The sequence below is a fragment of the Pantherophis guttatus genome, chromosome 3 (assembly GCF_059756535.1).
Source record: "Pantherophis guttatus breed Tessera chromosome 3, ASM5975653v1, whole genome shotgun sequence".
NCBI lineage: Eukaryota > Metazoa > Chordata > Lepidosauria > Squamata > Colubridae > Pantherophis > Pantherophis guttatus.
This window is the reverse complement of record NC_142065.1, coordinates 123991567-124135745: the sequence shown is the minus strand read 5'-3', so window position 1 is coordinate 124135745 and position 144179 is coordinate 123991567. Positions and strand designations below refer to the sequence as shown.

The 144179-nt window shown below is 39.0% G+C and overlaps 1 protein-coding gene and 2 long non-coding RNA genes across 4 annotated transcripts; 2 read left to right on the top strand and 1 right to left on the bottom strand.

The window, feature by feature from the left end:
• The first annotated feature begins 25476 nt into the window (after positions 1 to 25476).
• FOXA2 (forkhead box A2) lies at positions 25477 to 29570 on the top strand. The gene is made up of 2 exons (XM_034411775.3): positions 25477 to 25696; positions 27459 to 29570. Exons 1-2 carry the CDS (start codon positions 25610 to 25612, stop codon positions 28719 to 28721), a joined length of 1350 nt encoding a protein of 449 aa, XP_034267666.2. The 5' UTR covers positions 25477 to 25609; the 3' UTR covers positions 28722 to 29570.
• A 5301-nt stretch (positions 29571 to 34871) lies between these two features.
• Positions 34872 to 51391, bottom strand: LOC148114814 (uncharacterized). The gene is made up of 2 exons (XR_015733221.1): positions 45519 to 51391; positions 34872 to 44864 (listed from the first exon to the last, which is right to left on the bottom strand). It is a non-coding gene; the product is annotated as an uncharacterized LOC148114814 (long non-coding RNA).
• Positions 51392 to 52385: 994 nt separating this feature from the next.
• Positions 52386 to 84524, top strand: LOC117662374 (uncharacterized). Of its 2 annotated transcripts, XR_015733220.1 has the most exons (6): positions 52386 to 59633; positions 67677 to 67788; positions 70849 to 70988; positions 72466 to 72557; positions 78517 to 78666; positions 81077 to 84524. It is a non-coding gene; the product is annotated as an uncharacterized LOC117662374 (long non-coding RNA). The 2 variants fall into 2 exon arrangements; XR_015733219.1 differs by lacking the exon at positions 52386 to 59633 and having other exon boundaries at positions 64291 to 67788.
• The last annotated feature ends 59655 nt before the right edge of the window (positions 84525 to 144179 follow it).

Genomic DNA, 144179 nt, shown 5'->3' with positions numbered 1-144179 from the left:
AGCAGCTCAGGCAGGGCAGCCGATATGTGGCAGGGAGCCAGGTATGTAATCAGCAAGCCCATCTGCCTCCCATGTCCCCACTTCACAAGGAGGGACTCACATCCGGCTATCTGAGGTACAATGACCTCCGTTGGAATTTCAAAGTGGAAAGATGTTTATAACTGCAGTGAAGGAATTGTTATGTTCACAGTCTCATTCAGAAATGTTCAAAATTAGACATATACTAAGATTACACATTTTGATATTGAACTTTAATTGCAGAACTTGTTTTCTAATTTTTAAAAGGAAATTGAATCTGGATTTTCAGAATCTCAGAAATGGAGATTCTGGCTGCAATAATCATGTCTTCTGATGGCTGTATTATATAATACACTTTGCTGAATGTTATATTTCAGAGACTATCAGATATTAACTACTACATATCAATTGTCCCCAGCTATTGATGACTATTATATATTCAGCTATCAGATACCAACATGCTATTGCAGAGTAGCTGTGTGAAACTATCAAATGCTTAAAAGCTGCTGTAAAACTTAATACTATATGATGTAGGTGCTGAATAATTGTCATTGATATGTTTGGGGAAGGATGGAGGAGGACTATTCATTTCTGCACTAGGTGAATCCAGGTGTATGAAGTAGCTGCAATTGCCCTGCTGCACCTCCAGGTGGAAACCTTTGACCAGGACTGTGAGTAAATGTTGTATTACTTATTCCCATACCAAAATTTGGGACTGCCCAAGTTACAGAATGCTGATGGCCTTTTAATACAGGTGTAGCTGGAGAGTAGTTACACTTTCTATATCTTTCCCTGGGATGAGAATTTTGAGAGTATTCTGTAAAATATATCTGTTGGTTTTAGAGGCATAAAATCAACAGAGACTTAAGAGACTCAAACAACTTATTTCTCTGGAGCCGAAAGGACCAGTTATCTAAGTGATCTCCTCCTACAACAAGATATATTCTGCTCTTGGCAATGGAATAACTTGAAAATAGTGTATAGAAATGTATGGCTGATACATATTGTTCTGTTGTATATAAGGCTTTAGAACTCTGGGTGAATAAGACCTTGCTTTGAACTGATAAATTGTCCTTTTACATCAAATTGTCCTTTGATCAATTTATAGGATCAAAGCAAGTCTTACCTAGAGTGAGTAAATGGGTGCCCTTCATTTGAAAAAACTTTTTTAAAAGTCTAGGATTTAGTTTGAATGCTTAAGATTCTCCCCCTTATGTATCCTCTCATAGGGAATGGAGAAGCTTACACCCACCTGACCTTTGGGATAATTTGTCTGGGTAATTGCACACTTTTCTGTTAAAAATATTGATTCTAAAATGTTAATCAGACCATTTAGAGCTTTCCCATACCTGGAAATGCAATTTCATATTAAAGTGATTAAATTAAAACAAAATCAACCTGAAATAAGTATATGCAACCTAAAACTGTTGAAATAGTATATTGTAATCAAACAGAATTATTTCATTCAAATAAGGTTGGTGGCACAGAGGAAGAACGAGCTCTCTTGTTCTGCAAAATGTTTATACAGATTTCAAGAAAGAGCCCGAGTGCTAGACAGGGTCTGGAGTTGTGCCCTCACAGTGTAGAAAGGGAGAGGGCACCCCAAACATCTTCCCCTGCTGTCCAGCCGGTGGGTTTTTTGGGGGGGGGAGAACTTTCTGCAGTTCTTGGTTCTCATTGGAAATAATTGTGATGAGAACTGATAAATCCATAATATGTTGCAGCAAAAACAATCAGTGCTATACATGCTGTCCCCCCAAATGCCAAGGAACACTGGTGATGCGACTTATACCTGTGACTAGCACTATGTGAGGCAACAAGATTGATGGATCTCAGTCCACCAAAACAGGGCCCTTAATGGGACTGGTTTTATCGTATATCAACAGGTGCAGACATACAGCAGCCAAGGTTATATTGAGCCCTACTGAGGCAATTCAAAATGTTTTAAAAAGAGATCAACTGAGCATTCTCTTGACACATCTGCATAGGAGCACCCAAATATGACAGGGCTCTGCACAGAAGCACCCCAAAAGCTGCCGATTAACTTTCTGGAAGCCCAGTTTTACTCTGGTACACATAATGATGCCCAAAGTTGCTGCCTCATTTTAGGTCTGCCTCCCAGGATGCCATGTTTCCAGTACTGACAACTCATTTTTTTTATGCCAAATCTGTGGAGTATCCTACAGATTCTGTCTGATATCCAAAAACAAGAGCAGTTTGAGCACTGCAGTGCAGTGTTTATGAAAGGCCTGAACTTTTTTTGGATGACAGCAATACCAACAATGTTTGGCATTTATATACAACATATCTTATGATCAGAATAGCTCTCATGCATTTTATACATTGCCATGAAGTAGACAATGTAATTGATTACCACCATAGTATTGATGGAAACTAAGCTACCGAGATCTCATGGAAGAAATTTATGGAGGCTTTTTTCATGGAAGCAGACCCTGCTAGGCTCCGTGAGTTTATTTCCAGATAGGTCTACATCATATTGCTGCCTTAACGTATTGAGATTGTCTGAATATCCCAGCTCATCTTCTTAGTTAATATCAAATCACTGTTCACACATCCATGGATTCCCAGATAGTTTTCTGCCAATGATCAGACTGAATCCTGTTTATCAATGAAGCAACAGGACATTGGGCAGCCACTCTCTGACAAGACACTTTTGCATTTAGGGTGCATCTAGACCAGAGCTGGCTGGAGAATTCTGGGAGTTGAAGTCCACAAGTCTTAAAGCTGCCAAGTTTGAAGACCTCTGATCTAGACAGAAATGTGAATATGAGTATTGCTCTTGTGAGAACATCTCAGCCATCTACTCTCTTTCCTAACCTGCCCCTTCCTTAAATAAGACATGTTTAGCCCTGAATCAATCCCTGGCTTCTCTTTATCTTTCCATCTGCCTTCTGTCTTAATGGAGGCTAACTCTCCTCCTACTGCAGGTACCTGGAAAATTAAGCATTTATTATTTCTGTTAAATAGAAAAAGCCTATTAAAAGGGTTCAGGATGTCACAAAAGCTTTTATTCAGACCATTTCTGTTTCAAATTAGCAAAAATAATTTCTCCTGAGTTTGCTTTTTTAAGAAGAGCAAACCGGAGCAAGTAGTCATCTCCAGCAACTTGACCATTAAGTAAGAAATAGATTAGAAATAGATTAGAATGACACTCAACTAGATCTCCAGTTGCAATATTTACTAAAAAGAAAGAAAGAAAGAAAGAAATCCTTCATAACAAATCTTTATAAAGGCTGGCTATTCTTTGTATCTGTTTAGACACACATTTGTCTACTTCATGTATATGATAAATGCAGATCTCATATAATCAAAAAGTTGAAAAGGGCCATTTAGGCTATTGCCCAAATAAATTCCTGACTCCTATCCGACTTCAGCTTGAAGCGATCCAGGAAAGAGGACTCTACCATTTCCTTGAGTAATTGTTTCCATTGCTGAATTGTTCTTACTTTTTCTACTTTTCTAATTTTCAACAGGATTTGTTTTGCTGGAACTTAAACCCATAATCTCTCTATTTAGACTTGCGTAAAGGTTGTGGGCCTCTTTATATCATGTGTAAGATCTATTAAGCTAAGATTAAAATGGAATTCTGAAGGCCCAAGAGAGTGTCTCAGCTGACTTAACATATGTTGGATTATTTCTTGAGGCTGGAGGGACAGCACTGACCTCAGAGAATGGAATATGGTGTTTAGATTCCCCTGGGATCTCCCTGCCAATCTCTGAGATTGGCCCATTCTGACATAAGGAATTGCACTTGTAGGAAAATCCTAAAAGATGTCATGAGGGAAGCAGAAGCAATAATAGGGTGGGGGGGGGCTTGTTGTTGAAACTGAAAAGATCCCTGACACGTCTACCTAAAACAACACCTCGTTTTTCACAGGGGTGAAATGTAAAATTTGTTATTACCGGTTCTGTGGGCGTGGCATGGGGGGTTAATGTGACTGGATAGGCGTGGCCAACTTTTTTAAAAAAAAACTTTTAAAAGCATTTTTTCTACAACCTCTTCAGCTGAAGAAGTTGCAAAAAAATGCTTTGAAAAACCTCTGCCGATCAGGCAACTCAGCTGGGATCGTCAGAGAGGCTTTTTAAAAAATGCTTTGAAAAACCTCTGCCGATCAGGCAACTCAGCTGGGATCGTCAGAGACTTTTCAAAGCATTTTTTTAACCACATCTTCGGCCGAAGAGATTGCAGAAAAAAATGCTTTGAAAAGCTTCTGACGATCCCAGCTGAACCGCGCGATCTTCAGAGGCTTTTTTTTTTACATTTAAAAGCATTTTTTCATCGGAAGAGGTTGTAGAAAAAATGCTTTTAAAAGTTAAAAAAAAAGCCTCTGATGATCCTGCAGCTCAGCTGGGCATGGTGGGCGGGTGCTGGGATTTTTGCTACTGGTTCTTCAAACCACCCGCCGCCATCGCTGCCGGATCAGGTGATCCGGTCCGAACCGGGAGCATTTCACCCCTGCTCTGAATGTTGCCTCACGCCCCCTCCCCACACACACACATAAAAAGGCGAGTAGGCCTGCTCTCAGACCTGTCTAATTATATTTCCTTCCATTGCTTGAAGATGGAAGTCCCTAAAGCTGGACTAGTTCTGCAAAGTATCACAGTATTGACCCAAAGGTCACAATTAGATCTAAGTCCGGCTTTTCTTCTGTACTACCAGCTCAAAGTGAAGCCAGTTTAAGAAATCGCTATCAAGATTTCAAGTGTGGGTAACAAGTTGGTTTGGATGGTGATTACTATAACCTCCAATTTTTAGATTCCTATGTTCCTCTGCCCCACCCACTCATGCTGTGAAAAGCAATTGCCAATTGCCTTCATTTTCACTCAGAAAATCTCTACAATCAGAATAAAATGTATTATGGAAATAATATATTTAATATAATATGTTATACTAATGGAATCTGACCATGTTTCTCTATTTCCTAGGTAATTCCATAGCCAAAATGATTTCAGATAATAACATTTATGTCAAATATTTGGAGTGACAACAAGTAGTGAGATAGATTCCGAAGATTTAGAAAACAGTAGATAATAGAAATGGTGGCATGGAAAAGAAATTAAACTGAGCTTTCTTAAGCACGAGTCCCAAAGCTCAGAAGACAAAATCTCTGGTTCCAGTGACCGGACCAGATTGGATCCTGCAACATTATCCTAGGATACATATGTTTGCGTTCATTCGTGAGCTGTCTCTCCTCAGCTGATATAAGCTAGAGCCAAAGCCCTGCTTTCCACAACCTTTGCAGATTGAATGGACCTTGGGCCTTTATCTCAGGTATCCTTGAGATATCTATACTAAGCATCAAGACAAGAACCATGCCTTCTGTTTTGATAGAAGCTGGACTAGTCACCTCACCTGTTACTTATCAGAGAAGAGTCAAGTAGAGTGGGTGTACTAACCATCTTCATTACTCCAAATGCTTCTAAGCTTCATGTGGAATAATTAAAGATAAGAGAACTTGCTGCAACCATTTTTGCTCTGTGCTTTTCAGCGTCTATCAATTTCCTTGTATCAGGTGCTAACACTAAATGCACAGGCAGGTAAGGATATTTTCAAGCTTTTTTTATTATCTAAAGAGTAGAAAATGCCTTCAAGAAAAAGAAAAATGCCATTTTTGGGAGATTCATCAATGGTTTTGCTTTTCTGCATCTAGCTGACCTTGGCTGATCTTCATAAGCTGAGCAAGTCTGGAATTTGAATTGGAGACCACTAGAAAATTTTAGAGCTATAGACTGGACTTGGAAGTAGAAAAAGTCTTCTGGAATAAAACAATGAGAAACTACTTGGATATTTTTCCAAATAAACAATATGGACAAGAGTAAAGGAGTCTGTGTTTTTAAATATCAAGGTCTTATTTGCTGAAGAACATGGTACCATCTAAATTTCATACAGATCTTCATTTGATTCATATCCTTTGATTCTTGTCTCATTCAGAAAAAGAAAGATGTTCCTTTGCTCCTAATCTTTAAACTGTATTCCAAGATTTTGGGTCCTTGAAGATTTACCAGGGAGACATGGAGATTCAATTCTGTCACCTAAGCTTAAACTGAGAGTATGAATTTTATCACACCACTTCTGTTAATTACGTTATCAATGCCAGAATCATTGTGTGACCCACCAACACTGCCTTGCTAATTGTCATTGCCGCTCTTTGCCTCCACATATTATCACTGTCTACATACTTTTTGCATTTTGTTTTCCTCTGACTTCCCAATCCACCCCCTACCATCATGGTTGTTGAATGAAGATCACATTTTAAAGTCTGTGGTGGATCCTGGCCCACAAAAACATATAGCAGTAATGTGAGGTTCAACTAGAGTCCAATGTGTAAACCATAACCAGCATTTTTTACAACCCAGGTAGTTTCTGTGTTTGGCACTGAAAAAAATCTTAGGGAAGCAAGAACATGTATAAAATATTCCTAGAAGTTGGAAGATTGAAAGTCGCTACCCATTAGCAGGCCTACAAGTTCACATGTTCCTCCATAGCAGTGATCCTCCAACATTTTGGTCTCAGGACATTCCTAAAAATGATGTAAAAGGCCATTTACATCCCTAAAAGTTTGGATTTATCTGGTTGCGTTTATTGATACTTACTGTATTAGAAATTTAAGATGAAATGTTTTAAAATATTTACTGTGCACTCCCTGAAAGGGTCTCGGGGACCCGCAGGGATCCTCAGACCACACTTTGAGAACTGCTGCTCTAGAGAGAACATGCATCATTGCCAAGTGTAGTTTTCACCTTCCAGATATTATTTGCTCACCTGTATCACACTCAGCCTCCATTCATCCTATAGCCCTGGTAGCAGAAAGAAAGAAGACAGCTGTGCTTCAAGCAAAGCCCGGAAACTCCCTCCCTTTTCTCTGCAGGATCACATCCGCATTACAAGGCAAACTTTATTTCCCCAGCAAGGAAGACTCTGTTTGCTAAGGACACCAGGGAGTTGATGAGCTGCTAATCTGTGGAAGAAAAAGAGAAGGGATTTTTTTTTTCTACCTTAGCTGCAAAATAAAAAGTAAGAACAGGAGCCCTGGGGTTGAACTCAAAAGGCCTTGACTGGGTAAATACAAGCTGGATGGCACAAGAGTGTGATGTGGAACATTACTCTAAAAATTAGGCCTTAGTAGCTGCTTAAAATTTGGCTTACAAAGATAGAGCTTTTGGACAGAACACAGTGCTGTCTTTTTATATTACTCAGGGACAGGGAGGTGATTGCTTGATACAGTAATGCTGATGCTTCTATATTTGTCTTATCATCCCAATTGAACATTGCACATTAGAGAGGCAAGAAATTAATATCACCGCTCCTCAGGAACTTACTACCTTGTATTGAGTGTGAGAGAGACAAGGTGAGAAAGCTGCTTTGGGAAGCCATTGAAAGCAACTGGTTGGGCCTCACACAAGAACAGGAACCTAGGCAGAGTCCAGTTCAGTATTTTTAATAATCTGTTACATTAACTCCTTCCATTCAAGGCATTCAAGTCAGTAAATTAAAATACAATTCCAAGAGTTATATCAGTATTTGGGATTAGGATGTTGTATTAAGAGTAGGGAGAACCAGACTCAAGTTTGCCTCAGCTATGGAAATTCACTTAGGTGATTTGGGAGTAGTCATTCTATCTTAGCCCATGCTAAGTTATTGTTTGTGGAACTCAGAGGAGAAAGTGTTAAGAGGAAATTTAAGGTAGGAATTTAACAAATAACTAAGCATTCTCTAAGCCTCCAGTTTATTGGGCCATGACTTCAAAGGGCAAAAACATTAACGGAAAATGTTTGATCCAACCTAAATGAGGAAAGGAACCAGGTCTAAAATGAACATTCTGCCCTACCTTCTGAAGAGTTTTTTTAGAAACTATTTTAGCAAACTCTGTTAGGATGTAACACACATTCTTATAAGACATTCTTGATTCAGCAGATTGTGTAGGCATAGACCAGTGGTGGGTTGCTACTGGTTCGCCCTGGATCAGACGAATCGATAGTAGCAGTGGCAGAAAACTCTGCCCACCCGCCCGGACGCTTCTGCACATGCGCAGAAGTGTTGCGCGCATCCGTGCAAATGCCCACAAATGAACCAATAGCAATGGGTTTTGAAACCCGCCCCTGGCATAGACCAGTTTGTTGGGTAGCTATAGATGCACATCTTCACACTTTTTCCTAACAGAGTTTGCTAAAATAGTTTTTTTAAAAAAAAACCAAAAACTTCCGGTTGACATCACGGCACTATTGGATGCAAAGAGCAGGGCTCTGCAAACTCACTCCAGATCCCTTCGTTAGAGGGTCCCATAAGGGGCTAAAGGGGGGTGCTCCTCTGTCCTGGTCCTGTTAGATATCTCAGCGGCTTTTGATACCATCGACCATGGTATCATGCTGCACCGGTTGGAAGAGTTAGGGGTGGGAGGCACTGTGTTGCGGTGGTTCTCCTCCTTTCTCTCTGACGGGTCGCAGTCTGTGTTGACAGGGGGACAGAGGTCGACCCCGAGGCCCCTCATATGTGGGGTGCCGCAGGGGTCGGTCCTCTCGCCTCTCCTGTTCAACATTTATGTGAAGCCGTTGGGCGAGATCATCCGTGGTTTCAGGGTGGAGTACCATCAGTACGCTGATGACACCCAGCTGTACATCTCCACCCCGGATCACCCCAACGATGCCTTTGAAGTGATGTCCCAGTGCCTGGAGGCCGTACGGATCTGGATGGGGAGGAACAGGCTCAGGCTCAACCCATCCAAGACCAAGTGGCTGTGGTTTCCGACGTCCCGATATAGTCAGTTGACGCCATCACTGACTATTGGGGGCGAATCATTGGCCCCCACAGAGAGGGCTCGCAACTTGGGCGTCCTCCTGGATTCACGGCTGTCTTTAGAAGAGCACTTGACCGCCGTGACCGGGAGGATTTTTCATCAGGTTCGCCTGATTCACCAGTTGCGTCCCTTTCTGGATCAGGACTCGTTACGCACGGTCACTCATGCCCTCGTCACCTCCCGCCTGGACTATTGCAATGCTCTCTACATGGGGCTCCCCTTGAGGAGCACCCGGAGGCTCCAACTGGCGCAGAGTGCGGCCGCGCAGGTGGTAATGGGAGCGACATGGCGCTCCCATGTAACACCTCTCCTGCACGAGCTGCACTGGCTCCCGGTGGTCTTCCGGGTGCGCTTCAAGGTTTTGGTTACCACCTTTAAAGCGCTCCATGGCTTAGGACCTGGTTATCTACGGGACCGCCTACTACCACCAATAGCCTCCTACCGGCCAGTACGCTCTCATAGAGAGGGACTCCTCCGGGTGCCATCAGCCAAACAGTGTTGACTGGCGGCCCCTAGGGGGAGAGCCTTCTCTGTGGGGGCACCTACCATCTGGAATGAGCTCCCCCCGGAGATACGGAGGATCCCGGATCTGCGCACCTTCCGCCGCGCTATGAAAACCTTTTTATTCCATCAGGCGGGCTTGGCCTAATCTCTTCCCTTTTTTAAATATGTAAATTTTAATCTGTTTTTAAATTATTGGGGTGTTTTAATCTGTCTGGGCCAAAATGATTTAATTTGATTTTATCTGGTTTTTAAATTTTTTGTATCTATGTATTTTATTGTTTGGCTGTTCACCACCCTGAGTCCTTCGGGAGTAGGGCGGTATACAAATCAAATAAACTAAACTAAACTAAACTAAACTAAAGTCCCCCTTTAGAGGTGACAAAGAGTGAGGGGTGCCCTGCAAGTTGTGGAGAGTGGCGGCTCTCCTGCTTGACCCAGGGCTAATTCCCTTTCATCTGCTGATGAAGAGGAGAGGCAGCCATTATGGCTGCCATGAAGCTGGGGCAGTTGAAGAAACAAATAATGTGCTGGAGTGGTGTGGATGAACAGTGACTGGAACTGGGTGAGGTGGCTCTTTTTTCTTTTTCTTTTTCTTTTTTTTTTTTAACCTAAAACCTACCCTAAAGAAAATAAATTCTGGAAAAGAGACTCTGAAAAGTTTGTTTAAGCAGTGAACAATTACAGAGAGAAAAATCACAGACTCGAAAGAAAAGAGAGCACAAAACCTTTAAAAACACAGAAAGATTGGATCTCTAATTTTTATTGGCAATATGGCATTTTAAAATGCTAGAATTACTTGCCAGTATTTTGATTATTTGTTTGAATAAATACCAACAGAACCTGTTAGAATCTGTATAACGTTGAAAATTAAGATGAAGGTGCCACCTACTAGTGAATGGAATAGACATTATACTCCTATAACCCTGGGAAAAATACTGATAAGACAGAGGAGAAAGTGGAAATAAATAATACCTGGAGGACTGCTATGCTATCTACTGCTCTATATTTATCTACTTCATGACTACTGGAGCTCTAATGGTGAGAACACGGAAGACATCTAAATAAAGTGACTTTCAAATATCAGGAGCTATGATTGAACTTATAGAGTGGATTTAAGGAGACATTTGGAAATCTTCCTGGATTACCTAAAAAGAACTAAATTGACCAACTGTGGGACATAAAGAATTATAATTACTATATTCCCTGAGGACCAAGGTCAGGATTGAATAAATGGTTTCCAGATCGACTTTCTGTGGTCAAAGATAATTGAGACTCTGGGGCAGTGATAGACCATTGAGAGACTACTGAACTATATTTGGACTTATCAAAAGAAAACAAGATGCTTCAGCAGGGGGAAATAAGTGGGTTGCAAAAAGAAATGGTGTCGATGTTTCAAAGCATTTATGATATTATGATAAGGAATCACAGGGAGCTAAAGGATTTAATGAATAACATAAATGGGAAGCTAGAAAGTATTCTACAAGGGATAATGAATAATGATCAAAAAGCCCAGGAAATAGAGGAGATAATAGAGAGACCAGGGGAAAAGATAGAACAGACAAATCAACAAATTAAAGAAGATAAGAAGGAGAAGGCAATAAAAACTTATGAAATAATTCAGGGAAAATACATGCTAAAAGACCAAAAAATAATACTGGATAAACAGAAAGATATTCTTGAAAAGAAAATAGAGACTTGGGCAGATTCTCTGGAGGCTTGGTAGCAAAAGATAGTAGAGATGGAAGAAATACTTAAGTTAAACAGGAAAGATGTAGATAGAGATGAAGACTCAAGGGAGGAATTTGGGAGGCAAGTCAAAAAATGAATAAGAATTGAAATATTAAAATGGGCAAGAGATGATGGATAGAGGAAATGTTTTATTACACAAGATTGGCTTTACTAGGAGCTAGAACAGAGACAGAAACAAGAAATAGGGGGAATATTATTATACATATTTCTATATAATATACTAAAAATAATAGCTAGATGTAAAGATTAGATATTTATGATGGTGACACTATGTATATTTTAATGATATTTTTATTGTCATTAGAATGGTGGACTAAAATGCTGAACAACTAAATAATGAAGGCCTATATTTTAACACAAATATGTATAATAACATTATAATTACATAAGTATGATCTAAGTAACAAATAATATTAATACTATCACTACTACTTGTATCCAAATGAGTGATACCCAGATGCCTCATTGTTCATGTATTGATATTGATGTATATTCCGAAATTTTTAAAAAAACTTTTTTTAAAAAAGAATGTCTTATATAAAATAGATGCACCCTAAAGTCCTACCTTTGCTTTTCCATTGAAAAGTAAGTTTCTAGACATGGCAAAATCAGATGTGGAGAAATTGCCTGGACTTTGTGCTTCTATAGGACAGCAGAACTAATCTGAACATGGATATTGAAAACAAAATCATTATTGTTCAACCCTAGGTTGATGTTCCCCATACAAAAAAAGAAATCTTTCTTTTAATCATTCTCACCTCTTCATCTCTTGCTGGTTCCTACTTCAATACCATTTTAATATAGGGGAAAATATGTTTATTACACACTTAGCAAAATAGCAAATTTGAATTCTATGAATCAGATTGTCATTTCAAAGGTTGGTTGTTGTTTTCCTTATTAATATGTCTAAGAAAAACCAAGGTCTTCCAAGCAGTGATTTGAACCCAAGCCTCTTTAAACCTAGTGTAACACAATTATTAAAACCAAATGGTAGATTAGGTTTAGATAAGATATAGAGTTCAAAAGGTTGTCCAGTATCAAGTTTAATGAGTGATTTATGGCCAATTATGCTCTTGTATACTCTTTCTTAAAGGTTGATGAGCATCTAAAATGGGGAGAGCTAAATGCTTATTGCCTCTATGGAAGAAGGCAGGGGTAAAATGGGTCTCATAATGACAGCAGTTCTATTGATAGTATTGCTCTGTTTTCTTGGCATTATTACACTGATGTTTAATGTAACTATTTCATTGCCATTTGCCCCAGCAGGGGAGTTGGCCCTTCCTGACCTTTTCTGCATGTTATTCACTAACATCTCCCTGCCTGGGAAGCCCAAAGAAGAATGCAAATGCCCTCGCCTTCTTTTGAATGTTTGCTTTGTTTAATTGTACACACATCCCATCCAGGGTGCTTTCTTGCTTCAAGAAAGAATCTCTTTAAATGCAGTGTGTGTGTGTGTGTGTGTGTGTGTGTGTGTGTATCTGTCTGTCTGTCTGTCTACTAGTCTGTCTGTCTATCTATCTATCTATCTATCTATCTATCTATCTATCTATCTATCTATCGTTTATCTATTTTTCCAGCCAAAACTCTTATAGCCAAGGCAGTTTGCTTATGTGAATGAAAAATCAGTGGTCAAAATGCTTTAGAAGAGCTGCTTGCTCCCCTCACCCACTCTTCTTGGATACAGCCCATTGCAGTAGCATTTGAGATTCATTTGCAGGTAAACACATAAGACAGGCTCTGAACCAAGAACCAACCAGGCTGGTTACAGCTGTGCTGCACTGTTTTGTACCCAAATGCATAGTCTATAGAGGAATGTTTGCTGTGGAGGTTTTCTTCTCTTCAACTTTACCACACCGCATAACATTGTTTGTGTCATACATTTGCATTCAAAAGTTTGGGCAAAACTTATCTTTTAATAATCACTAAGTAGAAACAAAAGCCTCTACATGGAACAAATGACACCTTTTTGCAAATTCAGATGTTTATATTTCTTATACATCATCTTCAATGCAGAGATTCGTAGCTAATTATATTCATGGTTTCTTACATGTACATTATTTTATTTCCCAAATTATGCAGCAAAATCTCTGTTTTGACCAGAAGAACCTACCAAAATCTATAATAAGGCAATACCCCATTAGATTTCAAAATTCTTGAGAAAATTTGTAATAAAATTCTATTATCCTATGTAGTGAGAAACTTATGTAAGCATGGCAGCCATTATACAAGTTTCTCAGTGCTCTTTATAAGAGTTTCCTCCCAAACAAGTGAAGTTAGGAATACAATTTTTGTGGACTGTTTTATGTTTGTGTTTAATTGTGCCTGGGCCCCCCTCATACAGCATCCTATTAGGCCAGCTCCAGAGCCCTATCTACCACCCAAGCTCTGGAGATGGGCCCATTGCCTCACAAGTCATGCCAGTGACAACTAAGCAACCCAAATATTCATGGTTGGGGGGCGGATATGTGTAGGTGGCAGGTATACCTCTATATTTCATGAAAGTTGGGATCTAATAGGACTTATTCTTCATGAGGCAAGGTGAATAGAGATTTTAACCATTCTGACCATCCTGACTAACAGCAAGGTCTTGGAAATGCGAAATCTTGCTCACTATTTTATCTCCTAGAAGATTATCATGGTAAACTACTTATGACTCTGGGATTATTCCATTTTCACACTTAACTTTTCAGCCAAGATCTGCCCTCCTAGCACTTTCACAAGCAAAATTGACTGAAGTACTCTCAGAGCAGTAATATACAAACAATATAATGAAAAGAATAAAGGAAGCAAAAGTAATAAGCAACACTGACTTGATTTCTATGTTGTTCCAACTGAATGAACACAGAACAGATAATTTCAGAAAAGGTCATTCCTCCAGTTCTCACCTAGAATTCAGTCAGATCCAGTTGTCCCGACTCTCTCCTTTTTAACCAAGAGTAAGCCTCAACTGCAGAAGGGCTTAATAACCTCACCTTTGTTCTATCTCTGATTTGGTGTCTTAAAGGTCCTTTCTCAAAGATCCTAGATGCTCAACTGCATTCAAAGAGGAAGATTTCCTACATTGTATGCAATGTCTTTTCAAAATCTGAATGCAAGCAGTCTCCTATGTTTATTTTGCTAAACATTCCATTGATAAAAGCAAAGTGAAGCATGTTTAATGATATTATCTATATGTATGTCTTCTTAAAGTAAGCCTACTTCCAGATAAATCTGGTTGGCTGTAACTTGAACCACTGATTCTGTGGTTCTTATAGTGCTTCATTAGAGTGGCCAATTGATTGTTTTAAGACAAAACTATGCCTAGACTAAAATTTTGTTACGTATTTTTGAATAAAAAGGAGGTATAAAGGCTGGTATTACCTTATAATTTTTTTGTAATTCTTAATTTAGCCATGGTGTAATCAAATACAATACTTTTTGAAAATGAAAAACAGAACACTATGCAATTTCTCCTAGACTGTGTTCTGGATAGCTCTCTGAAAATATATTTTGATAGGAGAAAATATTTTGACAAAAGTAAAGGAAAACAAGTACTGTAGGGAATATGTAAGACATGCTTCGTAAAGCAATCGATGATGGCATCTGTACTATGATCTTGGTTTGTAAATATTTTGAATTTTGTTTCAGCATTTGAAAAACCAAATACTTTTGTACAGTACTAATCAATATTTGAAAGTGTTTGAAAGGAGGTGGGTGAAAGACCAGCTTTTGATGCTATCCAAGAGCTCTTCTACATTGGCATTCAGTGTTTTAACAGTTATCAGACAGGCAGAATTCAACATTTAAAACCTAAAATGTAATAATATTTGACAATATCTGATAAGTGGTTTATTATATAATTCAATACAATATGGATGTCAGGGTTCCAAGTAACACCCCCAACTAAAAAAGACTCCAAGGCTTGAAGTTCCTCAAAGTTCCATTTTATTAGAGATGTCATATTGGCACATCTGGGAAAACCCGAATCTGAAAGTTTCCAGGTTTTCCCCACCCCAAGGAATGTCCAAGTCCCTGCCCAGTACCCACATGTCCATCACATGGTCCAATCAAAGCACCATTCCAACTGGAGATGCCTCCCACTTTCAGCCCTCCAGGTCCAGGGCAAGAAGTCCTTGACTCTCTGAGAAAGGAATGTTATTATGACTATATATCACCCTTGCGCCATACAATCCCCCCTCCCAGTTTCCCACAGTAGTAAATGTGGCAGGCCTGAAGATTCAATGCAAAAGATAGTTTCCAGGCCTGACAATAGGTAGGTTTCTTTTATTTAAATCTGAAATAGTGACCTCAAATTTCTGTTCTTACATTTTAAAATTAAATTACATCTTCAAACTTGGGACTTTAAAATATGAACTCATTCAATTTTGAAATGGGAATACTTCTAGTATTTTAAGTCCACCACAGATAGATCGTATTCAGAAGCAGCTCAGACAGACATTGTCCTAATTCACAGGAGTATAAGAAGGGGGAAGGAGGTTCAGCACAATCAGACTTGTAAAGTTTTGTTATTATAGCTCTAGTACTCTCAATGAAAGTATTTTTGATTTTTGATCTTTCCTTTTAATTTGATTTCCAGGTATGGCTCACCTGATGGACCTGGCATATGTTAATCAATTAAGTTTGATTTAATTAACAATTTTATGCAGTTAAATATGATCAGAATGTTATCTCATGGGTTCATTAAATATTTCCAGATGTAATGAATACAATCAATAGATTACTCCTAAACAATTTGTGACCCAAATAAAAGTGGGAGGACCTATTCCAAAGCCTTTAGGTGGGAATACCATAAATAAAATGGGAAAGAGATTTTCCTATAAAACCAGTCATTCAGAAACATAATATTTGATGTCTAAAACCTGACTGTTCAAAGCAGATGTAGCTATCAGGGTCTTCTGCTTGATTTATAGATACGATATCCTAGATTTTTGCAGGTGTAATCTCTAAATATTTTGTACCATAATTCCCATCACCTACAGCTAGTATAACCATGGACTGTGAACAAAATATAATGAAAGGAAGAATACTGCTATGCCCCCACTCAGAAATATGGAGATACTGCCATACGACAAGATGTGGCTCTTTATCATTCAAAATGTTTAGTGAAATAACCACAGTCTTAGGATAAGCATGTTAACTTTACATTTTTAATACCAAATCCTCTGTTCCGGACTTGGCACTAGCCGTCTGTGTTTCTTGTTTGCCTAACTAAATGTGTGAGATGAGAGCATCAGACATGTGGAAGTCATGTGAGATACAGTAAACAACCAACAGATGGATGCTATTTATTTTGTTTTGGAAGCTTTTCATAATTTTTCATAAGTTCCAATAGCCATTTTGCGTATAGGCAACTCAGACAATTTACACGCACACACCCTCTGTGCTGTTTTCCAAAATTCTGGTGCATATTAGGCATCTGTTATTGATAGTACATGAAATACAGTATATTGGCACACTGGTTTCCAAATTATATTCCAGGATCTCCTGCTGGGGAGTACAGAACTTTGGCCAATGGCCCTATGAGAAAATCGATAATAGTGAGCAAGTAAGATGGACACATTTGCTTAGATGACAGCTTGCCCATCACTTCTGGTACTTCTCTGGGAAGATCCTATTAAGAAAGAATGTTGAAAAGAGTACAGAGCAGTGCCTCACTTCAAACACAGGTAAAAGGAACGATACCACATATATGACACAGAAAATCCCTGCTTGGTTACTTTCTTTGCTTAAAAGTTAACTGCTGGGGCAATTCAAAATATGGCTGTAATACTGGGAGTGTAAGGTTTTTAGTCTCCCATGTGCTATTTCTGACTGAAATTCTTTCCAAAACTATTAGCTGCTTCTCCATGGCTAATTTAATGCTGGATTCCATGCCTATGTTGGAACATAAAAGCAAAAATTATGAGTCCACATTACCATGTTTGGAGCTATGATTCCAAGCTGCCCAGAGACAAACAAGAGATCAAAATACATGTATTCTCAGGGTCATTTCTATTTGCCCCAAGACCTGCTACTGGTCCATTTACATGCCTCCAAATATACAGTTTAAGTCCCTGGACCACAGATTAACCTCAACTCATCCCAATGCTGCTGCCAAATTATCATTTTTAATATGACCAAATGGGCAATATTGGTATGATAAATAATTGCATTACCTGAATTTAATTTAATTTAATTTAATTTAATTTATCGCATTTCTATGCCGCCCAACTCCCAAGGGACTCTTGAACTTAAAAGTCCATGTTCAACTCAGCTCCTCATAACTTTAGGGAGATGTTTGTGCTGTTTTTTGCTGAACAATAGTAAAGCAGAAGGTTACTGGGGACTTGTAGGATGTTTTAGATTCCCTAAAATCTATATTTTAGATTTAGTACTAGGTTCTTAGTTTCCCACTCAAATACTGAGTAGGCCCAATCTTACTTAGCTTCCAAGGGCAGCTGGATGCTACCACTGCCTCAACACTAAACAGCCATAATTCAACAGAATTAAGTCCAGATCCTTTTCTTTCTGTGCTATTTAATCATGACTCTATCTTACCCCCTTTGGGTACAACCTGTCTAAACTGCAAAATAATTGCTTTATCATAATGGTTATAACTTCTGAGTATACTTTAATGAATGAAATGTTAATTCATGAAATTAATCCATTAAACACTAAATGTTAAAGTTAATTTAAAAGATTTGGCTGTAGGATTCTTTAAATTGTTAAACAAAGGTCACATTCGGTAATTGTAGCACTTGTCCTATGGTTTCATCTGCTAGAAATCTTCCATTTGGTGAGGAAATTCCAGGTGGGGACTCATTTTGCACATTTAGCAGTTCTATGCTTAATTGGTCACCCAATTTTCAAATTTAAGAACCAAAAAGGTTATTTTTGACTAGTATTTTGTAACTAGGATATGATATCCCACACAAAAAAGTTTTCCTAAGCAGCAAACATAGAGTAGTCCCAAAGGTGCTTTTTCAAAAGGCAACCGGACTTTCCTTGTTTTTGCTTGAAGATGTTTCACTTCTCATCCAAGAAGCTTCTTCAGTTCTGAAGAAGATGAGAAGCAAAAACATCTTCAAGCAAAAACAAAGAAAGTCCAATTGCCTTTTTAAAAAGCACATTTAGGGCAACCGTGACCTAATTATTTAAGCTTCCTACCCATTTTGGAGATTCTACATCATTAGGCAGTTAGACAAATCATCAGTATTAACATTTTACTGGCAAAAAATGTAATAATTGATGGTCTTGGGAATGTGATGAGCAGAAGGAAGTCCTACCTGGTTCTTAATATTCTGCTGGCACTGACTTATTCCTTGTTTTTAAAAAAAGTGATATCAAAACAATCTACTGAACTTAATGACAGAGCTGGAACACACAATTCTCTCTGATTCTCATTATGTTTAAATAGATCAAATTATTGGGAACAAGATTATTCTAGTCTAAATTTTGTGAATGCATATTATTAAGGGGAAATAATGGGAATCATGGCTGAACTATATACTGAACAAAAAAGAGTCTGCACAAATACTCCAATTTCAGAACAGCAGTAGGTTGTCTTGTTACAGATGACCAACTTCATGACAAAACAAGAGGACTTGTTTTGAGGAAGTAATATAAATTTACCACATGAAATTAAATAGTTACTTTCTACGTTGTTATTGCTACTTTTGTTCTTTTAGACTGCTTCCCCCCAAAGACATGATTATAATCTAATTATTTGGATTATGGTCTGGTTGGTTTACATTAGGGTGTTTATTACCTAATCTCTCTGCTTCAGAATAATTTGCTTGGGAAAAAAGTTTGTCCACAATCTGCCTTGTCAGAATTGATTCTCACCCACCCACCCTTACTATTTTACGAAATTAGGGTTTTTCTGAGATAATGACTTGAATGCTTATCACAGTGAACTCTTTATTGGCAGTTCCAGGATTAATTCTGATGAAATTAGTTCATCTGTGAAAATAACATTTTGTGAAATAAAATTTTAGGAAAATAAAGAGTGCAAAATCTGTCCATTGATTTGTTTAATCAATTTATATCGTTTGGAAGGTACATCCTTGGACAGAGATAAGAAAAGACTAAAAGACGAACAAGATATTTTGTTACAAAGATTACAATTTCCTAAATATGCTTAAACATAGGACTATATTTTCATTTGGCGTTCCCTTTTGTAATGTAATAAAAATGCAAAAGAGATTATTTTCAGTGTTTAAAAAGTAATTTATGCGATGTGCCAAATATGATTGACATAGCAAATACTATACCTTTGTCCAAGGCCTTTGAATTGCTTGAGAAGACTCCATGGATTTTAAAACAATCTCTTGTTTTACTAAACTGCCTAGCAAGACATTAAGAGAGGAATGCTAAGAGAGTTATCCCCCAATCCACAAACCTGTCTCATCAATTATTTCTAAACATTCCTGCTAGAGTTTCCTATCTCTTTTTTCTAGAAAGGTTCAAGACAAGCTCAAGGTTTGTGCAACAGGAGGTAATTTTCACTTCATCTTGCAATGCTTTGAAACAGAATTAATCGGTCCTTCTGTAACCCCCACCCCCAATGTGTTGATTGGGAACTAGCAAGGAAGTAAAGCTGTAACAGGATTAATCTGTCCCCAGGTGCCATTTACAGGAAAGCCATTATGGATCTGACACTTTGCAAAAGAGATCCCCAGCCCCCAGCATTGTCCTGCCACATAGTAGATGTGGATCTCTGATGCCCCAGAGTGTAGCTGCTAGAGAGAAAACAGAGATTAACACCTCTGGGGAACCCTGGGGACGCTGAAAGACAGCATTTCCTCAACAAGGAAAGGAGGCTTGGCTGGAAATTTCCTGGGACATTGTTTAGTTTCTTACACTTGCCAGGGATCCCTTGTCTTGACTAAGAAGAAAGCACATTAAATTCGCATGTATTTAAGGAGAAGCATAGGGGACAAGCTCTGAATGTTAATGAATTTGATCTTCACTCTGGAGAGAGATCACCCAGACCTCTTCTGCCTTAAAATGCTGTGACATTTCCTTGAAAGTGATAGGAGTGCATGTTGTAAGGAATGCAGTGGGCTACTGTTCTGCAAACAGCCTTCGGGACATCTTATTTATCCACTCATTTATTAAATAAATCAAAACACTCTTGAAGTCTTGTTGGGAAATAATTTAATAATTCAATAAAATAATTTAAAAACTAGGAGCAGTCACGAAGATGCCCAGCAGCAGCCCTCCCTTGGAAGTGGAAGAGGACTAAAATCATTTCCCTTCTGATTTGGCAAACTCTCTTAGCTTTTCTTAATTTCCTGCCCTTCAATGCGTTGGGCACTGTAATTCTGTATCACTGTACCTATAATGCACTGTAACCACTGTAATGGTGATGTCTGTATCACATGCCACCGGAGGCTTCCAATGAAAAAAAATCTTTGTCAACTTCCTTTCCCAAGGGGACAGCAGGTGGTTTGGGAATACAAGTACGGTTGGCCCCTATTGGTTTAGGACAGGGGTCCTCAAACTCATCTGCTCATTGACCCCTTGACAAAGTTTCAGATTGTTCATCAACCTCCAGATAGGAAAATAATTTAATAAATATTACTTTAACAAATAATATTACAAATAATAACACCACCAAACAACATCTGCCTTCCCAGGTCCTTGGTGGAAAAAAATGTGAAAGCCAGTCTAACATCTGGCTGAATGTGCAATGAACCATAATAACATAGATCCTTTGGGTGGACCCATCAATCTTGGGGGTTGACATTCACCACTTTGGGGGACCCTGGTTTAGGACTTTGCATGTCAAAGCCAAACCTTGAACTATGAAAAGAAACAGATTGGACGACCAATAAACAGTACACGATCTGGAGGAATCAGCAGAGGGCATCTACTATGTTAAAATTTTGCATAATTCTGAGGAAAGTAGCCAAGAATACATTTAAGACAAATGAGGGGAGGGATACATAACCTGTGGGCTAGCTTTCTCCAAGGCTGGGCATCCTATATGTGTGAACTTCATCTCTTCAGATTCCCCTTGTTGAGAATACTGGGAAATGAGGTCTATGCGCCACATTGGGGAGCAAGATTGAAAAAATTAAGCTATAGTATTAAATCTAACTTGCTAGGAGGACTGCAAGTTTCTTCTGTACTCAGTTGTGTGCAACAATGCAGAATATGAGAGAAGGCACCTTTTGGACTAAGGTGCCTACTAAGGTGATGTTAACAGCCCAGAAGCAGGCTAAAGTGTCGCCTGTGTGGAGGACATTCTGTTTTGGGTTGGGGACTTAGTGGGAGGGCTGGGCCTTTGTCCTAAAATCCTGCCCTCAGCTGCCCTCTACTCTTGTGCATTAGGGAGCTACCTGGGCATATCCTTTTAGAAAAAGCGGGCTTTTCTAAGGTTCTGAGTTTTTTCAGATGTGCCTGACAGTGGCGACCTCGGCCTTTCCAGGGCTATAAGCAGACACTTGGCGACTGGGTGGCTGGTCTTGAATGCATAGCCATCCGTGGAGGCTGAATAGTAGCAGAAACAAATGACCTCCGTCTCCTAAGAAGGACTCCCCCCCCCAGCAGATCCAGGTGCAGAAACCACCTCTACCCACGGATACCTCTTCTGGCTTTGGGCCACACCAAGCCAGTGGCGGTTCTCCTTGCCTGAGGCAAGCGGAGAGCGCCTCCCGCGATTGTTGTTTGGGGACACCCCGACAGCTTCTCCGCCAGGGCACCTCAGTGCCAGGGCACCTGCCGCGTTTGGAAGGGCCTGTAGAGCAGGGGTTTCCAACCTTGGCAACTTTAAGACTTGTGGACTTCAATTCCCAGAATCCCAGCTTTGCTGGCTGAGGAATTCTGGAAGTTGAAGTCCACAATCTTAAAGTTGCCAAGGTTGGAGACCCCTGCTGTAGAGGGACAGTCGACCTGCTGTTGGCCAGATTGGCTAGATTCACAAAAGACAAGAGACTTGGATGAAAGGGATTGGCTACTTTGTGGTTCAGTCAGGGGTGTCTTAGCAAATCGCAGAATCAAATTTTCATACCTAAAATCATAATATCTTCTACTGGTCTGAGAATTTTGTGTTAAGCGAATGCAACATTTGAATTTGATTAATTTGGTGGAGAGTCTGGGCCATTCTGAAATCTGTCCGTCCATCCTTCCCTTCCTCCTCTCATTCTTGTAAAAGGCATTTTGGAGCTCAATGCATGCAAGAGTGCTTGAATTTCTTCTTCTGGGCCTCCTCTGGTCTTCATTGCCTTTGACTCCAGTGGCCTCAAGTTGTGAACTCAATACTCAAAAGTCTCCTACACCAGATGGCTTTAAACTTCCCAGGGCTGGGGGAAGAAATGTATGTCTTATCTTCCAATAGATTGGAAAATATGACAAGCCAGCTCTGTGTTGTCCTTTGTTGAGTCTTCCTAATGAGAAAATACTTTTTCCCCTTGCTCAACTCTATTGTCAAGCCTCAAGAGGTGCTGTAAGGACAACTGAGATCAGTGTCAGTCAGTACATACCACTGGCCATTTTTTCACTATGAAGTGTAGGACCCTATGTGTAGGGCTGACTTGAAGTGCTTTCACTAATCTTTGAGCTGGCAGAAATCTGTTTTCCCATTGCTAATTCTTTTCCTTCCTCTATGGTCTTTTGCTACTCACCTGATTTTGTCAGAGATGGTAACTGCCTGACAGGTTTTATGTGTCTTGAGGCTGTGGGTGGATAGTGCTGAAATAATAATAATAAAAAAAGCCCTACTTGTGTTGGTGGTTCGGTTTATGAGGATTAAGGCTGTCTTACTCATGGGCTGAATAGGAGATGAGGGCAACATCAGAGGGTCTCATCAGGAAAAAAAGAGGTGGCCTGATCATGTTTGTGCCGTGGTTTGGTACAAGGAGTTGACTCAGCAGAATTCCCCATGAAACTCTTTTCATGTGGAAAAAGAGGACTTTTTTCAGACTTCAGAATATATGGAGATATTGTCTTCTGCTATTCTGTGCAGGGTAGCCCCCCAAATGTAAATGGGGTTGCAATTTGACTGTGGATGCAGTTTGTCCTTGAAATGGAAGACCAGCCGCCCTGCTACTGTAGACATCAATTATTTTGCAGATGAGTGCAAGCATACCTCTTCATTCAGCTGGATAGTTACCTTCATTTTTGGAGCCAATGTTGAGGAAGGGGCTTCTTCCTAGAACCAACTTGCCAGCCTTCTGCGTTTTGCCTGCTGCAATACTAAAGAGGTTTACTTTAGTAGTTGTGGAATATTGTTAGTTGCTGTAGCTGGTTCCTCACTGGATATTTATAGTGCCCTAGCGTTATCCAACCATCCAATAATATAACAGCAATGGGGGAGACTTACAGTGGTTCAGGGCTGCCAGGTGGTGACCGGTAGAAATTGCTGATGGGGAACTGGCGTCTGGATGATTTGGAGCACCTTATTTTGAGAGAGCTTGAGAATAGCTAGAATGAGAATGAGCGACAAGAGGTCTTTGCTTAAATGCAAAAAGCCCACAATGACAAGAAGTCCTGCTCACAGTCCTTATTTTTTTAAAGGAGAAGTATTTTTTTCCTAGGGGTACAGCTGTCCCAGGCACCTCAACGCAATGAAACCTTTTCAAAGAACAGCTTGGTTTTTCAAATTGTCAAGTTTAGCTTTCTAGATTTTAAACATAAATATAATAATTAAAAGTACAGTAATTCCTTATTTTGCAATGAGTACACTGTTGGAAGACCTGAAAGACCAGGTCTTAGGGATGGAACATCATGGAGAAAAATCTAACCATGTGGCTGCTCGGAGTAAAAAATGACTTGATGGCACATCAATCAATTGCATATTTGCATGTGTGGACTTTCCCCATTAGTGGACAAAACACTGGAAGAAACAGTACATTAATAGAGAAGGAAATGCATGCAGAGAGCTGGAATTCAGATGTATTTCTGCTCTCAAGGTTCTCTGAACCTTGGAAGGGCCTTGTTTTTCCTTCTAAGATGGGGCCAAAGATCACCAGCGCAAGGTCCATAATTTCAATCCAAATATCTTTGGAACCAGCTATAGCAGCGTCTCCTAAATTGTTGTCCTCAGGGTGTGCTGAGATTACACATACACGCACGCAACACACACATACCATGGTCATAATTACTAATGGCTGGGAAGCCTGGAAGCACACCCAGAAATTTTGGAAAACTGTTCTGAAGCATTAGGTGCTCAAAGATCTATTCTAGATTGCAGTTTATTCAACCGTTCTTATTATCCCCATTCATCTCTCCAATTTTTAAAACTGATTTTAGGAATCTTTTCAGGGAAATCATTTAGAAAATGGCTAATAATCAGTGTGATTCATATTTGGTCCTTAGTCCCTTAATTCTGGCTGAACTGGATTTTTGAATTCTGTGTGTTGAGCTTCTAAAGAGAGATATTACCTTTAAGGAGACTTTCTTTCTAGGAACAATTTAATAACAACCGAACCTTTCTCAGCCAAGTCCTGCTGACTGTGACTGATAGTTGTCCAACCTGCTACCATGCATTTTGAAAATGTCTACTGTAGTCTTAAGCAGATGCACTTCACTCCCCCACTAAATTCTCTTTCCTGAAGAACAGCAACTGAACACACGGACTTCACTTGAGAAAAGAGAAAATGTCTCACCTTGTTCGAGAAGGAAGGTCCGATGATAGTAACAACAACAAGTTATTAAATTTATATGCCACCAGACTGCAGTTCTAATTCTAACAATAATTAGAAAAAAACCACTTTTTTCAGTTATATAGCACTAGCATCATTTCATTTCAGAGGTGTCTGTCATTAAAACAAACAAAGAAACAAGCCAACAAACCAGGAGGCTATCGCTTTTAAAGCCCAAGAGAATCATTCTTTCGCAACTGACTTGCCACAGTTTGTGAAGGCATGTTTAGGGGCGAAGAATTGAGACTGTCCGTGACAGTCGACTACCAAAAGCAAGCCTTCGGGAGCAGGGAAAACAATAGAGGGACGAAGGATGGGGTGGGGAGAGAAAAGGAAGGCACATCCTTTTGGGTCTTGCCAAAAGATGCGCAAAGGAGATGTCTTGGCAAAGAGAACCATAAGCAGGACCTGATTATTCAAAGCGCCTACCCAGGACCTGCGGGTTGGAGCTGCGCCCCGCAGCTGCCTGCTTGAGTACTCGGGCATCCACGTCACTGCACCACTTCGTTTCCTCCTCCCTCCGTCCCTCTCTCCCTCCTCCTCCTCCTCCTCCACCTTGCCTTCGCCTCCGGGCGACTCTTCACTGTGAAACCCACCCAAGCAGTAGTTGTAGCAGCAGCCGCAGCAGCAATAGCAAGCAGGGACAAACCCCAAGCCGAGAGACCCCCCTCCCCCTCTCCATCACACATAGAGAAGAGGGAGGGAGGGGAGGAGGAAGAGAAAGAGGGAAGGAGGGAGAGAGGGAGGGTTACAGAGGGGGGTGTTTTCCTTTTCCTTCTTCTACTTTTTTTTTTTTTTTTAGGTTGCGCTCGCGCTCTCTCGCTCTCTCTCCCTCTGCCCTCTCCCTCTCCCTCTCCGCCGTCGCTTATTGCGGCTGTTAAATTTTAAACTGCTATGCACTCCGCTTCCAGTATGCTGGGAGTCGTGAAAATGGAAGGACACGAGCACACGGAGTGGAGCAACTACTACGGCGAGCCAGAGGTAAAAGGCAACTTCTCTGTGTTGGCGTGCGCGCGTCTCTCTCTCTTTCTCTCTCTCTCTCTCTCTCCCTCTCTCTCTCTCTGTGTGTGTGTGTTTGTGTGCGGGTCCCCCACCCAATCCCCAAGCCTCCTCCTTCTGCTAAAAACAGGACTCTCTCCCTCTCTCTCTCTCTCCCTCTCTCCTTTTATACAACACTCTGTTAGCCTTGAGATAATATTAACTTTGTGATCAAATATTGACTTGCGAAGCCTCCAAATCCTTTTGCCATGCCTAGCCGCGCTATCCTAACAAAGTTGTGTTTGGCAGAGAGAAGTTGGGTGGGGGGAGGCGTGGGGGGGCAACTATAAGAAAGCAAGGAGAACAGGGGGGACATTTATGGTTCTAAAACTTGCCCCGGGAAGGTTCAGAGTCGAGGGAAAGGAAATGTAAAGGGGAGCAAAAATATTTGATAGTCGCCGGTAAAGGAAGGAAAGATTTACCTTCAACCCATAATTTCTCAGTGTTTGGATGTACCTGCTCCACATGGCCCAGGAAACTGCATGGTCCTTTGAACTTCAATACATTTTTTTCTTGATCCAATGCACTTTTCAGGTTTCCTCCTGAAGCTCTGAAATACCTCCTCCCTTCTTAAGGGCGCCGGTCTGGACTCAGCTCTTCGCTGATTTCCTTAGGGTTTCATTTGATCTGTTGAGGCGCCCTAGCGCCGCGATTGAGTCGCAGCTTGTTGAGAACTAAAATTCCGCGGAGAATCAATGTGGATTACTCCCAAGAACATGGATTAAATTTTAAATTAGATTTGAACAGTCTTAATTGGGGTCGAGACTTTTAATGGATCTAGTTGCCGGTGGGCTAGCAATGCTAACACGCACTGATTACTTGGGAAGTAAGTTACATTGCGATCCAAGGGAATCGCTTCTAACTGGAAAGCGAACGCCTTGGACTTCGTTCAATTGGATTGGTGTATCTCGAATTGAGGTGGTGCACATACTTACCGGTAGTAGAGACTAAATCCTAACTGAATCCAATGACACTTACCTCTGTAGTAAACATTCATTGGATCGCGCTGCATGTTCTGAAGAGAGAAGGTGCTGGAACCGTCGGACTTTGTTTCTAGATCAACACTTAAGGCTAAATAAGGGGGGGGGGTGTTATGGTGCACAGAATGTGATGTTTCCATACTATCTTCTTCCTCCCTAGCGAGTGACAGATTTAAGTTCCCTTTGATCTTCCAGAAACTAGACAATTTACTTAAGCAAAATCCTTTCTCATACAATAGGATATATAAGCACACACGCACCCCAGCGGAACTGTTAAATCTGGGAATTGGGCTGTGATCTCCGGATCTGTGGGGTGAACAGCCAAATCTTGTTCTGAAAGAGATCCAGTGTAATTTCCAGTAATGTAGCGCGCCTTTCTTCGCCCTGGACATGATCCGGGCAGTCTGGCTGTTTTGAACACTGAATTTACTGGGGGCGGTTTCCAATCTCAGCTTTCGGCACCAGCTTAATTCTCTCCTACCGAAATGCCAAATGCCTCAGGAGCGCTGGGGTCCTCGCCAAGGCAGCGCTACCACCGTTCCAGAAATGCTTCCAGTATTTCAGAGGGTTTTCGGGAAAGTCCAGGAAGGGTGCGCGGTGCAACGAGGAGGCCAGCGTGGGTCGCCAGGCAAGATGGGGCTCTCGGGGATGGGATCGGGGAGGTGTGGGATCTTAGACACAAGAGTGGCTAACCACCAGGCTCCCTCCTTTTGTCGCCTTTGCAGGGCTACTCCTCCATGAATGCCGGCTTGGGCATGAACAGCTACATGGCCATGCCCGCCATGGGCAGCGCCGGCAACCTCTCGACTGTGGCGTCCGGCGGCTCCATGGGCATGTCTTACGCGGCTGGCCCGGCGGGCATGAACCTGTCTCCCGGCGCAGGGGCTATGGCCGGCATGGCGGCCCACCTGAGCCCCAGCTTGAGCCCGCTGGGCGCCCAGGCGGGCTCCATGGGGGCCGCGTTGGGCGCCTACTCTGCCCTGAGCCCGGTGGGGGCCGGCGGCGGCGGCGGCGGCTACGGGCCAGCGGCGGGTCTGGGCCGCGCCCGCGACGCCAAGAGCTACCGCCGGAGCTACACGCACGCCAAGCCTCCCTACTCGTACATCTCTCTCATCACCATGGCCATCCAGCAGTCTCCCAACAAGATGCTGACGCTGAGCGAGATCTACCAGTGGATCATGGACCTCTTTCCCTTCTACCGACAGAACCAGCAGCGCTGGCAGAACTCCATCCGCCACTCGCTCTCCTTCAACGACTGCTTCCTCAAGGTGCCGCGCTCGCCAGACAAGCCGGGCAAGGGCTCCTTCTGGACCCTGCACCCCGATTCGGGCAACATGTTCGAGAACGGCTGCTACCTGCGCCGCCAGAAGCGCTTCAAGTGCGAGAAACCGCCCGGCGCCAAGCAGCAGCAGCAGCAACAACAGGGGGGCTCGCCGACCTCGGGCCCCGGCAAAAAGGCGCTCCCGCAGGCGGAGCGCGAGGGGCCCAACGGAGCCTCGGAATCGCCGCGCTCCAATGCCTCGCCTTGCCGAGAGCACAAGCGCTCTTTGGCCGAGCTCAAGGGCCAGCCGGAGCCCGCCCCGTCGCCGGCCCAGCAGCAGCACCTGCTGGCTCAGCATCACGCCCACCCGGGGCTCTCCCACGAGGCCCACCTCAAGGCCGAGCATCACTACGCCTTCAACCACCCCTTCTCCATCACTAACCTGATGTCCTCCAGCGAGCAGCAGCAGCAGCAGCATCAACAGCAGCACGCCCACCATCCCCACCCCCACCATCAACACTCCCACCACCCTCATCCTCCCCACCCCAAAATGGACCTGAAGGCCTACGAGCAAGTGATGCACTACGCCGGTTATGGCTCGCCGGTGCCCGGCAGCTTGGCCATGGGCTCCGTCACGAACAAAAGCGGCCTCGAGGCTTCGCCCTTGGCCGGAGATGCCTCCTATTATCAAGGGATGTACTCTAGGCCCATTATGAACTCGTCCTAAAGAAAAAACCCAGCCCTCTCCTTTCCGACCGCCAAAACCGAGACTTTGTGGGGCGGGAGAAAAGTTCCGTAGAGTTTGGAAAGTCTGAACCTTGTGCCCAAAGCTACCCTGCCCCCTTGACCCAATACCCACAGAAAGAGACCCCGTCCAGGGAAGGTCCAAAGCTCCTCTAAATAACGTTGGACAATTTCAACCCCCGATTTTTGGATGAGCGCTCAAGGTTCTTTCCCATCTGTCTTTGGGGGACGGGGGGCGAGCGCAGAACTGGGAACCTGGCACTCATGCCCTCTACCAATTGGAATGGGGCACCAAATATTTAGGTACTTTTTCCGCTGTTGTATGATTTTAAGCGCCCGCCGAAGGAGGGAGGGGAGGGGAGCGTGGAGGGGCTCATTGACTCCAAGGACCGTCAGGAGTGGAAACTGCCCCTGCTGCGGATCCGGCTCGTGACCATGCTCAGTTTCCTTCAGACAGCCGTTTAACTTTCCTTTGAATCATAAAGATTTTTTTAAGGCGTTAAAAAGCGACCCTAGGTATGTTTGTTATTTTGGGTTAGGAAGTTACAAATATATCTATTTTTGGATGTGGAAGTGACACAGAAGTATGTGTGTGCGTGTGTGAACTGATGTTAGATTTGAAAACTGAGGATCAAAGATACTGTAGCATTATGAAATCGAAAAAAGGGGGAAAAAGAAAAGAAGAGAGACTTTAGATTGTAATTGGCACACACAGGTTTGAATCAAATTAATTTATCGTTTCTGTACGTTTTATTTATGGCTTATAAATGTGTATTCTGGTAACGACCAGTCAAATTCCCACAAACCAATATTAAAATGATGTTGGATATTTCCCCCCTGTCCTTCAACATTTCTTTAAGATAGTTTTGCATCAATCTCCTCTTCCTCGTTTCTTTTGGTTAAATGAATAATACAAACTTTTAAACTGGGGCTAAAAAAGACTGTGGAATAATTTCAATTCAGTGTACAAATTGTATTAAGACAAGTTTAAAAAGAAAAGAAACGCAAATGAAAGCCTCTTTACTATGGTAATGGCATATAGGAACACATATTTAAGCCTCCAGGCCCATTATGTTTCTATGTAGTTTAGCATTGCACGGTTCTTACATGAACTACAACTAAGAATATTCAACTACAACTAGGAATATTCAATTATGAAAAGATGCATATCTTTTCAAGAGAGGCCCCACTGAGTTTAACTGACTTCTTCTATTTCCTGACTATTCACTTTGCAGGAAATAATATTTAATTGGATTCATTATGATTTACATCCTTGAATGTTTTAATTTGCTTGTATGTCATAAGGTGGGAATCCTATGAACATGCTGCAATTAGACTGAAACCCAGCAGGTGCTATTAATGATGCAATCCTATCCATGTCTACAGAAGGGAAAAATGAATTCAATGAGGTTGAAAACTTACTTTTTCATTGCTCCTTTAAATGTTTTGGCATCATTTGTTCTTACTTAGTAATACCTTACTAATGACAGAATTGTAAGTCCATTGAATTTACCACTTCTTACAGTTACAGTATGTTCTCATGGAAAACATGTATGCTAATTTCTGAATATTAGCCTCTTCATAAATGCTCTGAAGTTACAGTCTGTTTTGTTTTACAGCAAGCTTCATTGAACTTTTGTGTTCTTACATCTGAGAAAGAGGTTGTCTCCTTAAATTAAATGAAGGGTACTCATTTAATTTACTCAGACTTACTCAGGTAAGTCTGAATATGACTGTACCCTTCAATAATTACAAGTGACAACATCCAGTCATTTAAAAAACAAAAAACAAATCTTCCTTTGACTTTCATAGTAGGGTTAGAATCAATTCTCCTGTACTAAAGGACTGGGCCTGTAATTAAAGTGTCTTTAGCTGGATACTGATCAATATGCAGTGTATATTTCAAGGGACCAAGATTTTGAAGCATCTTTCTAACAGCACCCCAGCAACCTATCAACAACTGTTTAGTAAAGGTCATGATTCCACTTTCAAACAAGTGGCTCCTAGAACAATTATAAAAATGCACAGGTCCTGCACTTTCCCTCTTGTCTGGTAAAGAAACCAAAGGAACGGAGAGATGGTCTTATGTAGTCTGCATAACATCTATTGAAGAAGGAAGGTCTCCTAAATTCAATCTGGTGGGCTCACGGCAGGGCAAAATCCCTTGCAAGTTTGTGTCTCTGTCCTTCTTCCCTTTCCTTAAAAAAAAAAAAAAGATGTGTAATGTTAGGGACTGAAAGCTGGAATTGCTGTTCTGCCTGTCTTCCAGCCCTTTGACTAGTGGTGCTAGGAGCCCTGAAGTTTTTTTTGCGCTTCCAAAGTCCTTCTCGTCCGACACCAGTGTTTTATAGCGTCGCCTAACCATCCTTGTGCCACAGGTCCATCAGCAGTTGGGATAAGCTATATCTCGCCACAGCGATGGCTGATTGCGGCTATAAGCCCTAGAAAAGAAACGGTCAAAGAGAAGCCGCCTCCAGAGACACTAGTGCTGCGGGGCAGAAGAGCAGCTCCAGCTTTCTTGAGAGTTCCTCCGCTGATTTGGGTGGGGTGGGGTGGGAGTGAGTAGAGCCGTGCTGCTGCACTGCCCGTTATTTCCACAAGTGCCCCTTTCCTCCAGTATTTCGGTTACCAAACCAGTTGCCGTCTGTACCTAGAACTGGAAACCCAACCCCTCACCCCATTCTGCTGCCATGGTTTCCTTCCCTTGGTGAGACTCAGAGAGAGTCCAGCCCATTCATGGAAAAGTTGCCGGTTTTGCTTCTTCAAATCGGGATTTTCGTCTGGTAGACCTGCGATCCGCAGCTATGGCAGATTTTTTTGAAGGAGGTGCACGGGGCGCTAGGAACGGGGAGAGGGATGGGTTTGCTTTCCTTCCCTTTCCACCGCCCATTCACTCGCACTACCGAAAGAATAGCTCGTCTATGATATTACAATTGCAATCTGCGCACATTTTTTGGGCTGTGAAGCCCGCCCCTTCTTCGGCCAAGTTAACGTTTGGACGCTCTCCAGGATACAGAGGAGGGAAGGTCGGTCGACCCCGGTCCAGATCGGATGAAGTGAGGTGGGGACACGCGTGCTTTTCAGTGCAGCAGTGGGCTGGGAGCAAAGGCGGGAGAAAATCTACATGCATATGAACTGAAATCCCATACTAAGTCTTGTTTCCTGGCTCGCTTGTTGTTTTGCGGTGTCAAACCCATTCTGTCAAGCGAGTCGAATCCCAACCCCACGCGAAACAATAGAATTCCCTTCCCCATAATGGTTGTCTGGCTGGAATCCTGAGAATTTGAAACCGCCGGGATTTCAATAAGAGGGAGCTGCCCTGTAATCCAGGAGGCGGAATAAAAACCAAAAGCGTTGAACCAGAAGTAGCTGTAACTCGAAGTTCCTTAAAAACAAGCTCCTCGAAACAGCAAAATGGACCTCCCGGTTAAATACGCGAGCTTCATTTTTGGCAAGCTCTCGGCGAGAATCCGAGGCTTTTATTCAGTATGTTTACACGGAAATCAGCCCCATTAAATCTAGCATCGTTTGGCTGGATCGTGTAAGATTCCAATGCTTAGGCAAGCAGTCTTGATTGCTTCGAGACCATGCACGTGTCAACTGTAAATGCAAATGTAAGTAAGTCCCAGCGGACTCCCTGGTAGTTTCTTAAGAGGAGATATGGAAAATATCGCTCCGTTCCCGAGAACCAATAACAGTAAGAGTTATACCTTTCAAGAGTATTCCTATGGATTAGAAAGAGATCCTACTCGGATCAGTGGAGTCAGCTGACCCATCTAAATGCCAATCAGTCAGGGAAGCTTACCAGAGAAGAACACAAAGCCTTGCTGGTATTTCATTGTTCAAAATATGTTTTGTAACTTGGTTTGGGCATAGTTGCCATGCCGAGGTGAGGGGATTGACGGGTGGCCTAAAACAGTGTGGGAGAATATCTGATGACCTCAAGGTGTTTTGGATTACAGCGCTCAATACCTGACCATTCACCATGCTGTCTGAAGTTGTAGAGAGTTATGGTCTAAACTAAAACATTTGGTGAGAGAACGTTATATTCACCCAATATATAAATGTCTGGGTGTTAATTTATGAAATGAATTTCAAAGAAGAGAAGAAAACACTCCAACAAAAGCTAAAATGGTTCTGATGCCCTTCAAAGAGCAGTTTAGAGTATTAATAGGTGGGCGAGAAGTGGATGGCAATCTTTTCCATCTGAGGAGACTTCAAGCTATTACCAAAGTGAAGGAAACTACTCTGCTCTTTGCTGAGGACCGCTCCTTGAATGCTGGCTCAGGGCCAGAAATTCAAGTCAGTATGGATAAATTCTTCATAGCTTGTTATAACTTTGGGTTTACCATCAAAATCCAAAAGACCAAGCTATGCACCAGCCTGCTCCTCATGGACTATACCCAGAGTGCAAAATCACAATCAAAGGGCAGAAAGTACAGGCAGTTAACCAATTTAATTATCTTGGTAGTACCTTTTCCTGAACAGTGATGATTGATACAGAATTTAATTTCAGAATAGCAAAGATAGGTAGACTGCAGTCCACTGTATAATAATCAGCTCTGTAACAAAACTGAAGGTTTACAGACTTATAGTACTTACTATCCTTCTGGATGCCTGTGAAACATTGACTCTATATCAAACACATGCAAAAATGACTTCTCTTCACAGGATATTAGGCATCAGATGGCATAATGAAGTACCTGACACTGATGTTTTTATCTAGGGCATGTCTACCATCAGTCCAAACACTGCTAATAAGAGATGGGAAGATCATGCCATCCATATGCTGGACGAGCACATACTCAAACAGCTCCTTTTGGAGAACTTTCCAGCTTGCATGGAGGGCAGAAGAAACATTATAAAAATACACTAAAGGCCTATTTGAAGTCGCTTGAAATAGACTTGAACACCTGGGAAATAAAACTGCCCTACCTGGTGTAACCTCATTCACAGGGTTTCTCAAACTTACAAAGCAGGCATACCGTTAAAGCATAACAGATCAACAGAGTTGGAAGGGGCCTTGTAGGTCTTTTAGTCCAACTCCCACCCTCCAAGCAGGAGACCCTACACCATTTCTGACAAATGACAGCCCAGTCTCTTCTAGAGAGCTTCCAGTGATAACATAGTGCATTGCCTTTCTATGTGGCAGCTGTTCCTAAGCCAGTGTAAAAAAAAAAAAAAGACACCTGCATTTCTCCTTGGTCATTCGAAAGTCTTGAATGGGGGCCCCTATCTGCACAGGCTTGTGAACCACGTCTCTGGCTTCTTCACCGCAGTTGAACAGCAACAAATCAAAAGAGAAACAATCATGCACCCTATGATTGCTGGTGGACAATAATGTTATTGTTTGTAAATGTCCTGCAAACTCAGTGTGGTAACTGTACTAGAGCCGTGCAGAAGATAGGAAGCTTTCCCTATTGCTGAGAGTTGTGACCCAGCCCAGAAGGTTGTGGGGGGGGGGACGGGGGGGGCAGACAAATTCCCCTCTCTGGATTGGTCCTTGCTTAAATTCTGTGTGCTGACACTAGGATTGTTCTTCAAAGTAATTGGGGGTGGCAGCTGACAGAAGGATCTAGCAGTGTTCAAAGGACTTCTTTTTTTTAAAGATTCCTTTCTGGCATCACAGTGGTCAGTTTACATGCAACTAGCTTGGGCTCACAGCTGAGTTTATTGAGGAAATGCGGACCCAAAATTAAATGACTGAGGGTTACAGATACATCAATAAATGCAATTTGCACCTGGATCCCCAAATCACCAGCCCTGCTCCCAGTGACCCAGAGTATTAAGCATCAAGAAGATGGGATCAGCGCATTCAAGTGCATGGGGGCTTATATATTTGTGTGATTGAACACAGGTTGTGCATATGCTTGAGAGATGCATGTTATACATGTGGAAAATCATGACTTGAACCGTTAAGCATATAGGCAACAAGTCAGAAAGATGGAAAATAAAAACTTCTCTGACCTTTTGATGACCAATCTGCTCACGTTTCTTTGCCATTAAAGGAATAATTTGAATATTGGGAATTTACTGGAATTTTTCTTTAAATTTTTTTAGATGTGCAGTTAACTAATTAAATCTCATTTTTCCAACTTACAATTTATAGGTAAGTACTAATTTATAACAAATCTTTCTTTTTCTATTGTACCATCAACTTAATTCCAAACGTCTAAGTTCTAATGGGACTCACACCCACTAGGCTTCCTCTAAAGATTCAATCAGTATCAGTCAGGGAGATTCCTTTTTAACCCTGGTAGGAAATAAGATGTGACCTTAAGACCACGAAAGCCAGACAATAAATCCATCCCCTCCCCTAATCCTACATTTCCTTGGGTTGCTTTTATTTATTAAGGAAACTAAACTAAACTAAACTAAACTAAACTAAACTAAACTAAACTAAACTAAACTAAACTAAACTAAACTAAACTAAACTAAACTAAACTTGCAAGGGATACCTCTCAGACTCGTGCATAGATCCTTCGCTTATCTTTAAAAAAAAAAGTGAAATAAAACGGAAGAATTTTACTTTAGCCCTCACATGGTCTCGTCGCGAAGCAAAAGAGAAGACACCCCCTAAAAACAGAGTGAGGCGCGCATCCCGCCTCCCCAAAGGAGGACTCCGTGCTTCTCCGCCCGCAAGGACACACACGTTGTGAAGCAAAGCGGAAAATGTGTGTTCATTATCACATAAAAGGCTCCCGTCGCGAAGAAGAATGAAGGTCCGAAACGGGAGTGATCGGGAGACAATGGGCTGTCAATGGATCGCTCTAACCTGGCTGGTCCCAGCGCGCCTGCCCTATTGTGCCACGCTCGTTTTAAACTACTTAGCTGACTCCCCCTCCGCTGATCCCAAACGATAAGATGTACTTCTGCCCGCAGACATTCGAGGGGAAAAAAAAAGAGGGAGGAAGACATTAAAGAAAAAAAAAATGAGCCACTGAGAAGTCTGCTCTGGAGTAGCAATTGTTTCTTTCTATTTTTGTCTCCACATATTTTTTTCCCTTAAACCTGCGGATGGCGGCTTGGTTAAAAAAAAGTGTGTGTGTGTGTGTGTGTCAAAAGATCACACTCATTAGTTCATCTCCACACTTTTTTTTTAAAGTGCTGGTGCTTTAAGTCGTCGGAATCTGTGAATAAACAAAATCAGTAAACAAATAATAAAAAAAAAATCTAACTCCAAATTCCAGGAGGGCAAACTTTACGCAGCACGTCATACTTCGGTAAATTTGCACAGATATTAGGACGGCTGTTCTTTACCTCTCGCTATGTGTATATTGTATGTGTGTGCGTGCGTGTGTGTGTGTACGCGCCTGTTTCCTCTGCTCCTTTTGAGCCATTGTGCTTAACTGAATTTTATAACGCTGATCGATATCTTGGTAAAATATTCATTTTTAAACTAGCGGGCAGTGAAATCTTTGCTTTGTGCTAAAGTCAACAGTCGCTCCAATAAATGCAGCGATGCCTTTCCGCGGAATTGCAGACGGTGGGGTATCTGGCTTGTCATCTGCGATCTGCAGCTCTCTGGCATCAGGTAGGGATTTATCTTGGTTTTTAATTGGGAGCATTGTACAAGGGGGAGAACCGCGTTTGCTTCCTACTTATTGTTACTTCCCACTCAGAATCGGGCCCAGAGGAACAAGGCAACAGTCTCTCTACCCTCACCCCCAAACTCCCCAGGAAGAAAAAGGTTCCATTGGTGCTGGTTTAGGCAGAAACGGATCTGGGTGTCCGATGCCCTCTGGTCCCAACCAGCCTTCCCTCTCGTACACACAGGCGCGGACAGGTGCCCAGGGCACAGCACAGGAATGCTGCTCCGCTGGGGGCAGAAGCCAAGGTGCGAATTCTCCACGGCTGCCACTGCTTTCTTTCTCCAAGATTTTCCCCGCAGCTAACTGAAGGGACCACTGGGGGCTGGTGACAGAAGGCTTAGGTTATATGTAGCTGAAGGAAATTCAAGTTTACCAAAGAGTAGGGATCAGTAGTTTTCACGGAGCCGTGGTCTGGCTATTGGAAAGAAAACAAAGGGTTGGCCTAACCAGGCACTTTGATCTCATACAGGCAGCTCTCTTAACAGTAGCAGATTTGATTACTGCAAAACTTCGCTTGAATCATTCTAAATCCTCCCCCGCCCCCCACTTTCCATTTTGCTTTCTTTGTTTTCTGCTTGTGATAGCTGGACAATGGTGGCTTTTATCTATCCTTTTGTTTTTGAAATAGGTACTAGATAACCCTCTCCTCTCAATATATGGCTACCTGGATTCTCTCCCCCCCCTTCTTCTTTTGTTAAAGCTCAAAAGAAAAGAGGAAACGCATCTCTACATAGGTTTTACCCAATGGACACAATGCCAGAATTACTACCCCAAAATATTAACTTTCCTTTAATTAGGTTTTGTCATTTAATTGTTTTAACAAAAAATGTGAAGACTTTGAATAGATTGAATGGAAAAGACAGAGTTTTTTACTTTGGTGAAAACCTAGGATAGGATAGGAGCTAGGCATCACTTGCTATCTTCCTAGGACATCTTCCCAGAGCTTTTCATTAAAATCATTGGTCAGGCAATCTGAATGTTAGATGATAATCCCTCCAAACATGTTACAAGTACTGTTTCCAGGTAGCAAGAATGATTCCATTTGCAAATTACTTATAACGTCTGCTTGAAGTGGTTAAAAAACAGGTGATGTCTGATATTTGTTTCACTGTCTTGAAATTCTTTCTCTCAATGCTGTCCAAAATGTGCAGGCACATCCATCACCAAAGCAACATGTATATTGAGGTGATTTGATCTGGCAGGAAAGAATTAAGATCCAGGCAAAAGCACTCACCTTCCCACCTCACATTGAAATCTGCTGAAGTCAGTGGAACTCAAAGGTTATTAATTTTATTTCAGTTGATTGTCTCTCACATACATATTTATTTTGTCCTCGGGTATGCATATTGTATTATTAAGATTTCCCATTGCAGGGATGGAAGATGGGTGCTTTCGTATAAAGTTGATCCTTGGATTGTTGGCTGAGAATCTAAACAATATGCAGTGAATGTTAGAAAGATTGTATAATGCAACAAATTTGGATCTGGATATTTATGTATCAAAGACCACAGAAATTGTGTTTGACAAGAAAAAATAATTTCACAATTGCAAGTTATGCATAAATAGTGAAAAGCTAGAGCAAGTAGATGCATTTTTAACTTGGTGGGATGTTTCTAATATATGGGAAAATTGATGAAAAAATTAAGATATGCAAATATTGGCAGAAAGGTAGGGTATATCTTTTGTTGAATGTTTGTTGAGACAAGTGAAGAAAGTTGTATGCAAGACTGAGCTTTTGTCCACTTGGGGAATGAGAATTGGCTATATCAACAAAAACAAAAAATTGAAAAAATTGAAAAAGTTGAATTCAATGAAGAAATAAGTATTTTAAAAGTTTGGGTAAAACAAAGCAAGATAGTGCTAAATGAATGTAGGCTAATACAAAAATGAGTGACCAGCATGAAAGAAATAGATTAAGGTAGTTTGGGCACATAGAGAATAAATGAGGCTCAAATGGCAAAATAAGAAAAATAAACAGGTTGAGAAGAAGAGATGTCCTAGAGTAGACAGTCACAGTTGGATACAACCTGAAAAAGAGTTATGAAATGTTTTAAGAATAAAAGGCAATATAGGAAGCATATCTATTGAGGAAACAAGGGTGGATTGTATGTATGGACAATGAATGATGCAATCGATTTAGCTGTATTTCCTTATCTCACACCTTTAATTTCTTTGAGTTACTATTTCTTACTATCTTTCTGTATGTTGTGTGTGTGTGTTAGTGTACTGGACATACTGTATATATATATGCATATACGCATACATATATCTCAGAACCATAGAAATTCCCTTTTGTCTAGGGAGGGTCGGTAACCGGCAACGGCTAAAATCAAAACAAAACTACCCTCCCTTCATTCTAGACATGATTGTTATGATATTTGTCGGTGAAACTATCTTTTTGGTGTAATTTTATCATTTGCGAAGGGAGTTAACAGCAAGCAATAATAGACACCCCCCCCAGCTTAATTAGAACCCCGATTTTCTGGGGGTATTTCATACCACGCCGACTTGGCCTTTCAAAGTCTTTCCCCCTCCCCTCCCCAGTTTTTCTTCCGACTAAAGAAGTATGTCGCATTTTTCGGGGGCCGCCGGGTGAGGAGGGACAAGGAGAGACCGGGGAGAAACCTTAGCAAGGGCAGGAGATCCGCCTGGGTTCCTCCGAGCGCTAAAGAGCGGGAAGGACCTTCTCCTCGGGACCCGACTGCGTGTGAGGTCTGTCTCGGAGGGCAGGCTCTTAAGAGCCTTCGCTTCCCCTCCAGATTGGGCCCGAAGAGGAAGAGGGCGGGGGGTTTCCTCATTTGATTTCCCTTCCATCTAAACTGACGTGACAGCTTATATTTCCCCAGCAAGATGGGATCGCTGCAGGACACACACCGAGGCTAATGGTTTTTCAATAATTAATACTGTCCCCGCCACTGGTAATGCGGCCTCTCGGATTTGTCAATTACTTGTCATTAAACGAATGTCTACCCACGTCCTTGCTTAGGTGGCGGAGCGAAGGAAGGAAAACAGCTCCCGTCTCATCTGGCTCAGCAGGGGAAGGCCCTCCGGGGTTGCCAGGCTCAGGCAAGATTCCTGCAAGAGTCGAGTCCGCAGGAAGCTTCCCGGGAGATTTTATCTGCCAAGTGGGCAATTGGGGGCTTCTGTATCCGTGCACTTCTTTGGCTTGCCAGGAATGTTTGCTCGGTTGTTTGACTGGAAAGACACAAGCCAACAAGCACAGAGCCCATGAGGTAGCACATCGCTCCAGGAAGCCGTGTGACTCAGTTCAGTTAAATTTGCCAACTCCTTTCCGATTTGCTGCTCCCGTGTCTTTAGCAATACCGAAGGCGTCAGGCTTTCTATCGCCGCCATGACGCCGTGAGATCTATGCCTCCCGACAGAAGTAAGAGAAATGCAACGGCTGTTGCTTTTCCCGCCTTCCAGTTCAGGGTCACCTGCCGCGATTTACTCTACCCAGCAACCAGTAAAGCCATGGCTGACGCGGCAGGAAAGTGACAAGACCATATTCGCACCACCAAAACGATAAAAGCTGCCTCGACGCCCCTTTCAGCAGGTTCGACCTCTTTTACTTCACAGGGGCAGATGGGACACACGCCTAGCCCATTCGAGCATGCGCAGAGGGTCACTTTTCCCGCCGCCGAGTTTTTGCAACCTTGGTCTTTCGGCCTCATCGCTGGCCGGGGTTGCAAGAGGGTGGCCCTTCTCCGGGTCCTCCAGAGCCCTCGCTCCAAGGACCTTGGCCGGAGGGAGGCCCCGGCTCCGAGGCCTCCCTTGGAAGTAAGAGACAAAACAAGCAGCTGCCCCTAACGCCACAGCTTTGCTGAAGCGACAGGGACCCGTCCTGCTCTCAAGCGACGCCCGGAGGCCTGGCGCGCCGAGTTCCCAACTCCGACAAGACAGCCAAGCCTCTCTGCAGCCTGATAAGCGATCCTCCCGCCTGGGCCGCTGCAGTTCGAAATGCTTTCTTTCTTGGGCTCATGCTCCAAGCTTAAAGCCGCAGCGGTGAGCAGCCCCAGGGCCAGCCAGAAACGGGGACGGGGAGCTCGTGTGGCAGCTTTTTTCCGGCGCAAGGGGACGCCGCCGGCCAAGCACCCCCTACAGCACAACAGCGGCAAAGCGCTTTTGCTGGCGAAGACCACCGCTGGCCAAGAAGTCGCCTTGTGCTGCTTCTTGCCCGGCGTTCACCGCGGGTAATCCCACACTATTATTGTACTACACGGACACTTAGTTCAGCTTTGCTTTGCCTCTTGGTCTGGCCTGTTTAATACCTTAGTGCAAAGTCCTCGCATTCCCCACTTTTTCTGTTTGGGGCGAAACCTCTAAGTTCCAGTAGTGTCTCTCTTAATTGCGTAGCTGGGGCCCTTCGTTCATATCCGGTGCGGCCGCTTTTCAGGGCGTAGTTTTATGCCAAGGCGAAGACTTCGAAAGCCAAGAGATTCGCAGGCACAGAAATGGGAAAGGCGTCGGGCTATCTACGTGCCTTTCCACAAACCAAGGGGCAGTCGGGCCTAGTGAATCCTGCGTGATGAAAGCAGCATCGTAACGATGCTGCAGTTCAACTAACAAAACAGAGTATTGGGCTACTGCAGAAGAAAGTGAGCTAGGATTCGTGTGGCGGCGGGGGATGTTAGTGGAAAATAGCATACTCTTTTGAGTTACACGGCACCGGGACGATTTTCCCTCGCTTTCAATGTCTCGCTTTCTTCACCAGATACGGAGCCTTGTTCCAAAGGCAACGTTGTCCAAAGAGAAAGCCTGGAGTAGAAACAAATAATAACCTCCCGTTCCCTGAGCCGCCTATGTTCGTTCTGTTAAAAATAGAGCCGCCGCGTCGCTTCTCTGTCCCGAATTCCTCTATTCAAATTTGCAACAGAAGGGCAGAAATCATCTAATTGTCTGCTCTTGTTTTCTTCTCGTCTTTTCCCCCTTTACTTCCCTTCCCTTCCCCAAAAATCCCGCCCCACCCCCTTCTCTGTTGTGAGCCTGGTAATGACATGCAAGGACCGGCTGAAAGACAACCAGACATCAAAGCACAAAGCAAATGACATTTCCCCCACGTCGATAAGAAAGTCACACTCCAAACTTTCTTTTCCTTCTTAAAAGGAGCTCCGACGGCCGAAAAGATGGCATTTGGGGGTTGTGTTGTCCCCAACATTTAGGTCCTGCACAATCCCATTACAAAGAGACGGCGTCCGGCAGGACTTCAGAAATGTAAGGAATTTGGGGACCAAACATCATTTATTGGGGATAAGAGAGCGTATGTCTATGTGTGTGGGGAGAGAGGCGGGCAAGCGGGTGGAGAAGACACATTTGGAGCTGAGATGGGACTAATTATCGAGATAGAGAACAAGGAGCTGGAACACCCAAGTCGAACTGAGTCGTCTCCCGGGAGACTGATGGAGACCTATTTTACAAGCTGTAATTCCGCTTTAGATGCTTGCAAACTAAAGTCAATTCACACCCTCTTCTTTATTCTAGAAATATTCCTAATCCTGCAGTTCAAGCGGGAATCCTCTGGCCTCTTCCTTTCTAATATTAGTCTAGAAACTTCATAAAAGGAGGCTCGATTATAGGAGGGTGGAATCACTTTCCTTCCCAGTTTAACTACCTCGGCAACGTCTAACCTGATGAATAGATATTAAACTTGGAGAAACATCCTGTGCCCTTCTACAGGCTCTTGCTCTGTTGCCCGTTTGACAGGCCAATTAACTGTGGGGAAATTTAAAACAAAAGCATATTGCTTTTGATTCCAGTATTTTCAGGCAGTACTTTGGGGGTGAGCATAGACATTTTCCTTTGATCTTGTCTTAATGCTTATTTATAATTATGTAAAACAAAAGGGAATTATTCATGTGGATGTGATTAATATAAAAAGAATACATCTTTGTTATTGCCAAAACCTAGAGTGCTTTAATCTTATCGCATTAGTTCTGTGGACAGCTAGTTAATCTGATCATACCTATGCTCACTTGAAAGTAAGCATATAAGTATAGTTAGAACAAAAAAGGATTCAATCTGAACTCTTAGTTGGGAATAGTGTGTGGGTTGGAGCTGTGTGCTTTTGGATTAAGTTTTTATTTTTGATTAACAATCAATAAAAAGAAGTAACATTCATGTTTGCAAAATAATCATTATGCTTGCCTTCTTTTAGAATCTTGAGCCTTCCTCTGATCATTTAAACTTTGCAACAGAGACAACAAGCAGTTTAATTTTATTCATACTTATGGCCAATTGGTTTGATTAATTTGATAAGACAGAAAATACAAACAATAAATGAAAGAATATGCATTCCAATACACATATGAAAATAAACTTCTGCATTTATTTTATAATACTATATAATAAAAATATGCTACTTGACCAGAAACAATAATTGAGGAATACAAATACCACCAGTTCTAAAAGCAGGGGCAACATTTGATTACATTTGGATATTGACATCATTCTATTTTCCAAATCATTTGACAGGTTAACATTTAAATAGGAAAAGTAGAAAATTGTTCTCTCATAGATAAGAGGCCATATCATATCAGCCCTTAACTAACAGAGAGCACTCCATTTTCTAAGAAGTAATCACAGTTCTCTCTTCTGTGGGGCCTTATTCTTCACCTCTCCTTCTCTCTCAGCCCTGAATCTTTCCTTTAATTGATTGCCAGTTCTTTAACCACTAGAGATATACCTCTAGCAACAACTTGATCTAGAGCAAGCTATTAATCTCTCATTGTGGCAGATCATGCTATTGTTAAAGGAACAGCTGCAGAGTTCAGCTAAAGAATTAGTGGTGGGAATTTGAGGCCTATTTGAAATTAAATGTTGATGACCCTTCCAAATCGGGTTTTTGGATTATGGTAAGAGTAGCAGGCAACATATTTACTCAGAAGTTCATTTAGTTTGCTTTCCATACTTGTAAATTATAAGTCTTGCTCTCTTAATTAACATTCCTGCTTCACAATGGGTAAACTGACTCATCACAAGGATTCTGGGTTCAGTTTTATGGGCTTTCCTCTTACCTTGTCCATTTGTACTGCAACTGTACACTTCTGAGCTATATTATCTGAATTAATTTGAAAGAATATACCACAAAAATCATTAATAATTTCTAAGTAATATTTTAAGTTTAAACCAAATCCATCAATTTCTTTACTTGTAAAATATAATTCATTTACCGTGTTCTTTTTCTTAATTTCTTTCTTAACACATTTCCTGCATATTCAGAATAATGGCAGCAATCCAATTCCATTTATTTGGGATTAAAATTTACTAATCTAAGTGGGACTTGTTTTTGAATAAATATGCCTGGAATTTCTTTTCCCTGAAAAATCTTTAACTTACTTTTTCTATAATCCTAGATTGGTATGGAAAGAGATACCAATCACAAATGGAGGTCTGACATAGATTTAAGAGCCCAAAAGGTTTGTTTCAGAAGCCAACAAAACAATCACCAATGGCTCTATGGTGTTTAACAGGATTATTTAATGCCTGAACAAGAGTGAAGTCTAGATTATATGGTAGTGGCACTGCAGCCAAATTGACATAGCAAAAAACCTCTGTGGCACCTTAAAGGCTAACATAACAATAAGATGAATTTTCATGGAACCAGAGCTCTTTTTATTAGATATATCATCCCAAAATGGCATGTGGGACTAATCTGAGTGTAGGATCAGGAAAAATATATCAGCATTTAAAAATCTAACAGGAATAATATGCAAGAAATGAATGAGTGCAAATTACATTAATAATTATATGGGTGTAAAATTTATTTAGAAAAATGCTTGAACTAAATGGGACATGCTTATTGAAATTTATATGACTGCCAATTAAATAAGGTCCACAGGCTTTAAAAATACCTTTGTAATTGAATATCTATTATAATTCAAGAATATCTTGAATTACTCCCATAATTATAGTTCCAGTTATTGAGACCAGTGGAAACATGATTGAATCTTTTAAAATCCTCTTTATTTTCTCAAGTGTATGGCTTGCTGTTTCCACTTTTTTCTTCCAGGTATTTCTAATCTGGATGGGAAAATACCAACTGCTAGGAATTAAGGGGTGTCCCTGGTGATTTAAAAGGCTGGTCACTTCACAGTGTCTCCAATCAGAAGTCTGCAGGGCCTTCTGCGGAGCAAATGGGCCTGCAGACAATTCTAAAGACAGCCAGGTTTAAAAACAATTAAGATGAAGACAGGATGGCAAGAGGTTCAGGTAACTAGAAAATAGCATTTGATTGAAAATGTTTTTGTCTTCATAATTATTGTTTTTAGAAGGATCTTTTATGTAAGTAGCTTGCCAAATTTAGTGATACAAGTCTGGTATGTCAAAACCAAGGGGCTAATGGGAGATTTGAATACTTCAGTAAAATAAGTTTTTAAAGAAAAATATAAGCATTATTTAGTTCTAATAATTACTATAAATCATACTCACCATAGACTTGCCAAATGATGACTGAGCAGCATGTGTTTTCTAATTTCCATTGATCCCTCTCCAACAAAATCATGATTCTTCATCCCAGGAGAATTTTCATCCTAATTCTTTATTCATAGGAACATTCAAAAGACTGCTCAGTTGGTAAATATAAATCTAAAGTTTATATAATGTGGGTCCTAAAATGAAGCATATTATATCATATCTTTGCAATTTTTGGCCTTCAAAATAGACAATAATTCAGTGTAGTAAGAGTTTGCAGTTTTCTAATGTCTAGCATCAAATATTACAAGTTGAATATATTACAAGATACCTTCTTCCACTAAAGACTCCTTTGGGGGGGGGGCGGAAACATGATTTAGGCACAGACAAAAGGATCTGGGTTCCAAGAATTTAAGGAGTTATAGAATATACTTATTTCCATAAAGTAAAATAAAGTCTCATTGCTGTATCTCTCTCAAACCTGCAGTGTTGCCTTTCGACAAGCCTTAAATCAGGTTTGAATTCAACTTCTTGGACATAATCCCTGGTACTAGTTCTACAGAGTTCACTGATTGTGCATTTGGGTTGCATTAATCATTTAGAGACTGAAATATCTGAGGAGAGAAAGAACTTGATATGTTAGCCTGTTTTCTCCCAACCCTGTTTGTGACCCTAATCCGAAGTAAACAAGATGTGGGTTCATTTAACAAAGAGCAGACTGAATTCTTCCCAGTTTTTTAAACTGGAGGCGTTCATGAAAGCTGCAGTCCTATTCTTACCTCGAAGTAGGTGCCATTAAATCAGTCAACCTGCCTGCGACGGTTCCTCAAGGAAGGGTCGCAGAGCGCCGCTTTTGGGGGCCCTTGGCAAGAGTGTTTTTTTTGCCGGGCCGCGAAAGGCTCCCCTTCCTGTTCCTTTCACCTTGGAACAGCAATGAAATCTGCTCCAAAGCTCAAGGATAAGACGCCAAGCCGCTGGAAACCGTTTATCTCAGGTGCCTTTAACCTGCAGTTATCTGCTGCCAGATCATTTTAGGGAGCTCAGCTCGGTAACCTGAGATGAGGCTCCATTGATGGTGGAGAGAGCGCCTTTTAGATTCCCCCCTTACTTGGTAAACAAGGCCGAGGAGTTGGTCTCGCTCCCTTCCACCCCACGGAGCCACTTGCAGCCAGCACCTCGCTAATCTCGGAGGTCACTCCTTCTTCAGCGTCTCGGGAAGAATTCTGAGCACAGGCGACGTTGGGAAACAGGGCAAGGAACGAGGCGGGCGGACCGGGAGCCCTGGCGGGCCACCGTCCCTGAACGAGGCGTTAAGTTCAGGAGGCCTCGAGCTGACTTCTGGAAGTTGGCCATTTTGCAAAACAAACGCTGAGCGGGGAAAGGCGCCTGCGTCCCTGTGCAGCCGCGATTTCGGCGATTTCAGAAAAACCGGCGAAGTTCTGCAGAGCTGAGCTGCAATCCCAGGGATTTAGACGTGACTCAGTTTTGCCAGCCTAAACTACAAACATTCATTTTATTTCTGCCCCGATCGCCCTGCGTTTTAATATTAATTGAAGTTGTTAATACAAATAACTCAAGGCAGCAAACCTATCCAACAAACTAAGTTCTGTTCCCCACAACAATCCTATGGGATAAATTGGGCTGAGAGAGAGTGACTGGCCAAAGATCACTCAGTTGATTTTCATTGCTAAAGTGGAACTTGAACCCACGGTCTCCCACTTTCTAGTCTGGAGCCTTTATCACTAAACCAAATTGACTCTATCTTTAGAAGCATTTGCAAATTATACAAACATTAGTTAAGATGACTTTGAGCTTATAATGAATTGTGCAACCTCATTAGTTTAGACTTGCTTATTAGAAATAATGGCACCCTGAACTGAGAATTTTTGAACAGGCATGCCCCCACAATGATAAAATTCTTTTAAAAATGGCTTCCCATTTTTAGTTTTTTAAAAAAAGACTTCCTGCACAAATTCCATAAAACCCCTCCCTCAATCTTACCAGACCCATGAAGTCCTGCCAAATGCAGGGTGGGCAGGTTTAGACAACAGAAATGCCGAAGTTATCCTATGAAATTTTCATGGTCTGTTAGGAGAGATGCTGAACCAGGGTGCAAGTAGATTTGCCTCAGGGTTATCTTCAGTACTTCAGGTTTCCCTTCTGATGATATGAAAGGATGATGGTGTTCCTACTGCACCTTGGAAAGGGGCAAATGATAGAGGCCCAAATGTTTTTCTGGGTCAGGGCTTTTGATGAGTCATGGTTTTGCAGAATTAAACAATTCTCTGAAACAAAGACCTTTGATTCATTATTGGAAGGCATTTCTTAGCCTTAAGTCTTGCCTTTGAATGCAAAAGAAAATGGATTCCCAAGGAGCAAAAGTGAAGCAGAAACTTGGAAAAAGGAGGTAAGAGAAGAGGATGAATGATTTGTGTTCATCTTTTCGCAGTAGAGGTGAGTTTCATTGATAGCAGAAAAGCCATGATATTTAATTTGTTGTATCACATGCTTTGATTGGAAGACTAATAACAAAGATGCAGATTACGGAATTCAGATTACGGAATCATACATTTATGATTTAAATGTATAAACAATTCAGTCTAGATTCTCTGTCACTGGATTGATTTACATATTTCATGAAGCCAAAGAGGAATATTTTAGTTTGCTGAATAACCCATAGTAACTATGGAAGATTCATCTGACACATAAATTAGAGGATGGGTTAAGGTGATATGCGTACCAGTCAGAGAGTGACACAAGATTGCATTAGATCAAGCAATAGCCCAGGTAGTTCAGTGGGGCTTCCATATATCTGCAGGTTCTCCAGAGTTTCTGACAAGATTCTGATGCCACAGAACAGGCCTAAGACTTTGCCAAGAATCTCTTCCTCAAAGAATTAGAACTATTTTAAGATGCCTTCTAAATAAATGCATAACAGTGAACTCCTAAGAGGAACCTTTTGTGTTTGCAGGAGTGTTGAGCAAGAAAACTGCCCTATTTCCCAGATGATGAACTAAAGGGTTTAGGCTTGATTCCAAATCTTCATCTGGCATGATTTGATGTGAAGGAAGGCCACAAATGTAAAAGCTTTGAAGCATTTAATATACATGGAGCTCCTGATAATCATAAAGGGAGGCCCAACTGAGAGTAGCTGTCCTTACTGAGAACTCAAACTCTGGCCTCCATGCCTCCTCCTCCACCACTGGTCCTTCTGGACACACAGAAGTCATACCTCTCCAAAATGACAAACTTGACAGAAGCTAATCTCAACCATCAGGCTCATTGTCTCTCCGTTCTTCATGCATTGTTGATAGGGGAAAGCCAGTGGCCAGGGTGAGCTACTTCAACTCCTCCCCAGTACCTTGATGCTGTTCAGAGAAGTTGGCTCCAAGTGCTATTGTTCCAAAAGCCTTGCTGGGTGAGGGTTGGGAAAGAGGGCTACTGTTGGTGGAGGACCCCAGAATTGGCTGGCTAGCTAATTTGATACTAAGGAACTTCTGGGTACTGTTATATAGTTATCTGCATATGTCAGTGACATTTTTTTTCTTTGATTTATATGCCGCCCTTCTCCGGAGATTCAGGGCGGCTTACAATGCGTTAAGCAATAGCCTTCATACTTTTGTATATTTATACAAAGTCAGTTTATTGCCCCCACAATCCAGGTCCTCATTTTACCTACCTTAGAAAGGATGGAAGGCTGAGTCAACCTTGAGCCTGGTGAGATTTGAACTTGCAGTAATTGCAGGCAGCTGATGTTAATAACAGTGCTTTAGTCTGCTGCGCTACCAGGGCATCACTTGGAGCATTGGCCCAACTATTGTCCAATAATCTGAAGACTTGCCTGTTATCAAAAAGCAGACATTTAGAATACCAACTTGCCCCACTAGCTTGTCAGGCTGAGCTTTAGAATGTGTGTGAGCCAGTTTCAGCCTAAAGACCACTGTTCTGAAGGGCTTTGAGGGACTTGAGAGGAAGACAAGTCTTGGTTCAGAGGAATTTTATTTTAATTTCCAAAACTATTTCCAGGAGCAGTTTATCAATAGCACTGTCTGAGACACCTGCTATGTGTCTCAGAAAAACCTATTTGTTATTGGTTCAAGACAGGGAATGCAGTGAGGCAGTGACAAAAAGCCTCAATGTTTACTGTAGAAACCAAGCATGAAATTGAATGTTAACTATTTCAGAAAAAATGCAAATCCAATTGAAAACAAAGGCAAGAACGATTTAGAGGTATCAGCTTATGGAGCTCCAGTTGAAATGTATTATTGAAGTTTTGCCTGCAGGATTTTGAAAAGACAGTTTTACAAAGAAGGCGCAGTCAGAAGAAATGTTGTACTTAAATAATCCATAAAAAAGAGAAAATTGCATATTTCAAATAAGGCACACTGAAATCTTTTAAGTTAACTAAGTGAAACTGAGGACATTACTTAACATTTTCACTTACATATCAATAGGCCAAGGATTTATTTTCTATGACCTTAAATAAAATTTGAAGAGATCACCAAAAGGTAGAAAAAAACTCCTGGCATCTTAAAAAAGTAATATATCACTGCCTAAGCTGGAGGCAGGCAAGCAGTGTATTTGGTCAAACTCCAGGATCAGATGTAGGTAGCAAGCATTTTTTCATTATTGGTGGATTTATTTGCTGTGGCTGTTAACCCAATGTGGAAAAATTGAAAACATGCTTTGTTTTTGAATAAACATTGACATTGACATTATTTTCAGTTTTTGCTAGTTCCCATTTAGTGTTAAATTGCACTATTTTGAATCAGACTTCCCTCTAAAGCTTGTTTTAGTTGAAGTTACTTGTTAAGCCAATATTGGTTTAGTGGCAGAGAGATGTTCTAATGTTTGGAATGCAGAAATGGTCTGTTATTCTTTATGAACCTGTACAGTAAGAATTATTATATCAACTATTGTCTCAGCATGCATCAATGTTCTAAAAACAGAAAGATAACTAAAATTTAAGATAGGCTGTAAAAAATATTGCTTTCCAATAAATCATACAACCAACTATTTAGTGATTGGAATTCACTCTAATTGTGATGTTGAAGGCTCTGTCTGTGTCTGTGTAAGCATTGCTCAAAATTATCTCCCTTTAAGAATTCCAGCAATATGCAAAGATGATCTGGTAAAGATTTTACTAGAATATTGTCTACTTCCTCCAGTCTCCATAAAACTAGTAGGTGCTTAACTTTGGATCATGCTTGTTTCTTGAATAGCGAGGAATTAAGGTACATAATTGCATGACTTATATAGGGACAATCCTCACTGAACTTCCTAGTAGGCTTGGACTGATAGGCAGATATGGATAGGGGAATACTGTCTATTCTATTGATTTCAGAGAGTCTTTTTTAAGGGAATGCTCTTGGGATCTTCAGGAATTTCTTGTGAATTGATTGTGATAACTTCCCTAAAACATTATTTCATGTCAAAATTATTTGTTATTGAATCCTTCCTATTTAATGACTGCATCTGCAATAGTAAGTTCTTTGAGATTTAGACAAATTGAAACAGATTTGGATCCATGTAATATCCATTTAATTTCAATATAGGATTCAGTCTTTAAGCTTATCGTAAAATGTAGACCACATAGAAACATATTGCTTCATCATCTTTTTTTACAATATGAAGACTTAAAAATAGAGATTAACAGTCTTTAGGTCCCTGATGTAAACCCATATATTTCTTAATGCCTAAACTTTGATAAAGGGAAAGGACATGGGGATGATGGAGAAAGAAGAAAAATGATGGGCACAAATAAAATACTAATTCTGAACCCAGAGAGTATTCTTTTTATAGAGAAGGCATATGCATCTATTTAATTATTTATTTGTAGTTTGCTCTGCTCCCCAAATTCTGATGTACATGCTAGAAAAGCAGCAGTTTTAGAAGGAACACTTCCTTGAGGATAGTATCTGCCATCCATGATTTATGACGATTCTTGAATTAAAGATAATTATGTCTTAAAAGAAGTAGTAAATTTATGAAAATGATAATAACTTGACACTGACCGCCAACAACTCTCTAGGGTTTCAGGCCTGTTTTTTTTCCCATGCCTACCTGAAGATGCCAGAATCAGACCAGGAATTCTGCAAAAGTTTGCTGGGGCTGCCCAAAGCCAATTTTTATGCAGCACCCCTTTTATTTCAGTTTAGTTTATAGCACAATATATCTAGAACTTTGGCTCTGCTCTGTGCTGAATTCAAGGCACTTGTCACATGCTACTGCAGGAGAGCACATCCCCCGGTTACCAGAATCTGAAATCTTCAATACAGCTAATTCAGTTATATATAGTGTCTATTTACTCCCACCCACTCTCTGATTTCTCTTTAACGGTTCTCAGGAGACTCAGCCTCAAGTGTCTTAATGCGTAACAGTGATTTATACCTGAATTTAATTTAATTTATCAAATTAGATTGAGTGGAACTGTTAATCTTTTACATGGTGTTTTATATGTTGGATCTTTATGACCTCTTGTTACAGATAGGAGGAACAAGAAGATCAGTTTCTTGTCCTTGCTTTGTTACTTGAGACTGCAAGTAGTTCCTCATGCATTTGAATACTACTAACGCCTTCTAGATATATCCTAACTTGGACCACTCTTTTTAAAAAAACATTATTTGATAATACCAAAATAAAAATAAAAATACAGTACATATAATAGTATGAAAGGAGCAACACATTTCAGAACAGGTAAGTTTAGCAATTGTAATTTTTTTTTTAGCAATTTTAAAAGAAAAAGATGGTTATAAATAGAACAACTATAAAAATGTTATGGCATTTAAAAGTCTTGCTTCTTAATTGAAAATATTTCACATGTTATCATTCTGATAATCCATTGCTACATACCACATATAGATTTCTCTTTCCAATGTTATATAATTTTTTAGTGAACCTCTGCCTGAAGAATCTATAACTCTTGATTCTGGGAATATAGACAAAAGGAACATGAATCCTTAACATACACTGCTTGATCCAGAGTCATGCTAACAATCCTGCTGATGTCTGTTTAAGGTGAAACAATAATAGGACAAGCTAAAACCATATGAATTAATACTCCAACTACTAAATTACATATTCAGTAATAGGGTGATTGTAACTAGTTATTTCTTGAATGTTCTTTGAGGCATCCAATATACATGGAACACATTTTTCTTTTATTAGTAAAATGTTAAGATTAAAGGAAATACATTTTATACTGTTTAATTCAAATTTCTATTGGTCTACAAGACTAAAGATAATATATTATTCAAGGTCACAGAAATAACTTATCAAGAACATCTTCCTTGAACTTGCTAAAATGATTATTGCTTTAGGAGCTACAAATAATTCTTCCCAAATCTCTAACACTGTTCTAAATCTCTAAAACTTCAGAAGCAGTAGTCACATCTGGACCTAATAACACCTAATAACACGGTGCTTCTTAAACCGAGGTAATTACCCCTAAGAGGGTAATTTGGGCATATCCTAGGGATAATAGAGCAATTTGTAATTTCTTGTTTGTGAATCCAAGATCCAGTTTGGGACTGCTCTATTATGTGTAAACAACAGGGCGGGGGGGGGCTGGGGGGAGTCGGTAATAACATTAGAAGTAATCCTTGTAAGTTCTTCTGATTTACAACTACAATTGAGCCCGGAATTACAGTTGTAAGTTGTTGTGGTCCTAAGTTGAGGTACCCACATGACTGGAAGTAATTTTCTGGCCTTTTTTTGCAATCGTTGTTAAATGAACCCATTCATTTGAATGGGCATTTTTTTCCCCTGGCTCAACAAAGGCTAACCTGCCCAACATATAGTCACATGACTACAGGGGGAAGGTGGTGCATCCATTTACAATGGCCAAGTTCCATGGCCATCATAACTTCAAAAGGTTGTAAGCAACTGGTTGGTAAGCCAGGACTAGGAAAAAGGGTAACTGGGCCAACAGTTTAAGAACCACTGCAATAATAAATACTTGTTGACTGCATTTTCAAGAAATCCTCTGAAGTAAACCAATTATGTTAGAGTCACTTAGGTGAGGTAGGCTGTGTAGAAATTTGATAGACAAATAAATAATAGTTAATTCTGCAAAAGTTTTAAAAGTAGCTCCCTCAGAACTGAGTCAATCCCAATCAATAATGTTGACAGAGCCCCAATTGACCCTCAAAACCAATTTAGATGCACTTTTAAAATGAGATTATGTCACAGTGTAAATGTTTCATGGGTTAATGGGTTAAAATTATATCCCACTATTCTCCATATGTGTTGCAGCACATATGTGTTGCAGCACATACTTGCATGCATATGCTTGCAGCATTGCATGCAAGTATTTAAAGTGATCCAGGGATTCCAACACTTGCCAAATAGGATCTGATAATAGATCTCTAGTTGAGCCCAAGGAGAAACTAAATTATTCTAAGCACTGACAGGCTCACCCTTGTCTTTTCAATTTCATATAGGCAGAGGACGGGAAATAAGGAGCATTCCACCATTTTACTTTAAAATTAAAAGAGTGCTGGCTAAAGTTTCAAAGAACTTGAGACACAGAGTTTTAGTCATTTTAGCTGATTCCTGATAATTTCTGAGCTTACCTGAAAAATATTAATCAAAACAGAACTGTATTCCAACAAATTCTGCTTTCAGTGTGATCATCAAATGCTTCTAGGAAGCATACAATTAAAGCAACTCTGCAATAGCCTCATTAGTGGTGTATCTCTGACTTTAGTATTCAGAGAGCTATTGCTAATGAATAAGGACATCTGTGAAATATCAGCACAACTATTAATCTGTTTTAAAATAATATCCATGAACCTAACATTTAGTATTCAGAGGTATACCACTTACAAATAAGGGTACCTGTTAAAATCATTATTGGTGGTAGTCTGTTTTTTAAATATTGTCCACATAAAGACAATTAAACACCTAAATGAAAATGTAGCCTGACATAAGACTGAGCCATTGGCTAATTGGGTTAATAAATAACTGGAATAACTAGATTGAAATTATGAAAGAAGTTAAATAAACTATGCGTAGATTCAAGCTGGCAACATAAAAATGCACATATTTCACCAAAAGAAAAAAACCAGAAGAATTTTGGGAAAAGGAGGGCAGAAAGTGTACCTTACAAGTACAAATCATCTTACTTATATATAATTAATCCAAATTAATTTCTACTCCTGGACCCTTTTCTCACTAGTGATTTTTAATAAATTGTAGGCCTTGTTGCATTGACACGGTCTTATCAGGAGAACAGCATATTGCCCTGCAGTTCTTTACTTACTCACTCACAGTGTACATCAGCATCAGAACTATCACAATATTCTTACCTAATTCCACCAAGATGGACTTCATTCTAGCTAGCCTATTTTTTAAAAAATCCTTTGAATGCTGGTTTCATGCATTTTAAACACCCTTGTGGACTCTGTGCTATTAGTATAGGGGTTTCCCCGCCTTATTCTGATTATCACGCAGTAGCTTAAAAGTGTAAAAATCTATTGTGCTTACCCCTTTGGGGTTGGTGGAGCTTCAAATAACATACTGATAAGGTCTCTGGGCCACTTATCCTTTTCCTATCAAAGCATAACTCGGAAAACTTTGCAACCAACAATTAGTGATTACATTAAAAAATGAAAAGAACGTGAAACAATAAAATAAAATAAATAAAATAAAAGCACTATCACCAAGAAGGTATACTGATAATTCCTCCTTCTCTGCTTTTCCTCCCAGATGGTGGCATGCTAAAGACAGAGTACAGCAAAGTCAGAGGACTCAGGATATTGCTTTGCTTATCATAATCACTTTAGGTTCTTCTTCATGGTTCATTCCTTATTTCTGTTGGCAATATGGTATACTAGAATAGATACCTTTGCCTCACTTGCCAAGTATATGCCTCAATTTTGGTAAAAATATGTAATTGATAGAACTCCTCAAATTGCAGGCAAAAGAAAGTCTGCCTCCATTGCCTCAGATAGCATATAATTTTAGACCTTCTACTATATACTCCACACCAGAGAATTCCCTATATATAGTAATGGTTATAACCAACTCAGTTACTTATCCTCTGATGCTTAGTCAAGTCTGGATGCAATTTGATCAATAGAGATCCCATAGTGTTTTGTTTGCACAGATCTTCCATTATTAAACTGTGCTTATAGGGATTAATGCAGGGGTGACATTCAGCACGTTCTGACAGATTCTGGAGAACCGGTAGTGGAAAGTTTTAGTAGTTTGGAGAACTGGCAAATACCACCTCTGACTGGCCCCAGAGTGGGGTGAGAATGGAGTTTTTGCAATATCCTTCCCCCAGGAGTGGGGAGGGAATGGGGATTTTGCAGTATCCTTTCCCTGGAGTGGGCTGGGAATGGAGATTTTGAAGTATCCTTCCCCTGCCATGCCCATCAAGCCACACCAAACCATGCCCACAGAACCGGTAATAAAAAAAATTGAATTTCACCACTGGATTAATGTCTATTTGCACTAAGTCACAAATACATTTTACCATGTCATTTTTTACGTGTTGAGATCTACCCATCATTCTCTTCTCATCTCTCTCTGCAATCAGTATTTGCATTAAAGTGCCAAGACCTCATTTGCAATGCAGTTTGAGATTACTATTATATATTTGGGACCACAGAAAATGGTATGAGATTCCCAATTTTAGTTCTGGATTCTCATAGGACCAGAAGTCAGGACAAGGGAAAATAGATGCCTCTGTGGAAAAAATGTCCGGTTTCTACTGGATCTCAGTAAAATGGCCCTAGAGGGAAAGGAATTTTCTTGCAGATGTCTTTAAATGGTTAATAGGAGCAGTGCCAATCCCAGCCCTGAGACCATCATCCACCCCGTTATCAAGGAAATGTAGATATCTCCATACCAAAACTATCAGAAGAAGATAAATAAAACTAGAACAGCTAAGTGACTTTAAGCTTCTCCCTGCTGGTGGCTCGGGATGACAAGAAGGCAATGTCATGAGGATGTATTATATAAAAATGGTTTATATGATGTGTGGACTTTAACTCCCCGAATTACCTAGGCAACTGATTGGAGAATTCTGGGAGTGGAAGTCCACACATCTTAAAAGTTGTCAGGATTGAGAAATATTGCTGTAAGTAAACCTTTCTACTTGTAACATCAGGCATTGCCATTCTATTCAGCTTTCTTTGGAATTGGCACTAAACCCAACACCTTGTTCCTTCCAAGGAGGAAGACAAAAGATGGAGTGGTATAACTGGGAGGCCTTTACCGTGCCTTGGGTCTTCTATTGAGATCAAGGCGCTGAAAGAACTCCTTTCCCTGATTCATCCGCCCCTCCCACTACCTTTCTCTTTTTGCTTTCAAGGGTAGCTTATAGAGAGGACAATTTTTAGAGTAACATCTTCCCAATACATCGGCAAGGGTCATTGTTCCCCAGCCTCGTGTCCTTTGCATGGATTGGATTGGATTGGATTGTAGCAGAAGACTGTTAGCTGTGCTGACTGAAGGCGATGGATACTGTAACCGATGACGTGGAGAGGGCACTATTGGAAGATGCTTTCTATCCCAGAGAGGAAATCGGTATTATTTCTTCTCATCGCTCTCCCACCGTGAAAATAGCTTCTTTCTAGTAATGCGGATTTACTTCCTTGTTTACAGTCTAAATCAACTTTGGAGTGTTTTCTAGGAAGTTCTCTATTGACTTTTCTCCCCCGCCATTGCCCGTCCTGAAATTAGGGGAAATAGTTGCTTTATCATCTTGCGCTGTCGTAAGTAGCCTTGCTTTTTGCTTTTTGCTCCATGCTCTGAAGCGCGAACAGGGAAAGCGGATGACGCCGGGCTTTGCCTGGCGAGCCGAGTGAGCCTTTGGCATTTGAAGCCAGTCCTTTGTCTGACTTCGAATCCTGCAAAAGCGACTTAGATCTTTCCAGTCAAACCTTCGCGGTGCACGCATTCCCTGCTCAGATCCAAGCGTTGGGCAGAATTGCGGAGTGTTAATCCCATAAACGCCTTTTAATTGCCAGGAGGCTAATTGGAAGTCGCAATTGGCTAACTCATTAGCAGCTGCTGGCTTGACGTTCGCCAATGTTCCCCGCCTTCTCAAGGCCGAGGGGAGGATAAGAGAGGGAGCAGGCCCGACTGGCCCTGGAAGAGCCTGAAAATAAAAGGCTCGGTTTAAAACGGGATCGGTTTACTATTCAGATGGCCTGGTCTAGGCGCCGCCGAGTCAGGCCTTGCCGGGTCCAGGGAAAGTGTGGGACTTTGTCCACCGAAGCAGCGGGTCGATGGGTACCAAAGTGTATAAAGAATCTGCTCTAAGTTGTTCTTGTTGAAAAATACAGAGATTTTTGAATCGTTTTTGTAAGGATCCTAATTTGAAAGATAATGCAGGAATGTTTTGATTAAAACAAACCCATAAAGAACAAACGACAGAAGGCCCAACCCAGTCCCCCTTGGCCAAAATCTTTGCAAGGGGCAAGTATTTAACCAAAGCTTCGTCAAAATGATTAATTTTTTTAAAAAAAGTATTGTTAGATTTATTTTCCACTTTTGTGCAATTCAGGGTAGCACGCATGCTTTCAAAAAGAAGAAATTATCAGTAGGATATTATTTTAAAAAGAAGTAATAAGAGGTAATACTATCATTTATTGTTTTATGCAATCCTGCCTCAATGTGGATTAACTGACATTTTATTGGAAGGAAAAATAGGCCATTTCAGACTCTATCACTAGTTGTAGTGTTTCCCCAAGTAAGCAATAAAGAAACTATCCCCCTCCCCCCCCCAGACTTAATCATGTTAGGAAGAAAGCATCTATTTGCCATGTCTCTGGGTTCCCAAACTGCATGCGGAACCAACATGATGAACTGTCTCAACAGCTTCAGTTTTTTCCCTTGGTGCTAAATTATTTGCTAGCCAGAGCACAAGATTTCACACCATACTCCCACATGTACATAGATCTCTAAGGAAATGCCTAGGACTGGGTCAGGACCCTCTGACAGAGAAGGCACCATGGAAATGGCTTCTTTGCCCTCTTCTCCCAGCAACTATCAGAACTAAGGGAATTTCCTAAATCAGATGGACTCTATGATTAGGCATAGATATCTAGCAAAATTACACCATTGGATGCAGCTTTAATTTTAGCTCATCAAATATGTAACTAGTCTTAGATTGTCTTGAGTTCAGGCTTCTTGTGTGAATGGAGCTCTTTGAGAATTTTGGAGCATCAGCACTTAATTTCCTTAGAATGGCACCCAGTTTTATCTTGCTCTGCAGATTTTAGACTTTGCTTGAGTATGTGTGAATCCTTAGATTCACAGACAGGATACAAAGGCAGAAAACAAACAAAGAAAAGCCATAAACCACAGATGAACAAGATCTAGACAGAAGCAGCATGTACTATAGGAGCAGGAATAGCAGCAACAGCAGCAGATCATCCTGTGTTATCTCATTTTTTATTTAATAGTGATATTCTCTCTACAATTTTCAATCGGATGACAGGAGTTTATGGATTTCTCAAGAACAATAAAAACCATGGTTTGTGGAAGTTACTGAGAATTTATAGTAAGAAATTAAAAATGGTTACTATAAAAATTTTAAGTTACTCTGGTTTCCTGGGAAGTATAAATTTGTGAAGGTACTGAACTTTATTTTTATACATTATACTGTGAACAAACCATTTAGACTGAAGTCTTACAAATGAATATCCCATGAACATAGCCAGGATTTCCCCATAGTGGTTTGTATTTCCTGAAATTTTCTATATATTCATGACTCTAAAATTAGCAGCAAGCACAGTTCTGGATTGCCTCTTCATCAATTGTAATGTGACCAGTACACATTTCCTGTATTTCTAATTCCAAAATATTGCAAACATGAGTTAGTAGCAGATAAGATACCCTTGTTTCTGCCTTCATATCTGGTTGGAATCACATCTTTCCAGGTGGACTGGATAAACAAGTGGGACCAACTAATCTTCCTCTTTGCAAACAAACATAGTAAAAACAAAACAAAGGAAAACATTGTTGACCATGCTTCTGCATTTTAAGACCACTGACCATTATGACCTACTCTTCTTGCAAGTTCTATTTTGGAGAAATATCTGTTGTTTGAGAACCCTACCCTTATCCTCATGAGCTATTAATGTAGAAGGATATGTTCTAGATAGAGTAGCAGTCAGCCAAGAGCCATGGTTCAGGCAGAGACGGAAAGAGAGGCAAAGTACCTGGAGAGCAAGACTGAAAGATCCCTGCATCAGGAGTGAATGAACCAGCCTCAACAGAGAGATAATGCAAGTACTTTTCTTTCATAGAAACTGATAGAATGCAAACAAATCCAACAGATATATTAAGCAGACTCCTTTATATATTTTTTTGTTTTGGGGAACAGGCCAGGCTCAGTTGCTTGCCTTGTGTCCATAGACTGTTTTCGGTAAACTTCAGCTTTAAAAAGCAAGCTGGGCATATACAATTGCATGGTAACATAGAGTAGAAACATTTTTTCTTCCAAAGCCTCCACTCAAAATTCTCTTCTGGACATCTCAATGCTCTGGCTAGTATGTAAGTTCTTGCATGTTATGGAAATTTGACTTTCAACTGCATATAAAATTTGATTTTAATGTGTTGACAGATGGCATTTTTCAGCATTGGACAGCTGACATGCACTGTCATTTAGCATCTGATAGCATTTGACATTCGTCCCACAGTAATTCTTCAATGATATTTCCTTGTTGACATTGTATGTAGAATTTTGAGCATCACTGATTGGTAATATGCAATAGTTTTATGCAGCTGATTAAAAACTAGCATGATGTAATGCAGCGATAGCTGATGGATTTCTGTGAATCCTGAATTCATTCTAATTCTGTTTGAACTTCTTGAAGCTTTGTCAGTGATTCATTGTTCAGAAGGACACAAAACATGGGCCTCATTTCTGCAACAAGGTATGTATCTCTAATTCCAGCCTCATACAAATTGCGTAAAAATACCGTGTATTGTTGTGGATGAGATCTATTTCATCAAAGATGTGGCACCTACACTTCTAAAAGTCATATGCTTAATAAATGCCAACAGAAATCCCAAGACTTCTAACACTTAACCATCGCAAACCTATTCATGTAATACATGTCTGTTTTTGTCTCTATAGAAAGTTCAGAGCAAAATTTCATTCAATTTTGCCAATAAATTTGAAAAATGAGGAAAATTTTTTTTGGCTTAAATCTAGTATTTTCCATCTATTAAGAAGAAATGACTACTGTAGATTTAGCCCAGTTCTATCAGATGGGGAAAATGTGTGAAGATTCAAATCTGAAGATTCAGATTTGGATGATATATCAAATGGAACAGCTCCAAATCTAAGTGAAATGATGGTGTTTCCTGCACCAGTGAGTTAGCATGTGAACTAAACTTTGAATTTGGCAAAATTTAAGTAGGAAAAATTTATGAAACTTCATAGTTTGCCCTTGATCCAGTTTGCAGGAACCATGAATGTAATAGTGAATTCCCATAATTATTTACTGTGTTGCTGGGGTCCAGGTTGTATGGTTGAACTTGGTTATGTTGATTGTGTTGTTGATTTTATCTCTGATATTATATTTTGTCTTTCATTGTTTTTCTGTTTTTCTATTATGTCTTTATTCCTTATTAACCACCCATTTATTTATTTGTTTATATTTATATACCGCCCTTCTCCCAAAGGACTCAGGGCGTTGAACAGCCAACAGATAAAACACAAAAAATACAAAATTTAAAAACAGTATTAAAATCCAATTGGGCCCACAATTAAAACACCCCTATATTAAAACCGATACTTAACAATTTAAGAATTAAACAATTTAAAAGAGTTAAGCCAGCCTGGCTTGCTGGAATAAAAACGTCTTTAGGGAGCGACAAAAGGTGCGAAGATCCAGGATCCGCCGTATCTCCGGGGGCAGCTCATTCCAGAGGGTAGGTGCCCCCACAGAGAAGGCTCTCCCCCTGGGGGCCGCCAGTCAACATTGTTTGACCGACGGCACCCTGAGGAGCCCCTCTCTGTGGGAGCGTACTGGTCGGTGGGAGGCTATCGGTGGCAGAAGGCGGTCTCGTAAAAGATGGAAGAACAATGGTGTGTTTTTCCCCTGAGAGATTTCTGCCACCATTTAACTGCAGCTGTGTTATGGTTACAGTACCAGAATTACTAGACATTTGGTTGGACATCTTGAGAGTTCTATCTCTGAAATATCTGATAGGCATGAGATTGGAAATTTCTTAGATGGTGTGGACTTGAAAGAAAAATAATCATACAGAACAAACCTATCAATTTTAGCTCACATAGTATAGCTTTTCAAGGTAAAGATGATGATTTATAGAAGAGCGGTGAGACTTTTTTCTAGTCTGAGAGCCATTTTTGGCCTTAACTAATTGTGCTGCAGCTGAATTCAAAGACTTAACAGGCAGGGCCAGGGTAAAAATGAAATACTTCATCTTACTTATATTTATAGCTAATTACAATGAATTGATTAGTCTCCAGTTTAATATTGTCTATTTTATGTCACCTTAAATATTACAAATTTACAATTGTTTGAGATCTCTTAGGGCTTTAGGGAACTCAATATGACCCAGGGTTATGCAACTCCAATATCCTTCCTTCCTTTCAGGAATTTTATATGATTCTTAGGCTGAAGACTGACCCCAATGAACTATAGGGCTAACTGTAAACTTGAATCTGGGTTTGCAACCTCTATCTTCTAAACCACTAGACAGCATTAACTCTTAAGAAAATAACCCATTTAATCAGTGGCATTCACAGGGGCAGGGGGGTTCAGAGAAATGAAAGCTTCATGTCCCAAGTTCTGCTCCTTTTCCATGTGCTTTGTGACATTGGGAAACTTTGAAAAGTGAGATTATAAAAGCCCAGTCTAGCACAATACCAATGAAGTAGAAAAATAAGAGATCTCAAAAGAAGCCAGCATGATTGCACAAAGAACTCTCTGATAAACTGAAAGACAAAAGGGTCAAGTATAAAGAGTGACACATAACTAAGGCAGAATATCAGCAAGTAGCCCAAACTTGCAAAGGTGAAGTCAGGAAAGTTTGAAAATGAACTAAGGCTTGTGACAAATGACAAAAATAACAGAAAAAACTTCTTTCAACATGTAAAAAACTAAGAAAAAAGTCAATAAAATGATTGGTCCATTAATAGGAGAAAATGGCAAGATGATGATTGGCAGGGAGAAAGCAGAACTGCTTAACTCACTTTTGCATCTGTTTTTACACAAAAGGAAAAAACAGTCCAACCTATAAAAAAACCCTGTAAAATGCAGATCAGGAATATAAGTAAAAATAAGGAAGAAAATCATAAGAGAATACCTGTCCACTCTAAATGAGGGAAATCACCAGGATCAGATGGATTACACCAGTAGTGGGTTCCACTTACCTTTGCTACCAGTTTGGAATTGGGTGCGTGGGTGTGGCACTTTTGCGCATGTGCAGAACCTTCTGTGCATGCGCAAAGCATCTGTGATGACGTCCAGGTGGGTGGGTGGAGCCTCCTGTCACTGCCACTACCGGTTCACTCGAACCGGTGCGAACCAATAGAAACCCATCACTGGATTACACCCCAAGGTTCTGAAGGAGCTGACAGACATGATCTTAACACCACTGAACCATATTTTTCAAAGATCCTGGAGTACTTGAGAACTACCAGAGAACTGAAAAAGGGCTGACATGGTTCCCATTTTCAAAAAAGGGAAGAAAATGGATTCAGAAAATGACAATGACAGCAACACCAAGGAAGATTCTGGAAAAGATAATCAAACAGCAAATTTGTCAAGACCTAGAGGGAAGCAAAGTTATAATCAGAAGCCCATATGGGTTTGTCAAAAACAGATCATGCTAGACAAAGCTTACTGCATTCTTTGACAATGTGACAAAATAAGTGGACCAGCAAAATGCTGTGAATGTAATTTACTTGGATTTTAGTAAGGCATTTGATAAAGTAGACTACAACCTACTACTTGATAAGAGAAAATGTGGGTTAGACAGCATCACCTCTGATGGATTTGTAATTGGCTGACCAATCACATTCAACAGGTAGTATAAAAAGATGTTGAGACTCTGGAAGGAGTGCAGAGAAGAGCAACAAAAATGATCAGGGGACTGTGGGCTAAAAACATATGAAAAATGGTTGTAGGAATTGGGTATCTCTAGTTTAAAGAAAAGAAGGAATGGGGTGAGTGATATGATGGCAGTGTTCCAGTATTTAAGGGGCCGCCACAAAGAAGAGGGGGGTCAATCTTCTCAAAGGACCCAGTTGTGGGGGCAATAAGCTGACTTTGTATAAATATACAAAAGGATGAAGGCTATTGCTGACCACGTTGTAAGCCGCCCTGAGTCTCCGGAGAAGGGCGGCATATAAATCAAATTAAAAAAAAACAAAACAGCTGCAGGCAGAACAAGAAGCAATGGAGGGAAACTAAAGGAAACATTCTGGACATAAATTGTTTCAACTTCTACCCTCAAAACGATGCTATAGGGCACTGCACACCAGAACAACTAGACACAAGGACAGTTTTCCCCCGAATGCCATCGCTCTGCTTAACAACTACTTCCCATAACACTGTCAAATAATTTACTAAGACTGTATTACTATTATTCTTCTCTTCCTTACTAGTATCTATCTCTTCCCACTTATTACTATAACCATGTTGCTTGTATCTTTCAATTTATATTGTTTTTATTTGTTTCCTAGCAGGGTGGATTTGATTTAAATCGAGTTGATTTAAATCACAATTTAAATCATGATTTAAATCACTAGTAAAAAGGCTTGATTTAAATCAACTCGATTTAAATCATAATTTTTAAAGAGCAACTGTCATCTCTGCTACTCTTTTGACCCACCTTTGACTCACCAATAGTCCCAGTGTTGCAGAATATACAGCCTCATGCTACATAACTAAGCTCCATTTCATGCTGAATAAACTAAATTATTTATGTATCTTAAATAGAAAACTATTTTACGATAGATTTTTACCCCAAAAGCTTTTTATTAAAATAAATTCGATTTAAATAAAAAAAATCCGATTTAAATAAAAAAAATCCGATTTAAATTTTAAAAAATCTGATTTTTTAAAAAAAATCATTGATTTTTATCCACCCTGTTTCCTAGTACGATTTGATAGCTTATTACGATTATTACGATTTGATCCCTTGACTATCACTAAGTGTTGTATCTTTTTATTCTTGATTAATGTATTTTATTCTCCTTATGTATACTGAGAGCATATACACCAAAGACAAATTCCTTGTGTGTCCAATCACACTTGGCCAATAAAGAATTCTATTCTATTCTATTCTATTCTATTCTATTCTATTCTATTCTATTCTATTCTATTCTATTCTATTCTATTCTATTCTATTCTATTCTATTCTATTCTATTCCATTCCATTCCATTCCATTCCATTCCATTCCATTCCATTCTAATCAAAGAGAGAACCAACCCAGAACTAAGGAGAAATTTCCTGACAGAACAATTGATCAGAGGAACTGTTTGCCTTCAGAAGTTGTGGTTGCTGCATCACTGGATGATTTCAGAAGAAAATGGACAACCATTTGTCTGAAATTATAGTCTCCTCCTTGAGCAGAGGTTTGGACTAGAAGATCTCCAAGATCCCTTTCTAGTCTTATTCTGTTATTCTTCACAGAGCTTGTAGAGACCATTACATTAAAGCTTAATTCATAGTACTCCAGAACTGTCAAACTCTAGAACTGTCAAATGCTAGACACAAGATACATATTTGTACAATTGACATCTTCATGAGGAAGAGATGCCTTCAAGAATATTTACCTCAGCCCTTCCATTATACTGGAAAAAGACAAGTTTTGCTTTGTTGGGAACGAAAGCGTAAACAGACTCTAGGATGGCAAAAAGAAGAGAATATCATTAAGGCTAAAATCTACAAGAAGCTGAAAAGGTTCAGCCTATATATCTTGGATTGCATTTTCCACAGCTAAATATTATTCGGAAAGAAATGGGAAGGACCCACATCACTGTATCTATTTTTATATAAGTAAATAAAAAAATGAACACAACCCAAAGGGCAGCTATTATCCACACTTGTGATTTTTACCTGGGTCAACATCTAGTGTAGGATCATATTCTGAGAAAAAAGTCCCATATCAATGGTGATATGTGTGAATAGGCATTTACAGAAATAGAATAGTTGAATCACATCAAGGTAACTTTATTTTATTAAGAAAGAGACGGATAGCAATGTCTGAGAAGCATTATTTGATTTTTAAAAATAATATATTTACCATTGGGCTTCTGATGGCTCTGAGGCTGAACAGAACTTATGGAATGCTGTGCTGTGTGAGAACAGAACTCTGTCTTGGGCTTATCTATTAATACTCATCTGTATAAATGCTGCCACTGTAGGGTGATGAACCTGCTTAAGTGAAACAATCTCATTTCCTCCTGTTTCCATTGCATGGAAACATATCTAATTCTTTGAAAGTGTCCAAGGATGGAAGTGTCTATGGAGTTTCTCAGTCATCCAGGTCATGGTTGTCCAAAGGTGCTTTTTTCAAGAGGCAACTGGACTTCCTTGTTTTTCTTTGAAGACATTTCACTTTTCGTCCCAGAAGCTTCTTCAGCTCTAACTGGATGGTGGCGAATGGAAGGATTTATATACCTTGCAGACAGCTGGTCATTTGCATTCTTTTTAGAGAGTTGTTGAGGCCACTTGGAGGTTTGTCTGTGTCCCCAGGGTCACCAGAGAAGTGCAAAAGTGTGTGGAGCTTTCTTGGAACTGCTGAGCTTTCTTGGAAATACTGTATTGTGGAGCTGTGCTTCCTGCAGGATGTTTTCTGCCCTGTGTTTCTTCACTGTTGAACACAGGCACAGGCTGTTGCGGATGAGTCTGTGTTGTCTGCATCTCAAACTGAAGTGCAAATGGTTCCTGTAGTCTGCATTTTTTTTGGAAATCCATTCTTACTCCCACACCATTTAAAGGGTGTTCATCCCAAAGTGCATAGCTAAATGTCTATGGAGACTCTCAGTCATCCAGGTCATGGTTGTTGCAAAGGTGCTTTTTTCAAGAGGCAACTGGACTTTTTTTGTTTTTCTTCAAAGACGTTTCACTTCTCATCCAAGATGTTTCTTCAGTTCTAACTGGATGGTGGGGAATGGAAGGATTTATATTCCTGTCATTTGTATTCTTTTAGAGTAGGGGTGTCAAACTGGATTTCTTCGAGAGCTGTTTTTGGCTGGCAGAGTGCTGCAGGAGGCTGTGGAGCAGGGGTGAAATGCTCCCAGTTTGGACTGGATTGCCCGATCCGGTAGCGATGGTGGCGGGTGGTTTGGAGAACCAGTAGCAAAAATTTCTGCGCCCCCCTCACCCCCACCATGCCCAGTTAAGCCGCAGGATCATCAGAGGCTTTTTTTTTTTTTACTTTTAAAAGCATTTTTTCTACTACCTCTTCCGACGAAAAAATGCTTTTAAAAGTAAAAAAAAGCCTCTGATGATCGCGCGGCTCAGCTGGGATCATCAGAGGCTTTTCAAAGCATTTTTTTCTGCAATCTCTTGGCCAAAGAGGTAATTAAAAAAATGCTTTGAGTTGCCTGATCGCAAGAGAGGCTTTTCAAAGCATTTTTTAAAAAGCCTCTCTGACGATCCCAGCTGAGTTGCCTGATCGTCAGAGAGGCTTTTCAAAGCATTAGAAAAAATGCTTTGAAAAGTTAAAATAAAAAAAAAGTTGGCCACGCCCACCCAGTCACATTACCCCACCACCACCAAGCCACACCCACAGAACCGGTAGTAACAAATTTTACATTTTACCCCTGCTGTGGAGGCTGAAAACGGGCCACACGGGGGCTGCACATTCTTCCCCACAGCCCGTTTTGGGCAGCAAAGGCCCCGCAGGCCAGTCCTTTGATATTTCCAGGCCAGCCCCGTGGGCCAGATTTAAGCACCCTGCGGGTGGATCCAGCCCGTGGGCCTTGAGTTTGACACCCTATTTTAGAGAGTTGTTGAGGCCACTTGGGGATTTGTTTGTCCAGAAAAATTGCAGACTATAGGAACCACTTGCACTTCAGTTTGCGATGCAGACAACACAGACTCAACCCCAAGAAAGTTGCCTCTTGAAAAAACACCTTTGGGCCAAGAATGGAAACAATGAAATGTTTTTCTACCCTCTTGTTGCGTTTCATTGCCATGCACTTTGTCTGCAATAGAAGGCAATATCCAACAATGTTAAGTGTGATTAAGTTTCAGTATTTTCAGTGGCAAATCTCTCTTTTTCTTTTCTTAACTGGATGAGTAAATATGTTTGATATCTATAGTTTGTATTTTATAGACCTTTCTTGCAAAGCCCAAATGCAGCACACTTCATACTGTTTTGCAATAAAATAAATTACAGGCAAAATTAAGCTGATATTTCCTTGGTTACTTATTAACCACAGTTCATTTAACTGAATCAATATTTCCAGCAAAGAAGTAAACATGAACCACATTGTCCTATCTTTTTCTTTTATTTTTATAGCCTGATAGATAAATAATAAAATAAAATAATAAAATAAAATGCTGGAAATAGTCCTGAAAACCAGTAGAGAATAAGTAACAGTGCCTGTTATCTCCAGGATATGCAAAGCACATTTTATTTTTCTTTTATCTCTCCAATTTTATGTTGATCCCATACATATAGATTGATTTTGCACAGGTAGATAATGAAAAGTCAAGGGGGAAAATTTACACAACGGCACTCAGGATCTCAGCTCTCTATTGGTATATAAATTGGTTTATTATTTCATTCTCTTAAAGAGGGCCATTCACACTAGGGAGCACTTTAAAATATAGCATGTTTAAACATAAATCCATTTACCATTCATATCCCCTTTTTCCTTTGTTATTCCCACACCATTTGCAAAGTTAATTTTGCAAAGATATGTATGAGTAAATATAATCTTGCTTTTTCCTAACTTGCTCATTTCATCACCTTGTTCCTACAGTTAAGGTTATAATGTGGAATTTCTGAAATGATGACGGACAATTCCGAGCCCAGAACATGTCAGTGTTTCTGTTTTTGTTCGATGATACCTTGTGAACTGCTCAGAATTCACCGTAAGTGATTTATATTTAGTCAATGTAACCTATAGTTAGGCTGGCAATTTGAGCAGAAAAAAGCAGCAGGGTAGTTGAAAAAAAAAGAGGGGGGGGTAGGGGAAAAAGAATAAAAAGAGGAAACATTGATAAACATATTCTGGGCATTTGGTGCACATTTTGACTGCTCCAGCTTAAAGCAATTAATTCACGATACTGACATTAACTCTCTAGCATGTTGACAGCTTGGAGCTGGAAGTAAAAATGCTAGTTCTCCAGGGAAAAGAGAAGGCTAGTTGGCTCTTTTTCTGGACTGTTTGCTTATAGGCCCAGAGAGCAATCTTCCTTGCAGAATGAAATGCAAGGACACAAACAATGTACCGGGGAGAGAATAGAAGATGGGAATGAACAGTTTGAACTATTTGCTCAGCAGAAGGGCAGCCACAATTGCTGGCCAATGGCTTTCCCATGCATCAGCCAGGGCTTCTTAGCCTCCCCTTTGTTGTGGTAGTTCTTCCTCCAGCCAGATAAGAACACAGCTGCAGCAATTCCAGCTAACTTGGGGTGTGGGTTTATTCACTAAAGTCTCCATTCATGTTTACTGTATTTATTTGCTGTCAAGGTTTCAGGCACATTTTTTGAAAAATATATTTAGTATTTCCACATCCCATTCTCAGATCTCAAGCCAAATTATGTTGAAATTTTAAACAGCCCACCAGGAATCTGCTATTTTGATGAACAATCCTCTTTCTCAACACAATGGAAGACGTCAGACTGAAATCACTTAAAGAATGTTCTACTCTAGGTTCAACTGATTTTAATAGCTTAGTACTGCACAATCTTCCCCCTTGTATTCACATAGATTTTGCTTTCTTGGGAGTTATATCAATTCTTCATTGCATGTTTATTCAGAAATAAATTGCATTTTGTTCAGTGGTGTTTACAGCCAAATAAATATATTTAGCATTGAGGATTTAAAGCTTTCAGATTTGGATAGACAAGATTTAAAATAAGACTACTATATAAGCAATACGTTTTAAGGATATGCTGCATCTACTTTTTAAAATACTTGATGATAATGAAATAAAACCCTTCTCAGAGAAAATATATTGTAGTCATGTTATTCTCTAATATTTTACCTTCTGCTCAGTCATTTTTCAGTGCTGGAAGGGCAGTTTTGTATGTGGGATAGAACACACAGGTATAATGATTTAAATATGTAAAAATGATAGCATTAAATATGACAATCTCTACATGTACATGTATAAAAGTCAATATTCACCAATAAAGAATATCTATTATATTACCTGATTTATTCTGGAGTTCACAGTATATTGATATATTGTGAATATGATAAAATAATGCACATAGTTTGCTATGGGAATTTTTTTTATTTATTGAAAACCAAGTATAATTGTTTACATAAATGTTGATTCCTTCTGAAGCATGTAGCACACCATCAATAAGTATCTACCTTACATTACATATACGCTTACATTTACTTTAGAGTGATTGATGTATTTTACCTTTTAATCATTTCATTCTATGAGCCTTTGTATCACTATTACAAATTACAAGCATTAAATACTTACAGTAGTGTTGTTAATACAAAGCTTTATTTCTTTATTTATAAATTAAGGACTGTTTTGACATTAAAAGTTAAAACAAGGGCACAATGAAAGCCTGAACATCATTCACAGGAAATGTAGTCACATGCAGTAGACATTTTGGTAAGTAATAAAAGCTAATAAAAAATAGGGCCTAAGCATCCTGTTTGGGATGGAGGAATATTAAAGAAAATGATGATTCATTGTGCAAAATGCACATTTTTGCTACTGCCTTTAATTTAATAAATTCCAGAAAGTTTTGTGTTAATGCTTACTGTAAGTGTACTTTGAAAAAGTGATTTAAATGCTTCTGAATCACTGATCTTAAAATTTTTTGCAGCTATATTTATGGCAAGATAGTACACATATACCATAAACAAAAATATCACGTTTCTGCTTCAGTTCCAAATGTTTATGTTTCTATGTATGTACAATTCCTTTTGTTTAAATTTAATATTTAAAAAATCATGCTTTTTTTCTCTAAAAACTACTTTTGTCAAAATATTAGTGTAAATGAGATGGAGCAATTTATCTAATGTGAAAATACATATTGAAAGTCAGTATCACAGAATGATTTGTTGTGATCATGTTGAACATGTCAGTAAAGGATCAGCCCCATAGGAAATACAAAGTTTACACAGTTTTTTTTTCCAGAGTGAAATTGCCCTAACCTCAGGGATTTTTCTTCTACTGGGTGGTCAGGAGGAAAGGCTGAAAGGCAAAAGGGCTCCTATTGTCTCAGCTGAATCCTAAGAGCTGACCTCACGTGCCTCTAAAAAGAAGAAAGCACCTGTTTATCTCCAGTTATCCCCTGCTTTGGTGAGCCTCCATGCTGCCACCACCAAGACAGAGCCTTCTGCTGGGGGAAAAAAGGGTCCCTAAAAGTGCTTTGAAAAACTCTTTAGCCTGGATCCAGTTACAGATCTGCACAACAATGCATGGAGATCTCAAGACTGACTTGGGATGCTCATTTATAACACTGCTGGAAATGCTTAGCTCACCCATAGCAGGAAATGTGAATAGGAGCTATATAGAAGATCCAGATGCATAGGTGTGTGGGAGTGGTATAGTCACCTAATCTTTCCTACCACATCAAAAGGCAACTGTGCACCATGCTCAATTGAAAATTTGATTCCCATCCTTTTTAGGCAGCTGCATACCAGTGCGGTATGAGGGAGGAAATGAGAGAAACTGAGCATGACAGTCTTTTAAATAAAAAACAGTATTATGTGGAAGGCCATCATCAGCAACAAATATCAAATGAACTATTCTTCCTCATTTTTGTGACTCTGGGGAGATTATAAAGGCCAAAGTCCAATTTATCCAGAGGGCACTAGGTTAGGGAAGGCTGCATTGCTCTATTAATCCTGCTCGCTCTCTTAAGCAACATGAATAATGCTTGGAGCCATGCCCTGAGATCCTAAGCTTCCCCAAGCTATTCCCCAAGTTTCAATCATTTTCTGCCTCTTTCCAGATCTTCCTACGACTCAAGACCAGAAGAAATAAAAGCTCTCCTTGTTGACAAGGGAAAGAAAGTAAATTGTTCGTGAAGAAAGAACCTATCATAGAATAACAGCTGAATGGAAAGGAACCATGGGAATACGAGAAAGAGTGGTAAGAGAAGGGTATGCACAAAAAAAGTGAAGGAGAGAATGAAGATGGAAACAAGTTGGAGAACAGGATAGATAAATGGTTGTAAAAGTTTGTATGGACAGGTGTGAAAGAGGGAGGGAGAGAAGAGAATGGAGTGTTTAGGCCAGGGCATATTGCACATTTTTGAGAAATAAGTGAATTAGGCATATTTTGGAGGGTGGGAGGGAGGGAGGAAGCAAATGATTGCCTACTGAATAAGTTAAAGCCACAGGATTAAAGCCAGAGGAGGGGAATAATAAAAGCAGCATTATTTTTTATTATTTTTTATTTTTAATTTGATTTATATGCTGCCCTTCTCCGGAGACTCAGGGTGGCTTACAATGCGTTAAGCAATAGCCTTCATACTTTTGTATATTTTATACAAAGTCAGCTTATTGCCCCTACAAACTGGGTCCTCATTTCACCTACCTTAGAAAGGATGGAAGGCTGAGTCAACCTTGAGCCTTGGAGAGATTCGAACCAGCAGTAATTGCAGGCAGCTGTGTTAATAACAGGGTGCTTAGACCACTGTACCATCATGTGATTATGATGCAAGCTCCCTCCTTTTATATGGGCATCATGACATCATAGTTTGATGAAAACTTCCAACCTGTTAATGTTTATGAATTGAAAAACAAAAGTGTTCCTATTGACTTGTGATTTTGATTCTGCCCATGTTGGGGTAGGACCTGTCTATCTTTAAGAAATGTGTATAAGAATACAAAGGTGGCCTTGAAGAAAGTATTCTATTGAAGGAATGAGGAAGATTCCCTGCCTGGAGTCTCTTGGTATACAGGGTGGGGCCTGTCAGGCTATGAAGAATTTATTATTATACTCTACAACAGGGCTGTCAAACTCCCAGTCCACACCCCGGGTGCGTCATGCACTGGCCATGCCCATGCCTGGTTTAGCAAAGGGGAAAAGTCCCGATACGTCACGTGATGACATGAGTTTGACACCCCTGCCCTACAACAACAAAGTAGAATTACAATAGCTCTTGAGGAGTTAGTTTCCACATCTGATTTACCTTCTAGAGTTGACAGATTGTAGCTCCTTGTTCTCGAAGGAAATATGACCTCATAGCCAATTGCTAACATTTGAATAAAGAAATAGATATTTAGTCCCCCAATGTTGTAATTTTTTTGATGTATGATTTTTTTTTAATATCCTGGATATTTTAATCAATGTAAGCTCTCATCTGTTTTTAAATTTTTTAATCTGCTGTTTTGAATCTGTGATTGTGTTGCATTTTATCTGGCCTTGAGTTGGAGATCAGAGCCCCTGGTGTGATGGAAGAACTGCATACTGGTGCCTGCTGATGATTCTCATGAATGGATTTTCAGTCCCTTTGGAAGGACTGCTTCGGTTGATGTTGTCCTTGTTCTATGGGTACTCTACTCCAACATACATAAAAAGTGCACTAATGTTGATATACTTTATTCTTTTCCACTTTATTCAGTGAAATAAAAAAAAAATAAGGAGAAAAGGCCTGTAGCCGTTACAAGTTGGAGAGGATATGGATGGGGACACAGCCACAGCGCATCTAACCAGGTAAGCAGAATTGCTCTGTTTTATAGATTGTCCTGAAATCCTAATAGGCTAATAGTAAATATATTTTCCCTCCCGCAAAATCAGGCTAACTTTGATATTATAAACATTGCCTGGTTTGTTTGTTTTTTATGGAGGGAAAGTGTTTCAAACTGAATCTGAAGCAAGCCATTCTACAGATTAAAAAATGTTCTCACTGTCAGAAAATTTCTCCTTAGTTCTAGATTGGATCTCTCCTTGGTAAGTTTCCATCCCCTATTTCTTGTTCTGCCTTCAGGTTCTTTGGAGAATAGTTGAATCCTTCTTCACTGAGACAGTCCCATACATATTGGAAAACTGTTACCATGTTACTCCTAGTTTTTTTCCTCTTTGCTAGACTAGTCATACCCAGTTCTTGCAACTGTTCTTATGTTTTAGTCTCCATTCCTCTAATCATCTTTACTGCTGTTCTCTGAATTCTTTCTAGAGTCTCAACATTTGTCTTGTGATCAGAAATACTCAGGTTCAGATTCACACTAACCCAATCCATGGGAGTTGACAGGGTAACTTTAGGTCAGTCCCTATTTCTCAGACCAATATACTTGGCATTTGTTTTTGGTCATGGGGAAAAATTGAAAGAGAGAAATGGTATGCATGCCAGGTTTTTGCTGCTAGAGGACAATGTGGGACACATATCCACAGAATACAAATACCGAATAAATCTTTAATACATTGGTGTTTGTGTTTAGTCAAACTAGGTAGAGAACAATTCTGTGCAGGTAGCATGGTTTCCTTTCTGTCTCCATCCTCTGCATTCTGCAGGAATGCTATAGGAGAGCTGTATTTGTATTTGCTTGAATAACATTATACTTCTCATTATAATCCAGATCATAATAAAGAAGGTTTCCAGATTGTGCATTCAAATGAAAGTGATTACACCTTCCTTTCAGACATTCAGCATTAACATTTGATGGGCATGAGAAAGTATAAATTTGATTATAAGTGTGTATACAATAACTCCAATTGCAGTTCAAGAAAAAAAAAGAGACCCACTGATCAGAAATTTGGGAAGCACTTTGATACTGATATCAAAGACAGCAATTTTTGTTCTGTTTCTTCCATGCAATTTTTAAAAATGAAGATAATGGAAAATATTCATTGTAAAACATTTTGCCATAAATTCTACAATTTAATTTTCTTGTGTTTTCCTATCCACCTGCCAAACACTTTCTGTTGCTTTTGAACGATTTGTCCCTTCTCTAAGCCATGACCTTCGGGCTTTGTAAAATTCCGTCTGCCTACGGAACTTCAAAGCGAATCAAGTGCCTCCAAAGCAACAATGGGAAGCCATGACTTCCAAGGTGGCTCCTTAACCTTGCATTGCCCAATATGATTTTTGTTATTGTTGATGTGGCAACTGAATGGTATTTGAAAAAGTAAAATTTGAATGCCCATGAAAGGTGACCTGCTTTGTGTTTATGACCAGAACAAACAAGCTCCAAAGCACAATGTTTGCCCAATAACTTAGCCACAGGTTGTCTCTCCTGTCTTCTGTGCAAGTACTGTAATGGTTTGACCACTGGGTGCTAGAACAACAGTCATAAACCTGTCCTTTAAAGAATAAATTTAAAGACTCTGATCCCTCTTCAAATATCCACAACCAATTTTGCAAACCAATAGAAATAAGTTCTTTTGTTACTAAATTCTTATTACTTGTAGTACTAGTTCTATTCTATTTGCGCATATTTCAAATCAATGTGGAATAAATACTTCAGCCATGTCTTTTCTGTTTCTATGCATGGCTGAAAATGCTGTTGCTTCTCAGTTTTCTTGTCTAATATGGCTGTTTTAATTAAGAGCATAAAGGTGTTTTTGATAAGTCGGAAGCATTTCTTCCAAAACATTTTTGATGGATGCTGAATTCTACAATTCATTTTCTCAAAAGGTCTGCCTTATTTTATAAACTCTGTTAATATTAAATTTTATTGCATTTTATCACTAGCTGTATAATGATTTTATTAGAATAGGAATAAACAAGTGCATTTAATAGGACTGAGCATCATTTTGAATTTAAAGGGATTTCAAAAGGGAAAAGGTGTGCAAGCAGCAGCTGCTGATGACAACTTAACCCAAACTATCACTGAACATTGAGTATCAGAAGATATATCGAACAGCAAATTTATGAAAATAGTTTTAGTCAAAACATTCTGTGGTTTAAAGCCTTGGGAAAATGTTGCAGTTTTCTGGCTGAAGTATTGCTGACATGGCACACGTGAGTGTATAACTGCATATTCTGGGCACTGTTTCCCTTTGAATCACAAACACTGCACAGCATAAGTACTTTAATGTGCATCTGAATCTAGTACATCCTAGCAGAATGGGTCCCCTCAATTAAACATTGTCATCTTGTAGACTGAGGAAGTGGACATCTTCTATGCTATCACGCCCTCCAGAACAGCATCTCCCTGCAGATGTGGAGAGCAACAACTTTTCTGGGGTTCTAGAAAGGCCTGGCTCTGTTCCTTGGCCAAGGGTTAATGTGTTAGTAGAGCCTGTTATGTTATTTTTTACTGTTAGTTGTTTTTGTCAGGACTCTTATGCTTAATTATGTTTCTAATTGAATATTGGATGTTGTAAGCCACCCAGAGTCCAATAAACCATCTTCTTTCTTTCCTCTTCCCTCCCTCCCTCCCCTTCCCCCTCCCCCTCCCTTTCTCTTCCATCTCCATCATGACTTGGAAAATTATCTCCTCCCCTGCCCCGCCCAAAATCAGGATCTTACCTCCCACACTCAGGATAACTTTACAAATTTATCATGTAGCATAGTGAGTTTTTTTGATGCAGCTTTTGATTGACATAAACAAACACAAGCTTATGTATATCCTTCAGGTCATGTGAGACATTGCCAGGGTATGGTAAAGAATTAAACTTACGCATGAATTAAATTAAATATAATTTAATTCAATTAAATATAAAAGAAACAATACTATATAACAGTGGAAATCATTAGTCTGACTGTGCCATTTTTGGATTTCAAGTGCCAACATTCTAAATATGTTTTTAATATCTGCTAAAACTGTAGCAGGGCGGCATCCCACCATCAATGGCCTATGTCAAATGTGGATCTATAGGATGGTACCAAGAGTATTGCCGGAAGACCACCTGCAGCCCACATGTGGTATCAAGAGCATCTTCCCCTCCTCTTCCTTTTTGGGGGTTTGGTGAAAGGATGTAAAGAATAGGGTTATGAGATTCTTTAGAGTTAATTCCAAAAAGATGTATTCTGAGACAAGTCCGGGGAAAAAAATTATTGCTTTAAAGATTTTCAGATAGATGTGCTATGCCCTCCCTATGTTCATACTTTTCTGAGAAGCCATTGCAATCCGATAAAAACTATGAACTTCCCCCTCTTACAAATTATGTTCAGAGAAGTTTCACTTTTGAAGTACAGCCCCTTAGCTTGATATAAAGGAATGTGTGAGCTGTCAGAAGTTGTGTACTCCTGTGTTATGGAAAACAATAATATCAGGAAGGTCTCCAATGGCTATTACAGTGGTTGGACAGTTCTATATGGAAGATATTCTCTTAGATTTCCTGATTCAAAGTGATTTGGGGTTTATAGGTTAATACTAAAAACTTTAACCTGGGCATTGTTAAATAAGTAGCCAATGTAGCCATTTAAAAATTGTGGGTCTTCGGCAAATGCTATAAGCATCTTACTTTTTATTTATTTTATTTATTTTATTTTGAATTTGTATACTGCCCTTCTCCCTGAGGAGCCAAGTAAAAACATCAAGTACAAATATTAAAATACAGTTAAAATATACATATATAAATTTGGCCCCATTAATTAAAAACAATAAACAAAACACTTAAAAACACTTAAAAAATTAGGCCAGCCCGGCTTGCTGGAAAAGGAAGGTTTTAAGGGCACGGCGGAAGGCACTGAGGTCTTGGATTCTCCTTATCTCTGGAGGCAATTGATTCCAGAGGGTAGGTGCCCCCACAGAGAAGGCCCTCCCCCTGGGGGTCACCAGCCTGCACTGTTTGGCTGATGGCACTCCGAGGAGGCCCTCTCTGTGGGAGCGCACGGGTCGATGGGAGATCGTCGGTGGCAGCAGGCGGTCTCGAAGATAGCTAGGCCCTATGCCATGGAGCGCTTTAAAGGTGATAACCAACACCTTGAAGCGCACCCGGAAGACCACTGGGAGCCAGTGCAGCTCGCGCAGGAGCGGTGTTACATGGGAGCGCCAGGCTGCTCCCGTCACTACCCGCGCTGCTGCATTCTGGACCAGTTGGAGCCTCCGGGTGCTCCTCAAGGGGAGCCCCATGTAGAGAGCGTTGCAGTAGTCAAGGCGAGTGGTGACGAGGGCATGAGTGACTGTGCACAGGGAATCCCGATCAAGAAAGGGCCGCAACTGGCGGATCAGGCGAACCTGACAAAAGGTCCCCCTGGTTACAGCTGTCAGATGTTCCTCCAAGGACAGCTGCCTATCCAGGAGGACTCCCAGATTGCGAGCCCTCTCTGTGGGGGCCAACGACTCGCCCCCAATAGTCAGTGATGGAGTCAACTGACTATATCGGGATGCCGGGAGCCACAGCCACTCAGTCTTGGAAGGGTTGAGCCTGAGCCTGTTCCTCCCCATCCAGATCCGCACAGCCTCCAGGCACTGGGACATCACTTCAAGGGCATCGTTGGGGTGGCCTGGGGTGGAGATGTACAGCTGGGTGTCATCAGCGTACTGGTGGTATCTCACCCCAAAGCCACGGATGATCTCGCCCAGCGGCTTCACATAAATGTTGAACAGGAGGGGCAAGAGGACCGACCCCTGAGGCACTCCACATATAAGAGGCCTTGAGGTCGACCTCTGCCCCCCTGCCAACACGAACTGCGACCGGTCGGAGAGAAAGGAGGAGAACCACCATAATACGGTGCCCCCCATCCCCAACTCTTCCAACCGGTGCAGCATGATACCATGGTCGATGGTATCAAAAGCCGCTGAGAGGTCTAACAGGACCAGAACAGAGGAACAACCCCTGTCCCGAGCCCTCCAGAGATCATCAACCAACGCGACCAATGCCGTTTCTGTGCTGTGTCCAGGCCTGAAACCCGACTGGAACGGATCTAGATAGGATGTTTCCTCCAAGAATTGTGGAAACTGTCGCGCGACCACACTCTCAACAACCTTCGCCAGGAAGCGAAGGTTGGAGACAGGACGATAGTTGGCCAATATTGCCGGATCCAGGGACGGCTTCTTGAGGAGAGGCCTCACCACCGCTTCTTTCAAGGCGGCGGGGAAGTGACCCTCACTCAACGAAGCGTTGATAACACCCTGGAGCCAGCTGCATTACAGCTGCATTTTGCATTAATTTTAAGGAAAGGGGCAGGGTAGCCCACTTAAAGCAATTACATTTAAATTTCAAAGCAATTACATTCAAATCATGTTTTAGTATCTTTTAAAAATCCACTTTAAAAAAACTTTAATGGCCTTACTCTTCCCTATGGGTTTACAAATAAAAATACTACATTGTATAATTTTATAAAAATAACTGTTATTTTTTTAAATTATGCAATGTAGTATTTTTATTTGTAAACCCATAGGGAAGAGTAAGGCCATTAAAGTTTTTTAAAGTGGATTTTTAAAAGATACTAAAACATAATTTTGCATGATTGTGTTTTTAACTATTAAACAGAATTTAATTCATTGTCCATTCTAAACAGAATGATTTATGATATATATTTGAATGAAATATAACAAGAGAACAAATTATTATTTTCAGCAGTGGCCAAGTTTTGACTTTGTTAGACTGTATTGATGGAGATTTGCTGAATGGAATGGTCTTTTATGCAATACTACAAACAGACACCTATAATATTCATGACTGGCTTAGCAGATCCCGGTGCTCTGAAATCTTATGTTCTGTTTAAAAGACTGGGTTTTTTAAATGTGTCTTTTTTAAAATAGAAGATTTTGTAATACAGGTTCTTCTTGCAATCAAGATAATACTATGCAACCATAGATCTCAATGAGGAAACTGGAAAAATGTTTTTATTTTCAGCAAAATAAAAACGTATGCTGCTGCTTTTATTCATATCATTCAACAGGAAAACTATTTGGCTACGACAAATCAGGTAAAAGGTCAGACATTTTTGGAGAGACATCCACTAATTTCTTCAAATATGAAATTTCATTATGAAAAAGAAACCTATAGATATAAGTATCATTCTATAGCTGTAAAGACCAGTGTCGTCTTGGGGGTAATGAATAGTGACCTTACATATATATCAATGGTGAAATCCACTTACCTTCGCTACCGGTTCAGGAACAGGAGCATGCGGGAGCCTTCTGCGCATGCGCAGAGGGTCAAAAATGGGACGTAATGACATGCTGATGGGTGGGCAGAGCCTCCCGCCACCGGTGCTACCGGTTTGTGTGAGCTGGATAGATCCAGCTGGATTTCACCCCTGATATACATATATATTATTTAAATTTTCATCACTTTACTAAACACTTATTTCTTCTGATAAATGTGAATTGGCAGCATTGGGAACTGCAATATGATTGCATGCAAATATTATCTCTGTACATTTGATCTGCTGGATAATTCACTCTTGTAAAGTACCTGATTTATACTTCAGAATTTCTGAAGGCTAGTTACAGGAAAAACAATAAAGTGATCAGTGGCAATTTATAACACACTTATAGGCATATCTAAAATAAATCTGATAAGGATATAGGTACTTAGTTTTAATAGACATGTATATAAATAAACCTACTAGATTTGTTTTGACAGTATATATGTACAATGATAAATAGTCAGGCACTATCTTATTAGATAGATGAATAGGTAGAACTTATTTTACATTCTGTTTAAGTACTGTAGCAATACCAGGGAATTTCTACTGTATTTGCTAAACATAGTTGTGACCAAGGAGTGAAGTGGCTTCACAGAAAATCTGTGCAATTTAAGTCATAGTAGAAGATGTGGGTACTTTTTCTGTGATGTTTGCTGAATAACAGGTCCTTTATCCATGCATTCTACCATGTGATTGAGGCTGCAATCCTATGCATATTTGCCTATCAGTAAATCTTAGTTAAACATAGTGACAAATATGCAAAAGTCTGTGGTGTGATTGATGGATCCATAGAGGAATCAGCCCCTAGTTAAGATTCCCTAAAGTACAGAATAATGGCTTCAGAATTACTTTGTTCTTTCCAATCCAACAGAATGTTGGAAATTATATAAAGACACTCAGGGTTCTATCAGTCCATCACCAGGATTAATTTCTGAAAACAAAACAAAAAAGAAATAATTTTTTAATAGAAGCCAGGAAAAGGAAGACTGAGTTTACAAATGGTTGGATTGGGTGTGTGTGTGTGTGGGGGGGGTGTCTTTGAAAAAAAGACTGCAGGGAAAAAAAATCTGAGTTGTATTCCTTTGAGAAATGTATTTGACAGCAGCTTCAAAGATTACTGACTTGTGTTCTAAGCCCCTTCCCCCTGTGATGAAGATCTAGAGTGGAATTAAAGGAAGGAAGGAAGGAAGGAAGGAAGGAAGGAAGGAAGGAAGGAAGGAAGGAAGGACGTCAGAAAGTCAGACAGACTTTGCATGATTTTCCAAACTTTGTTTTCTACTTCTGTTCTAAAATTTGAAGTCTAAACAAGAATGTCCCTCTTGTGATTTACCATATCAGGAGGGTAAATTTTCACTGAGGCTGCAGAAGAAAAGATTAACACCCACATATTGTATATATGTGTTATAATCCCAATTTTGATTATACCTGCCTTCTTCAATGTCTACTGCATATTATTACCGTATCTGGTAACAGATACATGTAACCAAAAGTGATGCATTTAACATCATTTATGATCTTACCATTAGCAGAGATGTAGAAAAAGTTCAAGGTAGTTTAGAGCAAACATAATCTCATATTCCATTCCCATATAAAAACTCATCGTTTTTATATTCAAGCTAATCTGAAAATGCTCCAGGAGAGTTGGAGAATCATCATTTTTGTGTTTCTGACTTCCAGCTTTTCTCCCTCTTTCACTTCTCTATGCAGTTGTTTTCACATCTGTCCTTCAAAAAGATAGCAACTAGAAATAACAGAAGGAGCAGTAGCTAAAAGTGTTATATGCTTGCTAAACCTCATCGACTGATCATTGTCTACATTGAATGACAATTCTCTACCACTTCTCTGATCATTAAATTACCACAGTCACCAAAACATATCATCTAGGTTAGATTTCTCAAACTCATATTTACTGATCTGGAATAATCACTATTGCCTCCTGCTGCATTTATTTTGCACTCAAAATGAAAAAGATTGCGCCTGAATTATGAGCTTTCCCATTCACATCATAGCCACAAACCCATTAGGTGGTCTTTGCAAGCCACTCACAGCCTCCAACTGTATGTTAGGTAGAGGTCTGTGATTCCTTCAAATATGGTCTCAGAGTATTTTTCTAATTGAAAGCAGTCTTTTTAGTGTTGAACTCAGCAAAAATTAATTTATCCCTTTTTTCTCCATTCTTTTATAGGTTTACCTTATCCTTCATAATCTCCACACTTAAAGAAACAAGATAAAATCTCTCTCTAGCTTCTCCATGCCTTTACCTTATGAGTGAAAATGCTTGGTAATTTGAACTATAAAATGACTTCAAGAGAATGAGCATAGTAGCTTGGATGTAATAAGACTATTTTGTGATTGAAAAAGAAGGAACAGAATTCCACAAAACTAGGACTATCACATGTGGTTGACAAAAATCTGGATGGACACTAGATGGCAGGAAACTTAGATTTTCTGATATCTTCTCCCTCCTATCCAGTGATCATTTGGATTTCTGCCGGCCAAATACTGTAGTCCTATTGAAGTTCAGTTTGCCTGCAGGAAGTGTTACCAAGCCAACTATTAAACTTAGTTTATTAACTTTACTAGCTTCTACCAACTTTACCAAATTTTAAGTTGAAAGTAAGAAGAATCAAAAAATAATAATAAAAAGAGAGAAGTAGAAAAGAAAGAAAAAAAAAGAAAAGTGATGAGGATTGGCTTCTGATCTTCTTAACATCATAATTTCCCTTGTTCCAAAATTTACTCTTTCTAATAATCAAATCCATAAATCACAAGCTTATTTTTTTCTGTTTTTCAGCAAAAGATATCTTTGATATTTTTCTAAAGTTGTTACTGCTGGAATATTTGTTCAGGTTTCAGTGCAAAACATTCACTCCATATCTACCATCCACCCATGCTATGCAGAGCACTGAACATTTGCTGCCATATTTTAATTTCAAAAATGGTCTTTCTCCAGTTGCAATGAAATTATAATGAAGCCATTGAGATATGGCTATTTGACATAATGGAAGGGGAACAAAATTAATTCAGAGTGAAGGCAGCAACTCCACTGACATAGTCATGAAGCTCATATGAAGAAAACAAGCTGAAAAAAAGGAATCAACATAAAGTCACAGTTGATGTGCTCTAAAGTTTTGCTAGAGCAATATATGGTGAGTGCTTACAGAATATATGTCAAAGAAAATATGAAGAAATACCACTATGCTGCTGCACTGAAAACATTTACCCTCTCCAAATGCCTGAGGAAGGTACATTTTACAGACGAGAAAATGTCCACCGTATGTTTCCCCTTATTTGGTTTAGCGATAGAAATGAGCAAGGGAAGACACACAATGCCCCTTGTTAATGTTAGCAATGACCGCTGAATGGCACCAGCAAAGTATGCTGGCAATGTTTAACAACCCATCTGTCTTTCACCTTTTTCTGCTCAACAGAAACCTTTGTTTGAGCCATGTCCTTATTCAGGCAGACTGTTATCTACTTATCTGAAATATTAATCTGAGATGAGGCACTGTATCATTGTTAAAACAAGCTTTATTATTTTAAATGACCTCTTGTGTAATAGTTTAAAGCAACAAACTATTTTTATAGGAAAGGAAAATTTTGCATTTGTCTCTATTGCTGCAAAGGGACTCATTCATACTGTGAAATTAAAATGGGGGAACAAATAAAGCATCAACTACAGATGGCATTTGAATATTCATGTTACTAATAAGGAATTGAAATGCTACAGACATTTTTCCTTTTTTCTTTCATTCTACACCAAGATTGTTAATAATGTTAGATCAATGGATGCTGTCACCAGTTATATATATTATTATGTAAAATGCTATACCCTGCAAGTATATATTATTTAATTAAGAGTAGTGAAATCTGGGCAGTCATGAGGCTTGCGAATGAGTAGAGCTGGAGAAAGCATCTTAAGTTGGCTCTTTGTGCAAAAGGTCAAAGGGAAGGTTTTGGGACCAACACAATCCAATACAAATTTCTCCATATTATTTATTTATTTAAAACCTGTAGAATTTGTTTTTTTTAGCAGAGTTTAAAACAAAGCTGAACGAGAAAAAAAATTAATACAATTGTTAAAGTAGCAAAAACAGAACATTATCTCTACCAGTCACTTTTTTAAACTATTATTTTATTCTTTAAGTGGGAACTTAAAGGATTAAATAAAAAACTTAAATTAGAACAATAATGCAATGAAATAAATGTTTGAATTAATCAGATTCCCTCAAAGCCAATTAAATAAATTTTAAAAACCCTACAATGCTCCATCAAATATTAAATCTCAATCAAAATCAGCCAATACAATTTGAGTTTAGAGTTGGTAGTGATAGGTGATTTGGTAAACCTCCCACAATAAAGTCTAAGACTGTGCCCTGCAGACACGGGACCCTTGAAATTATAGCTCATGTCCTGTAATACCGTATTATTTATGAGTATCCTAGACCTATCTCATAACTCCATACTTGGTAAAACATCTAGGAAGTTTTGATCTTTTTAATGTACAGTTGTTATCAGATCAATACGATTCAATCTTCTTGAACATAGCCAATTTTTTTATACTGCTCATAAAATTAGATAGACTTTGATTGCCCGTTGATAAGTCTACCACCTCATATTTTTATTCTGTTTTTATTTTATTTTTATTTTTTAATATGTTTCTATCTGTAACTTTGTGACCATAATACAAATTCGATTCTATTCTGGAAGCAAGCGAGCAAGCAAGGAAGTAAAAAGCTTAAAATGATTTCCTGGTACTTTATAATATGGAAAACAAAATGGTACCTGTGAAGAACTCCAGGAATGAATTAGAAAGGAGGGAGAGTTTGTTTTCCCTTTGTCTCACTCCTTTATCTTCCCTCCCCATTCCCCCTGTAAGGTCGTCTTGGAACAGTCCACATGGTCCCAACAAAACACATGTAAGATGGGGAAAAGATTTTATTTGATATCCAAGTCATAATTGAGAATTGTTTTTCCTTTCAAAGTCAGTCACAAAAAGCCACACTCAACTTTTGACTTCAAGATACTTTCACCCTTGCATTGATGAAGGGCAAGGAAGGCAAGCTTTATGAATTTAGTTTGCTAAATTAACTCCAAGATAAAGGAGTTTGCTTTCCTGGAGTTACCAAACCATGCCTGTAAGTGCAGACTGTTGGTCACTCTGCCACAAAGGACTGACCAAATTCCCAAGTTGCTGAAACTGAGGAGGAAGACTCATTAAAACATTTCAGGTTTTCCAGTATTTTAAAATTGAGTTGATGGGAGAATAAATTTTGCTTTGAATTTACGATTCATTTGTCACTTTTAATATTTTAGAACATAATCTAGCCAGAATGAAACACCTGTAATCACTCTCAATAAGAAATGTAAGTATATGCTGTTTCCCAGTATAATTGTTGAAATTTTCAATGTAATTTTGATGGGATTCTGCTACTTGACATATTTTACACTATATTTTTAATATATCTCACAAAAATGCAGAAAGTATCAAATACTGTACCACATATTTACAGGAAGTGTAAGCATATAATAGATTCACTAGAGTATTGCAGTTTATCCTGTATATAGAAATTGTAATCTAATGCAAGTATCAGCTAAGCCTGGTGTAATAAATTAAATGATTTTTAGGGATTGATGACATTGTGTGTTTTGTGTATATTCTGAGTACAAATTAACAGTTTCAGAACAATAGGGTTTTTTAAAGAATCACTTTGATGTTCACTCACTGTGGATCTGAGTGTATGTTTTATAAAAGCAAACATATGCATTACCCTGTTTTAAAAGACTAAAACATTTTTTTAAAAAAAAGAGAAAAGAGGTTGAATCCAGATTTTCAGAAAGGTTCAGGTACAGCCATGCAGTGAATCAATGTGTTCAATTAGTACCTGGTTATGACTGAAATTGACCTGGTGGCAAATATGAAATATCAAAGCGCTTGTCAGCACTCCTGAATGGGACAAAGAAAAGGCACATTAATGATTAACTCTGCTAAAAGCTCCAGCTTTTGTATTCCCATGGTGCTTGGCCTATCAGGCAGCCATGTGACATGCTCGGGCCATTTTCTAGCAGATTGGAGAAAGCTAGAGAGCAAACACAGGTGCTTTTCAGCCAGCCGTGCTGTCAGGGACAACCACAAACAGCCACAGCTATGCTTGGCTAAATTAACCCCTCTGTTTGCCTCCATCTTGGCTTCCCGGAGATCTCACTGGGTGAAGCCAGGCAGCCTTTGCTCCTGGCCTACGCTATTCACACTCCTCCCCCACCCCACAATAAAAGAATGTTTCTGCTTTTAAAATCAGTCAGTATCCTTGAGGAGATTCAGTTTAAAGAACTGGTAAACGACTTTAAAGTGCTTCATTCTGAACTTTAAAATAAACAAATCAAATTAGTTTGCTTCTTCATTCCCAGAATAATTATTTCGGTGATGTAAACATACATGATGACAGTGGGGCATACATCAAATGGGAGCCCCATCATTCAAGATTACTTTTTGTCAAAGGGTATTTACAGTGCAAGTAAAACTATTTAACACTACACATTTGGAATAATGACACAAGGAGTTCTTTCTGTGCACTTGGGTTTGCATAGACAAGCTTTCCAATGGATTGCAACCTTGAGCAGCAACCGTGGCCAGAAAGAAAGGTACAAATGGATAATGGATGATGATGATATTGAACAGCATTTGTGAACATGGTGTCTATAGAATAATATAAACAAGAAAAATCCTTGCCCGAGGAGCCTGCAATACATGTTGAAGTTTGTAATTTACTTATATTATTGACATCATGCTAAAAATTTTAAAATAGTCATTGCTTTCAAATACACATTTTAAACTATGGACAGTATTTTTATGTTGTTATTTCTTCCATGAAACATCAGACTTACTTTCTTTTCTTATTCAAATATTAATATTAGTGCTCCATTAAATGAAATGAAGCCAACTGTGGTTTCACTAATATAATAAAGAACAGACTTAATGCTTTTCATGTGATATTCCACACGTAGAATTTTTTTATACTGATGGTCATGTCTAATTTTTTTTTTTTTTTTGCTTTTAGGAGTAAAAGTTAGAAACTGCTCCAGAGTTCTTTGCATACATGAGCTCATAACCGTTAATTCATTTCAAGGAAGGAAGGTTGTTGGCAATGAGCAAAAAAATGTATATTCTATATATAACTTACTGCTATATATTCCATTTTTATCCCATTTTAATAAGCAATAGCCCAAGAAATTTGATTATAGGGCTACCATATCTATTCTGCAAAACTCTGGATGTCCATGAGATGGCAGCAAAACTTAGTTATCTTTATGTCTTTGCTGGCATCTAATGACTACTTAGATATTTGTGACCTAGCTTTATAATTATAATCTTTTAATAATTTCTATTAGGATGTACATACACATCTTGTGGAGTAAATTTTGCTGAACTCAGTAGAACTTAATTCCAAGGAGAATTTTGCTGGACTGCACAGACTGCATATTCTTTTCTATATTCAGAGAAGTGATACTGGCATTCTATTTTGACCTGTGAAAGTAACAGCAAATCAACAACAAATAAGGAGTTTCATCAACAACACTGTATACCAACTTTCAGCTATTTCCTAGTGCTTCACATCCAGTATCTCAGTAATGAACCATTATACCCCTACCTACTCAGTTTTATAAAAGCTCCACTATTTTCTGTGCTTCGTGATTATCTCTAGTTATTTGGGCAGAGGCCATTCATCCAGACTCATTGTGTCCTCAGACATGGCACAGACAGTGACCAGCTGCCTGTGGCATTAAAGAGCTATGCTGCACAGAGTTTGCCTTTTAGAGGATCTGGCACTCAGCCTAAGTAATTTAGACTTTCTTGAGGAGGCATTTTCACTGTCTGACTTGTGAGGTCCAAATAGAATTGTACAGCTGTTACTTTTAGCCTAAAATCTGGAGTAAGTAACCCCTATTTATTGAAAGAGTGATGTGAGATCTAGCAAATCACTTTATTCTTTAGGGAGTAGTCTTCATCCATTTTGCAGTTCTGAGGATTGCATGAGTTCTAAGGGGAGCATTAAAAATATACACATGAGCAAGGTGATCAGATACAGACAGGAGAAGGTTCTTGAGCTTTTAACAGCTACATTGATGGAGAATTTCAGCAGCTGCAGATTTGTAGCCCTCTATGACTAGTCACATCTGCCAAACTTTTCTTCTCAACACAGCTATTCAGACTGCAAATACCCTGTTGCCCTCCATTTCTTATATTCTTGTATCCTTGTTTTAAACTTAGTGAAAGTGACCATTCTCCAACACCATTCCAAAAGATTCTGGAGAACATCTTTCTAAAAGATCTTATTTTTTTCAACTGCTTCCTCATGAAAAAGGATTTGGAACATTTATATGACTCATACTGTACTGCAGAAATACAAAAATGAATGGCTTAGTAGCGCAACAACCAGGGGACATCTTTCCACACTCAATTTTGTATAAGGTTTTTGAAATGAAATGGGAAACTGGTATCATGCATATTCATATCAGTTCTCTATCATCTCTATCTGTAGCATGGATTAAAATAGTAGGAAAGCAGCATGAGATAATCAAGTGAATTGTATGGATGTATTACCGGTAAATTAAGAATTAAGAAGAATTAAGAATTAAGGGGGACAGAAATGGAGATGGTATGGAAGTTCCTTCTGTGCTAATTTTCTTTTAATATACAAGAGTATATTAAGTACCATAAATGTGGCCATTGTCTCATGAGTCCCAGTTGGTGCTCCTTTGGAAGGAAAGGAAGATTGAAGGGGTTTCGTTTGGTAGTCTTCAAGTTAATGGGCAACTTAATCGCAGTTCAACATTCAATCAGGAATTCTAAAGGAAGGCAATCCAAAATGAGAGGTGTCTCCAGGTATCTCCTATGATAGTGGTCATAGACCCTGAGGTGTTAATCCCCACCATGGTGAGAGGGTGGTCGTGGACTTGTTTTCCATCAAGGCGGGCCATACTGCGGTGAGAGGGCAGTTGGGACTAGCGGTTCCCACCTTGAGGGATCGCCAAGCGGGCACAGGAACCGTTGCTGTGGTGAGAGGGCGGTGAGATTATCATCTTTGGTCATTCCCGGCTGCTGTGAGAGGGCACCTGGGGATGAAGGTTCCTGCTGCTGGGGTGGATCTGGTCATACCCCCATTCGCTTTGGACGTACTCATCTCGATGACTGAGGATGGTTCTAACATACTCAAGCGCGGATTTGGTTGCTCTGAGGAATGCCCCCCATTCCTGGGAGTGGCCTGCTGGCCTGGGGAAGGTCTACCTTAATGACGGGTCCCGGGATCCCGAGAGGTGGCGTAGGGGTTTTAAGGGTTTTAATAAGGGGACTCTATATTGTTTTTTACTTAGGTTTTTAAGGGGATTGGGGAGGGGGGAGGGTTATGTCCGGCAGGTTGCTGGGGGGGCAGTCCAGGCCATGGATGGGTAGCGGTGGGGTTGGAGCGGGGTTGGGACCCCTGGGCGCCCCGGGGGAGAGGGTGGGTGCTCTGATCCTGGTTGTGATGGGGAATGGAGGCAGATGGATGAACCAAGGGCCGTATCGAAATCTGGGAGCTCGCCCCTGCTATCTCCAAGCGGAGGCGTGCTCTGACCCTCCTGGTTCAACCCGACTTCCTGGGGGTTTGAGAGAAGGGGCCCCTGGGCTTAGGCTGGTCTATTTTAATGCCAGGTCTGTTGTTAACAAAACTCCCCTCATTCGTGATTTGATTGAGGAGGAAAACACAGACCTGGCTTGCATTACGGAAACCTGGTTGGGCGCAGAGGGAGGTGTCCCTCTGACAGAACTTTGCCCACCAGGCTTCCGGGTGCTACACCAGCCGAGGGCCCAGGGTAGGGTAGGGGTGGTGGTGGTTGTTATTAGGCAGACCTTCAGTCCGCGGCAGGTCACTGTTCCCCAGATAGACGGGTGTGAGACCCTCCTCATGAGATGGGGTCCACAGGGGCAGTTGGGCCTGTTGATTGTGTACCTGTCTCCCAGCTGCGTAACAACGGCCCTGCCTGGGCTGCTCGATGCCCTGTCGGGGTTGGTGATGGAGTTCCCCAGACTTATTGTACTGGAGGACTTCAGCCTGCCTTCTCTGGGTGGGGTGTCGGGGGTGGCTCGGGAGTTCATGGCTTCCATGGCAGCCATGGACCTGACTCAGATTATTCAGGGCCCGACTCGGGGGGGGGGGCACACGCTCGATCTTGTTTTTATCTTGGAACAGTGGCAGGTTGAGTTCGGTGGGGGAGAATCTGCTATTTACCCCGTCATGAACCGATCACTATCTCCTTTGGCTAGGCTTCCAGTATGCCACCCCCCCTCTCTGGGATGCAGGACTGACCACCTGGTTCCGCCCCAGGCTGATGGACCCAGAGAGGTTCCAGGTGGAGCTGGGGACGATACCTCTCTCTCTCTCCCACGCCCCGGCTGCAACTGGTGGATGCCTGAGATAAGACGGCTGCTGGGGGTCTCGACGCAGATCCTGGTTGGCTCTGTGGTTTACGGGGGAGCTCTGGGAGATGAAGCGTCGCAGGAGAGGCCTAGAGAGCTGTTGGAGAGCCAGTCATTCCGAATCTGACTGTGTACAGCTAAGGTCGTTTACACGATCTTACCTAGTGGAGATGGTGGCAGCGAAGTGTCGTTACTTCTCTGCCCTCATTGCGTCCGCAGATAATCGCCCGGCTGCCCTGTTTAGGGTGTCCCGCTCCCTCCTGAATCAGAGGGAGGGGGAGGACTCTCTGCAAGGGCGAGCCGAAGAGTTTAGTCAGCATCTGCTGGACAAGATTGCTCAGATTCAGGACGGCTTGGCCTCCGACTGGGCAGAGTCAGACGGTGGGGAGGTGGCGGGTCTTGTCATTTGGGAGGAGTTCGATCCTGTCACCCCAGAGGAAGTGGACAGGATCATGGGGAAACTGAGTGCGACCACGTGTATATTGGACCCGTGCCCCTCCTGGCTAGTTTAGTCGGCTCGGGAGGTGTCACGTGACTGGATCCAAACATTATGAATATAGTTGGCTGTTTTAAGCCAGCTTTTGCCAAACAGGGTATAGTCAATACATATTACTTCTGGTCGATGGCTGTAATAATAAAAACTTGATTTGTTACACTTCAAATTATATTCAAACACAGCTTCAAGAATGTCCTGACTGTGTTGTTGAAGAATTCTAGAAATTGTAGTATTGTTATTCATTTGCTGCCTATCTCACCATGGGGCTACTCAAGGTGGCTCACAACCATAAAAAATAAATAAATAAATAAATAAATAAAAAGCAAGTTTAAACAAAGTGAAAGCAAAACAGAACAATTCAATAACCAAGGAAAAAGAAAACAGAAAAAATGAAACAAAGAAAATACATCAATATGATTAGTAAAAAGAAAAGATGGATGAGTGGGCAGCAAAGAACAGGAGGGGAGGTGGAGTATGCTATCACTCTTGCAACCACCTCCAGAGTTGAACTCCCCCATTGAGTCCCCAGGACAACTTGCAGAGCCAGGTCTTTAGACTTTTACAGAAGGATAGGAGGTTGGGACCAAATCTTACTCTGCAGGGCAGGATGTTCCAAAGGGTGGATGGGAGGTGGAGAAGTCTTTTCTTCTGGATCCCGACAGTTGGAGCTCTTTGGCCAACAGGATCTGCAGTAGGTCCAAGAAGGATGGGCTAGACAACACAGTTCATCAGATAACCTGGATCTATGCCGTCAACAGCTTTAAGGCATCAGATAGAAGAAATCAGACTGGGATAAGCTGGTTCAGACTTGAATTGTAATATTGTGTAAATTATGTAAGGTGGATATACTCAGTTACAGTGGTGATGGGGGAATCATTGAAAGAGCTGAAAGATCAAATCAGAGAGACAGATCATTATAGAGAAAATCTATCCATGTGGTCAGTAAGAGTCAATAACAACTTGACAGCACGTAATCAATCAAGTGAGCATTGCCTTCCTTAATTAGTGATGGTTTTTCAGGCTCCCAGGATTTCCAGCTCTTAATTGGAAAATCATCTTGGGTTTTTCTGTATGGCAAATACAAAATAACAACTTTCCTTGTCTCTTGGGCTAAGGATAAACTGAGAACTGCAGCAAAGAATTTCTAATATATCACTAAGGCATCTTTTTTTTTTTTTTTAAATTTGATTTATATGCCGCCCTTCTCCGGAGACTCAGGGCGGCTTACAATGCGTTAAGCAATAGCCTTCATACTTTTGTATATTTATACAAAGTCAGTTTATTGCCCCCACAAACTGGGTCCTCATTTAACCTACCTTAGAAAGGATGGAAGGCTGAGTCAACCTTGAGCCTGGTAAGATTCGAACCTGCAAAAATTGCAGGCAGCTGTGTTAATAACAGGGTGCATTAAACCACTGTACTACCAAGGCTCTTTTGTTTGAATCATGATTCAATGGAAAAGAAAGTTCACACCCCAGTAATCATTTCATTCATTTACATTCCTAAATAATATGGAGTGATTCTGATTAGGAGCATCTATTTATTTCATTACAAAATGGAATTAAAATGAAGCACAATTTCCCATTATTCTGAAAACAACTACATTAGAAAAGAACAATTATAATCAAGGATGTACCGGTATTTCATTTTGCTACTTACTTTTTTTTTCATACATGTGGAAGTGAGGGGTTACTTGTCCATATCTATTAAAGCAGCAGCACTGAGTTTAGCAGCGAAGATTGGACACTGGGCCCATTTTATTTTCCCAGCAGATACAGGTCTGGAAAATCCAGATTCACTAACAGAAAAATGGTAGTGCCATTTATTTAATTTTGATGAAATACTTTAGAATGATGGAACATCTGGAGCATTCTGGGAAAAGGAAATATACCTACTGTATCACAAGCAAATGCTAACAAGCAGCTCTGTTAATATTAACAACTGCCACCATAGTAGCAACAAAACAAAAATAAGAAAATAGGGGAGAAAGGACACCAAGTTTAAAAAGACCTGAATAAATATATTGAAATATAAATAGAAAATTTATATAAATTTATTTAAATATAAATAATGAAATGTTAATAGAAATTCGCACTCTCCCCCATCCCAAATCTTGCAGAACTTTGCAGGTGCTATCAAGAATATATAGTGTCTGGCTGGAATCTTAGTCTGAGGGTCCCTTGACCAGTCAAACAAACAGAAATAATACAATAATGTATTGTCTGGATTATATTATCCTGCTGGAGGAGAATCTGAAGGTGTTTCTCTTAGAAGAAAAATAATTTGAGGCTTCTTCACTATTATGTTCATGTGCTTTCTTCCAAACTTTGAAATGGGAGAAAAGTATATCAGTATAGAAAGTACAGCCCCCTACAACTTTTTGCCTCTAGGGCTTTTTTACATCTTTTAAGTCTCATGGCAATCCACGGGTAACAGCAATGCTGTTTGTGCCCAAGTGGCACAAACAATATATTACTTTGTGAACCTAATAATGCCATGAAACAGATAACTTTATTTTTGCTTATCAACTGGAATATTGACCTCTGGTAGACCTGCATGCAGTCATAATTTAGGTCAAAATTCCCATGTCTAATTTCTCCCAAATAAGAAAGATTAGACTCCAAAAATGAGAGAGATGTTCAATCTCAAAATGTTTACGAAGGCACAGAACCCAGCAACTGGACAAGAGGGGCTGTCTCAGAACAGACTTACAGAACCAAATGGAGCTCAGAAATTTGCTGACTTATGAATGCTTCCTCCATGTGCCTTATGTCCACATAAGGGAACTTGTCTTCCAATATGAGGCAAAATAATACTTTCTACTGTGACACCTCAGGCTGCCTCAGAAGCAGGGTAGCAATGAGATAGAAGCTAGGTTGCGAGGATGTCTTTGAAAAATAGTTGGTGGGGTTTCTTTGCATCATGGCAAGCAGGCTGTATAGTTGAACAAAAAGAGAAAAAAAATGAATGTGCTGCTTTTATTGAATGAATAATGAATCAGATTTTAGTTTTAATAATAAAAGAATAGATTTAACCAAATGAAAAAAGCTTGAACATGCATACAGACACAAATGAAAGATGCAGTCAAGCACGCAAATCCTAATGCTGTAAAAAGTTAGGCATACTATCTTATCAAGATCATATAATTTCCTTCTTGACCTTTATTTTCAACTGAAAATAGTAGGACAAGAATTTCTATGCATGTTGTAAGGCAGGACTTGGATTAGTAGGCCTGCACACGTGGTTGATCTACCTTTTATAATTTCAAGCTCAATCTGTTTATGTAGGGATTCTCTGGAAAAATTAAAGGTAATTGGCTATCGAGAGGGATAGGAGAAAAAAGAACCTTACTGTTTTCTTGTGGTTGGATCCCAACTATATTCAGAATGAAAAAAAAATAAATTAAAGATATTCAAAGTCTTGAAGGATAATCTGATAATCGTAAAGTTCCAAGTTTCAGAATCAAATAAGATTCAGAATAAAGTTCTTCCCAGACTGAGACAAGATTTACTAAGATCAACACTAACAATGAATTATTTCTATAAATAATGTATCATATTGAACTTTACATTGAATAAATAATGATAAATATATGATCAGATAGATTTATATGACACCTTTCTTAGAGGAATTCAAGGCAGGATATATAATGCTCCCTTTTCCTATTCTTTCTCACAACAGAGAGGTTGGGTTGAGGGGGGGGGGTCTATGACAATTCATCAAGGCTAATTCACCATGACCAACTCACCATGGCCAACTTGCTGCTGCTAACTTGCTGCGGGACAACTTGCTGGCCAACCCATTGCGGGACAACTCGCTGCAGGACAAGAGTTACACTAATAATCAAAGTAATGGTGGAATAGAATAATTAAAGAAAGGATGAAAAAGGAGGGACAGAATGAAATATGAATGATAAAAATTAAAATATTTTTATTTATTTTAAATAATTAAATTGAATTGTTAAATTTCCCACAGCAAGTTGTCCTGAGGTGAGTTGTCCCATAGCGAGTTGCCTGTGGGAAGTTGTCCTATTCTGGGTTGGAGGGAGTATGACTGGCCTAAAATCACCCAAAGAAAGAGTGCATTAGAACCTGAATTTCTTTCAGAAATTGCTTGTTAACTGCTCTTTCAGTTATTAGGAACCTTTGGATTGGCAAGTTTGATAGCACTAGATGAGTTTTCCTTTAATCTTTAGTAAAAGGAGTTATATCTATAGTTTAAGAATTTAAAAACGTATTTTTAATAAATAGCAAAGGGGTGATTAAAACTCTGATTTTAGAAAGTTACAAACAGAGTAAGGATATTTTTGAACAACGGACCCGAAAGTTAAATGTAAAAGTGTATACCTCTATAGCTAGCCTGTGTCTAAACAATGTTATTAAAGAGGAATAATTTCTACCTGTCAAGATTGAGTTCAAATTGAAAGTGGATTTCTCCAAGAATGACATAAAAAAAAGATGCAAAAGAAACCAGAGGATATCTTAATAATTAAAAGGGATATATAAACAACAAACCAAGGGAGTGACTTGGATAATTTTCCTATATTGGCTGTACAAAACATGATTGTTAAAGATTTGAAGAATTTTGTGAAGAAGAATATAGAAAAAATGAAGAGAAACCAAGTTTTACATATTATAGGCAGGAGCTAAAGCTTAAGATTGTTAGAAATAAAAGGAAGAAATACAAATTGGTTTATTTGATCAACATTAAAATAGATATGTTGTTATCTCTTTAATGGACTTGTTGCCATCAGGACTGAAATGGTGATGCTTTATCAATTTACTTAGAGATGAGGGATGGGATATGGGACAAAGAGATTGTTGTATTTTAACTTAACATCTTCATCACAAGTATAAATAAGTATTATTTATTACCTAAATTATTTATATTAGTGATGAAGATGGAAAGTCACTTCTTTATATATTTCTTCTTTACTATATTCTTTTTCTTTATTTTTTCTTTTCCTGTTTTTTCACTTTTTTCTTTCTTTTCTGCACCTTCTACTCCCTTTATTCTATTCTTTTCAGTTTGTATTAGTTTTTATTATTGTAATTATAATAGTTAATCAAACTATTATACAAAAACTTTATTTGTTATATTCTACATTCTATTTGGAATGCCCTTTAGAAAAAATAGTAAAGACTTCCACTATATACACTCCCCCGCAATTCTTTAAAAAAAAATTCAATCTATCTTCATTTATAAGTTAATTTGCACCAAACAAATGTCTCCATAAACAAACAATAGTTAGCAAAACCATATGGGTGTTTGCCTACTGGGGTTATTAATGTTACACATTCCATCTGGAAGTATCCATTTAGGGAGACAATAAAGATCCAAGGTCACATTAAAACATCAAGTTGATTACAGACAAGATTTACCATGTATGGAGTTCTGATAATAAATAATTATAAATGACAGAAATGCATAATGCATTGTTCTCCTGCAACCGAAACACATGTAGCAAAAGTTAATTTCATTTCATTGCAAATTGTTTGATTACAGAGCACAATCAAGTGAAGTAAGCAGTGGGGTCTTCTAAACTTCTGTTGGAACTTTGGTTATTAAGTGCATTTATAAATGATTTGGAGTAAAAAAATGAGCAGAAGCCAATTTTATGGTGCCACCAAGTTATTTAGAATAGTGGAAACTCAAGCAAACTGAAAAGCTTCAAAAATATATATTCAAAATAGGTGACTGGGTAAAAACATAACTTTAAAATGTTACACACGGAGGTACAGTAAGAAGAATAGCCATGGTTTCAAGGAACTGAATCAGTAAAGAGAACTTGGGACAAATCAGTTAAACTCTGCTCAGGCTTTGGATGGGAATGGAAACCAGGTGGGTTTTATGGAAAAAAGAATATGTAACAGTCAGTACTTGCATGTTGTTCTATTTATGGTACAAGATCTGGGAGTTCTTAAAGATGGGGAATATTTTTAAAACTTTTCCTTGATGAAGCTACAATAACTTTTTATATCTGAAATATCCACAGAATCCAATTCACTTTTTAAAAAATTACTGAAGCAGCTAAGCAGTTCATGTCTTGGTATATTTTGCCTGGACTACCTTCACACCCATTTTCTACTCCCTGATTCAGATGTAAAATAGTGCAGTCCATGTGATCCTGGATCTTCCTGATTTATGCCTATTTCTTTCAGTCAATCCCCATATTGACTGGGACCTTAGAAATGTAATCAGTTTTAAGTGGTGCTTCTAGGCTGTGGATATAAGAACATCCCATTATATGAATAATGTTCCGATGTCTTTTGGCTTCTCCATGCAATCAGGGTTACTTAGTTTTCCCTTGCATCAGAAGTACCACTTCATATTTTAGGTCTTTCTACCACCTAACTGTGACTTTTTGGAATCAATTTCCCATTGAATTATGTTTGGTGACCTGTCTGTAAAGGCTTACAATGTTTTTTTAAGGATCTTTAGGAAAATGGAGGAGCCTTTCTTTACAGTGGCATTATTTCAGGAAGTATTTCTTTCAGGAAAAAATATCAGATTTCTTTTAGCTTTCAGGAAGAGATTGGACTGCCATGTGTCAGAAATGGTGTAGGGTCTCCTGCTTGGGCAGGGGTGGGTGGGTTGGACTAGATGACCTACAAGGTCTCTTCCAACTCTGTTAATCTAATCTATTCGATTGAAATTATTGTTGTGTTGGGATTAAAACTTGTTTTAAATTGGCTTTCTTGTTATGCTGTTGCTACTGATCTATATTGTGCTACATTGTTATTATATTGCATTTAAAAATAAGCAGTATTAGGTAAAATATTGCCCAATCACCTCAAACTGTGAAATGGCTGGCATATAAATTTAATAAATAAATAAAACAGTACTACTACCTGTGTATGAAATGTTTTATATATAGTTGCAGTTACCTCATCTTAGAAATTTATTGCAGAGCAAAGAAAGATGAAGGAAAGCACAACTGATCAAAACAACAACATTTGCTCATACACATCTTCAGTAGCCTTGTGCCCCTACTTTCTGTATTTCTTTTGATTTTTTTTCTCTTGAACATACAAAGGAACTTTGTTCCCATTGGGCAATTCATCACAAGTGTTAGACATTTTAAAGAACATATTTCTTTTAATGAGATTTACTTTATGAATATCAAGTTGACTGAGTGATAGAACACAGAGACCAAACAAAGAGCTTCTCACGGATGTTCAATAGAAACATCCTATTGAACATCCCTATCACCCAGGGAAGCGCTATATTCTGAGGAGCTGAGTGCTTAGCGGTGAGGAGTGAATAACTGAGGACTGAAAAAATGTATTCTACTGATTGCCCAGTGAGGCAAAGGGTGGCCGGAATGGGACAACTCAATGTGGCCAGCTCGCCACCGCCAAATTGACTCTGCCAACTCACTGCCTCCAAATTGCCACAGGACAACTAAACACAGTCAATTCACCATGGGGCCAACTTGCTACAGGTAGCTGGAGGGAGAGTCAGGAAGGGCGGATGAGCGAGTGGGTGGGCAGAGTGCAGAGCAGTGGCAGCTTCCCATTTTCATACATCCCAGAGCTTGATGCAGTGGCAGCATGTGTGTGTGCAAAAATGGAACATGCCTGGCCTCTGCCATCTTCCTGCTGCCAGCCCTACTCACCACTGCTGCCCCCCTCAACAGCCCAAACACCATCACTGCTGCTGAATAGCCTGTGGTGGGGGTGGAATCAGGGTGTGAAAATGGGAAGCTACCAGTTGCCTGTGGCCAGTTGCGCCCACAGCGAATTGGCTGTGTTGAGTTGTCCTGTGATGACTACAGGTAGTACTCAACTTACAACAGTTCGCTTAGTGACTGTTCGAAATTACCACGGCCTTGAAAAAAGTGATTTATGAACATTTTTCACACTTATAACCATTGCAGCATCCCCATGCTCATGTGATTTATATGTGGAAGCTTGACAACTGACTCACATTTATGATGCGTTGCAGTATCCTGGGGTCATGTGATCATTTTTTGCAACCTTCTGATAAGCAAAGTCAATGGGAAAACCAGATTCATTAACAACTGCAGTGATTCAGTTAACAAATGTGGCAAGAAAAGTTGTAAAATGGGGCAAAACTCAACAAGTTTCTCACTTAGCAGCATAAATTTTGGGTTCAATTGTGGTCGTAAGTTGAGGACTACCTGTATCCATGTTCACTTCTTCCAAAACTCACCTCTACGAACAAGTATAGATACTTTACAATAAGTTTATTTTCATAATTGAATGAAAGAGTTTCTCTATCATGAAACAGGAGGTAACTCCAATGCTCTTTTTTACTTTTTTTTTTTTTTGCTATGAAAAGATTTGAAGTCTCAAATCTAATTCTCTTCATCAAACTTTTGATTAGACCCTTCTGATTTAATCTTAAGAAATACTACCTGCAACATCTGTGATCCTACTTTTCTAAATCACAACGCTAAGATTTTTTTTCTGTAGCAAACAGCAATTATTGGTTCACTGAGGAGTAAAAAGCTTCATTATGAAAAATCAAATGTGAAACTGAGCAATAATGCAGGAAATGAATAATGCCCAGAAGATGCGAAAGGTAAATATAATTGTAATGCAAACATATTGGCTTTAAATATTGCCTTTTACATGACAGCTGTTCTCTAAGAAGTGAGATTACAACTGGCAGGTTTGATTTAGCCACTATGAGGATTGCTTTTCTTTCCCCTGTCCCAGTTTCAACCCTTCCTTTTTAGTTCATGTGCAAAGGCTGGTTGAGTATCATCAGGTTTTAACCTATGAAACATATTAACTTGATTATGTCCCCAGAATAGTATCTTTTCTAGATGAGCCACCAGGCAAGAGGAATACATCAACATAATTACAGCCTTACTTGCCTCAGGAACAGCTGGTATTTACTTTCTTGATATCCGCATTTCCTTATTCAAACAAGCAAACTTTACAGTACACTGGCTCTCACTGCTTCAAATGAGTTGCCTTGAGCTGATTCTCCATTGATTGCCTTTGCAAGTGCTGTTATCAGGATTAGTTGAACAGCACCAGCAATACATATAGTTGCATTTCAGCACAATTTGGAGGGATGGAAGTAACAAAAGTGCAATTTGAGATGTGAGATTGTCTATAATTTGTGAATTATAGCCCCCCCAAAATGTACAAGAGTTTCTCAGGGACACGTTTGTTAGATTGTTGGAGAGCCAGTTTTAAGGTGCTCGTCCAGGTGACAGCGAGTTATAGTCCCACCTTGGGCATGAAAGATGGCTGGGTGACTTTAGGTGAGTCACGCTTTGTCAGCCCAACTCACCTCAACTGTTATTAGGGGGAAAAGGAGGAGGAAGAGAAGGAAAAAGAGGAAAATTATGTATATCCACCTCCTTAATTACTTATAAAGTAATAAAGACAGGATAAAATTTAATAAATAAAATAAATTGCAAGAAACATATTCTTCCCTGGACCAGGCCAAGTTATTAAAAACCTTTTCAGAAGCATCTTTTATGAACTTTTATGAATATCAGCTCAGAAATTCATTCAAGAATTTACCTGCTTTTTCATTATTTGGAATATTTTTGTTTTTAACTTTACACTCTTGTCAATTTTGCAGAACTAACACATACACTTTGGATCTTGTCTACCTTCAATAACTCTTTTCAATTGCTGTTTCATATCATTGACTACCTTTTCTGTAGCAAAGTATGTAGAGATCCTTGTCTTCTATTATTTTGGCCAAGATAATACCTCTTCTGGTTAGCACTGGGAGTACATCCAAAGTAAATAATTGGAATGGTCTACACGATTCATGCTCTTGGGAGCATTTTAATACACTTCATACTTCATGCCATATTGTGCTGTGGATATTATACCCTTTAAGCTCAAAAATACCAGTTCCCACTTGAATACTTTATTACATCCAAAGGATAGATTCAGTACTTAAATTAGTCTACAATTCCTATACATGCTTGTTGTATACAGTGAAATGTATAGTTTCAATATTAGAAAATTAATAAAAGCAGTTCCTGGAGAAACAGACCTAATAAGCACAAACATATCTAATAAAATTAAGAGCTTCTCAGAAACTTGACTTTCTTTTGATTTTGCAACATAACTTCATATATATAAGGTCCATGGGAATAAACTCAGTATAATTCAGTATCAAAATAAAACATAGCAAATATTTTATTTTCTTCACTCTGCACAAACTGTTTCTACTGATACTGAAATTTCCAATCTTTATTTTGAAAATCTCTGAACATGCAATCTCTAGGTGTGTACTGGGCAAGAAAGAATAAAACAACCTTTTTTCACAATGTGAAAAAATTTCTTTTAATGAGATTTGCTTCATCTAATATGACCTAGCGTTTCAGACTTTTGAAACAGAAAGGACAAGGTGAAAGTCTCTGATGGAGAGTAACAAATTCAGAAACAGTAATAATTAACTCATAGGAGACTACCTTCAAAATGCACAAATAGTATAGTATAGTATCCCAAAATAGTATCCCAAAATAGCAGTCAGAGGAGACTTTTTGAAATGTGATCCAAACTATTGTCAATAAAGCTATACCTGTTTTACTTGTTCTTTGCAATCTGGCAGATCCTGATTAGTTTTTAAAAACAAAGCAAGCACCTGGAGATTAGTTAGATATTGTATTTCCATGTGAGAAAATGTGTCTGTTATTATGAGCTAACTTTTTACAATTGCACAAAAACGTACCTCTCCATTCTTTAGACACAGCCAAAAGTCTAATTAAAACCCTTTTCTGATAACTATTTTTCTCTTTCTTACACAACATTCTGCTTTCTCTACGCTTACATTTCTCAGTAATTGTGGGATTCAGAAAAGAATTCCAAATACTTTGGACTAGAAATGTGAAATTTACACAAGCACAAAACTTAAGAGAAAACTTTTATAAAATGTTTTATAGATGGCATTTAGATCCAAAAAAATTATCATGTATGTATCCTAATGTGCAAGCTAAATGTTGGAGATGTGACTGTGATGATGCAACTTATTATCATATATGGTGGACTTGTAAAAAAATCAAAGCATTTTGGATAAAGATTTGGTGGGTGATGCAGAATATTTTTAAAAAAAGACTGAAATTTACTCTGCAGTTGTTTTTACTGGGTATAACTACGGACTGTACAGTTGCAGAGACTAAACTGATTTTGAACTTGATAACAGCAGCAAGATTGTTGATAGCACAACATTGGAAGAAGGACTTTTTGCCTACTATTGATGACTGGATATTGAAAGTAACTAATTTAGCTGAAATGGCTAAAATTTCAGCATATTTGAAGGATCACACACAAGAAAGGTATATACAGGACTGGAGAAGATGGATTGATTATGTTCAAAATAAGTATCAGACTAAAAAATATCAAATAGCTTATGAATGATCTTTTTCTAATTGTATAAGCGCTATATAAGTGATATTAGAAGTATTATGTCTAAGAAGTAGGATTTTATCTATGGGGGGTTAAGAATTTTTTTTTAGGGGGTGTTAGTTTAATGGTTGGTTAAGCAATTTAGTTTATTGTTAAAAGTTAATAGAAATACCTTGTGTTCTGCTCTGGGAAGTCGGGGAGGGGGAGGGGGGGTTGGGTGGGAGGGTTGTGGGGAAACTGTGTTTGTTTCACCAATAAAACTTTTTCAATAAAAAAAAAAGAATTCCAAATACTTCCAAATACTCTTGAAAAAATATTTTAAAATATATCAAATCTGAATTATTTTACTATCAGTTAAATCCAAAGCAAAATTCCTGAAATTTTGCTAATATTTCACCATTAGATTTACATTAATTAATGGATCACTCAATTCTTTATGCCAATACCATTTTTTATTGAGAGAAAAGAAAGATTAAAATCCTATTTAATTCAGTTCCCCATAGCTAATAGAATGAACATCATGTATACTATATGGGAGCAAACACTTAGTTTTGTCAGGCACAGGAAATCAGGAACCAGGACAGAATTCAAAAGACTACGAGTATATTCCATGCAACCTATACACAAGAATCTGATCTATTAACGGTCAAGGCAAATTGGTGCCAAGAGTCAACAGGCTTCAAGGGGGGCTGAACTTAGGTCTCTTATGGGGGTGCAGTGACTCCAAACTGATGATATGCTTGACCCCACCCTTGGACTCAATCAAGTCATCTTCTACAAGCTTCTAGTTAGTGATTTTCTAATCTATTTACTAATCCTCCTCATTTTACACAACAGGAAACTCAGAATTAAAGTCATTTGGAAATATCACTGTAGCAAATACTCACTTTGGAAAAATTAATATGCATTCTTTTAAATGATAATAAGCTAATGATTTATCTAATAAGCTCTGGGCAAAGAAGTGTAGCTTCTCCAGACAGGCTAGACTAAAACCTGGCATGAAGAGATTTCCAAAGAGATGAGCTCTGAATAGTATGTTTACTGTTGATAAACCAAGGAAGTCATTATGAAAGAATTCTAGTGACTATTTAGCTCTGGCTCTACTGTAGTGGAATCAAGAGTTTCATTCTTGTGCTTTATTATATCACCGGGTGATGAAACTGAAAGCAAGTCTGGACTGGAGGGTAATTTCCACCTATCTCTTGTTTTGTCAGTGTACCCAATCTTGTTTCAGGCGGTCTTTTGAAATTTATTTTTATTTTTAAAAATTATTTAATGAGGCTTAAGAAATGAAATTTAGATTTTGTAACACTTTCACTTTTCACCGATGAAAAGAATGGTCTTTCCCAATTCAGCACTCTAGTTATACTTCCCTGATTAAAAAAAAATGTTGTTGCTATTTAACTTGAAACCCTTAAGAACTGAGATTAACATGCAGGTAATCCTCGATTTATGACCACAATAGAGCCCCAAATTTCTGTTGTAAGGGAGACATTTGTAAAGTGAGTTTTGCCTCATTTTATGGCCTTTCTTGCCACTGTTGTTAAGTGAATCCCTGCAGTTGATAACTTAGTGACCTGGTTCTTAAGTGAATCTGGCTTCCTGCTTGTTGCAAAAGGGATCACGTGACCTTGGTTCACTGCAACCATCATAATTATGAACCAGTTGCCAAGCGTCTGAATTTTGATCACATGATCATGGGCATGCTGCAACAGTCATAACTGTGAAAAAAGGTCTTAAGTCACATTTTTCAGGGCCATTGAAACTTTGAACGGTCACTAGACAAACTGTTGTAAGTCAAGGACCAGCTGTAATTGTCTTTTGGGTTCTCCTGAAATGAGTTTTCATAGCATCTGTGAATTTCTGATAAGTTACAGTGATTGATTGAAATGATTTTCTAAGAAAGCAAAACCCAACTTTTCTTTTATATTGCTTTATAATATGATAGTTATAATTCTTTAAAAAGTTCTATTTCTTGGAATCTTTTGAAAAGTACTATTTCTGGAATCTGTAAATAATTTATAATTTTCATTTAACTGGAGCATAATTTCACTATATAAAATTTTATTTAAAACTTCCTTGAGTTTAGAGGAGATAATACAATCCAATCCAATTACCATAGGCAAGATATGAACAACAACTGGAACATTTATGGAAAATAAAAATGGTAGGAGTTTTGATCTGTGACACTCCTTAATTTCCCTCTTATTTTACAAAACTTTAAAAAGGTGACAAAAACAATCAATTTCACTTAATCACTTCCAAATTTGAGCAGAATTCTCAACATTTTAATTTTTAAAAATTAAACTTTTAAAAATAAGTCTGTACTCTAAACTCAGCAAGGATAGCCTTTTACTGACATGGGACTGACCAGATGTTTCTAATCTATCACATTCCCTACCTAAGCACTTGTATGAAGCTACAATAGGCAGAATAGAACAGGAAATCTGCCAAACACCAAAGAAAATGCAGATCTTTCAATGCTTGTTCTTCTAACATACCACAGGGTAGGAAGGTAGTTTGGCAGATCTGTATTACATAAGACTGATCCTTGTGGCTATATTACCATCAGAGGTCCAATCACAATAGCTTGGTGAGGGGCAAAGGGAACATCTTTCACTGTTCCCTAACTCCTATCCTTAAAAGTAAGAATGCTTTTATAGCTCTCATATATGTTGTTGTTACTTTAAGGAACATGCTTTCTTATAAGAAAAATATGAATGCAATGCATAGTAGTTCTCCCCATTCTTAAATCTCAATAATAAGTTGACTTCATTCAGAAGCAGGCAACACTTTTTAGAACCACCAATTCCCTTTAACCAACTTCTTCAACCTATTTAAATGTTTTTAACTGATATATCTCACTATAAGGAACAGGTTTTGTCCAGGTTTTATTATATTATTCATAAAACAAAAAGTTATGATTACTTAGAAACAGTTTTTAAATGTATGTAGTTCAAACTTATCTGTTTCTATAAAAATGAAAATGCTGCAGCCATTTATTATGTTATTCCTATTTAGTTTGACACAAAACAGGTTGGGCTCTTATAAGAGCCAAGGATCTGCCCGTTTCATTTTTAAAACTAAAGAGTGGCATTTTTAATGACCAGAGAAGAGTGGAAATTAATGAAGTTTTAGAAGCAATCTTACATTTTTTTGTAATATTTACTCCCCATCTTAGGCTTTCCATTAATTAACTTTCCATCTATTATTATTAGTTGCTTCTACAATAATATTATAGTTTTATGGTTAAATGCTGTAGTTTCAAAATATTCATGACAAGGAGTAGAATCACATTCTTACTAACAATGGAATAGTTGGGAGAAATTATCTGTTTACTATTTCAAGATATTTAAAAAGGTAATGAATGGACAAACAACTAAGGAAAAGAACACTTTGGCAATGTGCTTCATGATAGAAAATTCAAACAATATTAGACTCTGAAAGTCAACATTAGTCACACTTCTACTAAGGACCTACAAACAAACAAGAGTTCCTCTGTACACACATTAACAAACAGAACTCAAACAAGGATGGGGGCTTTCACCTTTCCAATCCCTCCAAGCAGAAGCTTTGCTGTTTTCAAGACTCTGACTTCAGTATATGTAATATACTGAGCATAAAGCACTGAAATATTAACTTGCCCCTTCTTTTCAGATTGCTACCAGCAGTTCAAATTTTCAATGGTTATAATACATCTGAAATATTTGGACTTTCAGAAAGGGATGGAGCTATCTGTAACTTAGGGGAAATACAATAACACTTGGACTTATATACCTCTTCACAGTGCGCAGGGATCAAAATGGATGCACTTAAATATTCCCCATAAGGGTCAATTACATCTTACTTGCAAGTAATGTCATAAGCAAAGACAATCCTAAATACAAATATAATCCCCTCCAAAACAAATAGAACATAACTTGATTGGTGAGTTTATTGCCCTTCCCCGAATACAGCCCTATGCTAACTCTTCATATCTGAACAATTCTGAAGCTGAAATGTGACAAGAAATTAATACTTGAATGGACCCTATCTGAAAACTTTAGTCACATGATTAACATAAAAAAGTATATTGCAAAAAATGTCTGCATAGATAACACATAATGTTGGATGGAAACTGGGAAATATCCTTATATCTCCTGGACAGGACCAAAGGGGGAGGATAATTTCCTGTGAAAGACTGTCCTATAATTCAGTCTTCTACAATTTGAGGCGAAATGGACATGCTGGCTGAGAAATGATGGGAGTTGTAGTCCCAATACACCATACAGCACCTGCTTAGGAAAGGTTGTTCTAAGTGTTAATTGGAGCTGTGTCTCTGTGAGATAGTCAATAACACACACCTATCAAAGCTAGGCTTGATGCTGCTTTTCCGTATCTGATAATGCGGCACTCTTCCCTAGGATCAAAGTATTAAGGTTTAGGTTATTTGTATTGATTTTATGTGCTGCCATGCTGTGTCACTCATGCTCATATTTGTGGTTCACAAATTCCTCCTTTAAATGTCACATCCATTTCATCTCCTTTTGCCATCAATACTGCAAACGATAAGGTCTGTTTATTAACCCCAAGTGCCAGCATTGTTGTTGGCAGCTTCATACACATGTAGTCACCAAGCAAATACTATACTTATATTTTGAAATCAGGTTACTATTTATTTATTTATCTATTGAAAAAAAGAACATAGGGGAAACACCAAAGATGTAATCCACCAGAAAATTCTGCAGTATTTTTATTCATTTCAGTATGGCGTCAGCAGAATTTTCTACTGAACTGCAAATTCATCTTTAACATTTTATTGTCAAGTAATTATTTCAGAAAAGGGAAGAAAATGGTTGTGTGTGGGATGACAAAACACATAAAACCACGTGTTATAAAATATTATTATTACATTAATAATAACATGAATACATATAGTATCTATTAATACACACTTTTCTGAAGAATTTTGCTCATATATCCATAACTTAGGTGGCAGGTTTTGATATCCCATGTTCTCTTTTCAGCCATGAAAGCTATTCCCAAGCTGTTTCCAAAGGCAGGGAGCATGGATCAATGCATTATGGAGCAGGACATATCACTTGGCTTGGCATAAAGAAATGAGAGAAGATTCTAATACAGGTAGTCCCAACCATTTGTTTAGTGGTCATTCAAAGTTTCAACAGGACTGAAAAAAGTAACTTACAACCAGTCCTTCCATTTACGACAATTGCAGAATTCCAACTGTCACATGATCAAAATTTAGGTGATAATTGCAGTGTCCTGGGGTCATATGATTACATTTGCAATCTTCCCAGCTGCCTTCTGACAAGCGAAGTCAATGGGAAGATTGACTCAAGCAGGAAGGCATGGAGCCTACTGAGAAAACTGGAAGGAGACCAACCAGCTCAATGTAAACAACAAGAGGTTACTCCAGATCAAGTAGCAACTTGCATTGTCAACTTAACTAGAGTACCCCATGATAAGAAACATACTAAACTAGTGAAAAGAGAACTAAAGCATCTAAAAACTCTGGGATTGCCTTACCAGGAATATGCTCGACCCTTCCAAGCAGCTGAAATAGACACTGCCCTGAAGAATGTCAAAGCTGGAAAATCTCCTGGTTTTGATGGAGTAATGCCAGAATTTATCATCCATTCTGGACCTCGCACAAGAGAATGGCTGGCAAAATTCTATACAGATATCCTAGCTTCCAGTGGGCTCCCTCCAGAATTTAAAAGAACCAAGGTAATCGGCATATTAAAACCCAGAAAAGAAAGCAATAAGCCAGAAAACTATCGCCCCATTGCTCTGTTAAGTGTCTGTTATAAACTACTTGAAAGATTGATACTTAACAGAATTGGACAGAAAATTAACGAGCAAATAGCAATTGAACAGACTGGGTTTAGATCTTATTGGAGCTGTGTTGATCAGGTACTTAGTCTTACAAGCCATATTGAAAGCAGCTATCAGAATAAATTGAAAACATCTGTTGTATTTGTGGATCTCACAGCAGCATACGACACAGTATGGAGGGATGGCCTATTAAAGAAATTCCTCCACGCTGTCCCCTGTAGGACTATGGGCCGCCTAATAAATAACATGCTTTCAGCAAGGACCGTTCAAGTCATCATGGATGACAAAATCAGTAAGCAAAGACACCTGAATAACGGACTCCCTCAGGGCTCCGTGCTGGCTCTATCTCTATTTAATCTATACATTTCTGATATACCACCCACGATATCAAAAAAAGTTCTCTTATGCTGATGACCTGGCATTAGTATATAGCCACAAGGACATCGAAGCTACAGAAGGCGTACTTACAGCCGACCTTATAACTTTGAGCACATACTTCCATCAATGGAGGTTAATCCCAAGTGTAAGTAAAACAGTTACATCATGTTTTCACCTCAACAACAAATTGGCAAAAAGAGAACTCAATGTATACCTAAATAACAAACTGCTCCCATACGAGGCAACACTAAAATACCTGGGGGTCACCTTAGACAGGACCCTGTCCTTTAAGAAACATATCCAGAATATTTATTTATTTATTTATTTTATTTAAATTTGTATACCGCCCTTCTCCTAGTGGACTCAGGGCGGTGCACAGCCAAGTAAAAAACATCCAATACAAAATTTAAAAATTTAAAAGAATTATACCCTTTGGCCAAAAATTAAGAACCTTACGACTAAAACCCATTAAACAATTAAAAAATCTAATATCTCAAAAACGGGGGTGGGTGGGTGGGTGGTTTCACGTCAGCCCTGCTTGATGGAAGAAAAAAGTTTTTAGGGCACGGCGAAAAGCCCGGAGATCTGATATCCTCCGTATCTCCAGGGGCAAATCATTCCAGAGGGCACCTGCTGCCACAGAGAAGGCCCTCCCCCTGGGGGTCGCCAGCCGACACTGCCTAGCTGACGGCACCCTGAGGAGTCCCTCTCTGTGGGAGCGTACTGGCTGGTAGGAGGCTATTGGCGGCAGAAGGCAGTCCCGCAAATACTCAGGTCCGATGCCATGGAGTGCTTTAAAGGTGGTAACCAGTACCTTGAAGCGCACCCAGAAGCCCACCGGGAGCCAATGCAGCTCGCGCAGGAGAGATGTCACATGGGAGCCCCCTCTCGCTCCCATAATCCCCCGCGCAGCCACATTCTGCACCAGCTGGAGCCTCCGGGTGCACCTCAAGGGGAGCCCCATGTAGAGAGCATTGCAGTAGTCCAGGCGGGGAATGACGAGTGCCTGAGTGACTGTGCGTAAGGAGTCCCAATCCAGAAAGGGACGCAATATGGCTGCCAAGGTTAACAGCAGAAATAACATCCTACAAAAACTATGCAGAACAACTTGGGGAGCTTCAGCCCCAACTCTCCGATGTGCAGCCCTCGGGGTTTGCTACTCTGCAGCGGAATACTGTGCACCTGTATGGATAAACAGCTCACATACAGGACTTATTGATGTTCAACTTAACCATACGATGAGGCTAATTACTGGGTGCATAAAATCTACACCTAGTTACTGGTTACCAGTTCTTAGTCACATACTCCCCCCGCACTTACGACGACAAGAAGCTCTCATTCGGGAGTATAGTAAGAACCTATTAAATTCCTCTCTACCCATACATAGATACATTCCTGATCTCTTAAGATGCCGATTAAAGTCAAGAAATCCACCAATCTTGACAGCGCGTAAGTTGATGGCCAATCATCAGAACACCACACAAAAGTGGATGGAGGCGTGGAATAGCTGTTCCCCCCAAGATGTCTCCGAGCATATCAGTCCTAGTAGTATACCTCCAGGATTTAGCCTACCCCAACACATATGGGTGACATATAATAGAATTAGAACAACTCATGGGGTGTGTGCTGACTCCCTGTATAAATGGGGAAAGACACCTTCAGCACAATGTGATTGCGGGGCCCCTTGACAGACTATCCAGCATATAGTGAGGGAATGCCCTAACAGAAGGTATCCAGGAGATTCTAGGGACTTCCTCTGCATAACAACGGCAGCTACTGACTGGATCTCCAAACTCGACATTAAACTTTGAAATGTTATTTCTGTTTTCCTTTTAGGTTTTCTTGCTGTTTTTTTTATTGTTTTTATTGTTTTTAACCTGTAAAATGAAGTGTTTTAATACTGTGTGTGACCAACCATACGCTAAATAAATAAAATAAATGGGAAGATTTAAATATAATCATATGCATGTATCAATGGGAAGATGTATTCATTTAACAAACTATATGATTCACTGAACAACTGCACATGCTCAAGATGTGTAACAAAAAAGTCATAAAATCAGGTATGACTCAGCTAACAACTGCCTTGCTTAGCAATGGAAATTCTGTTCTCAATTGTGGTTCTAAGGTGATGTCTGTATACATACTACTTAAAGTAGGAAGGAAGCTTATGTTCCCAAAAAGTTCTCTAATCACATGTCCATAATTTGGTCCTGTATGGGCTTTATTTTTTCACCAAATTTTGATAGTAAACTATTGTTTTTATGTTGAAAAGTATAATTGTTTGTTTTAATGGCTTAATTCTGATTTGGAGCAATTCTCCATATTTATTTTTTATGACCACGGAGATGTCTTCGGACAGCGCTGGCTCTTTGGCTTTGAAACGGAGATGAGCACCGCCCCCTAGAGTCGGGAACGACTAGCACATATGTGTGAGGGGAACCTTTACCTTTATCTTTAAGTTTACTTTAATCTTCTCCCTTTGCATTATTACTGGCCCTGCCCAGTAGAGCCCTCAAAGACTATAGTCCTGGCCACTGAAATACTTCTTTTTTCCCTGTAGAGTTGTTTTCTGTTTCAAGAGGAAAGAGTCTGAATCTGGGAATATGAGCAATTTTTACCTTCAAAGAAATCCAGTAATTCTTCTTGCTGCTTATTTTCCACTAGAAGTTCCATTTATAAACCCAGACCAAGTCTATATTGGTCTCTCCTTTAAATCCCATCTTAAACTTCACCTTTTCCTTAATCCCTGCTCTACAGCTTTAACAAAGCCTAGGCATATGTAATCTCTTCATATTTATCTCTTTCTTTCTTCTCTTCATTTACAAATTCTTCCTTCTTCCTTCTTGAACTTTATTATAACCTTGTAGGAAAGAGGCTGTAATTCAGCAAAGCACTATATACAAAAAGGGTACTGAATAGCATAACTAATAATGTAGAAAACTGAGCCAAAATAAAGCACTTCTAAACTTAATGACTTTAGCCACTTTAACTCAATTTGTGTTTAACCTATCCCTTAACATTCAAACAATATAAAGATACATTATTTCAGTTGGTTGAGGCACAATATTTCTTTCATTTACGTAATTTTTCTGATTCTTCATTAATGTATAAGTAGAATACTGTGGTTATTTGGATTTTTTCCTAATAATCGTTTTATTTTGTCTGACAATTCTAAGTTTATCTGGATGATTTGAAATAATTCAACAAAGGTCTGATTAGACTATTATAATTGTAAATTAATTAAATCCAGTGATTCTTTCTATATCTAAAGGACCCAAAATTTGTCACTCTCCCTTTTCAAGGCATTTTATAATTTCAACTGTCAGTGACAAATTGCCCCAGTTTTAAATCATACTTTCTCTTTCTCTGCATGTTATAAAAAAAGTTAAATGATTGAACAATCTTCTGAAAACAAATACACCCTCTTCTGTATGTTAAATGAATTTGAAAACCACATATATATCAATAAACATAAAAGAACAATAACTGAATTATTCTATTAATCACTTCTTTTTCGTTGTGATCCTTTAACAAACATAGCACTAAAAATAGCAAAGATGTTTCTCCTTATTTCTCCATGAGCAAGCTTGCTTAACACTTTTATTATATTTGGCCATGGGACATTTGGTAAACTTGCTGATGATATCAGAGCATGATTTTACAAACCAAGTTACATTACTGACACCTCCAAATTCTAGAGTATTTGTTCTGCGTTAGGTGCAGACTTGCTCAATGGGATTAACAAACATTACAAGGGAAAAAAGGCAATGGACAAATCCACCCCGGTTGTTTATAAAACCTTTACAACTCATCAGCTTCCATGAACATACTGGCACCATTCAATTACTGTCCCTTTTAGAGAGCCTTAGCAAAACAGCCACTGCCCATGTAAATAGACAAATCTGAAAACTAGCGGGTCTTGTTGGCTTACATACTGTAGGTAATGTTTTCTTTTGCTCAAATTTGTTCTGGAAACTAATCACACTCTGATAAAGCCATCTGCAAATATGAGAAAGATTGACATCCACATGTCAAAGTTTACACAGCCTGACCAAGTGTACATATAGTCAAGATGATGTTAGGGCCCTGCTGTCCTGAGTTTCAACAGTGCCACGTTCAAATGGAATGACAAAAGAAGATTTCTGTATTGAAGGCAATGCAAAGGACCACATGTACAAACACCAAACTTGAGACACAAGCCTGTGCAAAGCCTTACATAATTAAAGATGCACAATGATATTGTTAAGAATTTGCATAGATCCAGTTTATTTTCAGGAGGTTCCCCCTGGACAGTTTCTCAATGAATGCCCCCAACTCTTTGTCAGGATCATCTTCAAAATTTTATGAAGGAATATAATGCCTTAAGGGTCAAAGCCTTATGATAAAGTATGGATTATTTTAAGGGCCCAATCTGATCAAAACGATCATTTCAGTTTGATTGCTAGTATTAATTTTTATGCATGTAACTTTTTTAATGTAACATTAGCAATAGCAATAGCACTTAGACTTATAGTCTGTAGAGATTCTCAGTCATCCAGGTCATGGTTGTCCCAAAGATGCTTTTTCCGGAGGTAACTGGGCTTTCTTTTTTCTTTGAAGGCATTTTGCTTCTCATCCAAGAAGCTTCTTCAGCTCTGACAGGATAGTGGGGAATGGAAGGATTTATATTCCTTGCAGAGAGCTGGTCATTTGTATCCTTTTACAGGGTCGTTAAAGCACTTGGAGGTTTATCTGTGTCCTGAAGGTCACCTGAGTAGTGCTCCTGGTTCCTGTAGGAAAGAAGCCCAGTTGCCTCTTGAAAAAGTAACTTTGGGGCACTTAGACTTATATACTGCTTCACAGTGCTTTACAGCCCTCTCAAAGTGGTTTACAGAGTCAGCATATTGCCCCCAACAATCTGGCTCCTCATTTTACCAACCTCAGAAGGATGGAAGAGTTAATCTTGAGCTGTTCAGAATTGAACTCCTGGAGTGAACAGTAAGTTAGCCTGCAATACTGCATTCTAACCACTGTGCCACCATGGCCCTTACTAGGATAATTAGGAATTATTTTCACGGTGTGAACCTAATAGAAAATTGATTTGTTGGATATGATTGGGCTTAGTGTTTATGAAGATATATGTTCCCCACATGTTAAATATAAAAAGGTAAAGATGCTGGAAGTCACATTCAATTATTGGTATCCACTACATGGACACTTGGCACTAGTATGGAAATTATTTGTAATTGCCATCTTTTGGGAAATTTGCAGATTCACTTACATCAGTTGACAATTCTATTGACAAATCAAACGGACCCCTGCAGTTTGTTGCAGGCAATTTATAATCATGAGCAATAAAGCACAGAATGTATATTCTTATGTTGTGTCGATACTCAAGGGTGAGTATTGAGACTCTTTTTTGGTAAGCAGAAATATACAGTATAGAGTTGGAATCTCTTTCAGTGGTGACAGATCTACATGACAAATAATTCATTAATTATCTTTTTTAAGTTCTTCTTTCAGAATAAATTAAAGTATAAAAAACGAGTTTTCCAGATTGCTTTATTTTGTCATTACATAGAATAAGAAATAACATATTGCTTGGTGCATCTAGTAGGGTTTGTCTGAGAGGCTGGGAATTAACATAGTAGTATAGTATTGTATCATGCTTATTTAATTATTGGAGAAGCTGCTTATTAATTGACTGATAGATGAAACAACAACGCTGATTGACCTGACTGAACCCTTTTGGGTCAGATCCAGTCTACTCCTCTGGAGCTTTTGTTGATACAGGTTATCATGTTTTCATTGCCACATGCCATATTTTGCAGAGAGATCAGGTGAAGATCAGCAATAGACTCTGACTTGGCATGGCTTTCCTGCTGAGGAACGATCAGTCCACAACATTGAAGGATTTTCATTTGGCTCTCACTGTATAAACAAAGTTTTTGTTGACTCATACCCAGACCTTTTGCTTCTGTTTTGGACTAGATTCTAGTGGCTGGCACCTTTGCTCTAACATTCTGAATGTACAAAGACAGTATAAATCACAATCCTTAATAGAATTGAGAAAGAAAGGATTTACACAGAATTAAGTGAACTTCCTATTCTATTTATAATCAAATGAAATATCACCCTGACAGAAAGCTGATGCTGGATTGACGCCTTTGCATAAAATGCCAATTTCAAGAACTGCTAAGTGTCCTGTGCTTTATTTCCTGGTACTTATTGGAATAGTTGAACCAATGCCTCAGCAGATAAGCTTTAATGCTTCATACAGGCTCCTGAAAGGGATTCTGAATAATACTAAAAAAACTGTCCCACCAAAGTGAAGTACTTTCAAGTCTCATTAACTTAGGTATATTTTTAAATCTCTCCTTTTGAAAATCAAGGGGACTTAAATGTACTTAACTCTAATGAGACCATGGCCTTGGAATTAATAAACTGATTTTCCTAATTCTCAAAGCATTTCAAACAGATTGCCTCAGCCATTCTTACAACAGACCTGTCAACTAGGTGGCATCTCTCTCTTATTCATGATGTTTGTGCTTATAATGTTTTATTTATTTGCTCATTTGGGGGAGATTTCTAGTCTAGTAAGTTTTCCCTAGTTAATTTTGTAATGAAAACTCCATCTAGATCACAAGAGACTAGGACAGAGTATACTTTAGAAATGATTGGGAAGAAGTATTTTGGACCTCATGTGAGCACATGATCAGCATGGTTCTGTTATGGATTAAAATGATTTGACTATTTTGTATAAATCTGAAAGAAAGGATAGTGCAACTTTTAAAATTCCACTTATTGTTAACATTGATAATCCTAGTGAAGAGTTTTTTTTCTTCCCATGTATGTACCTGAAGTCTTGAATATATTTTACTGTAAAAAGATCTGATGTGCTCAAGCAGAGTGGAGCTATTTGTTACAGCATTTCTTGGAATGATTCTGTATCTAATTTCAGGAAAAACCATGAAGAAGCAGCTACTGATTGAATGACAATCATTGTACAGTCTTATTATTGGCACCCTGGATATTTCTGCAGTAAGGATAAAAATCAATACTCAGATTTTGGGACTAATAACATTTACTTTCTTAGATCAATTGGGAGCAAAAAAATTGAATTTGAGACCATTTGATTCATTTCTTCATTTGATTGCTGTGCTTCATGAGTCCTTGTTAAAATAACCTTCATAAATTATAATCCCCATTGATGCTTTGGCCAGCTTGTTGTCAATTTCTCTCAGATGTGAGAAAGGCCAAATATGGTTCTTTTGTCCCAATAGAGTTGTCTTAATCTATCTCAATTTATCCTGTGCCAGATATTTGTTTATATATTATTGTAGGAAAATATACCAGAGGTCATCCAATGAAATTGAATCTTGGATGAATCAGGACAGACAAAAAGAAATACGCTTTTTACACATTGAGTATTAAACTTTGGAATTTACTTTGGTGCTTTGTCTTTCAGCTTGGCTAGCTTCAAAAAAGGGCTGGACCAATTCATGGAATTTATGGGGATCAATGGCTTTAAGCCCTGATGGCACTGTGACTGTCTCTGAAGATCATCTGCTGGGATACTAGGGGACTTCCCTGGCCATTGTGAGAACAAACTACTGCACTAGATGGGCTAGGGGTCTGATCCATCAGGGAACTGCTTATGTTCTTACGCCTTTTTCTGATTTAATTTCAATAGGATTTCACCCCAGGACTGCTTTGACCACCTAATGGATGAATTATGCAAAGAGAGGGGGAAACATGACTTAACTAATTCACTTGGATTTCTTGATAATTGTCAATATAATTTACTCTGAATCAGGGGTGAAATCCAGCTGGTTCTATTCAACGTGAGCAAACTGGTAGCGGCGGCTGCAGGAGGCTCCGCCCGCCCATGCGGACATCATGACATTGCTTTTTTGTGATATTTTAAGCCTCTGCACATGGGCAGAGAATGGCACGCGCGAGCAGAGTGAGCGCAGACATGGCACAGGCAAGGTGCACGCACATTGGCAAACTGGTAGGAAAGGTAAGTGACTTTCACCCCTCCTCTGAATTCTGCTAAATAACTGCCTGGGGTAGGAAATAGTATTTCTATTTTAATTCATAGCTTTTCCTCCTACTTTTGCTCCCATGCCTATTTCTGCTTTTAGACCTACTCTATGTAAGAGCTTATTACATATGTGCCTCTATGGAATCTGTACCACCTGCTCAAATACTAAAGACCACCCTATAGGTAGCTCTTGTTTAGTGAGCAGAATTGGGACTGGCAACTTGTTGTTAAGCAAAGTGGTCACTAAATAAAACTTAATGATTTTACAATCTTATTTCAGTTTTCCTTTGCTTTACAGACCTGCAAAGATCATAAATGCAAGAATTGTTCACAAATTTACTTTTTCACCACTGTTGTAACTGCGAACATTTATTAAAGTTGGGAGATGCTAAATGAGGACTACCTGTACTGTATACCAAAATAAATTTTACACTACTATATAGGCTGTCTTAGAAGAGTGTACAATTCAGTTGTTTTAAGTTCAATCATATTCACTCAGAGCCAATTCATCCTTAATCTCTTATTTCTCCATGAAATTCTATTAAGAATTTAATTTCTTCTGTGTTCTTTCTTTGCAATAGATACTATCATCTTTCTTCAGCATTCACAAATCTTACAATTTTTCCATTCATTCCCTATGTTTAGTAAATTTTCTACTATGATACACTACTATTTGTTTTAGTTCTTTGCCACTTATGTATAATTTGCAAGGGTTTACTTGCTTTTACTTTTACATTTCTTTTTAATAATAATTTTCAGTTTCAAAAACCTTGTTGCATTGTTCACTGCAAATCATTGGATTCTCAGCCAACACTGATGCATAATCTACTTATAATGAATACATATATTCAAATCCCCAACCATTAGAATTCTAATTTCAACCAAAAGCCTTCCTTACACATTTATTCATAAATACATTTAAAAATCAAAAGAATATCATTTATCCTTGTGTTACTCCCTATTTAGTGTTGAATCATTGATTAAAAATTCACTTCATTTTCAGAAATATTTTTCTTTTATCATTTACCATTATTAGCATATTCAACAACCTATATCTAGCTTCAGATATGTACAAAACATTCTATAATTCAAACTTATTTACTTTATCATATGCATAAAAACAAAATTCACTCAATTTTTTTTTATTTAAAAAGTTTTTCAAATACAAAATTTTCCCCCTTTCCCCCCCCTCCTCCCTAACCCCCCTCACCCCCCCTTCCCCTTTGACTTCTTCATAATAAAACCCAAATTCATAACAGATTATATCATACTTTGCTATCCACTTACTCCATCTCCATATAATGACCCTTTCTTTCTAATAAAATTATCATACCCCCCTTATACTATGCTGTAATATGCATTTCAAAGTGACATTCTATTATAACAATATCTAGTAACTCCTGATTTAACATAATGATATTATTATATCTTCCAATTTAACAATTTCCGCTCGTAATCTACCCTTTTACTACCCCCCATACGATATAACATTTCAAAGCATACTTCCACTCTAAAACTATTCAATAAATACTAATTTAACACTTATTCAATTCAACTAATTTCCTTCCCCCCCTTCATTACGTACATTCAGATCTAAACATCTCTCTTTTCTTTAAACTAAACAATCCGTAACCTATCCTATCTCCACCCACTTTCCTACAAAATTACCATAATTATTCTTAATATCTTTATTCTTCTGCCCACTCCCCTAGAAGAATATTCCCTTATGTAAATAAAATCCTAAAAGAAAAAAAAAACTTTTTGCTTGTAGTCCATATAACATCTTCTGTAATATCCTTCAACTGGATGATAAATTCCATCACCCATGTTAGGGTAACATCGCATCCTTATTCCAACAGTATTTTCAGAATCTTCAATTACCATCTGCCCCCATCAGTAACGAATATCTTCATATTGGAAGAAAGAAACAAAAAAAGCCCCCAACAACCACCCGAGTGACTTTATAATTATATTCCGTATAATGTTTATGGAGGTGTCTTTTATCCAGATTATTAATTCCAACCATCGTAATAGGGTAACAACCAGATCTTCTGCGTGCCCCAATCCAGTAAATCTCTTGCCATATAACTCGACATACACGTAATATATTTATCCGGAAATCCAAAAATTAAACAAGATGTTTCCAACCATTCAATTTAAGGCCTTTTTCACATCCCAAAATAATTCACCACTGCAGAGATCTGCCCTTTCCTCAGGATAAAATAAACCAATACTTTGCCAATTATCTTTTCATATATTCAGTCCTCTCATAAGTAACTGGCATTACTGTTGTTTAGTTTAAAAGTTTTTATGTTTGTGAGACCTACTTCTTCTTTTCTTGACTTTTTGTGGGTTGGATCTCCATCCTAAATTCCTTTCTGTAGATTGTATATCAACTATTTGGTTTTGCTGGTGTATAACTTGATCCTGTTGGGTTTGCTTTTGTGGCTGAGATCTTTCTGGTTCTGTAAATTGTATATCAACTAATTGACTTCCATGCTGGTTTGTGGTTTGAGAAATCATTGCAATAGGATCCAGAACCGCCTCTCTTATATTAAATAATCCAGCTGAGACCTCTGAAAGAGAATCCAAAAGCGGCTCATCTATGGAGACCTCTTTAACTTGTTGTTTCTTCATTGTCTCCATCTCCTTCTGCTTTTCTTGAATTTCTGTCTCTTGTTGATTTTGCTTTTTAAATACCTTATGATAAAATTCTTCCGCTTTTTCAACAGTATTTATCTGATATCTTATTCCTTGATATCTCAGTATTATACCCACTGGGACATCCCACCTGAATAGAATATTTTGTCTTCTTAACTCAGTCACCAAAAAACCAAATTTCTTTCTATCTCTTACCATCTTAGGCGGTAATTCCTTATATATCCAGATTTTTCTCCCATTCAGTTGTAAAGTAGAATTAAAAGATTTTTGCACAATATCATTCCTTATCTCTTTATCTGTAAAGTAAATCACCACATCTCTAGGCAGTTGCCTTTGTTTTGCAATCCAGGAATTCACTCTATAAGCCTTATTAATTTTACTGAATACCTCCTCAGGATGAACCTTTAAGATCCCAGCCAAAACTTGAGCAGATGTTTTTCTTAAATCATCACTATTATTTTCCTGTAAGTCTCTAATTCTGATCGCAAATTCTGTGATTCTGTATTGCAGCATTACAACCTCTCTTTCAATTCCTTGCTTTATATCTTCTGCATTATAAGTCTCGTGACCAGCTTCCTTTTTAGACTTTAGTTCTGAGCTATTATCTCGAATATTTATTAAGTCCTTTTCAATTCTTAGTATTTTATTGTCCAAATTATCAATTTTCTCCATTTTAGACTCTAACAATTTAATATTTGTATCCAACTTTATAACAATTTCTGAAAAACCATTAGTCACTGTTACAATCTTTTGTTGCAAATTGTCATACTTTTGTTGTATCATTTCTTTAATTTCCTGCCTTAAATTTTCAAATTTCTGGTTCACAGTCTCATAACATTTTGCCATTTCCTCCTGAATAAATTCTTTTAAATTAAAACCATTCTGCAAAGTCTGTAGGCTCAGAGCTTGCTCAAACAGTTGCGAGTGGGGGAGCACCCCCTCCCTTCTTGTCTATCAGATTTCATTAGTAACGCCATCCTTCCAGCAGGCTGTTCTTTTTTACCCCCCAAACAAGATCAAGTACAAATCTCCAAGAAGAGAGGAACTTAAAAAAACTCTTTTTCTTTCAAATTGTAGCCAACAGTATATATTCCGCTATTTTGTATCTTTTATGGAAGGACTCTTAGTTTTAGCTTTCTTCTACTTCTCAAGCCTCAGCGGCCATTTTAAAGCCTTTTTTTTTCCTCTTTCACTTTAAAATGCTTGTAAATTCATTAAGGATACTTGCGATTTAGGGTCCAAAATCCAAGTCTCATCTTTTTTAATAAATCCATCTGTTAGTTTCGTTAGTTAATCCGGTTCCAGCGCCTAGCTCTGCAAAAAAAAAGCAGATTGCACTCGATGCCCGGAGCGGCGGCAAGGGACAATAGGGAGCTCCAACCCGCCCGTCCCCAAGAGTTAAAAAAAGACTCTGGGGACTTCGCAGAGGGCTCTACCCACCCCCGCCCACTCAGACTCACATTTCCATCAGGAAATGGAGTTTTTCGAGCCGCCTTTCAGATGTAAAGGCGGCTCTTTTACAGGCAACGGGGCGGCGGTCACAAAGGACCGTCTGGTGGCGCCGGAAGCCAGACAGGAAGTCAAAATTCACTCAATTTTTGATCATTGTCACCTCCTGTACCATTTTAATCAGAATTCTGCAAGACACCTTGTCATCGTGTCATAAAAAAAATCACATACTTTTAGATATATATTTATTCCTTTACTATGTGTAATAATAATAAGTCCAAACTCTGTAGATGAAGTACTATCAAGACATTTAATATCTGTGCAATCATTAAATACATTGCTAGAATAGTGGATTGGACTCAAGCAGAACTAAAAATCCTGGATAGGAAGACCAGAGAAACAATAACAATGAATCATGATCTTCATCCATGTGGTGACAGACTCTACTTACCAAAGAAAATAGGTAAGTATGGAATGTTTGAAGTACATTCAGTTGAAGAAGAAAAAAAGCATTGGAAAAATATCTGAAGAGCAGTGAAGAAGATTCACTGAAGTTAATATATCAGGAAGGCTCACTGACTACTGGAGAGACCAAACCAGCCTACAAGAAAGTCCAAATGAAGAACAGAAAAGAATCATGGCAAGGCAAAGTATTACATGGTCAGTACTTTTAAAAAATAGCAGATGAAGTAGATAATAACAAGATCTGATAATGGCTAAGAGCAAGAAAGTTGAAGAAAGAGAGAAGCTAATGGCTGTACAAGACCAAGCCTCAAACATCAGCATCAGTCTATCCCAGGTTCTACGGAAGGAATCGATAGGAGGATAAAAATGGCAAATCCAGTCTAAATATCTGGCTGATTATGCAACAAATCATAATAACAATAATGCCACTTGATTCTCAATGAGTCTGGGCAGCTCAGAACAAAGAAATTATAGTAAAGCCAATAAAACATTAATGATAAAGATAAAAGATAGTAAATGTATATATTGATAATTTGTTTTCTAAGCAAATAATCATCAGTTGTTATTCTGATTAATTTGTTGGTCTCTAAGTGTCTTAGTCATTTTTCTTGTGATCTTTCATCTCATTCCATCTATCCATTCTTGTCAATTAGCAGAATCATTGTGTCCTGAATTGCATTAATTAAGAATGCTGCACAGTTTCTTCCCAAAGACATATTTGGTTCTTTCATTATAATTATTCCACTGAAATGTAACATACAACTACCATCAACCATCACTGAAGTGTCACATACAACTACTATTACACAATCAAGTGTAACATACAACTACCATATTGATATTCCTATATCAGTATTCATATATTCTGACAACCATTTAGCAGCCATTGCATACTTCTTCCTTCAGTTCCCTACGTGTATTCATTAATTTCTCCATATGATTAAGCCATCATCATCCATACCTGTAAGGTGAGTGGAAAAGGATATACTGGAAAAGGATTTAAGGACATAATGGGAAACATAGAAAATACTATACAAGGGATGATGAGTATAGACCAAGACGTCCAGGAAAGGGAGGAGTCAAAAGAAGAAATGAAGACGGAAGAAGACAAAGAGGGATAACAATGAAAATAATAGTGATTGATGAATTAAACCAGGGGAAAACATATTAAAAGAGTTGGAAGATATGTCTGAAATGGAGGCAGGGACCTCGGTAGAAATTTTAGAAACTAGGCAGTGGAAGAGGGTAGAGGTGGAAGGAACACTTAGACTGGACATCCAAGAAATAGATATAGATGGAGACTTAAGAAAGGAATATGGGAGGCAAGTAAAAAAAAAAAAGCATAGCAATTGAAGTATTGAAGTGGACAAGAGACAATGAGTAGATGATTTTTTCTTTATTGTTGTTCTGATTTGCTTTTTATTTTTCCTCTCTTTCTTTTAAAGCATAGCAATTAAAGTATAAGCGGGCAAGAGATGGTGGATGGATGATTCCTCTTTTTTGTTGCTGCTCTGAGTTGCTTTTCCCTCTCTCTCCCTCTCTATTCTCCCCCCCTCTTTTTTTAGGCAGAAGACATGATTAGAAGTTAGACAGGAAAGAAAGAAAAAGCTTCTTAATAAAGAGTGACATAATTAAAAGCTAGAATAAGTGATAGAAATAAAGGGAATATTAATGTATACCTTTTCATTTGATAAAATAAAACTAATAATGAAAAATAGGTGGAATAACTGAATAATGATAAACTGTAACCTAATATAGATGTGTATTGTTATTAGAAATACATAAATTGATTGAATGTAATAGTAATGTTTAATCTGATCAGTTTCATTTGTTATCTTATCTAGATCCGTTCCAGTCGGGTTTCAGGTCTGGGCACAGCACAGAAACGGCATTGGTCGCATTGGTTGATGATCTCTGGAGGGCTCGGGACAGGGGTTGTTCCTCTGTTCTGGTTCTGTTAGATCTCTCAGCGGCTTTTGATATCATCGACCATGGTATCATGCTGCACCGGCTGGAAGAGTTGGGGGTGGGAGGCACCGTGTTGCGGTGGTTCTCCTCCTTTCTCTCCAACCAGCGACTGGGCGCTCCCATGTGACTCCTCTCCTGCGCGAGCTGCATTGGCTTCCGGTGGACTTCCGGGTGCGCTTCAAGGTGTTGGTGACCACCTTTAAAGCGCTCCATGGCTTAGGGCCGGGGTACTTACGGGACCGCCTTCTGCCACCAATTGCCTCCCACCGGCCAGTTCGCTCCCACAGAGAGGGCCTCCTCAGGGTGCCGTCGGCTAGACAATGCCGGCTGGCGACCCCCAGGAGGAGAGCCTTCTCTGTGGTGGCACCTACCCTTTGGAACAATCTACCCCCAGAGATACGAGTGATCTCCGACCTCCGGACCTTTCATCGGGCCCTAAAAACTCATCTCTTTCAGTTAGCCGGTCTCTCTTGATTTTATGATTTTATGGTTGGTTTTAAATTTTGATATGGATTTTAAATTGATAAATTTTAAACTATGGGCCAAATTTAATTATTTTAAATCTATTTTTAATCGTATTTATGTATAAATGTTTTTATTTTGGCTGTTCACCGCCCTGAGTCCGAAAGGAGAAGGGCGGTATAGAAATTCGAATAATAAATAAATAAATAAATAAACCAGTCGCAGTTTGTGTTGGCAGGGGGGCAGAGGTCGACCTTGAGGCCTCTCATCTGTGGAGTGCCACAGGGATCGGTCCTCTCGCCCCTTCTGTTTAACATTTATGTGAAGCCGCTGGGTGAGATCATCCGTGGCTTCGGGGTGAGATACCATCAGTACGCTGATGACACCCAGCTGTACATCTCCACCCCAGGCCACCCCAATGATGCCCTTGAAGTGATGTCCCAGTGCCTGGAGGCTGTGCGGATCTGGATGGGGAGGAACAGGCTCAAACTCAACCCTTCCCAGACAGAGTGGCTGTGGCTCCCGGCATCCCGATATAGCCAGTTGACTCCATCACTGACTATTGGGGGCGAGTCTTTGGCCCCCACTGAAAGGGCTCGCAATCTGGGAGTCCTCCTGGATATGCAGCTGTCCTTGGAGGAACATCTGACAGCTGTAACCAGGGGGACCTTTTGTCAGGTTCGCCTGATTCGCCAGTTGCGGCCCTTTCTTGATCAGGATTCCTTGTGCACAGTCACTCACGCCCTCGTCACCTCTCGCCTTGACTACTGCAACGCTTTCTACATGGGGCTCCCCTTGAAGAGCACCCGGAGGCTCCAACTGGTCCAGAATGCAGCAGCGCGGGTAGTGATGTGAGCAACATGGCGCTCCCATGTAACACTGCTCCTGCGCGAGCTGCACTGGCTCCCGGTGGTCTTCCGGGTGCACTTCAAGGTGTTGGTCATCACTGTTAAAGCGCTCCATGGCATAGGGCCTAGCTATCTGCGAGACCGCCTGCTGCTACCGACGACCTCCCATCGACCCGTGCGCTCCCACAGAGAGGGCCTCCTCAGGGTGCCATCAGCCAAACAATGTAGGCTGGTGACCCCCAGGGGGAGGGCCTTCTCTGTGGGGGCTCCTACCCTCTGGAATCAGTTGCCCCCTGAGATAAGGAGAATCCATGACCTCAGTGCCTTCCGTCATGCCCTTAAAACCCATCTTTTCCAGCAATCCGGGCTGGCTTAAGAAGAAATTTTTTAAATTCTTTTAATCGGTTTGTGATTTCTTAAATTCTGGGCCAAATTTATATATATTTTTAACTGTTTTTTAATATTTGTATTCTATGTTCTTATTTTGGCTGTACACCGCCCTGAGTCCTCAGGGAGAAGGGTGGTATATAAATTGGAAATTAAATTAAATTAAATTATTAAATTAAATTAAATTAAATTAAATTAAATTAAATTAAATTAAATTAAATTAAATTAATTAAATTAATTAAATTAAATTAAATTATTAAATTAAATTAAATTAAATTAAATTAAATTAAATTAAATTAAATTAAATTGTATTGGAATGTATGGCGCCCAGGTGCCACACTGTTCACACATTGATTTGACATTTTTATAAAAAATAAAAAAAAACTTTTAATAAAAAAAGGAAAAGGATATACTGTTGTTCACATGCTAATTATGGAGAAAATAAGATACCACCTTAATACTGATTACTTTGGCTTGTAATTGTTAAGAATTTCATGGGTTTTCCTGCAGTCAATCACATTGAAAATTCAACATGACAACTGTTAGGTAATGAAGTTTAAAATAAGAAAAAAAGGGTTGTTAATCAGCTCTTGGATTCCATTCTCAGAAGCAGAGGAACATTTCCAACAGCATATCGCTTTATCAAAGGATTAAGAAAAAGATGAAGATAATCAGAAATAAATATGATTTATTAGCATATTGCTAATTTGGCTGTTGAGGTGATGGAGGTGATGACGTTTAGAGAATGACATCCTTATGCTATATAAAGAACTTAAAAGGGGGAAAACAACCTTGAAACTCCACCAACAAGCCAACATTGATAGGCAACCTGAGGACCCTTCCATTATGGAGGAAGAAGTTCACAATAACAATCAAGTCTATCTGTTGCCATCATCAGTGTTGTCAACATTTTCATCAGCAGGATCATCTACATGGATGTTATCCCATCAATAAGGTGATTGACAGAAAAGCATACAATAGTATTCAAAATATACAATGAGGGTTTTTTTACAACTCTATTTAATATTTATTTATTGTTATTTCTTTACTAATGTTGTATAACATTAATCTATACATTGAAATGTAATGTATTGCAGCTATAATAAAACTTCTAAAGGATTTCAGTTGGTTGAATCATGACTTAACCATACTTTCTTAATCACATTTTTATCCCCCTAAATTCTTAAATTTAACTACAGAATTATCTAATTGTAAAATGTTTCAAAACCGAGACCCTCATGGATAGGAAAGAAATGATTGTATTTATCGTTACCATTATATAAGCAATATGTGGGGAACGTCATTGGGTTTTTAAGAATGCCTCTCAACCATTTCTAAAGGAGCTGAGGTCAGTTCATTTCTCTACTCATTCTGATTTTAGTGTCCATTTTTAGAATGCCAACAAGGGGGATTAAGAATGTGTAAATACCTTAGATAAAATAAAAAGCAGCCTGAGACTTTCCAGATAGCATGTATGCCAATCCAAACAACATAAACCAATGCTTTTCGTATTTGAAAAAAAATACTTGCATGGATGAACTATATTCATACTTTAATACATAACAAAAGGTGGAGTTCAGATGAACAATTAAAATGCAGTGTATGACACAAACAACACTAAGCCTCTTTTGGTAGGCAAGGTCAAGAAACACACATGGATTTCAGGGATGTAGGGCAGAATAAAACAAGGTGGGGTTATTATTTCTTTCTCATGTTTTCCTCTTTCTTCAGACCCTTTTCTAAAAGTGTCCCTCCCCATTTTTTTTCATTTATTCTTTCCTGACCAGAACTACATTCCTTCATAATATCAAAAAAGTCCTTCATATTATAAATCATGATCTCACTTCAATTTTTTCAACTGAAAAGAAATGCATTTTTTTGCAGAGAACGTCTTGTACTTGGGAGCAGGGCAAGTACAGTAAAGGTTAACACTAATGGATACAACTCCCATCTTTTTTCTAGGGATGCTAGGTGTTATAGTATTTCAACAACAGGAATAGTACTGATTGTATATCCCAGGTTGGGATTTAATCTAATTTTCTAGCCTTCTTTTATTTATATTAGAAGATTTGTCATAAGAATGACCCTCAATTCATTCTTGTGAATTAACAAATGAATATGTATCATATTCTGCCTTTGACTTAATTATTTTACACAAATTGGTAATTTCACCAAATGCCTCAATTCACCAATATAATTAAATTATGCATTTTATCTGCTTAAAGTTTTATCTGCATAAACATAATTACATCATTTTTATTAGTTATTATTATTTAATAATAATAAATATTGGGGCGCAGTGATTAGGATGCAGTACTGCAGGCTACTTCTGCTGACTGCCAACTGCCAGTAATTCGGCAGTTCGAATCTTACCGATTCACAAGGTTGACTCAGCCATCCATCCTTCTAAGGTCAGTAAAATGAGGACCCAGATTGTTGGGGGCAATAGGCAGACTCTGTAAACCATTTAGAGAGGGCTATAAAGCACTATGAAGCAGTATATAAGTCTAAGTATTATTGCTATTGCTATTTTTAAACTTTATATATTATTCCAATTATTAGCATTGGCAACGAAAAGCCCATAGAAGCAGTGATTAATGCATCAATAGAGAATAAGCTGCAGCAGTTAAAAACAACATTTGCACTAAATATCCCCATCTCTATAGATCCGTGATGGCGAACCTATGGCACGGGTGCCACAGGTGGCACGTGAAGCCATATCGGTGGGCACACGAGCTCAGCTCCGGCATGCATGTATGCGCTGGCCAGCTGATTTTCGGGCCTTCTGGGCTCACCAAAAGTCAGGAAACACACTGTTTCCAGCCTCCAGAGGGCCTCTGGGAGGGTGGGGAAGGCCGTTTTTGCCCTCCCCAGGCTCCTAGAAAGGCTCTGGAGCCTGGGGAGAGTGAAAAATGGGCCTACCAGGCCCACCGTGCCATCACGTGCCAAATGCGGAGAGAGCACGGGGGAGCGGGGCACATAGAATTATGGATATGGGCACGCATGCGTGTGACCCCACCACGCTCCCCCCACTTTTGGCATGCGATGGCAAAAAGGTTAGCCATCACTGCTATAGATCATTGTAGAAGATTCTTTCATAAAGGAACATTATATCTTAAAAGATTATTTTATGAATTCTTATACTATTCCTTGAGGTATCTTTGTTTCAACATTTGCTTCATATATTAACTGTAGTTACAACAATTATTGCATCCATTTTATGGATCATTTTAAAAGTTAGAAAAAAGATAAATTTCTTAGAAATAATAGACAAAGGGATGACCAACATTTGTGGGTGTATTTCAAAATTTGAAAACTACTATATTATTGCAGTTTGAGTGCTCTGGAAATTCACCTAAATTGTCTAAGAAATTAAGATAAGTTACCTTCAAAATCCATACTGCATTCTAATTTTAAATACCACAGTAAAATAATAATTTTCTTTCATCCTAATTTCTTGCAACAATCATGCTGCAAAATGGTATGCATTTATAAATAAAGATGATAGGACAATGGAAAAGGGAAGAAAGGGGAAAGAAAGATATAGGTACAGGAGGAAGAAAAAAAAAAGCATTGACCTGCAATGTTTTTCAGTACAGTAAAGTACCAAATAGAATTATAGCCTCAACTTTTTTACTTTACTTTACTAACTAAACAAGTGTTAGCCATTTCTATAACAACAAATTATAGTTTTAAAAAAACCCAACATCAAGAGTTCATTTTTTACTGTCTTGAGCACAAAGTTCAGAAGCAGTTTCCAAATACCGGTAGAAACAGAGCTGGATACTTTTCCCTAATTAAAAGTCAGTTTTACCATTTCTGCTAGTTCTATTACGTTACCCATCCCTTTTTCTGTTGAGGGGATTGATGTATCTTTACATTTTGGTGCACATAGAAATTCTCAGTCAACATATATAATAACAAAGTTCTACATCTTTTTTTTACAATTCTTTACCTAGTAATCCCCTCCCCAAAAAACTTCAGGTTTTAATTTTATGTTAATACAAATATTTATTTTTATGAACATTTTCATTAAATTGGTTCCATACAATCAGAGCAGCTTCATTCAGTTATCTAGCCTCTTTCTCTTAGTTTCGCAATATACAATCCAATTGTTTTTTATACAATTCATTTGTTAAATCACATTCTTTACAAGTTACTCCACTTAGATTTTAAATTACCATAGACATAAGCAGCTCATTATGCCTTTAGTTGATCAAACTACCGGATGTTTTTAGTTAGATAGAGTAGACTACTAGATGTAGTCATATCCTTTCTTTATGCAACATTCCATCTAATGTTACGTTATAGACTACCTATATATGTTTTCGTAGATTTTCACAGGTACAGGTATTCGGGTCTTTTCCTGTGTAAGATTGAGAGTATCTTGGCGACATTTCGATAAGGTCCCGCTCGTCATCTTCTGGCTGGTGTCTTCGGCTTTGTGCATGTGCGAGCAAAGCGTGATCGGAGATGCCGTCTCTCTATAAATACTGGTGGGGAGGTGTGGAGTGCTGGCTTTGTTGTTGTAAGCGGGTTGGTTGGCTGTGTTGTTACATCTTGATTAGTAGATGGAGTTGATGTATGCAGATTAGTCGGCTGTTTCGTAACATCCTGTGCAGGTGAGGTCCTAGCTGTATGCCCATTAAGCTTTTGTGTTTTAACGACCTGGGTAATGGGCCGTGTGGCAGGATCCTGAGCTCTAGTGTTGTGACATCCTGAGTCCTGAGCTACAACATCCTGGGTAGTTGGCTGTGTTGTAGCATCCTGAGTTTTAGTGTTGTAATATCCTGAGTTCTGTGATCATACTTTGCTTGCACATGCACGAAGCTGAAGAAACCAGCCTGAAGATGACGAGTGGGACCTCTTTGAAATGTCGCCAAGATACTCTCAATCTTACATGGGAAAAGACCCGAATACACCAAGACTTGACTACCTATATAGTCTATACATGTATAGACTACAAGCATGCTCATGTTATTCTATGCTAGGATTTCTAATCTAGAGAAATTTTGCAAGCCAGCATACTGTTCTCCACATTTCACTAGCTAAAATAAACATGCTATGTACTGACACATTCAAAATGCCTTGATGTTTTTAATCCCATAATCCTGTGAGAACTAAATTATTGAGTTTCACTAAAGTATGGAAGGTTTATTTTGATAGCAATCAACAAAAATTTTATAGCTGGTAGTGGTGGAAAGAATTTGGGACTTGCAGTATATTTTCAGACAATTCTAAGACGTATTTCCTCCCCCACACACATAAATTAGTAGATTAGTCTCCAAGTAAATAAGTTTCCACATGAGATTGTTGTAATTCTTGTTTGCCTTATCTTCTTAACTATGGTGAAAGAGGAGAGCTATGATGAACATATATATCAAATGTTATAGAAATGAGGTAACCTTGAGTGAACTTTCTTCTAGTAGTTTCTTAGCTTTTAGTAGACCCTTGCATCTCCCTGGTTGTGGTTGTAGTGTTCTGAGTACCACTGGACAGCTAAATGGTTGCTCCTTCCTTCCTTCCTTCCTCCCTCCCTCCCTCCCTCTCTTCCTGTCCACGACATATACACTGCTCCAAGCAATTCAAATTCTAAGTGAAATTTCTCACAGGTTTTTAAGAGAAGCACTTAACTGCAGGCACTGTGGAAAAGTAAAATGAGGATTTAATTCAGACAGCTAATATTGTTCAAACTGTTGGACCAGAAACGAGTGTTAATGGTTGCAATGACAGGGGCATGAGAATAGGGAAGCCTTAAAACTGAGCCTAGCCCTGACTTCCGGTTTGCTGTTTGTCCCCGCCGGACGCTCCTTCGGGATCGTCGAACCCCCAGCCTGTAAGAGCCGCCTTTTTCAGAGGAATGGCGGCTCGAAAAAACTCCGTTTCCATTAGGAAACGGAGATAGAGCCGGCTGGGGTGGGTAGAGTCCTCTGCCTAATCCCAAAAGTTTTTTATTTACTTTTGGGAGGGAGCGGAAGAGACTCCCCATATCCCCAGCCGATGCTCCGGGCTCTGGGAGATCTCTGCTACACGCAGAGCTAGGGGGCAAAAGCAAGCCTGCAAATCTGTTAAATTAATTAAAGAAGACGTGAGCTGGACCTCTGATCCTGAAGCGCAAGTATTTTTCTTATTTTAGAAAAGTTATTGAAGTTGTTTAAGGAGTGAAAGGAAAAAAGATTTTTAAAATGGCGATTGCTGCTGTGACTGCTGCGGCTTGAAGAGAGGCTGAAGGGGAAAGTCCTTCCGTTTTCTATTACAAAGTAGCGGAGTGAATACTTCTGGCTGTAATTGAAGGCAAAACCTCACTCTCACTCTTGTTTTTTTCCTTTTTTTTTCCTGGGGATCTGATATTGATCTTGGTTGGGGAAAAAGCTTTTTTTTTTCTCTTTTCCAGTAAATCTTGTCTGTGTGGAAAAATGGCACTGAGACTTATAAAGTTAGACAAACAGGCAGTGGGGGGGGGATTCCCCCATTAACAAATTACATCAACAAGTTCTAACTCTCCAGTCTCAGAAACCTGACTTTAATATAATAGAATTTCTTCTTGAGGAGATTGTAAGAAGGGATGAGATTGTGAATCAGCAACTTGAAAAATTTAAGCTGGAAATTAAAGAAATTGGTGAATTGGTGAAATATAAGTTTGACTTTTTGGATCGAAAGATTTTAAAAACAGCTAATGGTTTAGCAGACTTTGTGATTCAGTTGGATGCAAATACCAAATTATTAGAGTCTAAAATGAAAGAAACTGAGGAGAATTTGGATGACAAGATCCAAAAAATTAAAAAGGATATGGCAAACATTCAGGATAATAGTTCAGAAGACAAACCTAAAATGGAGGTTGACCAAAAGATTGGTAATGAAGAAAATGTACAACAGAGGATTGAAAGAGAAGTTTTAATGATTAAATATAATTTTACAGAATATGCAATTAGACTGAGAGGTCTGCAGGAAAATGACAGAGATGATTTAAGGAAGATATCTTCTGAAATTCTGGCTGGGATTTTAAAGGTTCAACCTGATGAAGTGTTTTGCAGGATTGACAGAATTTATAGAATAAACTCCTGGTTGGCAAAACAAAGGCAATTGCCTAGAGATGTGGTGATTTATTTTACTGATAAAGGAATAAGAAATGATATTGTGCAGAACTCTTTTAGTTCTACTTTGCAATTTTGTGGAAGAAAGATTTGGATTTTTAAGGAGCTCCCGCCCAAGATGTTAATGGAGAGGAAGAAATTTGGTTTTCTAGTGTCTGAGTTAAAAAAAAGAAATATCCTATTTAGGTGGGATGTTCCAGTTGGTTTAATATTCAGACACCAAGGAGTAAGATACCAACTGAACACTGTTGAAAAAGCGGAAGAATTTTATCAAAAAATCTTAAAAAAGAATTTAACATCTTTAGGCATAATACAGGACAAACAAAAGGAGTTGGAAACAAAGGGACAATATCAAATTATAGAGGCTGTGGTAGATAAATTGTCTTCGGACTCCCTGGATACCCCAGCTGGACTGTCTATAAATATGAGAGCAGTGTCATCTGATTCCAATGTGATGAATTATCAAGTTACAGACAAATGCGTAAATCAACCAGTTGATATACAAGTGATGGAAAAGAAATGCGAGATAATAAAACAAAACCAACAAGATCAACTAGCTGATATACAATTTGTAGGAAGGAAACCAGGATGGAAATTCAACCCGCAAAAGAAAAAGAAAAGAAACAGATCTCATAGAAATAGTAGTTTCTAAACTAAGCAACAGCGAAGCCAGGGACTTTAAGAAAATGAACGAATATGTGAAAATAGTGGAGGCGAAGTATTGTTTAATACTATCTTGAGGATAGCGGCAGACCTCTGCAATGCCGTGATTTTGGGATGTGAAAAGAGCCTTACATTGTTGAATTTGAATTATCTATTTTGGATTTCTTTTACCGATAAATATATCATAACTATTTCGAGTTATAAGGCAAGAGAGTCATGCTGGGGCATGCAGAAGATCTGGCTGTTACCCACTAGGATGATGGGAATTAATAATCCTGATGAAAACCACAATTACAACTATATGGAATATAATCATAATGTCACTCGGGTGGTTGTTTTTACTTTTATATATATATGAGGATATTCATTACTGATGGGGGCAGATGATGACTGAAGATTTTGAACAAACTGTTGCACCAGGATGCTATGTTACCCAATTATGGATGATGGACTTAACAATCCAGTGGAAAGACGTCAAAGAAGATATTATATGGATTATAAATTTAAAGCTATTGTCTTTTTTTCTTTTTATAAAATGGAATGTACACATAGATATATGTATATTTTAGCAGAGTGGGCAGTGGTTCATATTTAGAACTGTAGTGCATGGTAATTTTACGGGAAACTGGGTTGAAATAGGTTAGTTTACTGATTGATTAGTTTAAGAAAAAGGATTTTTAAGTCATATATTTAGGGGAGTGGAGGAATTGGATAGAATTGAATAAATGTTAAATTTGGATGTGGGGAGAAGGCTGCTTTGAAATGTTATATTAATATATATAAAAGATTAAATGTTATGTTGTTGTAATAATATACTATAAGTTTGGGGGAGGAGAAAAAGGGCAGATTATTGCAAAAATGGGGGTTATAAGAATATTATGCTAAGGGTCAGTATTTTGAGGAGGGAGTAAGGGAATGGTAAAATATTATGTAATTAGTTATGAATTAGCTTAATGTTGTGAAGAAGTCACAGGGGGGGATGGGTGGTGAGGGGGGGTTAGGGAAGAGGGGGGGAAAAAGGGGGAAAAAACTTGTATTTGAAAACTTTTTCAATAAAAAAAAAAAAACTGAGCCTAGCCCTGAGCACAGCTCACAATCTGTCTTTTATAGTGGTCGCTGTTTACTTCCCTTTTTAGATTTAATTTAGGATTACTTTTTTCTAAAAACTCTTATTTGTTCGTTGCAAGGTTTAAAATGCTGTGCTTGACAAGGAATCGGCATCTATCAGTCACTGTCAGATGCTGTTTGAGAAATAGCACTGATAGACTAGCAGCTAGCAAAGTCTTGTGATCACCCTTGCAGCATGCTGTGATTCAATTAGCCATGGTCAGAAGGTGCTATTATTATTCATACAATACTGATTGCCCCATAAGTAAACAGGACTATGATGGAGTCTGTGATCCTCCCAGTGCCCTTCTCCAGGACACAAAGGAAATTGCCAGGGAGGCTATGGGGTGGGACATTTTCTGATCTGATTTTTTAGTTCCCCCTGGAGTTGAGCCTTCCTGGTTTTTATCATCTGATTCATAAGCAGCCCTGAGTAGAGCTGTCCCCAATTAACTCAACATTGGCCCTTCCAGTTAAGATAATCTTTCTCAAAGCTGCAACATGCCTAATTAAAGTATGTGGTGCTTATCTGCAATAATGATCAATATCTGTTCTTGTGATATTTCAAGTTATCTTACATGGTTTGAAATTGTAACCAACTAAGTATGTATGTTTTAAAGTTGGCTATCTATCCCAATCCCTGAACACAACATTAACAGGCAAAATAAGTCAGACCTTCTCAAATCCTGGAAATCACCTTCTCCCTCAAGTCACTTGACTTTCAGGGGTTCTCTCATCACCCACCCAGCATATAATGAACAGAAAAACAGATGGAAGGGACCTTGAAGGTCTTCTACTCCAACCCCCTGCACAAGCAGGGGACCCTATACAATTCTGAACAAATGACTGTCCAATCTCTTAAAAACCTCCAGTGAGGGAGCACAAACAACTTTTGAAGGCAAGTCATTCCACTAGTTCTGTCAGGAAATTTCTCCTTAGTTTTAGATTACTTCTCTCCTTGATTAGTTTTCACCCATTCCTTTTTGTCCTGCTTTGAAAAATAGGTTGACCCTCTCTTCTTTGTGGCAGCCTGTCAAATATTGGAACACTGCTATCTTGTCACCTCTAGTCCTTCTTTTCACTAGTCTAAACATACCCAATTCCTACAATTGTTCTTCATATATTTTAGCCTCCAGCCCACTAAACATCTTTGTGCTTTTCTCGGCACTCTATCCAGAGTCTCAACATCTTTTTTATATTGTGGTGACCAAAACTGGATGCAATTTTCCAAGTGTGGTTTTACCATGGCTTTATAAAGCAGTATTAATATTTCCTGTAATCTGGATTCTGTCCCTCTGTTAACACAGGCTAGAGTTGTATTGGCTTTTTTGGCAGCGGCTGCACACAGCTGGCTCATATTTAAGTGGTTTTCTACTAGAACTCCTAGATCTCCATCACAGTTGCTGCTATTGAGCCAGGTTCCACCAATTCTGTATCTCTACATTTGGTTTTTCTTGTCTAAATGTAAAACTTTACTTTTCTCATCATTGAATTTCATTTTGTTAAATAGGGCCCAGTGTTCAAACCTGTCAAGATCTGGATCTTGAGACTATCTTCTGGAGTTTTGGCTATTCCTGCCAGCTTGATGTTATCTGCAAATTTGATGAGTTCCCTTTCTACTCTTCAAGATATTGAAGAGTACTGGGCCTAAGAAAGAACCTTGGGATTCCCCATTGCTTATTTCCCTCCATGCAGATGTAGTTCTATTAAGGACTACACATTGTCAGGCAGCTACGAATCCATCTGATGGTGACACTGTTTGTCTCACATGTTTCTAACTTACTAAGAAATAAATTGTGGTCTACTTTGTCAAATGCCACACTGAAATCTAAGTATATTGTGTTCCACAGCATTTCTCTGATCCGCTAATTTAGTCATTTTGTCAAAGAATAAAATAAGATTCATTTGGGATTATTTATTTTTGACAAACACATGTTGGCTTCTGGTTATAATTTTGCTTGTTTCTAGGTGTTTGCAGATCTGTTGCTTGATTATCTTCTCCAGGAACTTCCCAGGTATTGATGTCAGGCTGATTGGTTTGTAATTTCATGGATCCATTTTTTCCCTTTTTTGACAATGGGAACAGCATCTTTTTCCATCCTCTTAGTTATCCAGTGCTCCAGAATCTTTGAAAGATATGGTTCAATGATTCTGAGATTATGTCTGCCAGCTCCTTCAGTACTCTGGGATGTAATTTACCTGGCCCTTGTAAATTGAACTTGTTTAGGGTGAACAGATGTTCTCTTACTATTTTCTTCTCTATTTTAATTTGTATTCCTAGTCTGTTTTTTTATGCTTCTGTTTTGGTAGATTGGACTATTTTTTTTCCTTTTGGGTGAAGATAGATGCAAATAATGAATTAAGAAGCTCTGCTTTCTCCCTGCTGCATGTCACTTTCTTGCTATCTTCCCTCATTAGCAGACTGATTGTTTCATTGACTTTTTTCTTGTTTTTTACTTGTTGAAACTTTTTTTGATTATTTTTGACATTTGTTGCAAGTCTTACTTCATTCTGAGCCTTAGCTTTCCTGATTTCATCGTTGCAGATTTGGGCTATATGTTGGTATTCTGCCTTAGTTATGTGTCTCTTTCAATTTTTTATACTTATCCTTTTTATCTTTCAGTTTACCAGAAAGTTCTTTATGCAACCATGCTGAATTCTTCTTGGATTTCTCATTTTTTTCCAACAGAATTGTGGTGGACTGGACTTTTATAATCACGTTTCAGAATTTCCAAAGCTTCTTGAGTTATTTTCCCTTTAAGATTTTCATCCATAGAATCCTTCCCAAGCTCTAAGTTTGTTGAAACCAGCTCATTTAAAATCTAAGATACTGGTTTAATTTTGTTCTATTGCTTGTGGCTGAAATATATTGAGCCCTCTCTAAGCGGTTTACAGGGTCAGCATATTGCCCCCAAAATATGCTCCTGGATATGCTTCCTACATCTCCTGCCTTATATGTGAGTTTTGATTGATTGGTTGTTTTGGGGTTTATGCTTGGGGTTAGGTCCTAAAGAGCCTAAAGATTGGTCACCCTCCCTCCTCAGTTTTAGTTTAAAGCCCTTTGGATAAACTGAGCCGTTGTTTTCCAAATACATTCTTCCTGGTTTTTGTGAAGTCCAAGCTCATCCCTTACTAGACACCCTTTGTGTAGGTATTGCAGACCATGGTCTAGAAATATCTTAAAACAGTGGTTTATTCCTAAAATCCTTTATTCCCTCATTGGATGTTGACCTTTTGTTGGAAGTACAGATGAAAACACCACCTATGTTCCTAACTCCTTAACTTTGTTGCCAAGCTGCTCATAGTCTCGATACTGTTTTCAGATTCATTGTTGCTGCATGGCACTCCCGCATAACACCGCTCCTGCGCGAGCTGCACTGGCTCCCAGTGGTCTTCCGGGTGCGCTTCAAGGTGTTGGTTACCACCTTTAAAGCGCTCCATGGCATAGGACCTAGTTATCTCCGAGACCGCCTTCTGCCACCGACGACCTCCCATCGACCCGTGCGCTCCCACAGAGAGGGCCTCCTCGGGGTGCCATCAGCCAAGCAATGCAGGCTGGTGACCCCCAGGGGGAGGGCCTTCTCTGTGGGGGCACCTACCCTCTGGAATCAGCTGCCCCCAGAGATAAGGAGAATCCAAGACCTCCGTGCCTTCTGCCGTTCCCTTAAAACTTTCCTTTTCCAACAAGCCGGGCTGGCCTAACAATGCCTTTTAAATGATTTTAAATTTGTATGTTTCTTAAATTTTTTGGCCAAATTGAGATATTTCCTTTTAATTTGTTCTTAATGTTTATATTATGTGTTTTTATCTGGCTGTACACCGCCCCGAGTTCCCAGGAAGAAGGGCGGTATATAAATTCGAAGTAAAATAAAATAAATAAAATAAATTGTTGTATCATTCATTCCTAGATGAAAGAGAAGAAAGGGATAGTAATCTGTGGGCTTGATTATTTTAGAAAGATTTTTAGCCACATTTTTGATTTTTGCTCCAAAGAGACAACATACCTCCCTAGATTGATTGTCCAGTTTACACACTGCTGATTCGGTTCCCCTGAAAAGTGAATCTCCTGTCACTAACACTCATCTTTTTTTGGGGGGGGGGTAGTCTAGGATGTCTCTTCTCCAGATGTTTGCATGATTTCTTCCAAGCAATTGCTATAAAATCGAATGCTCAGCTCCAATGGGGCTGCACTGGACTGGGCTGCGCTAGACAGTAGGGATATGTTGGTTCTTGGTTGTTGTTTTCTTCTATGAGTGACATGTTGCTATTTGTCTGTCTTGAAAGGTTCATGTACAGGTTCATTTCTTCTGGTAGTTGTTTGTTCCTTATAGTGTTCAGTTTGGAGACAGTCTTCTTCCTTTGGTTGGCGTTTCTCAGAACAGCTAGAGTTGCCTCTAGACATTTTACTTTTTCTTCAAGTAAAAAACAAGTAACTACTTATTTGGTATATGACCAGGCAAAGAGGTGTGTGTGCTTCTATGTACATTTCACAAATACACCCAAGGTTCAGTGACATGAAAGGGTTATAAGCCTCCTATATACTATTTTGGCAGGAGGTACACTACCACTTCCATCTGTTTTCTTCCTGAGCAAGCACTTTGTCCATCCCTTTCTCAGTAGGACACTGCATGGAGAGGAAGTGGCAAAGAACTCATCTAGATGTTGTTAACATTAAACAAAAGGAGGAATTCAAAGGATACTCCTTGAACTGTTTCTTCTTGCAGAATTCCTGCTTGGAATTTGCCTGTATGAGAGACAGTTTAGACAGCTTCTCTACTAGCTAGGACAGCTCATTTCTAGCAGTTTACCTGCACCCTTTCCCATGTGCCTTCTCAATATAAGAGCAGGATTATTAATTTCTTTTTCATGTATTCTTCTTTATTTTGCAAAGTACTTTTTCAATTGTGAAAAAATTCAAGTTTGATGCAATAATTTTATCTATATTTACTGTACAGAAGTATTTACTGATAATAGTTTATTAGATTTTATTTACCCAATTTTAGTGCATATTGCTTAGAAATTATTTTAATGATAAACAGTTTAGAAAATCCTTAAAATACAGAAAAATATGAATTTGTGTTGTTTGCAATTTTTTAATGAATTCATGAAATTCATGCATATGTTAAGGTATGCTTTCAGAAACACAAATACTCATATTTATGAGTATTACCTTTTTCTCATACAGGTATTCATACATACTTCCGTTATGATTGACTGTTCGGTGACTGTTCAAAACTATGATTGACACCCTCCCCCCCCAAGTTATTTACAATCTGGATTCAAAATTATGATAGATGCTCCCCGAGTCATGTGACTGCATTTTTGATTCGGGTCTTTTCCTGTGTAAGATTGAGAGTATCTTGGCGATGTTTCGACAAGGTCCCACTTGTCATCTTCAGGCTGGTGTCTTTGGCTTCGTGCTTGTGTGAGCAAAGCGTGATTGGAGATGCCGTCTCTCTATAAATACTGGTGGGGAGGTGTGGAGTGCTGGCTTTGTTGTTGTAAGCGGGTTGGTTGGCTGTGTTGTTACATCTTGATTAGTAGATGGAGTTGATGTATGCAGATTAGTCGGCTGTTTCGTAACATCCTGTGTGGGCGAGGTCCTAGCTGTGTGCCCATTAGCCTTTTGTGTTGTAATGACCTGGGTAATGGGTTGTATGGTAGCATCCTGAGCTCTAGTGTTGTGACATCCTGAGTCCTGTGCTGCAACATCCTGGGTAGTTGGCTGTGTTGTAACATCCTGAGCTTTAGTGTTGTAACATCCTGAGTTCTGTGATGTATTGTCTTGAGCAGATGGCTGTGATGCAACATCCTGGGCTTTGGTTTGGCTCAGAGTCTGAGGTCTTGTCATGTGCTCATGGTGTGTGTTAGTTTGCTTTGTGTGGGGATCGGAGGGGGGTGCAGCAGCTGACAGTCCTGCTGTGGTCCGGCCCCTGGACGGTGGTTGCATTTCGTCTATGGGATGGGATTGGGTTTGAATCTGGTGAGGATGATTGGTGGTGGCGTTATGTGTTATCCTGGGTCTGGTGTCAATGTTTGTGGCTGGGGCTCGTTTGTTGGCTAGGGCTAGTTTCCAGATGTCTGGTAGGTGGGAGGTATCGTCACGTTTATTCATATTATGGGGGTGTTTCTCTATTTCGATGGCTTCCATAATTATTCTCTTGTTGAAGTGTTCAGTTTTGGAGATTAATTTGATTCCTTCAAAATCAATTTCATGTCCTGTTGTTTTAAGGTGCTGGAAAAGGAAGGAAGTTTTTTCTTCTTTTCTGACTGCATTCTTGTGTTCTGTGATGCGTGCATTTTTTCTCCTATTGGTTTGTCCAATGTATGTGGCTAGGCAGATTTTGCCTGGTATTTCATAGACACCTTGGTTTTCTAGCTGGATCTTGTCTTTGGGGTTTCTTAAGATGTTGGCTATTTTTTGGTCAGAAGGTTGTCTTGATGTTGTGTTTGTGGAGAATTTTGCTGATTTTATCTGTGGTGCCTTTGATGTAAGGGAGGAGGGCGATCCCGTTGTCCTGTTCTGTGTCTCGGTTCTTGGGGGGTGTCTCCCTTTGGATTAGGTTGGTAATTGTGTTTCTTTGGAATCTGTTAGAGATTAATACGTTTGTGAGAGTATGTAATTCAGTTTTCAGGTGGTCTTTGTCGGCTAGGCGTTTGGTTTGGGAGACGAGAGTCTTGGCTATGGAGTTGATCTGTGCAGGGTGGTGATGTGATTGAACGTTTAAGAAGCGGTTTGGCCATAGTAAGGGCAGAGAGAATCTATTTCCATTGTCAACTTATCAAATTCCATGTATTACCAGTAGATGTGTAATTAAGAGAATATTATTCTCTGAAAATTTTACCTTTGTGTTACACAGTCATATTTATAAAGTCCACTACTTTCTCCCAAAAACTTAGAAAGTATAGAACATTGTAAAAAGAATCATTATTACATTTCCAACAAACTGCTGTCTTAGTCTTTTTCTATACAAACGTAATGAAGTAAAATACATTCTAAATATTATTTTTTATTATACCGTAGTTTAATGTTCATTAACACGTTTGCTATAGAAGTTAGGACACTCTCCTATTGTCTAGTAAGGAACCTCTAATTCTTTATTCCACTGATTTCTTAGCATCTGAACATCAAATTAATTTATTGATAACAAATATTTATAAAAATTATTATTTTTTTAGTTTTAAAGGATTTAACAAGTTTTTCTAGTATCTCAGATACTAGAATACTAGAGATACTAATACTACTACTACTACTACTACTACTACTACTACTACTACTAATAATAATAATAATAATAATAATAATAATAATAATAATTTTATTTCTATACCGCCCTTCTCCCGAAGGACTCAGGGCGGTGTACAGCCAATTTAAAAACACAAGACACAACAATAATTAAAAATTAAAATAATTAAATAGATTTGGCCGATTTAAAACCCTAAAAATTAAAATACCCCAATTTAAAATTATTATATTGATTATTATATTATCTCAGAAGCTGAAAATGCTACTAATCTGAAGAATGTTAAGAAATGTATAAATATAAATATTGCCATTACTTTGCATCTGATAAATGATATTTACCCATTAACACAGCATATGTTAAAAATTTATCTGCATCTATCAGTTTGTCTCAAGTCAATATCTCCCTTCCAACTATATCTTTGCCCATTTTTTTAAGGTTGGGTTTCTGCATAAATAGCACTTAGCACTTAGACTGATATACCACTCCATAGTACTTTACAGCACTCTCTGAGCGGTTTACAATGTCAATATATTGCCCCCAATAATCTTTTCATTTTACCAACACCTCAGGAGACTGAATCAACCTTGAGCCTGTCAGAATTGAACTCCTGGCTGCGGGCAGAGTTAGCCTGCAATACTGCATTCTAACCACTGCACCATCAATTTAACATGGGAAAGGGGGTCAAATCTTTTTATGAGGCATTCCATTCCATAATTTATGATTTGCTTCCAGAAATATTAAACTTTAGTATATTTAAATCCTAATATTGTTTAGCCAAAGGTACAGTATATGTATATTCCAAAGTTGCCCAAATCAGAAAATTAATATCAAATATTGGCTTCCAATATTTAATACATCCCTGAACTCCTCTTGAAATTAGGAGAAATCACCAGCTGATATGGCGATTAACTTATTCTTTATTAATGTAAAACATTTCAGAACTATTGAAATGTGTCAGGGAAAAATCACTGAATGATTAATTCATTGAAACTCTTTCTTTTCCTCATCAATGAATTTATTCTTGATTCATTTATTGCATCTTAAAAGCCTAATATTAAATTATCAGTAAATACATACAAAAAAACCTTTTAAAAGAGTTAAGAGAAACAACACAATTAAAAACCTTATCACAGTAAGGCTATATCATGCATTCTAACCCAGGGGTTCCCAAACTCTTCAGCTCATCAACCCTTTCATGAAGTTTCCAATTCCATCAACCCCAAGCTTTTATAATCCGATTGACTCTTGGATTTGATTTTTATCACTTTTGGGAACCCTGCTCTAACCCAAGCCCTGGGGGAGCAGCCAGGTCTTGAAGGCTCATTCAAATAAGGTCACTAGAGGGGGGGCGTGGCGTATGAATTGCAGGGGGTATCCAGAGACAAATGAACCAGAGCTATAGAGTACTTTCTTGATTCTTTTGACAAAGCCTAATCCTTAATCTAGATATATTTTATCTATTTCATGAGAAAAAACAGTATTTGTAAATTGTTGGCTGATCTTGTTTTTCCTACTCCACAACAATGAACAATTAACTGCTAAATGGGATTTCAGATAAGAAGGAATAAAACGAGTAATGAAAACTGATGAATCAGTTCTCTTCTTTTTGCCTGCCTGGATCAGCTTTCAAGAGCCAGAGTTAATTACATATTCTCCAGATATAGTTGTATTTCAGGTAGACTTACTGAAACTAGCAATAAAACTATTCATGATTTTAATGCCAGGGGTTGAGTAGTTCCAAGATATACTACATATATCCACATTTCTAATTCAGTGGTTGCACAGAAATATTTCAATTTGACTGGAATATATACAGTATAAGGAAATAGCTACTGATCTGCCCAATTACTCTATCTTCACTTGAATTACCCAATGTTTAAGAAAAAATGTTGCTGATTTCTCAGTTTGTTGGAAATAAAACAAACTTGAGAGTACAGCCAGCCTTCCATTAATTTTATAGGGCATGAAATTATTAACTATGACTACCTTTTCATTGAAAGGAACTTGTCTATTAGTTCCAGTAGGATTAAATTATAACCTACTTTGAATTGTCATATGGGTAATTCTTTTAAGCAATTCATTCATCTCTGATGAAGGATCAAGCTAAAGGAATGATACAAATCATGCATATACTTTGTAAGGGAAAGAGAAGCAGATTTGGAAAACTTTGCTTAAGAGCACTGCCAAGAGGAAAACAGAGAGCATAGTTACATATCATACAACCCAGACAATGCAAACAAACTATTCATGCCTGCCACAAGGATATTTATGGCATATTCAGCAGTTGTCACGTCAACAGTACACAGAGCTAAATCATGTTCTTAATTTTAACACTAAACCCTATGCAACCGTATTTTGGTTAGTAACATGAAACAGATTCATGGCTTCTTTTGTTTTGACATTAATATGACTATGCTTTTGCTACTATGTATTCAATGGGAAAAATGCAGAAGCAGAGTACAGATAGATCATTACGGACTCCTGTTAGACAACTGGCAGAATGATCAGGCTAGATCCAAGAAAAGTATTTTTCTACCAACTGGATGATCTTGAAGCAGAAGGAATCTTCAATTTATGAAATTATTAGTTATGGATTATCTCCGATATTTTATCATGTAATAAATAATGATTTCAGTATGATCCATTAGAAAAGGTGAAACAATTAGGAAGTCCATTATGTATAAAAGGTATGTTACATGGGTCACATGAACATGCTTTATTTATTTCTATGAATTAGCCATTATGAAGTTATAAAAATGCACATCCAAAGCAAAACCTAAATTCGCTCACATTAGAGGAGCTTAACATCTACAATTAGTAGTGTAGAAGGCTGTACCAGTTTTTCAGTACTTATAAATATTCCCACAGAAAAAAACTTAGAAAGTATAATTCATACTTCTTCCACTACAAAGCTATTTTTCAGAATCCAATAGAGGCAAAAGAAATATTGAAAAACAAAGTGTTCTCCCATTAACACCCATCCTTGCACTGAGATAAATATGATCAAGGCCACCTCGAGGCCTGAGGCACAGGGAGCCCTGGCTGAGGTTTCAGTCTTTAAAATAACCAACCTCACTGGTGTCTACTGTGAAGCTGGTACCCCCTAAAGCAACCTAGGCATTTGTCTAAAGTGGGACAACAGAATAAATGATTTAAATAAAGAGTAAATAAAATAATTAAATAAATAAAGTTTATATCCCCCATTATACTTTCAGATTATTTTTCTCAAAATAAATAGCAATTAACACTGGAACTGTGTTTACAATTACTGTTACAAATTCACCCACAAACAAACAAAAATTCCAATTATTCTCACATTTAAACTGAAAAGCTATTTCACCCTTTGAATCAACATAATCCTGGTCTCAGAAAGCTCCAAAATGGATCTTGGTGAGAACCAGGCAGGACAAGGTATAATAGGAGAGGTTGAGTATCCAAAGAATTCTTACACATACAAACACAAACTCAAACACTTCTAACCTGGGGAATAATTTAGATTTAAATATAGGTTGAATATAGGTTGCTTTTGGTTGATCTAAATGAATTCTGCTTCATCACGAACAATACTGAGTTGTAACAACAAAAACAACCTGTTGCAAATTCCAGTGAGGCCAAAAATAATATGAAACTATTATGATCCACATGTTCAATAATGCATAGACTACCAGTAAGTATAATTTTCCAAACAAATTTTGCACAAAGCAGGATAGATTTTGGAAAAATGCAAATAGTAAAATTGTACACTGAAGTAGTTGGACTGAAGAAACATATCTACACACATTAATTGTTGTACAAAAAGTAGTGTTTTAGGCAGTGGTGAAATCCAATTTTTTTTACTACTGGTTCTGTGGGCGTGGCTTGGAGAACATGGTATGGCTTGGTGGGCGTGGCTTGGTAGGCATGGCAGGGGAAGGATTTTGCAAAATCCCCATTCCCTCCCCTCCCTCCCTCCTGGGGGAAGGATATTGGAAAATCTCCATTCCCACCCCACTCTGGGGCCAGCCAGAGGTAGTATTTGCCGGTTCTCCAAAGTACTCAAAATTTCTGCTACCGGTTCTCTGAACTGCTCAAAATTTCCGCTACTGGTTCTCCAGAACCTGTCAGAACCTGCTGGATTTCACCCCTGGTTTTAGGGGAAAGGGGCATACAAAACATTGTATAAGGAAAAGCATGAGGAAAACCATCTTATGGAAATTTGCAAATAAGAATAAATGCAATTTTTCCTGAAGTCTAAAAAGAAAACCAGACAGAACTAGAATGATGAAAGCTTGCAAACCTGTTGTGGACCTGCATTTAAACTGATGGATAAATTTTTTAAAGTGAAGTGATTTTCTATTGTTTACAAATAGAAAGGAAAGATATTGAATGCTGCTGCTTCCTACTTCCACTTTGCAA

Excerpts from the sequence above, each read along its gene's own strand:
- FOXA2 (XM_034411775.3), top strand. The coding sequence starts at position 25,610 with ATGCACTCCGCTTCCAGTATGCTGGGAGTCGTGAAAATGGAAGGACAC. Across the intron at positions 25,697-27,458 it reads ACTACTACGGCGAGCCAGAG|GGCTACTCCTCCATGAATGC; the intron begins GTAAAAGGCAAC and ends TCGCCTTTGCAG.